This window comes from Theropithecus gelada, chromosome 7a, assembly GCF_003255815.1.
Source record: "Theropithecus gelada isolate Dixy chromosome 7a, Tgel_1.0, whole genome shotgun sequence".
In the NCBI taxonomy this organism is placed as follows: Eukaryota; Metazoa; Chordata; class Mammalia; order Primates; family Cercopithecidae; genus Theropithecus; species Theropithecus gelada.
The window spans coordinates 25568921-25713099 of record NC_037674.1 but is presented as its reverse complement, the minus strand read 5'-3'; the positions used below and the strand labels follow the sequence as shown (position 1 = coordinate 25713099).

Sequence of the window (144179 nt, the reverse complement as noted above, 5' to 3'; positions counted from 1 at the left end):
ATTGTTGTTTTAATTTGCTTTTCCCAAATGCCATATGATGTGGAACATCTTTTCATATGTCTATTTTCCATCTGTTCTCAAACTCCTGACCTTAAGTGATCTGCCCACCTTTTTCTCCCAAAGTGCTGCTGGGATTACAGGCATCAGCCACTACGCCTGGCCCCTATTTTCTGTCTATATATCTTCTTTGCTTTCTTTGTTTTGTTTTATTTTGTTTCGTGTTTTTTTTTTTTTTTTTTTTCAGATGGAGTCTCTCTCTGTCACCCAGGCTGGAGGACAGTGATGCAATCTCGGCTCACTGCAACCTCTGCCTCCCCAGTTCAAGGAATTATCATGCCTTGGCCTCCCTAGTACCTGGGATTATAGGTGCACACCACCACACCTGGCTAATTTTTGTGTTTTTAGTAGAGATGGGGGTTTCACCATGTTGGCCAGGCTGGTCTCAAATTTCTGACCTCAAGTAATCCACCTGCCTTGGCCTCCCAAAGTGCTGGGATTACAGGTGTGAGCCACCATGCCCAGCTCCATGTATATTTTCTTTCTTTTCTTTTCTTTTTGTTTTTTTTTGTGAGACAGAGTCTCACTCTGTCGCCCAGGTTGGAGTGCAGTGGCACAATCTCAGCTTACTGCAACCTCTGCCTCTCGGGTTCACACCATTCTCCTGCCTCAGCCTCCCGAGTAGAGTAGCTGGGACTACAGGCACCCATCACCATGCCTGGCTAATTTTTTATATTTTTAGTAGAGGTGGGGTTTCACTGTGTTAGCCAGGATGGTCTTGATCACCTGACCTCGTGATCCGCCTGCCTCGGCCTCCCAAAGTGCTGGGAATATAGGCGTTAGCCACCATGCCTGGCCCCTGTATATTTTCTTTAGTGAGGTGTCTGTCCAGGTCTTGAGCTCAATTTTTAAATCAGATTTTTAAAAAAATGGTTGCATTTTAAGTTATTTGCATATTTTATTTTTTAATATTTTTAGTAGAGACAGGGTTTCACCATGTTGGCCATGCTGGTATTGAATTCCTGGCCTCAAGTGATTCGCCTGCTTTGGACTCCCAAAGTGCTGGAATTACAGATGTGAGCCGCTGCACTTGGCCAAAGAGTTCTTTGTATATTTTAGATAACACTCCTTTATCAGATATGTCTTTTGCAAATATTTTCTCCCAGCCTGACTTGTCATTTCATTCTATCGTGGACCTCATTTTTATTTTTATGTTTTGTTTTTTGAAATGGAGCCTTGCCCTGTGGCCCAGGCTGGAGTGCAGTGGCATGATCTCAGCTCACCACAACATCTGCCTCCTGGGTTCAAGCAATTCTCCTGCCTCAGCCTCCCGAGTAGTTGGGATTATAGGCACCCGCCACCATGCCCAGCTAAATTTTTTGTATTTTTAGTAGAGACAAGGTTTCACCATGTTGGCCAGATTGGTCTCGATCTCCTGACCTCACGTAATCCACCCACCTTAGCCACCCAAAGTGCTGGGATCACAGGCATGAGCCACCGCGCCTGACCCTGTTATTTTGTTTTGGTTTTTGTTGTTGTTTGTTAGAGACAGGGTCCTGTTCTGTTGCCCAGGCAACAGTGTGTGTGCAGTGCTGTGATCATAGCTCATGGCAGTCTCAAATTGCTGGGCTCAAGCAATCCTTCTGCCTCACTCTCCTGAGTAGCTGGGACTACAGATGCACACCATCACGGCTGGCTAATTTTTAAAACTCTTTTGCAGAGATGGGTCTTGCTATCTTGCCCAGGCTGGTCTTAAACATCTGGTTCAAGCTATCCTCCTGCCTCAGCCTCTCAAAATGCTGGGATTACAGGTGTGAGCCACCACACACAGACTTCTGTGTTCTTTTTTTGTTTTTTTGAGATGGAGTTTCGCTCTTATTGCCTAAGCTGGAGTGCGATGGCATGATCTTGGCTCACTGCAACCTTTGCCTCCCAGGTTCAAGCGATTCTCCTGCCTTAGCCTCCCCAGTAGCTGGGATTGCAGGCCCTCACCACCACACCCAGCTAATTTTTTTCTTGTATTTTTAATAGAGACAGGGTTTCATCATATTGGCCAGGCTGGTCTTGAACTCAAGCAGTCTGCCCCGCTCAGCCTCCCAAAGTGCTGGGATTACAGGCATGAGCCACCGTGCCTAGCCTGAGACTAGGTAATTTATAAAGAGAAGAGGTAGCCGGGCGAGGTGGCTCATGCCTGTAATCCCAGCACTTTGGGAGGCCAAGGCGGGAGGATCACAAGGTCAGGAGTTCGAGAACAGCTTGACCAATATGGTGAAACCCTGTCTCCACTGAAAATACAAAAAGTAGCTGGGCATGGTGGCGCATGCCTGTAATCCCAGCTACTTGGGAGGCTGAAGTGAGAGAATCGCTTGAACCCAGGAGGCAGAGTTTGCAGTGAATCGAGATCAAGCCAGTGCTCTCCAGCCTGGGCGACAGAGTGAGACTCCATCTCAAAAAAAAAAATTAGTTGGGCGTGGTGGCACACGCCTGTGATCCCAGCCACTCAGGAGGCTGAGGCAGGAGAATAGCATGAACTCTGGAGGCAGAGGTTGCAGTGAGCTGAGATCGCACCACTGCACTCCAGCCTGGCAACAAAGTGAGACTGTTTCAAAAAAAAGAAAAGAGGTTTAATTGGCTCAGGTTCTGCAGGCTGTACAGATAGCATGGCTGGGAGGCCTCAGGAAACTTTCAATCATGAAGGTGAAGGGGAAGTAGGCATATCTTCACATGGCCAGAGCAGGATAGAAGGAGAGAAGGGGGAAATACTACACACTTCTAAACAACTGGATTTCATGAGAACTCACTCATTATCATGAGAGCAGCAAGGGGGAAAATCCACCCCCAAGATCCAATTACCTCCCACCAGGCCCCTCCTCCAACATTGGGAGGGATTACAATTCGACATGAGATTTGGGCAGGGAAACAAATCCAAACCATATCAATTATATTAGATGTATGGTTTAAAGAAGAAAAAGATCACGTGGGTTCCTTTGGAACCCCTGAGTCCCAGGAATCTTAAAGTCCACTTATGTTTACTTAGAAACTAATTAACCAAATAAGAAATGGGCAGGGGCTAAAGGAGAAATCTTCAAAACTTTCCATTAAAAACCAGGAGAATAAATGGAAAGACACATCATGCTCTTGGATTACAAATGGAAACATTATTTAAAATGTCATCTCCCTCCAAATCACATTTTGGGTGGAATGTAATTCCAATAAAAACGTGCACATTTGGTCAGGCGTGGTGGCTCATGCCTGTAATCCCAGCTACTTGAGAGGCTGAGGCAGGAGAATCGCTTGGACTCGGGAGGTGGAGGTTGCAGTGAGTCAAGATGGCACCACTGTATTCCAGCCTCGGGGCAACAGAACGAGACTCCGTCTCAAACAAAACAAAACAAAACAAAAGTGCACATTCTCTGAACCAGCAATGTATTATTTTAAAAGTCAGGAATCTCTAATATTAAGCCTAGTTTTATTTTTAAAGCTCATTTCAGGGAGTCTCTCTAGACCTATTCAATTTCAGGGGCTGCCTATAAAAACAAAATTAAAAAAAAAACTTTGTTCCTTTTTTTTTTCTCTAGCATTTAGATTACTGTATTGAAGAAATTTTTATATAGTTGTCTCTCCTGAATGGTGAATAACTTATGAATAATGAAGCTGCCAAAACCAAGGCATTGCTGACATCCATCCCCCTCCATTATCATTATTTCCTCCTGAACATGATGTTAACATCCAAATGTTCTCAAGGAGACTAGAAGACTAGAATGTGGCAACAAGAATCACCAAGGCATTACCAAACTGAGGATCTCCATAGTTGTAGTTATGCTAGACTTTCTTTATGGTTGTGGACTCCAGACTAAATGGATGTTATTATCCATGTGATTATTTGAGGAACTTCATTAGTGTTGTGTATTTTAAGGGAGATAAGCTATATTCTATAACAACTAGAGGGTCCACAAAGTCCAGAACTTAGTGTAATATTCTGTTCTATGGAAATGATTAGAACATTTTAAGATGTGGACAACTAGGTACTTAGAGCTTTCGAAGGAAGAAACTAACGAGAAGCATGGATAATTTTAATAAATAGATAAATCAGAGGAAAAATGACAAATTACAGTTTTGATTCAAACCTATTATGAGAATATTGACAGATTTGAGACCTCTAACTTTAAAAAGTCCTGTGGTATAATTTGCGTATAGAGTAAGAGCACAAATCATAAGTGTATATTTCAATGAATTTTCACAAATTGAGCACACCTGTGTAACTATTATCAGCTCAAGAAAGATAACACCTCTATCCCAGAAATCTTCCTCCTGTCCCTTTCCAGTTGCTACATTGTACACCCTTCCCCCCACACACCAAGGGTAATCATTATCCTCTTCTCTCCTCTTCCTAACCACTGAACTACCAGAAATATCCTCTTTTCTAACAAAATAGATACTTTACTTGTTTTTGAACTTTATATAAGTGGAATCATACAATATTAATTCTTTTGTCTCTGGCTTCATCATTCTGTTGTATAATTTATCCATATTGTTGTGCGTAGCTTTGGTTCTTTCATTCTTATTATAGAGTAGTATTACACTGTATGATTATACCACAATTTATTCATTCATTTTACTGTAGGATATTTAAATAGAATCCAGTTGTTTCTACTTATTATATCCTAAGATTGGAATTGCTGAGTCATAGGGTTTGGATTTGTTCCAACTCCTTGCCAACTCTTGGTATTTTCTATCCTTTTCATTTTTGCCATTTTGATGGGTATGTAGTGATATTCCATTGTGGTTGCAATGTACACTTCTTTGATGACTAAAGACTCTTGAGTAGCTTTAAAAATGTTTATTGGGGGCCAGGCACCGTGGTTTAAGCCTGTAATCCCAGCACTTTCGGAGACTGAGGTGGGTGGATCACCTGAGGTCAAGACCAGCCTGACCAACATGGAGAAACCCCATCTCTACTAAAAATACAAAATTAGCTGGCCATGGTGGTACATGCCTATAATCCCAGCTACTCAGGAGGCTGAGGCAGAAGAATCGCTTGACCCTGGGAGGCTGAGGTTGCAGTGAGCCAAGATTGCACCATTGCACTCCAGCCTGGGTGACAAGAATGAAACTGCATCTCAAAAAAAAAAGAAAAAGAAATTTATTTCCTGGCTTGGCCTCCTGAGTAGCTGGGATTACAGGCACCTGCCACCATGCCTGGCTAATTTTTTTGTATTTTTAGTAGAGACAGGGTTTCACCATGTTGGTCAGGCTGGTCTTGAACTCCTGACCTCAGGTGATCCACCTGCCTCAGCCTCCCGAAGTGCTGAGATTACAGGCGTGAGCCACTGTGCCTGGCCTGGATAGTCTTTTATAAAATGCCTATTCATGTTATTTGCCCATTTTATGATTTTTATTTTATTTTATTCTTTCTTTGCAATCTCAAAAGCTCACAAGGCTGTTTTTTCTTTTCTTTCTTTCTTTTTTTTTGTTTTTGATATGGGGTCTTGCTCTGTTGCCCAGGCTGGAGGGCAGTGGCATATCTCGGCTCACTACAGCCTCCACCTCCTTGATTCAAGCAATTCTCATGCCTCAGCCTCCCGAGTAGTGGGAACTACAGATGCACACCATCATACCTGACTAATTTTTGTATTTTCAGTAGAGACAGGGTTTCACCAAGTTGGCCAGGCTGGTCTCGAACACCTGACTTCAAGTGATCTGCCTGCCTCGGCCTCCCAAAGTGCTGGGATTACAGGTGTGAGTCACCACACCCAGCCAAGGCTGTTTTTTTCTTATATATGTAAAATTTCTTTATATATTCTGGGTATGAGTGTTTTAAATTTATCAGCTTGGCGTGGTGGCTCGCACCTGTAATCCCAGCACTTTTGCAGGCCAAGGCAGGTGGATCATTTGAGCCCAGGAGTTTGAGACCAGCCTGGGCAATGCAGTGAGACCCTGTCTCTATTTTTATTTACACACACACACACACACACACACACACACACACACACACACATATATATATATAGGCGTGAACTACTGCACCCAGCCAAAAAAATTATGTTAAAATGTCTTCTTTCACTCTGTGGCTTCAAAAAAAATTTTTTTTGAGAGACAGTCTAACTCTGTTGCCCAGGCTAGAGTGCAGTAGTGTGCAATCATAGCTTATTGCAGCCTTGAACTCCTGGTCTCAAGCTATCCTCCCAGCTCAGTCTCCCAAGAAGCTGAGACTACAGGCACATGTCACATGCTAACTTTATTTTTAATAGAGACAGAGTCTCACTATGTTGCCCAGGCTGTTCTTGTACTCCTGGGCTTAAGTGCTGTCCTGCCTCAGGCTCTCACAGTGCTGAAATTTCAGGTGAGAGCCACTGCACCTGGCCTGTAATTGTTTAATAGTCCCAATTTATACCATTCCCCTCCTTTATGATTGGTGTTTTTTGTGTCCTATTTTAAAGAATATTTTCCTGTTCTAAGATCATGAAACTATCCTCTTGTTTTCTTCTAGAGGTTTTATTGTTTTACTCATGACTTTAAAAATGTATGAGTTAGAGTTGTAAAAATCAACATCTATCCAAATTAAACAGTGATTTTTAAAGAGCCAGTCACAGAGTATTGTGACATCAAATCTGAAGTAGTTGAATGAGCAGCTCTTGCAGCAGGAACACTAGGAAATGCAGTCACACAACTCCCACTCTACTTTTCAGCAATGTGTCCCTTACTAAGTAGGCCATGTTGCAAGCCAGTCAGAAATTGGCTTGATTGTCAAGGGACTAGAAAAAAATAAAAAATAAAACGGGGTGAGATTTTCCACACAGGAAAGAAAAAAAGAAAGTGAGATCGTTTAAAGTAGAATCTGAGATTATTGACCTCCTATTTCTGAAAGTTCTTGTCATAGAAATATCTTTCCAAGGGTAACTGCTCCACCAATACCTCTGATGCTATGACCTTGCTCTATCTCTTATCCTTTCCTTCACCTTCAGTTTTCTCCGTTTTCCCTTTCAACCTAAAACAAGCTCAATCTCCCCAATTTATCCGACAGTAAAAACCCTCAACTGTTTTTCTCATTGTCAAAGGTCAGAAAAGAATAGTCATATTTGCTCTCTACTTTCTCACTTCCCATTTCTTAACCACTTAACCCATCTTGTCAATTCTCTTACCGATCTACAGAAACTGCTCTCTTGAAGACTCTCAGAATTAGTGTGTCCAAACTGAATTTTTTTCACTTCCCCCAAGCCTTATCTCTTATGTTTCTTACTTGTTAATGGTACACCATCCTCTGAGACACTCAGGTTGCCAAAAACAATACATGCCTGCCTGCAACACTTCTTCCATTTGGCCCCTCCCTTCCATTCCTCCTGCCATATTCTGTATCATCTCATTATCTCTTACTTAGTAGCTATTTTAATGATCTCTTAATTGCCCTTCTTGTTCCTGGTGTGTCCTAATCCAACCTATCCTGAACAAGACTACAAACTTAATCTTCTCAATTCAAAGTTCTAATCTTACCATGTCCTATTATGAAGATCTTTAATGTTTTTTTTTTTTTCCCCATTGTCTTTAGTTCCAACACAAACTGGACCAAATTCATGAATTCTTTTTACTTAGCTGGGATCACAGGCATGTGCCACCATGCCCGGCTAATTTTGTATTTTCAGTAGAGATGGGGTTTCTCCATGTTTGTTGGGCTGGTCTCTAACTCCCAACCTCAGGTGATCTGCCCACCTCGGCCTCCCAAAGTGCTGGATTACAGACGTGAGCTACAGTGCCTGGCCTGGAAGATAATTTTAATCTCTGCATCCCTAATGTCCAGCATAACACTTTGCCCAGAAATATCTATGATAGACCGGGCGCAGTGGCTCATGCCTATAATCCCAGCACTTTGGGAGGCCAAGGAGGGTAGATCACCTGAGGTCGGGAATTCGAGACCAACCTGGTCAACATAGTGAAACTCCGAGACCGCACCATTGCACTCCAGCTTGGGAGACAAGAGCAAGACTCCGTCTCAAGAAAAAAAAAAAAAAAAAAGAAACATCTATGATAAATCTTTATAGACTGAAATGAATGAACTCATTTTTGATCTTCTCTAGCTAAAAGTAAATTGTCGGCAGGGCATCGTGGCTCATGCCTGTAATCCCAGCACTTTGGGAGGCCAAGGCGGGCAGATCACCTGAGGTCAGGAGTTCGAGACCAGCCTGGCCAACATGGCAAAACCCTTTCTCTACTAAAAATACAAAAATTAGCCGAGCGTGGTGGCATGCGCCTGTAATCCCAACTACTTGGGATGCTGAGGCAGGAGTATCGCTTGAACATGGGAGGCGGAAGTTGCAGTGAGCCGAGATCACGCCATTGTACTCTAGCCTGGGTAACAGAGTGAGACTCCATCTCAAAGAGAAAAAAAAAAAGTAAATTGTCTTTATTAAATTGCCATAGCGTTTTCTCTGTACATCTGATGTCACATCATTTTCTACCATATGTAATTGTTATTTATGTACCCTGATGGATGGTTATACCCTAAAGGTCAGAGACTTTGCCTTAACATCTGAGAGCCTCAAGGAGGCTAGTAAGAGGGCCCTTACTATATAGGCTCCCTACATCATTGTCACACCTAGATTTGACTTTGATCAGGATATACTGACATACCTCAAGAGTACAAAGTTCAAAAACTAAAATGGTAGGGAGGGATAGGCCAAGGCAAGCTACTAAGAGACCTAGTTTGCCCCGGTATTTAGAAACTTGTAATACAGGTTTCTTCTCCATCCACCCCCCCCCCCCATCAGATGGAGTCTTGCTCTGTCACCCAGGCTGGAGTGCAGTGGCGCAATCTCAGCTCACTGCAAGCTCTGCCTCCTGGGTTCATGCCATTCTCCTGCCTCAGCCCCCCAAGCAGCTGGGACTACAGGCGCCTGCCACCATGCCCGGCTAATTGTTTTGTATTTTTAGTAGAGACAGGGTTTCACCATGTTAGCCAGGATAGTCTCGATCTCCTGACCTTGTGATAGTCTCGATCTCCTGACCTTGTGATCTGCCCGCCTTGGCCTCCCAAAGTTCTGGGATTACAGGCGTGATCCACCGCACCCAGCCAGAAACTTGTAATACAGGTTTCTACAAATAAGGTTAGTATTGCTGCCTGGGAAAGCTATTCATTTATTTATTCATCAATTCATAAATCACTTTGTGGAGAAGAAGGTGGATGCATTTAGAGCAGTTACTTTATGCCAGGGATTTTCACATACATTATCTCCAACTCCCCACAACAACACTATGAGATGAGCACTATTATGCTAAATTTATAGATAAGGAAAATGATGCTCAGAGTGCTTTAGTGACTTAATATTCATGGAGCTGATGAGTGACAGAATCAAACTTGAAAGCAATTATGTGTGTGTTTAAAGCATGAGCTCTTGTCCACCTTGTCATGCAACACACTGAGAAGGTTTCTGGAGAAAAGACTGAAGAAACCTTGACTCATAACCTGCCAGAACAAAGGGTCAAGCTTGCATCAAATATGTATTGAGGAAATCCTTAAGGAACAAAAATCAACTTGCCAAGTTTTATCTTAAGCACCAGGGAAATGCCTGCTTCCCAAAAAAGCTAGGGTTAATGTACATTTCCAGAAGGGATGGAGAAAAGATAGTAGTTATGATTGTGGGAAAAGGGAGTGGGAGCTACAGGATTTATAGTTGGGTATCAGAAACTTTAAAACAGATTGGAAATCAACAGAAACTCACTCTAATAGAATACACATTGGAGGGGACACATTTGGATCTTAAGTATACTGGGCCCTAGATATGTTCTATTCGGTTCAGCTACGTAACATTAAGTATTCTGGGGACTGTGGCAGGTGTGAGGAATACAAAGAAACTAACGGCTCCTGCCTTTAAGACACTGAGTCTTGCACAGCAGTCTGTTGGTGGGAATAGGAGACAGAGTGCCAGGGTTGAGTCTTTTCTAAAAGGCCCTGGAAAACCCAGAGTGATCTCATCCCAGAGGCAGGATAGACGGGAATCCATGGGTTATTAACAGCAGGCAGGCCAAAAGTTTCAGTTTACTTAACACTAGGCTTGATTATCAGTAATATTCTCCTTTTATTCAAAGGTAGCACAATATATACACTTTCTGCACTTTCCTTTTTAAATTTAATCTATCATTAAGTTTATATTAAACAGAAAATATTTGCCTATGAGTACTTATCAATATTCCTTATACTTCCTCCTAGGTCATTAATCTGTCCCTTGACTTGTTTATTTTTTTTGAGGGGGGGTACAGATTTTTTTTTTTTTGGAGACTGAGTGTCACTCTGTCACCGGGCTGGAGTACAGTGGTGTGATCTTGGCTCACTGCAACCTCTGCCTCCCAGATTGAAGCGATTCTCCTCTCTCAGCCTCCTGAGTAGCTGGGACTATAGGTGCACACCACCACACCCAGCTAAGTATTTTTTGTGTTTTTAGTAGAGACGGGGTTTCACCATGTTGGCCAGGATGGTCTCAATCTCTTGACCTCGTGATCCGGCCTGCCTTGGCCTCCCAAAGTGCTGTGATTATAGGCGTGAGCCACTGTGCCCGGCCTGTTTTTGATTTTTACATAGTTGACTTGATCAATTTTTTTCACTGACTTCTGATTTGAGTCAGAATCAATAATAGTATAGCTTCTTCAGTGATACTGTGTTTTTTGTTTTTGTTTTTGTTTTTTGAGACGGAGTCTCGCTCTGTAGCCAGCCGAGGCTGGAGTGCAGTGGCACGATCTCAGTTCACTGCAACATTTGCCTCCCAGGTCCCGGTTCAATTCTCCTGCCTCAGCCTCCTGAGTAGCTGGGGTTACAGGCACACGCCATCATGCTCAGCTAATTTTTGTATTTTTAGTAGAGACAGGGTTTCACCACGTTGGCCAGGCTGGTCTTTAACTCCTGACCTCGTGATCTGCCTGCCTCAGCCTCCCAAAGTTCTGGGGATTACAGGCATAAGCCACCGCGCCTGGCCGATCTTGTGTTTTTGTCTGGTCAAAGGATATCTCTGTGGATAAAACTGGAGTCTGTACTTCTGTTGTCATTAACTCTTTCTGGCCTGGAGATGCAGAAAGCCAGAGGCAGGGAAAGCGTACCATCCAGCTGCGAGTCTATCTTGCATAAGCAACTCTATGGGCTAGTCAGCAAAGGACTGCTTTAAGCATAGTTGGGTCTAGGTTTGCCTAAGTATGGTGACTTAGGTGGGGGCAAATTAGAAGGAATTAAGAGAGTATAAATACCCAGAACCCATGTTAAGACCTCAACAGGTAGATCCTTTCTTGGGTCTCTAACCACAAGTGCTTACAAAATCTGGTCTCTTCACACTATTCAGCGTGAGAATTTAGTTAACCTCTGCTACACTATGTGTAATTCATAAAGCTCCACTATTACAATCAGTCTGGGCATAGGGGTTGTCCCAAGCTTCCCTATACTGAAAACCTGGAATGTCCTTGAGAAGAATGAGAAAGCAATGACTGAATGGCTGGGGTAGCTGCTCAGTGTTGGTTGGGAATGTTTGTACCTTGCATTTACTCTATCTCCTGAGCTGCTGAGCTGTACAGGCATGCCTTCTGATTGAGAAGATGTGTAATACATAGACAGGAAGGAGGACAAAGACAAATGTGTTGGGATTGAGCTATTAGTTTGTTCTGAAAGTGAGACAAGACCCAGTATATTGAACAGTAACCAACACAAATACAGGTAATAGCAGTCAAAAGAAATTCTTAAAGAACCAAAATGTCATGAGTTAGGTCTAGAATTTTGCCAGTTCACTGTTCCATGGCTTCCTTATGGTGTAGACACCTTAGGTCCTGCCTACTGACTCTAGCTGCTTTAACAGGAAAGAAGAGGACAAATACCCCAAAAATCTTCCATGAATTTTATTGTACATGTTGTGTCAGGCTTTCACTCCTACAGGAAACAGCAGGGGAAAAAACATAGTCAGGCATGTCTGAGAAGCAGCATGGTACAGTAGAAATAAAACATGAGTTTCCAGGTGGAACACCAAATGGGGGAAATGTTATAATTTTGCTATTTTTTCTCTTTTTTTTAGACGGAGTCTCACTCTGTCACCCAGGCTGGAGTGCAGTGGTACAATCTTGGGCCACTGCAACCTCTACCTCCCCGGTTCAAACAATTCTCCTGCCTCAATTTCCCAAGTAGCTGGTATTACAGGCACCTGCCATCATGCCTGGCTAATTTTTGTATTTTTAGTAGAGATGGGGTTTCACTATGTTGGCTAGGCTGGTCTTGAACTCCTGACCTCAGGTGATCCACCCACCTTGGCCTCCCAAAGTGCTGGGATTACAGGCATGAGGCACCACACCCGGCCGATTTTGCTATTTTTGACCTGCATATTACTTATCTTGAATCTACATTTTCTCATTTGTAAAATCAGGGGTAACACCTACCTTGCAGAGATTAAATGAGAAACCTACATGAAAGCATTTAATAGTTGATGAATAAATGCGTAAGTGGAGTCAAATGTGTAGTAACATCCAGTATTTTAATGTTTATGCTTGATAAGTCATTTAAGTTGAAGACTCTTTATGTATTAATTTCAGCAAGTAACATAACCACACAGAATAAAGACAATGAAAGTATAATTAGTTATTATACACAATTATAATTTTATTAAAAATTTCAACATATACAGAAGTATAAAGAACATGTATCCATCCTGCAGCTTCTACAATTATCATCCCAACTCCTCTTGTTTCTTTGATATTGCCGACAATTTACACCCTGCCCCGATTCCAGATTATTTGGAAACAAGTCCCAGATATTAATATAATTCCCTCTTAAATATTTCAGTATGCTTAAGAGATTCTTGTTTAAAAACAATTTTTTTGAGGGGCACAGGGTCTTACTTTATCACCCAGGCTGGAGTGCAATGGTGCGATCTTGGCTCACTGCAACCTCTGCCTTCCAGGCTCAAGCAATTCTCCTGGTTCAGCCTCCCAAGTAGCTAGGACTACAGGCACACACCACCGCTCCCTGCTTGTGTACTCTTAGTAGAGACGGGGTTTCGCCATGTTAGCCAGGCTGGACTTGAACTTCTGAGCTCAGGTGATCCGCCCACCTCAGCCTCACAAAGGGCTGGGATTACAGGCATAAGCCAGGGTGCCAAGCCTTGTTTTAAAATTTAATCATTATGCTCAGAACGGAAAGGCTATAAACGGCGTTCATTCAAAGAAAAAAAAACTTAAAAAATAGAATTTCTTTCTTTCTCCTTTTTGAGACGGAGTCTTGTTCTGTTGACCAAGCTGGAGTGCAGTGGCGCAATCTCAGCTCACTGCAGCCTCCACCTCCTGGGTTCAAGTGATCCTCCTGCCTTAGCCTCCCAAGTACCTGGGATTACAAGTGTGCACCACCACGCCTGGCTATTTTTTTGTATTTTTAGTAGAGATGAGGTTTCGCCATGTTGGTCAGGCTGGTCTTGAACTCCTGGCCTCAAGAGATACATCTGCCTCGGCCTCCCAAAGTGCTGGGATTGCAGGTATGAGCCACTGTATCCAGCCAAAAAATAAAATTTGATCATAACATCATTCTAATAATCAAACATCATAGCCAAACAAAACTAATGATTCCTTGGTATCATTACATATTCAGTTAATCCCATGTTTAATACCACTTACAGTCCATTATTACTTTTGTTATATTATCACAGCCAGTTCCAAAACTTACAGCCCATTAAGTGTATGAGTTTACACCTGCATTTATGTATCTTTGATTTCTTTTTTTTTTGAGAGAGTCTGACTCTGTCGCCCCAGGTTGGAGTGCAGTGGTGTGATCTTGGCTCACTGCAACCTCCACCTCCTGTGTTCAAGCAATTCTCTTGTGCCTCAGCCTCTTCAGTAGCTGGGATTATAGGCACACACCATCACGTCCAGTTAATTTTTTGTATCTTTAGTAGAGATAGGCTTTTGCCACGTTGCCCAGGCTGGTCTTGAACTTATCTTGAATCTAAATTTTCTCATTTGTAAAATCAGGGGTAACACCTACCTTGCTTCAAGTGATCCACCTGCCTTGGCCTCCCAAAGTGCTGGGATTACAGATATGAGCCACTGTCCCCAGCCTCTGATTTCTTCTTTTTTTTTTGAAGTGGAGTCTTGCTCTGTCACCCAGGCTGGAGTGCAGTGACACGATCTCGGTTCACTGCAACCTCCACCTCCAGGGTTCAAGCGATTCTCCTGCCTCAGCGCCCAGGTAGCTAGGATTACAGGCATGCACCAGCATGCCCGGCTAATTTTTGTATTTTTAGTAGAGACGGGGTTTCGCCATGTTGGCCAGGCTGGTTTCTAACTCCCGACCTCAGGTGATCCATCTGCCTGGGCCTCCCAAACTGCTGGGATTACAGGTGTGAGCCACCTCGCCTGGCAAGCAGCCTCTGATTTCAACTCGAGACAGAAGAGGATCCCAAATTCCAAGCAACTCCCAAGACGCAAATTAAAATATGGAAACATTAAATTGAAGGATTTCCCAATAGTTACCTGCAACACCTAAAGGTCACTGTTTCCAAATGGTGCAAGAACTCACAAACAATATGTTGGTTGCTGTTAAACTCAAGGACAGGACACTATTAACAGACCTTTATGAGTCTGTAGGAAACTAGAGACACGTTGTCTTAGCTTGGGATGCCATAAAACTACCATGGGCTTAAATAATAGAAATTCATTTCTCATAGTTCTGGAGCATGGGAAGTCCAAGATCAAGGTGCCAGCCAATTTGTTTCCTGGTGGGGGCTCCCTTTCTGGCTTGCAGGTGGCCACCTTCTCACTGTATTCTTATATGGCTTTCCTCTGTGCTCTTGAGTAGGAAGATTTCTTTTCTTTTTTTTTTTTTTTTTTGAGACAGAGTCTTGCTCTGTCGCCCAGGCTGGAGCACAGTGGTGCGATCTCGGCTCACTGCAAGCTCTGCCTCCCGGGTTCACGCCATTCTCCTGCCTCAGCCTCCCGAGTAGTTGGGACCACAGGCGCCCGCCACCACAGCTGGCTAATTTTTTGTATTTTTAGTAGAGACAGGGTTTCACTGTGTTAGCCAGGATGGTCTTGGATCTCCTGACCTCATGATCCGCCCGCCTGGGCCTCCCAAAGTGCTGGGATTACAGACGTGAGCCACTGCCCCAGCTTCTCTCTTAAGGCCACTGATCCCATTATGAGGGCCCTACTCTCATGACCTATCTAACCCATATTACCTCCAAAGGTTCCATCTCCAGATACTATCACATTGGAGGGTGGGACTCCAAAATATTTTATTTATTTGTTTGAGATGGAGTCTCACGTTGTTGCCCAGGCTGGAGTGCGTTGACGTGATCTCAGCTCACCACAACCTCCACCTCCCGGGTTCAAAGCGATTTTCCTGCCTCAGCCTCCCCAGTAGCTGGGACTACAGGTGTGTGCCACCACGCCTAGCTAATTTTTGTATTTTTAGTAGAGACAAGGTTTCACTATGTTGGCCAGGCTGGTCTCGTGATCCACCCTCTTCAGCCTCCCAAAGTGCTGGGATTACAGGTGTGAACCACTGTGCCTGGCCTCCAAATTTTTTTTTTTTTTTTTTTTTTGGAGACTGTTTCCCTCTTGTTGCCCAGGCTGGAGTGCAATGCCATGATCTCGGCTCAGTGCAACCTCCACCCACTGGGTTCAAGAGATTCTCTTGCCTCAGCCTCCCAAGTAGCTGGGATTACAAGTGTGCACCAACATGTCTGGGTGATTTTTGCATTTTTAGTAGAGACAGAGTTTTGCCACGTTGGCCAGGCTGGTCTCAAAACTCCTGACCTTAGGTGATTCACCCACCTCAGCCTCCTAGTGCTGGGATTACAGGCATGAGCCACTGCGCTTGGCTAATTTTTTTTCTCTTTTTCTTGAGACAAGGTCTTGCTCTGTCACCCAGACTGGCATAATCATGGCTCATTGCAATCTCAAACTTCTGGGCTCAAGCAAGCCTCCTGAGTAGCTGGGACTACAGGTGTGTGCCACCATGCGTGGCTAATTAAAAAAAATTTTTTTTTTTTTTTTTGTAGAGATGGGGTCTCACTAGTCCAGGCTGGTCCCGAACTCCCATACTCAAGCAATCCTCCCACCTAGGCCTCCCAAAGTGTTAGGTTTACAGGTGTTGAGTTACCATGTCTGGCTTCCAAAATATGAAGTTTTGGAGGACATAAACATTTAGTCTATAACATATATTAAGTTGGCACACTACAAAGTGAGCAAAAGTATAGACATCCAAATAGCTGGGAAAAGGTGAGAGAGCATTAAGGACATGCAAACATGTGAATGTTTCTAGCCATTTGCCAGATTTACTTATGACCTTAACAATGAAGCTAGAGCTGAACCAAGCTACTGTTTTCTGACTAAAGAGATGTCTTTGTAAGCAGCAATGTGAGGTAACCCACAATGAGGAAAACTTAGTCGTAAAGGAGAAAAGCAAGAGAAATAGAGAATTAGCAGGATCTTTTTTTTAAAATAATGAATTCGTGAAACATGAAAAATGAATGAATTTGTGAAAATGGCAAAACATATTTTTACCATTTCGGATATATACAGTGACAAGTTCTTTTGATACCATGCCCTAGACTGTATATTACCCCATATATTCAGCAGTTATCTCAACAGGTATCATGATATTTTCAAAACCAAAAACCGCATTTTTTTTTTTTTTTTTTTGAGATGGAGTCTTGCTCTGTTGTCCAAGCTGGAGTGCGATGGCACGATCTTGGCTCACTGCAAACTCCGCCTCCCGGGTTCAAGCAATTCCCCTGCCTCAGCATCCCGAGTAGCTGGGATTACAGGCACCTGCTACCATGCCCGGCTAATTTTTGTATTTTTAGTAGAGACAGGGTTTCACTATGTTGGCCAGGCTTGTCTTGAACTCCTGACCTCAGGTGATCCACCTGCCTTGATTTCCCAAAGTGCTGGGATCCAAAATAGTTTTAATTAACTTTAACGGAGGAATAGGTATCACCTAGTTGATTTTTTTTTTTTTTTTTTTTTTTGGCAAGGAAAAAAGCGATACCAAAATACCTTAACACTTATAAGGAATGAAAAGTCCAAAACCATTTAGAAATTACTGATTTTTTTTTTTAAAGCCTTAAGTGGCTGAGTGTGGTGGCTCATGCCTGTAATCCCAGCCCTTTGGGAGGCTGAGGTGGGCAGATCACCAGAGGTCAGGTGTTTCAGACCAGCCTGTCCAACATGGCAAAACCCCACCTCTACTAAAAAATACAAAAATTAGCCCGGTGTGGTGGAGCACAACTGTAGTCCCAGCTACTCAGGAGGCGCACGCCAACATGTCCGGTGGAAGGATGGCTTGAGCCTAGGAATTTGATGCTGCAGCAAGCTGTGATTCTGCCACTGTACTCCAGCTGGGGTACAGAGTGAGAGACACTATCTCTAAATAAATAACCTTAAGTGTTTTTCCCAAAGATATTTCTTATGACTTTCAAAAGAGATAGAGTGCTGGGTGCAGTGGCTCATGCCTATAATCCTAGCACTTTGGGAGGCTGAGGCAGGCAGATCACTTGAAATCTGGAGTTTGAGGCCAGCCTGGCCAACTTGGTGAAATCCTGTCTCTACTAAAAATACAAAAATTAGCCAGGTGTGGTGGGGGGGCGCCTGTAATCCCAGCTACTTGGGAGGCTGAGGCTGGAGAATCTCTTGAACCCGGGAGGCGGAGGCTACAGTAAGTAGAGATCACGCCACTATACTCCAGCCTGGGCAACAGAGCGAGACTCTGACTCAAAAAAGAGGTATACGTAGTCACTTAAATTTGTGTAGATCAGGCACTATTAACACAGTTTTCCAGATAGTACTGATTACTTAAACATGTCAAAATAATAATTACTAGTATTCGAGTCCTTACTTTTCTTTTTTTTTTTAAAATGGAGTCTCGCTGTGTCGCCCAGGCTGGAGTGCAGTGGCCGGATCTTAGCTCACTGCAAGCTCTGCCTCCTGGGTTCACGCCATTCTCCTGCCTCAGCCTCCCGAGTAGCTCAGACTACAGGCGCCTGCCACCTCACCCGGCTAGTTTTTTGTATTTTTTAGTAGAGACGGGGTTTCACCGTGTTAGCCAGGATGGTCTCGATCTGCTGACCTCGTGATCTGCCCGTCTCGGCCTCCCAAAGTGCTGGGATTATAGGCTTGAGCCACCGCGCCCGGCTGAGTCCTTACTTTTCTAAGCACTTTATATTTACTTGATCCTCTCAAATACAAGGTAGATTCTATCATATTCCCCGTTTTATAGAGGGGAACTGAAGCATAGAGATTATGCAACTTCTAAGCAGTTGGGTGTCAAAGATTAAGATGCTCTAGAAACCCATGATTTGTAAAATGAATAAAAAGTTTGGCAAGTCAGAGACCCACTCCTTTCCTCCTCCTGTTACTTTTACTCCAAGTAACTCAGATAATTATTCCTAAAAATCTTTCTTCACACCCTGATAAAAATCCCCAGTTTAGGTGGAATTCATAGCCCAATATCCCTTTCTCCCTCCCTGTACCACCTCAGCACTGAAGCAAGATTAATTAAAAATCTTTTGTTTTCCTCGAGTCTTAACTCTGTAGCCCAGGCTGGTGCAGTGGTGTGATCCTGGCTCACTGCAGTCTCAACCTCCTGGCCTCAGGCAATCCTCCCACCTCAGGATGAGTAGCCGTCACTACAGGCAGCACCACCATGGCCGACTAATTTTTCGGCATGGTGTAGAGATGGGATTTTGCTCTATTGCCCAGGTTGGTCAAAAATCATTTTCGGTTCCCATATTAGGGAACTTTTTAACGAAATTAGTGATTTCTTCCTCCTTACCATGTTAATTTTCTGCAACTCAAAGGCTGAAGGATCCTTTTAGATTCTGCTAAGCTTGCACATTTGCCCAAAAAAAGTGTGGGTGGAGCTATTTATAGTCATTCCTGGTTCCTCTCCAGGTTTGCTGGTCATTTGACAACCTAAGCAACCATGTTTTTACTAGTTGTGGGTGTGTAGCTGCAGGAGCAGCAGCCAAAAAATTCTATATCCTGAACAAATTCTGTCAACTGAACCCCATTTTTCTCATTTTAACCAAATGATATTGTTACTGTTCCTGAAAAGATTAATTAAGACTTGAAATAACCTTCAAAAGCTGGTAGGTAAAAATCCAAAAACTTGGTAGCACTCTAATCCATCAGCAATGCTGGGGTGAAAACATTTGGTACATAGAGGGCAAAATAAAAATACATACATGTCTTTTTGCAGAGCAATTCCACCTCTGGAAACTGAGATGAGACATATTTAAATATACAAGGAAAGATGTACATCCAAGGATAATCATTCAAGCACTAGTTTGAGTACAAAAGAAACTCAATGTCCCTAAACTGGGTCATAACTAAGTAATGTGCAGTGGTTAAGAAAAAACGTCGCTTTTTGCACTGAGACGGAAAATCCATCTCAAGTCCAATGTGCAGAAGGGTTTGTGTGGTATTTTCTCTTATATAAAAATGGGGAAGGGGGGAATAAGAACATTTATTCTTACATAGATATGCATGAAAAAATGTGTATGTGGAAAAATATACAAGAGGCCGTGCACGATGGCTCATGCCTGTAATCTCAGCACTTTGGGAGGCTGAGGCGGGCTGATCACCTGAGGTCAGGAGTTCAAGACCAGCCTGGCCAACATGGTGAAACCCCGTCTCTACTAAAAATATAAAAATTAGCCGGGCGTGGTAGCGTGCACCTGTAGTCCTAGCTACTTGGGAGGTTGAGGCAGGAGAATCGCTTGAACTCAGGAGGCAGAAGTTGCACTGAGCCTGGGCAACAGAGTGAGACTATGTCTCAAAAAAAAAAAAAAAAAAAAAAATGCAAGAAACAAAAAGTAGAGGTTACTTCAGTAGTGGAAACTGGATGGGTGGGAGTGATGATTAAAAAAAAATTTTTGAACCAGTGAATGGCTTATCTATTCAAGTAATTTTAAAAAATTGGCTAGAAGTTCTAACCAACCAACCAACAATTATTAAATGCCTGCTTGTCTTAAAATAGTCTACAGGCTAGGTAGCCCAAATGCATGCAACCTTAACTCTGAGATACAAAATATAAGGTTGAATGAAGGGGCTATGCCTAACCAATTTCTGGAAATCAAAGTTGTTGGTGCCTCTGGGGAATTCTGATATCAGTGACTTGGCCAAATAATTTCACTTGCTTATTGGTGGTCTTCTCTAGAACTCAGATAGAGCAGGGAGACAAATAGAGATAGAGTGAGATGCTCATCCAACCAAGTGAAAAATTTTCAGCAGTGTGTCTGCCAAAAATCCACACATTATTCATCTGTAAACCTAAAAACAGGTAGGAAGGAACCAGTAATTGTTTTATGGTACAGAATTGTTCAAAAATTTTCTTTAATGTTATAATGCTATGTGTATAGTAAATGAGTTTAATAAATCTGGTAGGAAAAAGTCTTCCTCATTGATTACTGTAGTTTATACATTTTAAGGAGATACTGATGCTTTTCAAAAGGCATGTGTTCATCACCAGTAGAAGTTATCTTTCATCTTTCATTCCAAGTATTAATGACCTTTGATTGGCAAAACCATCTTGATCTTTTCTCTTAGAATGTCAGGTGACTAAAACGGCACTGTAAACAGTGAACAAAATTATATAACACCGCAGCATTTCCCCATGTGCAGGATCCATACCACTGGTGATAATCAAGATGGTTCTAGGCAGTACCTGAACAAAGCAGTAAACAGCACTGAATTACACAACAAGGTTATTCCTGTTTACAGGCCAGGTGTGGTGGCTAATGTCTATAATCCCAACACTTTGGGAGGTCAAGATGGGTGTCTCACTTGAGCTCAGGAGTTCCAGACCAGCCTTGGCAACATGGCAAAACCCCGTCTCTACCAAAAATACATAGAATTAGTCATGCATGGTGGCTGCGCTTGTAGTCCCAGCTGCTAAGGAGGCTGAGGTGGGAGAATCACCTGAGCATGGGAAATCGAGGCTGCAGTGAGCTGACTGTATGCCACTGTATGCCAGCCTGGGCAACAGAGTAAGACCCTGTCTCAGGAAAAAAAAAAAAAAAATCTGTTCTTCTTTCAAGCCTTGAGATTCGAAGTGCTTGGTTGGCAAGAGTATCTAGCTAGAATTTAATAGCTGGTTTGTTTTCATTATACTAATTTTCACATTTACTATCTTGACTTTTTTTCCCCCTTATTGACAGGCGTTTACAACACAAATGTATGTCTGGATTACCCACATTCACAGAAGTGTTAAAGACAGGAGTGCAGGTGCTGCTATGTTATAGCAACCCCTTGGTTAAAAAAACACAAAAATCCAATGGTCTTTTTCCAGGGCTTATCTTTCCTCGACCTAAATTCTCCCCATGGTCTTCTATAACACACACTTAGCCTCTCCAGGAATGGTGTAGTACATAGAATAAACTGGAGTCAAGCTGGTTTTGAATGCTTGTTCTTTTTACTGCTGTGTGAGTCTACAAAGTCAGTCGACCAAATACCAAATGAGGCTGAAATTGGCTACCCTGGAAATGGAGAGGAATAAATGAGATAGTAAATGTAGAGCAGCTGGCATACAGTTTAACAGATGCTCAATAAATGCTGATTTCCTTTCCTCCTTCGCTTCTCCTTCTCTGTCCTTCAGTACCTTTCTCAGTATTCTCTCCCACTGGTTTCCCTTCACTGTCATGGCTTTATTATTATCTTTCTAGGAATGGATAATTTCTAATTTTCTATCACCAACTCTGACGTTTTTTCAGAGTACCAAATCTTAGCTTTTGTGTCTGTTTAATAATTCTACCTTGATACTCTGGCATCATCTTTTTTTTTTTTTTAAGATGGAGTCTCGCTCTGTCGCCCAGGCTGGAGTGCAGTGGCCGGATCTCAGCTCACTGCAAGCTCCGCCTCCCGGGTTCACGCCATTCTCCTGCCTCAGCCTCCCGAGTAGCTGGGACTACAGGCGCCTGACACCTCGCCCAGCTAGTTTTTTGTATTTCTTAGTAGAGACGGGGTTTCACCGTGTTAGCCAGGATGGTCTGGATCTCCTGACCTCATGATCCACCCGTCTCGGCCTCCCAAAGTGCTGGGATTACAGGCTTGAGCCACCGCACCCAGCCTCTGGCATAATCTTAAACTCAATCCACATAAAATATAATTTCTCTTTCTACAAAAAACATGAAGGCAGTGGGGGTAAGGTGAGAGTCACAGGAGTTGGAGTGAGGAGCCACAAGCTCAAATCTTTTTTTTTTTTTCGTCCCCATCATGGCAATTTTTTTTTTTTTTTTTTTTACAAGTTCACTGGTTTTTAGTCTATGCTCTACCTAATCACCTGAACATGTCTCCTAGCTTAATTTCATGTTTTTTTTTGCCTGTGATGGAGTGATAAAATGACCATTTTCTGTTTATAACTTTTTGCAAGCCTAAAAAATGCCACATAAAATTGCTACTGACATCTGATTCAACATGATGGGATGAGGGAAGGTGTTAAGGATGATTGAGATTTTGAGCCTGAGTTCTGCAGTGTCTTTTGCCTCTGTCTCGCCTTTCCTTCACCATTGTCATTCCCCAGAATTCAGGCCTACCTTATCTTTCACATTTGTGCTGCATTTACAGAAAAATTGGCTCAGTAAAGGAAGTAATAGTTGGTAATACGTATCCAGTATTGCTCAGGAGTTTTAAAAATAACTAACCATGAAATATATAATATATATACTGAAAGTACATTTTTCTCCAAAAAACCTACTTCTCAATAAATCATAGAAGGAACACTCATGTAATACCAGTGTCTTAGAATGTTAGGCTTATTTGGCTTATGGTTTTGCAGGCTGTACAAGAAGCATGACAGCAGTATCTGCTCCCAGTGAGGGCTTCAGGCTGCTTCCACTCATGGTGGAAGGCAGACGGGAGATAACATATGCAGAAATCACACAGCAAGAGAAAGGAGAGAGGAGGTGCCAGTCTCTTAATGAACTCACTCCTTCCAGAATACCAAGCCATTTATGAGAAACCCACTCCCACAACCCTTCCCACCAGGCCTCACCTCCAACACTGGGGATCAAATTTTAACATGGGACTTGGTAGGGTCAGGCAAACCAAACTCAAACCATAGCACCCTACTTAGGAACAGAACATCAACAGCACTCCAGAAGCACCTATTACCTCTCAAGCACTATGCCCTGCAAAGCCAGCTATTTCTTTTCTTTATACTTTTACTTCCTAAACATATATCCCTAAATCTAGATTGGTTTGCCTGTTTGTTGAACTTTCCATTTCCCAAAGTGGTCATACCAATATACATTTCCAGCAGCCGTGTAGTTTTAGTTACTCCAACTCTTAACAAACATTTGGCATTTTCTGGGTTTTTCATTTTAGCTATTCTGTTGGATGTGAGATTAAAATCTCATTTAGGTTTTAATTTGCATTTCTCTAGTGATTAAATTAGTTGAGTACCTTTTACATGTTTTTTGGCCATCTACATGCCTTTTTTAAAAAAATTTTTTTAAAGGAACTAATATTTAGATACCCTCTTTTGTGAGGTGACTGTTTTAAGTTTCTACCCTTTTTTTTTTTTGAGATGGAGTCTTGCTCTGTCACCCAGGCTGGAGTGCAGTGGCATGATCTTGGCTCACTGCAACCTCTGCCTCCTGGGTTCAAACAATTCTCCTGTCTCAGCCTCCCGAGTAGTTAGGATTACAGGCACGTGCCACCACGTCCGGCTAATTTTTATATTTTTATTAGAGATAGGGTTTTGTCATGTTGGCCAGGCTGGTCTCAAACTCCTGACCTCAGGTGATCTGCCTGCCTGGGCCTCCCAAAGTGCTTGGATTATAGGTGTGAGCCACTGCACCTGGCCTCTACCCATTTTTTATTGGCTGTCTTATTATGTAATCCCAGCACTTTGGGAGGCTGAGGTGGAAGGATCACTTGAGCTCACGAGTTCGAGAACAGCCTGGGTAACGTGGCAAAACCCAGTCTCTACAAAACATACAAAAATGAGCTGGGCATAGTGGTGTGCACCTGTAGTCCCAGCTACTCTGGAGGCTGAGGTGGGAGGATTGCTTGAGCCCAGGTTGAGACTGCAGTCAGCCGAGATCACTTCATGGCCTTCTAGCCTGCATGGGCGACAGGGTGAGACCTTATTCCCTCCACCCCACCCCCCCCAAAAAAGAAATGAATTCATTTGTTTGATGCTGTTAGAACACCACTAACTACCTTTACTTTGGCCCCAAATTCACAAATGAACCCTCCAGAAGGTAATGCAGTTAACTTCATGCATTCTCTTTAAACAATGTACTAAGTCTTTATGCCAGGGAATTTGGTATTAACAGACACAGTACAGGTCTCTCATTTCAAAGTAGTATTCCTAATCAAGAAGGAAATGAGAGACCTGTATTGGAACCGTCTTTAACATCTTTGAGGTTGGTGAATTTAGGTAAGTTATTCAACCTATTTTAGCCTCAGTTTCTTCATTGGAAAAATGGAGCAACAATACTTATTTTACAGAGTTGTGAGGATTAAATCAGACAATATATATAATAGGCTTTGCACAGTGGCTGGCATACAGGAAACGTTTAATATATGGTAGCTACTATAAACTCGGTTATTTCCATATAGCTTTCCATGTCTACATGGAGGGAGAAAATGAGCAATGTCCGTTTTAGTTCAGCTATTACAGTTTTCACTCCAAAGTAAAAAAGGCATTTAGATTTACTAAGTCTTCTGGGAGTTTGGTTCTTCTGACTCCCTTCATCTGTGAGACCATAGGTACTTTTATGTAATATGATAAAAATTATTAGAAAAAGGAAAAAAACAGCCAGGTGCGGTGGCTCACGCCTGTAATCCCAGTACTTTGGGAGGCCAAGGCGAGTGGATCACCTGAGGTCGGGAGTTGGAGACCAGCCTGACCAACACGGAGAAACCCCCGTCTCTGCTAAAAATACAAAATTAGCAGGGTGTGGTGGCGCATGCTTGTAATCCCAGCTACTTGGGAGAGTGAGGTAGGAGTACCAATTCAACTAAGGGGGGGTGGGGTGGGGGGTGGGCGGAGGTTGCTGTGAGCCGGGATCGCACCATCGCACTCCAGCCTGGGCAGTAAGAGCGAAACTCTGTCTCAAAAAAAAAAAAAGGAAAAGAAAAAGGGAAAAAAAGGCCAGGAACGGTGGCTTATGCCTGTAATCCCAGCACTTTGGGAGGCCGAGGCGGGCGGATCACAAGGTCAGGAGATCAAGACCATCCTGGCCAACATGGTGAAACCCCGTCTCTACTGAAAATACAAAAATTAGCTGGGTGTGGTGGTGCATACTTGTAATCCCAGCTATTTGGGAGGCTGAGGCAGAAGAATTGCTTGAACCTGGGAGGCGGAGGTTGCAGTGAGCCGAGATTGCACCACTGCACTCCAGACTGGCGACAGAGCAAGACTTCATCTCAAACACAAAAAACAAACAAACAAAAAAAAGGGAATAAAGACATATGCAAAGTACAGTCCCTCAAATTTTTATTAGACCCACAGAAATAAAATTAGTCTGTTAAATTGCTGTAAGTTTCTACATTTACTTTCTGTAAATGACTTGTCATGGATGTGTAACAAAGGGCTTCCAGACTGGCACTGCCCTGTGGACCACACTCTCGGTGGAACTGCTCTAGAGTGCTGACAAAAATCAGACTTTGAATCCACAGGGCTGAAGTCAAAGCAACTGAAGGGTGTCCTGACTCACGGCTGGCCACCTAGTGGCCTCTTTCTAGTCATAAGCACAATGTTGTGTCACTCCTTAGTTCAAAAACCATCCATTGTTCTGCCTGACTCAAGGGTAAAATCTCAGTCCTTTAATTTGACATCCAAGGCCTTCCAGAGCTGGTTCTAAACTTTTTAAGTCTGACTTTCCACTATTCTTTATTTCACTAGACTGCACTGTCCAATATGGTAACAACTTGTCCCACTTGAAATGCAGGAAGTGAAATGAGGCTAATTTAGGAACCGAATTCATAATCCTAACTTTAATTTAAAATAAAATTTAAAAATATACACGATTCGATTACCGTACAACTTTTAAGTATGCTTGGAATGACTTGGATATGTGAATCTATTTTTTTAGCTGGAAATTTTACGAAATCAAGTACTGAGATATGCTATAAGTATAAAATACACACCAGATTTCAAATGCTTAGTTATGAGAAAAATGTAAAATATTTTTAATGTTTAGTGATTTTTTATATTGATCACATGTGAAATAATATTTGGATATACTGGGTTAAATAAAAGGTGTAATTAAAATTAATTCCACCTAGACAACATGCCCCAAACCTAGGCATCACTATTGATTCCTCCTTTTCCTCATTTAATTGGTGAGCAAGATAGGTCAGCTTTTTCCTCACCTCTACTGCTACTATCCTAGTCCATGATACTCCGTTTCGTAAATCCTTCAATGGCTTCCAGTGCACGTCACCTTCTTATCGAGGCTGAAGACTTCACCTCCTATCATTCCTTCTTTTGGTCAGTAGACTTCAGCTACACTGACCTTGCTGTTCCCTAAACACAACAAACTTCTCACCTTAGGGCCTTTGCCCCGCTATTTTGGTCTCACACTCTGTTCTTAAGTCCTTTCTAATACCTTCTCAGTGAGGCCATCTCTGATCAACCAACCACCAAAAGTCTGCTCTTTTCCCCAGACTAACACTTCATCCAATCAGCCTTTAATTCTCTTCACAAACTTTTTTTTTTTCTTTTTGAGACGGAGTCTCGTTCCATCGCCCAGGCTGGAATGCAGTGGCGAGATCGAGGCTCACTGCAGCCTCCATGTCCTGGGTTCAAGCTATTCTCCTGCCTCAGCCTCCGGAGTACCTGGGATTACACAAGCGTGCCATTGTGCCCAGCTAATTTTTGTATTTTTAGTAGTGATGGGGTTTCGCCAGGTCGGCCAGGCTGCTCTCTAACTCCTGAGCTCAGGAGATCCACCCACCTCAGCCTCCCAAAGTGCTGGGATTACCGGCGTGAGCCACTGCACCCGGCCTTCTTCACAAACTTACGGGATATTTTCTCATTTTAAAAACTTGTTTATACGCTGTTTCCCTCTAAAAACAGGAGTAGGAACCGTTTGTTTTACTGCTGCTTTATTTCAGTGTAGGTGAACACCTACTCTGTACCTGGCACAGAGTAGCTGTTCTTCCAACAGTGTTGAATGAATATCTAATTGCTGACTACACGTATCTGTCTGGTTGGCTCACAGGCACTTCGAATTTTACATGGTCAAAACAGAGACTTCTTTCTTCCCTAACATACATTCTTATTTTGTTTCTAATCTCAGTGAAGATATTACTATCCTCGTAGCTGCTCCAACTCATTTGGCAGTCACCTCTGACATCTATTTTCCTCAGTCATTTTCAGTTAACGAAATCTCCCAATAACCACTTCATCTTCTTCACAACTACTTGCCACCAACTCAGTCCAAGTCGTCGTTGGCTCACAGTCTACTGTTTACTCCAAACTCTTTTCCTTGCCTCAAATTTTTGTGTAACAGTGATCTGTCTAAAATGAATTCAATCCTGATTCTTCTACTTAAAATCTTTCAATATCTTCCTCCTGGCTCTCAGAAGCTGACTTCTGCACACAGCATTCAAGGCCTTCACAAGCAGACCTCCAGCACTGTCTTCTTTACCCAAAAATCTCTCCAGTGTTTGCCTCCAAACATCGGTACTTACTGCTTCTTATCTAGGTCTTCCACAATACCCTTATTAAAGCCAATTGCTTCTCTAGTCCCATTCCATTTTATTCCTCCCTCTTGGTTTATTAAGGGGTTCCTCCTTTATTTGATTCCACAGTATTAAGTAGCTTCACTCTCATCATACTGATGATGCCTACTTACTTGTCTACATTCTACAGTGTAAGATTAATGGGGGAAACGATTTTCTAACAATAATTAGCTGAATGTTCACTCAAACAATGCTCATTCTGGGGGCAACGATTTTCTAACAATAATTAGCTGAATGTTCACTCAAACAATGCTCATTCAAATAATGCTACAGAAAAACATCCGCATTTTGACAAATTTCTATTAACCGAAGCAATGAAAATATTAAATCAAAAGAAAACATAGACTATGGTTCCTATGCTTTTTTTCTGTTTTAGCCACAATGCTTTAATAAATTACGCAAAGACTACAAACCTTTATTACATCAATTGTTACAAAAGGCTAAGTGGAGAAAGATTACTTATCTGAGGCTGCACAAAATCAGTGGGCAATATGGATTTCATTTAAGCTTGTCAGTTCTCCTGGATTAAATTCTTGGCGCTGTCTCACATACTCCCAAGTCCTAGATGTAGGATGCTATAAGTTGCAGTTACTAGGTTGGGAAAGCCATGCCCTGACTCCCCTGCGAAAAACATATCAATATGTTAAGTTCCTTAGCAAATCACATCTAGATTAAGTTCACAAAGCTTTTTTTTTTTTTTAACCTTGCAAATCTCCAAACTTTTGCTACTTAATAAAATACAACAAAAGTTTTGACATTCCAGCCACGGAAAAACAGATCTCTACCTCTGAGGTGGCAGTAATCCAAGCAGTTACTAGGATCTACGAAATATGAGGCATCATTAGAATGCTCGGGAAAAAAATCTACAGAAATATGTACATCCTCGTCATGAATCTGACCGTTGAGTTTATGTAAAAGTGGAAAAGGAACCTCACTCGTTCCTTCCCTGGTACCTTCACAGCGTCTCCCGTCCCAGTTTGACTAGTTGAATCTAGGGACACTTAAAAGGTAAATCCTAGCCTCCTGGCTGTCCTTCCGTCTCCCAGGATTCTGCTAGGCCGCTCAGTTGGCAAGCTTAAAGTCCAAAGATTCCGCACTCTCCGTCTTTAAACGGTCATGTCACAGAGACACGAAGGTTAGCACAGAACATTAGTTTCCAAACTACTACCCACCGCAGAAACAGGCGGGAAGGCTCCGCGGCCACCCAGCCTCTCCGCCGCGCACATGGCCGGCCGCAGCTCCCACCCCCGCTGCCGCGCAGGCGCCGGGTAGGCCGGGACTTGCGGTCGCCGAGAGCGGATCATTCCGCCGCTTTCTTTGTGTGGCTGAAGCGCTAGAAATGGCATATTTTCAACCCTTTCGTTAAAAAATCAGACTCTCTTTCCCCTCTCTCCCGGTGGGAACAGAGTCAGGGAGTGGGTAGGAGCGGGATCTGCCGATGAGTGCAGAGGCGGAAAATCCTCGGGCGAACAGCTGACGAGGGCCGGGTCCGGGAGGGATGCTGGGAGCTTGACTCACTCGCACACCATGTGTCCCTCCGCGCGCAGCACGGGGGACTTTTCGGTGGGGATTTTGGGCGCCGACCAGACGCGGCATTTTCGGAAAATAGCGCCCTGTGCTGCTGAAGCGCTTTGTGTGTAGCGGGGCCGCGTCAGCCCGGCCGGGTACGAGGCGCCTCGGGTCCCCGCACCACCTCCTGCTGCCTTCCCGTCGCCGCTCCCGAAGCTTTTCCAGGTCAGTGCGGGTCTGTGTAGGGCCCTGTTACCACCGGATGTGGAAGTTGATCTCTTCGCTGGTAAAAAATAATTCCACTTCCCCCGGAACCCAGATCATCCCCGCGATTTCCTGTTTATTGCATTAAGGCGCCGGGTTTCCGGGGCTCCTGGCCCCGCTTATTCCGCGGGGGTCGGCGGGGTCGGCCTGGGCGCCCGCTCCGCCTGCGCCGCCGCTGCGCTTTGTCCGCTGGGCACCCCGCTTCTGGGAGGGGCGGGCAGACATGGTGGCGGCCGCCGCCCCCTCCTCGGCCCTGGCGTGCGGCGGCCTCCTCGCGGCTACCCGGCGGGCCGGTCCCGAGCGGCAGCCCCGGGGTGGCGATGGGGTCGCGCCGAGGCAGCGGAGGTTCTGCGGGCGACTGGAGGTTGGCAGTGGGCGGGAGAAGGAGGAAGGCAGGCGCGGCCGGGCCCGGCCTCTGGCGCCGCGGTAGCCTTTGTCTGGGCAGGTTGACGGCCCCGCTGGGCTCTCCGGAGAGGGGAACGGGCGGCGGGGGCGGCGGGTCCTGGGCGCCCTGTGCTGCGGGGCCGAGAGGCGCTCGGGCCGCGGCGAGATCGGCCGGCTCAGAGAGGGTTAACGGGAGAGCCTGGCCAGTCCCGCGCGGGGCCCCCGCAGCGACAGTCTTGGCCGCGGGGACTGGAGTCCTGAGGGGGAGAAGCCTGCCGTTTTGAAGGCTTGGGACTTCTGCCCGAAAGACTTCGCCGCCGAGACCCGCGGGTGCACGGCCTCAGGGAAAAAGTTGAGAATTTTGCCAGGTCATCTCTGCCAGGGCACAGTTCATCAGTGTGTATTTAGTGTGTTTCGGTGAAGCTCTCCAAGTGTGTTGAATCAGCGTGCCTAGCCTCAAGGGTGCATCGTGAAAACTGAAACCAAAGGAATGATACAGGCCTGCTTTGTGTGTGTCTTCCCACTTGAAGCTTGTTTTCAGTACAAATACTCTTGCTTTAAACCTGATTGGACTGTGGCGAGCGGACATCTGTTCAAAGGAGGGGCCGAGACCACAGTACTTCTGAAGGGGGCTTGATAATGTGGAAACATTTTAAGTTTTCTCTCCGGACTGTTTTGCTCTTTCAATTCAGGCAAGTTACTGAAGTACGTTTTTTATCTAGAAAAAGGTTTGATGTAGGCTGTAAATGGTCCTTGTAAAGTACATTGCCATCCCAGAATGAAAAGATCCACTCTCATTTATTATGCAGAAGTTAGTGGTCAGACATTCTTGTAGATAGTTTATCTCGTGTAAAGACCCACCCAGCTTGGTTTAAATTTTTTTCTCACTGACGTATAAACCATCAGCTTTGATACTTCCATTTTCAGGGTCAGACTTTGAGGAAACTAAAGATGGCTTTGTTTTATTTTCTCCCGGGTTTTTTTTCCCCAAAAACAAAAAATACATCCATTACATGTTAACATAGATGATTTGTTAAGAGTAACATCTTGCATTTTTGCAAATCTTTTTAATGCCTGGTTTAATAGAAGATTCTCAAAACTACGTCACTGTTGTGGTTAGCACACCATGTAACCTCTGGAACACTCCACTGTACACTCATACTTTTTTTTTTGTACCAAAAAACAGAAATGTGTCATTCTTACCGTGCTTTCACCATACAAGTTAAATCAGGATGTTATGCAAGACACATTTTAACAAGACGAATAAGATTGATTCCCATACTTTTTTTTTACTGGGCTCCAGCTTTTTTAAAAGTTGGAATTTAGGTACCTAAACAAAATCATAGATAATGACTGCATAATCTGCCTATGATCTTGGAGACTCAGGAACATTTGAAAATATTCTTAAGTGATTAAAAAATTTAATTCTAGTACGTACAATGATTTACACAAGTAACACGTGAATTCCACATTACATATGCTATTAACACTTGTGTGTAAATGTTATTTTTAAAGATGAAACATGCTGAAAACTATAGGAGGTGCAGATTCTACGGAAAACTAGTTCTGCAGTGAATCCTTTGGTGAAACGAATAGTTCGCAGATACGTATCCTTAGAGTTCTTTGTCTCTGAATCATTCTGGGTTTTCTAGGTTGGGAGACAATTATACCTAATTGATTAATGCGTAAAAATTTAAGGCCATACTTTAATGGTTTTGAAAGGAAGCTAAGTTTGTTTCCAGTTGTTTCTGTGAACTCTAGTCTGAATCTGTCAGTCTGTAGTTCTCTACTGTTCCATCAACAGGAAGCATCTGGTCATTCTTCGTGTAATTGTTAGAAAATACCAGGTGTATTTTTAATGTTTGCTGTTTAAATGAAAATAGATTGGATCTTGGTTAAGTTTACTTGGTTTGGCCAGGCACAGTGGCTCACGCCTGCAATCCCAGCACTTGGGGAGGCGGAGGCGGGCCGATCACCTGAGGTCAAGAGTTTGAGACCAGCCTGGCTAACACGGTGAAGCCCCATTTCTACTAAAAGTACAAAAAATTAGCCGGGTGCGGTGGTGCGCGCCTGTAATCCTAGCTACTTGGGAGGCTGAGGCAGGAGAATCGCTGGAGCCAGAGAGATGGAGGTTGCAACGAGCCGAGATAGTGCTATTGCATTCCAGCTTGGGCAACAAGAGCGAAACTCTGCTCCGTCTCAAAAAAAAAAGTATGCTTGGTTTTAGTTTGTTTTTTCCTCTAACATTGTGTCATTATAATGGACCACATCTCCTGTACCATGGATGTTTTGTTTTGTTTTGTTTTTCCTTTGGCCTTCATTACCTTGTTAGAAATAGTAACAGGTAAAGTTCACATGTCATGAGGAATTCAGAAATTCAGAAATTACATGAAGTTTTGCATCATGAATTTATTTTTGAGGGTGCTTGAGGCGGTTACCCAGTCTCTGTTTGCAGGTAGCCTGAGTTCAGATGAACTCTCTGATGGCCTTCATCTCTTCTGACTTTGCAAACGTTAAAAAACAAACCCACACAAAATCTCGAAGTTCAGAGCAACTTAGTTTCCTTAGTGTCATCCTTCCCCTCCCCTCTCCTCCCCCACAACTAGTAGGATTTCCAGCTAGTAATCACAATGTTTCTATAGCCTGATGTGCCTACTTTGGTATAGCTATAATTAGTATTATAGTTTTCTGAAGATGTTTGTTCCATCATGCTTTCTAGAAGGTAAATCTAGCACTAGATGAGATCAGTATTAGGGCCTCTGTTTTTTCTCAGTGTTGACATCACAGTGCTCTATACAGAGAAGATGCTTTGGTGCAATCAGCTGTCAGTTCGGTTGTTGGTGGGCTAGTGCACCTTCCTCTGTCTCTCTGTCTGTCTCCCTCCCTCCCTCCCTCCCTCCCTTCCCTCCCTCTCTCCCTTCTTTCCTCCCTGTGTTCCCCTCTGCACCTTTTCTTTCTTTGACAGGATCTTGCTTTCTCTGTTACCCAGGCTTAGTGCAGTGGTGCAGTTATACTTCACTGCAAGCTCCGCCTTTCAGGCTCAAGCAATGCTGCCTCTGCCTCAGCCTCCTGAGTAGCTGGGACTACAGGTACCTGCCAACGTGTCCGGCTAATTTTTAAATTTTTTTGTAGAGACGAGGTCTCACTATGTTGCCCAAGCTGGTCTCAAACTTCTGGACTCAAGTGATCCTTCCACCTTGGCCTCCCACGTGTTGGGATTACAGGCGTCAGCCACCAAACCTGTCAGAGAGTAATTCTGAAGATGGTAGAACAGCTTATTGAAAGAGCAAGGTGTTAGCCCCACTTTACTTTGTACTAGTTATATTACACGTGGGGTATTGAGTTGGTTTTTTGGGTAGCATACTATCATAAGTGAGACCTTGTATTCATTCTCAGACTTTATCAGAATAATCTGGAGAGCTAATAAGAAACCACACAGAGCCCCAAACTTAATGTAGGGTAGGAATGGACCTTTATTTTTCTCATTTCCAAGGTGGTAGACATCAAAGTGTCAAAATCACTTATCTGTAGAGCATAAACGAGGACCTTGATCATGAGAGAAATGGAAATGAGAAAAGTTGAAAAAATGGGATATTTGACCTAAAGAAGAGGAGCTTCTTTTAAGAAGTAACAGCCACCTTTAAGGATTTGGTGTTCTGTCACACAGAAGGATCAGATTTGACCAGAAGGAACTAGGGTCAGTGGGTAGAAGTTTAAAAGAAACAGATTTCCACTCTATTTCAAGAGAAATTTCCTCAAAACTGTGAAAATAGAATGAGTTGTTTTGGGTGGTAGGCTGTTCCTTTTCACTGACAGATTGAGGATTCTAGAGTAGAGGAATCGTGCTGAAGGAGAATTTGGGCTAGGTGTCTTCAAGTTACCTATAAACTTTGAGGTTTTATTAAATATGCCGAGGTTTATAGGTGGAAGAACAAAAAACTAATTGAGTGAAACAAGCTGGTTAACTTAACTGGATAATAGTTTTTGCCTTTTTTGATAAAGAGAAATGAGTATTAAGTGAGAAGGCTATTTAATGAAGGACTGTAAACCACTCTGTAATTTGTCAGATTCAGAAGCCTTAAAAACGGGCATACTTTCTGACATGGAAATTCCCTTTAAAGAATTTTTTTTTGGTGTAGTAAAGGTGTGTGTGAATATTTAGCTGTGAGCATACCAATTGCAGTGTTGTTGGTTATACAAGCTGTGTGTTAATGCCTTTGACCCCCACGGTAATCATATGGAGTGGGTAGTACTATTTCTGTTTTTCAGAAGAGAAAACAGGCATAGAGAAATGAGGTTGCTTGCTCAAGATACCTGAGTTACTTAAGTTTTAGGGCCAGGACTTGAATCCAACCACTGTGACTCTAGAGCCAGTACTATTGATCATTATATGGTAAAACTGTAAACCTAAATGTTTCACAGTGATTGTTAGGGTCCATCCATACAGTGGGGTACTGCCTTCTCAGCCGTGAAAATAATTATAGAATAATATAAATACATGAAAGGATGTCTTGGTATATGTAAGTGAGAAAAAGTAAGATTTAAAAACATGATTCCATTTGGTAAAAAAACCCAAAATATATTGATGTTTGGGAGGATATGTGCCAAATTGTTAAATGGTTATTTCTGAGTGTAGTTTTATAGGTGATTATTATTTTTTTTTGCTTATCCAAATTTTCTAACTTCTACAATGACTATAAATTATCATGTGTTATAATTAAGATATTAAGATGTTATTTTTCAATAAAAAATAAATATGTTACATAAGCTGAGAAATTTGGGTTTTATACTCTGCATTTTAAGCAAGTTTGTAGAAATTGTACATAAATGAGAATTTGTAAATGCATGTAGTGTTTTGTAATTTTTTGTTTGATTCCTTATTCTGGAAGTAATATCAATTGAGTAGAGAAACATATCACTGACTCCTAGCACCTAGCATAATCAATTATCCCATTTTCTTGTGTTTTGTTACTCTTATGTGTAATGTTTTAAATATTCATCCCAGTGTCATCCCAGTTAGTCACACTCTAGCTGTGTGATTTTAGGCAGTTTACTTAATCTCTCCATGTCTCAGTTTCCTTCTTTGTAAAATGGGGATTATTATAATACTTAGCTCATGATGATTGGAAAGATTAAATGAGTTATTTCATATAAAGTGAACAGTATCTGACACATAGTTAATAGCTCAATAAATGTTAGCAATTATAGGATCACAGTCCACCATTCAAACTCTTAGAGTCTAATAGGTTATGGAATTAGGAATTTTTTTTGATAAGGGCAAGGTAGTAATGTATAGCCTTCCAATAGAGTCCAGTGCAGTATCCCCCTTCAAAAATGTTACTGTTTCTGCAGCAAAATGTATCAATGTTTGCACTAAATAGGATAAAGACTGTAAATAGCTTCATATCGGTTTGGGTAAGGTTTACCACAAGATGAGTTATTTTGGGTTTCAGAAGTTTTTTGGATTTTTGGAATTGCAGATAAAGAACCTACAAAATACTAATTTTGAGTCCTATTTTATAATATTAAAACATCTTTTCATGGCATTATATAGTTTTATAGTGCATGGTAAATTAAAGTCAATTAAAATGAAATAATGGAAAATGTCCACCTCCATCTCCTTTGATTAAAAAAATACGGAGCACACTGATACTATGATTTTTTTTTTTTAATTTTTTTTCTTTTTGAGATGGAGTCTCTGTCACCAGGCAGGAGTGCAGTGGCACGATCTTAGCTCACTGCAGTCTCCACCTCCTGGGTTCAAGTGATTCTCCTGCCTCAGCCTCCCGAGTAGCTGGGACTACAGGCGTGCGCCACCACGCCCAGTGAATTTTTACATTTTTAGTAGAAACGTGGTTTCACCATGTTGGCCAGGATGGTCTCGATCTCTTGACCTTGTGATCTGCCTGCCTTGGCCTCCCAAAGTGCAGTGATTACAGGTGTGAGCCACTGTGCCCAGCCTAAAAGTTTCGCAGTCTAAAATAAAAAAAAAAAAATGGCTGGGCGCAGTGTCTCATGTCTGTAATTCCCGCACCTTGGGAGGCTGAGGCGGGTGGATCAGTTGAGGTCAGGAGTTCGAGACCAGCCTGGCCAATATGGTGAAACGCCGTCTCTACTAAAAATACAAAAATTAGCCAGACATGGTGGCGTGCGCTTGTGTCACAGCTACTCGGGAGGCCGAGGCGGGAGCAACCCTTTAGCCTGGGAGGTGGAGGTTGTAGTGAGCCGAGGTTGCGCCACTGTACTGCAGCCTGGGTGACAGAGCAAGATTCTGTCTCAAGAGAAAAAAAAAAAAAAAACAAAACTGAAACGTTAAAAAACTACTCTTGTTGGTCCTGACTGTGATTCTATTTTTAAGAATATTTTAAACCCACTAATGCTGTGATTATATTATATAATATAGAATCTTTTTTTTCTGAATGAGGCTTGAGCATTCCTATAACCCAATTAGCTTGTTTATGTCTCATTACACTTGAGGGATAAGATACTTTTACTATGGTGGTTTACTATAGTAGTGATTCTTTTTTTTTTTGTGAGATGGAGTTTCACTCTTGTCACCCAGGCTGGAGTGCAGTGGTGTGATCTTGGTTCACTGTAACCTCTGCCTCCTGAGTTCAAGTGATTCTCCCACATAGCTGCAGTTACAGGTGCCCGCCACCACACCCAGCTAACTTTTTTATATTTAGTAGAGATGGGGTTTAGCCATGTTGGCTAGGCTGGTCTCGAACTTCTCACCTCAAGTGATCTGCCCGCCTTGGCCTCCCAAAGTGCTGAGATTACAGGCATAAGCCACTGCGCCCAGCCTATAGTAATGATTCTTTAAAGGAGGTGGGTAGATGCCAGTATGATACCTGTCTTTAACACACCCATTCTGTGCACGTAGACACTGAGGTGGTTTTAAAATGACAGAACTGAACTTTGGAATTAGGTCGATTCTTCTCATTATGATAACGGTTTTGGATGTATAGCCCCTTCTGACTCCTGGAATCCTTTATGTCCACAGCACTTCCCATGTATCCAAACAGAGGAAAAAATAATTGGTAGTCTAGTGCTTGTTTCAGCAGCAAATATACTAAAATTGGAACGATGCAGAGAAGATTAGCATGGTCCCTGCACAAGGATGACACATAAATTTGTGATGTGTTCCATGTTTATTCTTTTTAATGATAAAAAATAAAAAAAATTTGTGTGGTAAGTGAATGATCTAAAAATTTCCTTTACGCCCTGAATGGCTTGTGTGAACTCTGTGTCTTTGCCGATGGGATTCTTCTTCCTATGTTCCTTTACTTGTTCCATTCATAGAGACCCTCAGTTTCTCTCCCTTAGTGCTATGGTCTAAATGCTTGTGTCTCCCCATAATTCATGTTGAAATCTTAACCTCCAAGATGATGGCATTAGGAGGTGGGGTCTTTGGGAGGTGATTAGCTCAGGTGGGTAGAGCCCTCACAAGTGGGATTAGTGCTCTTAAAAAATAGACTCCAGGCTGGATGCAGTAGCTCATGCTTATAATCCCAGCACTTTAGGAGGCTGAGGTGGGTAGATCAGGAGGTGAGGAGTACAAGACCAGTCTGGCCAAGATGGTGAAACCCCATCTCTACTAAAAATACAAAAATTAGCTGGGCGCGATGTTAGGTGCCTGTAATCCCAGCTACTCGGGAGGCTGAGGCAGGAGAATCCCTTGAACCTGGGGAGTGGAGGTTGCAGTGAGCAGAGATCACGCCACTGCTCTCCAGCCTGGGTGACAGAATGAGACTCTGTCTCAAAAAAAAAAAAAAAAAAAAAAAGGAGACTCCAGACAGCTTGTTAGCTCTTTCTTCCACATGAGGTTACAGCAAAAAGACTGCTGTCTAGAAGCTGGCCCTTACCAGATACTGAATCTGCCAGTGCCTTATCTTGGACTTCTCAGCCTCCAGAACTATTAAAAATGGTTTTCTGGGCTGGGTGTGGTGGTTCCTACCTGTAATCCTGGCACTTTGAGGAGGCTGAGGTGGGAGGATTGCTTGAGACCAGCCTAGGCAACATAGATCCCATCTCTACAAAAAAAAAAAAAAAAAGAAAATCATTTTCTGTTGTTTAGTAAGCTACCCAGTTCATGGTATTTTGTTACAGCAACCCAGTCTAAGACATTTAACTTACTCCTGTACGCACTAGATACAGTCTGCACTTTGACATCGGTCACTTATTTTATATTTTACTGGACGCATATTGTCAGATTTTTCCACCATCGATTTCTTCTGTTTTCCCTCACAGGTCACAGCATATTTGTGGAGGAAGGTGAGTAATTATGAAGATTTCTTGGCCACTATAAATTTATGCTGAACAATTCCAAATAGGCCCTTCCTACTTCTTGGCAATCATCTTATTAATTGCATTTTTCTGTTGTCTTATATTCCTTCTTCCTCTTTAACTCTTAATAGATGCCATTTACTTCTATTTAAGTGAAAAAGGAAAACAGGATACAAGCTTGCACATTTTTTTTCATTGTAACCATGACAAATCACTGTTCTTTCATCTTATTTTGTAAATTGAATAGAAGAAGGATCCTGCTGCCACAGTTAACTACCTCTCTGGTCACTTTGATTGTTTTTTTTTTTTTTTTTTTTTTTTTTTTGAGCCGGAGTCTTACTCTGTTGCCCAGGCTGGAGTGCAGTGGCACAATCTCGGCTCACTGCAACCTCTGCCTACTGGATTCAAGCGATTCTCCTGCCTCAGCCTCCCGAGTAGCTGGGACTACAGGCGCGTGCCACCACGCCCGGCTAAGTTTTTTCTATTTTTAGTAGAGACGGGGTTTCACTGTGTTAGCCAGATGGTCTCGATCTCCTGACCTTGTGATCTGCCTGCCTTGGCCTCCCAAAGTGCTGGGATTACAGGCGTGAGCCACTGCGCCTGGCCTTGGTCATTATTTGCAATGTTTTTTCTTCGCTGTCTTAAAATATGTACGGACTTCTGTACTTTGGGAGGAAAAAGAATCAATTTTGATGAACTGCTGCTACTGTTCTATCTGCTGCATTTCTCTTCTTTATTTTCAAAAATTTTAAGAATTGACTTACCGTTGTTGCCCTGAGTTCTTACTTTTTTTTTTGAGACAAGGCCACACTGTGTTGCCCAGGCTGGAGTACAATTGCAGCTCACTGCAGCCTTGACCTCCCTGGGCTCAGGTGATCCTCCTACCTCAGTTTCCTGAGTAGCTGGGACTGCAGGTATGTGCCACCATGCCTGGCTAATTTTTGTATTTTTCTGGTAGAGACAAAGTCTCACTGTGTTGTCCAGGCTATTCAACTCCTGAGTTCTTTTACTACTTCTTTCCTAAATTACGCAGTTTTGGAATATCATAATTCAGATTGTTGCTTCAGAGGACATCTTTTTTGTCAATAATAACGGCTTCATCCTGAGACTCTTCAGCTAGTATATATGTGTTACTGTTTCCACCGAGGCTTCTTAATGTTCTTTCCTTGCCCTTTGTGTTAATTTGCCATCCTGGTTTTCCCTTCTGACTACTGCTTTTCTGTTTTCTTTGTTGTTTCTTGAGCTTCTTAGCACTGTTAGTCTCATCAGTACTTGATTATCTATTCCCCTGTCAGATGTTTTATATGCTGATGGCTCCCAAATGTGTGTCCCATCCATGTTTGTTGCTCTAATAGTTTACTGGATATTTCTGTTGGAAAACTCAAGGAATTTCCATCACTTTTAGATTTATTATTATTCAGCCTCCCACCTGCTTTCAGCATTTCTCTTAATTTTGTCATACTTAAATCTTGAAGTAGTCTGCGATGCATACTTTTGCTTTCTTTTTTTTTTTTGCCTATTATTTACTTCCTTTAAACTTTAGATTTTCCTTCCTTGAATCCATTTTGCATATGGCTGCCAGAATGATTTTCCTGAAAAATTTTTGAACCCATTGCTAAACATATAAGCCTAAGGGGAGAACATGTGCTGTTGACCTTTGCACTGTCTATTCTGTCAAACAAAGTGAATTGAACGTGTGCTGAATAAATGTTTGAAAGGGTCACCATTTGCTCAAAAATTTGAATGGCTCCCAGTTGTTTACAAGATAAAGTCCAAATTCTACTTCTGACTTTCCAACCTTTTTATATTCTTTTTCAGCCTTATTCCTTACTGTTTGACATTATTAAGCTGGGGTTTCCTCTGTAATATACCTTGCTTAAGCACAACTCCGTGCATTCTTCCTTTTCCTTGCCTGTCAGAGCCTACTCAGGGATGTTTGCCCTGCGGCCGGCACTGTTCTAATCTCTGGTGTTAGAGTAATGAACAAAACGAAGACAAAGTCCCTGTTTTCTTGGAGCTGACGTTTGTGGGGAGGGACTCATAGTAAATAAATATGTGATATTAGGTGGTAATGAGTAAAATGAAAAGGAATAAAAGTAGGTAAGGGGAGGCCAGGTGCGGTGGCTCATGCCTGTAATCCCAGCATTTTGGGAGGTCAAGGCGGACAGATCACAAGGTCAGGAGATCAAGACCGTCCTGGCCAACATGGTGAAACCCCATCTCTACTAAACATACAAAAACTAGCTGGGCGTGGTGGTGTGTGCCTGTAGTCCCAGCCGCTCGGGAGGCTGAGGCAGGAGAATTGCTTGAACCTGGGAGGCGGAGGTTGCAGTGAGCTGAGATGGCGCCACTGCATCTCCAGCCTGGCGACAGAGTGAGACTCCATCTTAAAAAAAAAAAAAAGGAGGTAAGGGGATAGATTGGTGAGATGTGGTAGCTATCTTAGGTGGTCTGCGAAAGCTACTCCCTGGGCGTCCTGGAGTGCAGGAGCAAGCCATGCAGTTATCTAAGTGAAGAGTTTTCTAGGCAACGGAACCAACATGTGCTAGACCCTAAAGTGCGAACACATTTGCCTTGTTCAAAGAATTGCTAAGACTTTTGTGGCTAGAGCACAGTAACTAAGGGTGAGAATGAGAGAGGAGCTGAGAAGAGATGGTGGGGAGACAGGTTATGCTTCAGATGTTAAGTCCTTCATTGAAGAGGCCTTCCTTGACTGCTACAATTTGTTAATATAAACCTTGGAACCTATCAACTATGGAAGTAGCTCTCAGATGATTGTTTATTCTGACTCCCAATAAAAAATACATCTTATATGGTAATTGTCTATTTATGTTACTGTGTGCATGTGTGTGTGTGTGAGATAACTACATTTGATATATGCTGATATTTTCAAAAACATTGGCTTTAACCCACTAAAGTGATTTCACAGTCTGTTAATAGGTCATGACTAACAGTTTGAAGAGCACTGATCTATGGTATCTATACCCGCTTAAACAAAACACTGAACTACAAACTACTTTTGTTATAATCCACACATTTTTTCAGTTTGTGAAATATTTTTGGTTAAAGATCTTACCTTCAATTTCTGTGTTTGTAGGCTTACAGTGTTTGTAATAATGCTGAATAGAAAGGACTTGTTTAATTTGGCAAACATCTGTTGAGTGGTGTATTAGAAGCTGCTAGATACTAAAATACATGTAAGAATAAGATAAACTATTAGCCTTTACTCCTATAAGGGTTAAAAAAAAAAAAAAAAGATAAATCCCTATCTGAATTCCTAAGGTTTATGAGAGAGGAAAGCTTGTAAATAAATCATTTGTAATGTGATGGAATCTATCTAATAATGAAAGTGTGTTAAGGCCACAATGAGAGAATAAAGAAGTGATTAATTCATTTTGCTGAGAAGGTCAAGGGAAACTTATTGGAGGAGGTAATGTCTGAACTGGGTTTGGAGGGAGAATAGAACTACTTAGGTAAGTTTGGGAGGGAACGACTTCTTAGGCAGGATAACATATAAAGGAGTAGAATTGTGAGAGAGAATAGCACATGAGGGTATTGTAGATAACTCTATATTAAAATATAAATCCAAGGGGGAAATGTTGAGTGAAGAGGCTGCAGTGAGGCACAGGTCATATCCTTGAAGGTCTGGGATGCTTTGGAGTTACCACTTACTGATTATGCATATTAGGGGAAAATACTGTATAGTCAGAATCAACTTGTAGGAAGTTGCCATATGGGAAGTAAGATACCATCTCTCGATAATTCCAAAACAGCCAGTTTTTCCTCTAATGATGAAATATATCACCGTTTCCTCAATTGTGCTCTAGAGGAAGGTGGCTTACATTTATGGGCTATGTTGTACAAAATAAAATCGTATGAAACATTAACTTATCTATTGCAATGAGAAGTTCATTCCATAAGATGCATTTGAAGAACTGAGACCTACTGAGGAAATAGATTCATATTTCAGGCTCATGCTGGGACTTATGTTTATTAAATAGAATGGTGAGTAGCCAAATGTTTAAATCTTCTTTTTTGTTTTTTTTTTTTTTTTTTGAGACAGAATTTCGCTCTTGTTGCCCAGGCTGGAGTGCAGTGGCGCGATCTCGGCTCACTGCAACCTCCACCTCCCAGGATCAAGTGATTCTTCTGCCTCAGCCTCCCGGGGTAGCTGGGATTACAGGCATGCGCCACCATGCCCGGCTAATTTTGTTCTTTTAGTAGAGACGGAGCTTCTCCATGTTGGTCAGGCTGGTGTCGAACTACTGACCTCAGGTGATCTGCCCACCCTGGCCTCCCAAGGTGCTGGGATTATAGACGTGAGCCACCGCACCTGGCCTAAATCATTTTCAAGTTAAATATACATATGGTTCAGTGCCACTGTATTCTATGGGTGATTGGAATGCATAATTATATCTACGTTCATTTTGGAAAGGTATTTTGATACATTTGACCAAACCACAATTTAAAACTTTATGACAACATTAACATTTAGAATATACAAATTTTAAAGAAAAAAAGAATATACAAATTTAAAACAGACTGAGAGGAGTATGCAACATATGTAATAAACCAGAAATATACATATTGCACTCCTACAAAGAGAATGAAATGATAAAATAGGTAAAGAATATGAATAGGCAGTTTCTGAAGAGGAAACATAGTGGCCAACAAACATTTGATAAAGATGCACGGTCTCAGTAGTTTGAGAAATGCATGTTAAAACACAGTAATAGCATACTGTGCAGCTGTATAAAAAAATGAGGAAGTTCACCTCTCTGTGAACTAATGGGAAAAGATCTCTGGGATGTGTTAAACAGGAAAAGCAAGTGGGGAACAGTGTTATGTGGTAATGTTATTTATTTATTTTTTTGGTGATTATAGAAATGCTGGAAGGATACTCATGAAACTAGTAAAGGTGATTACTTGTTGGAGTTGTGGGTCCAGGCTGGGCCGAGGAGGAGCAGTGAGTAGTGTAAATACTTCCGTTGAGAATTTTCAATGTATACATTTCTGTGTTTGGGCTTTTGAGCTATATGAAAGTATTGCCTATTAAAAAAAGAAAAAGATGTGAAGTAGACTTTATAGAACTTGACGACCAACTGTCTTAGTCCATTTGTGGTACTGTAACAAAAATATAAACTAGTGACTTATAAACAATAGAAATTTATTTCTCACAGTTCTGGAGGCTGGGAAGTTCAAGATCAAGGTGGTGGCAGATTCCGTGGCTGGTGAGGGTCCATTTCCTACTTTACTGATGGAGCCACCTTGCTGTGCCCTCATATGGTGAAGGGACAAAGCAGTTATCTGGCAGTAATTCCATCCATGAAATTATGAATGGAATGATAAGGTTTGCCCTCATGACCTAATCATCACTCAAAGTCCCCATCTACTAATACCATCACCTTGGGGTTAGGGTTTCAACATGTTAATTTTGTGGGGACACAAACATTGAGACCAGCTGTATGTAGAAGATGAGGGAGAGGGAAGAGTTTAAGATAGCTCCCAGATTTCTAAATTGGGAAGTAAAGAGGCTGTTAATATTATCAGGTAATACAGAAGGAAGATTAGGTTTTGGCATGTGCCTGGGAAGTTCTGGACATGCTAACTGACTACTCACCTTACTACTTTTTAGTTTTTATCACCTTACTACTTTTTAGTTTAGTGTTGGTATAATTTATGTGCTTTAGATATGGAACTTTTGAGCTTATCTTAAACATGAATGTTAAGTAGTCATCAATAAATATTCTTTATCCATGGACATATTCTGGGTTAATTTTTAGAAAATTATGACTAATTCTATAATCATAATAGGGACACTGATAAACACAGGTAGAATGTAGATAGAGAAATAGAGAATGTATATCTGATAAATATATAGCTTAGGTGGAAAGTAAGAGCTTAATTTATTAACATGGTTTCAAGAAGCTTTATTTTTTTTTTCCAAGATGGAGTCTTACTCTGTTGCCCAAGCTGGAGTGCAGTGGCACAATCTTGACTTACTGCAACCTCTGCCTCCCAGGTTCAAGTGATTCTCCTGCCTCAGTCTACCAAGTAACTGGGATTACAGGTGCCTGCCACCATGCCCTGGTTAATTACCGGTTATTTATTTGTTTGTTTATTTTTTGAGACGGAGTGTCACTTTGTTGCCCAGACTGGAGTGCAGCAGTACGATCTTGGCTCACTGCAACCTCTGCTTACCAGGCTCAAGCAATGCTCCCGCCTCAGCCTCCCGAGTAACTGGGACTACAGGCACGCACCACCATGCTTGGCTAATTTTGTATTTTTAGTAGAGACAGGGTTTCATCATGTTGGCCAGGCTGATCTGGAATTCCTGACCTCAGGTGATCTGCTCGCCTTGGCCTCCCAAAGTGCTGGGATTACAGGTAGGAGCCACCGCACCCAGCTGCTGGTTAATTCTCGTGTTTTTAGTAGAGATGGGGTTTCACCATGTTTGCTAGTTTGGTCTCGAACTCCAGATCTCAGGTGATCTGCCTGCCTCGGCCTCCCAAAGTGAGACATGAGCCACCGTGTCTGGCCTATGGTTCCAATTTAATGACATCTTTTGATATCTGAAATTCAAAGAAATAAAAATATATATGAATAAGGAAGTCATCATGGTAGATGGGCTTATGCTGTAATATTTAAAACTGAAGTTTAGGCCAGGTGTGGTGACTCATGCCTGTAATCCCAGCACTTTGGTAGGCCAAGGTGGGTGGCTCACTTGAGCCCAGGAGTTCAACACCAGCCTGTGTAACATGGTGAAGCCCTGTCTCTACAAAAAATGAAAAAAATTAGCTGGGCATGGCGGTGTGTGCCTGTAGTCCCAGCTTCTCGGGAGGCTGAGGTGGGAGGATCCCTCGAGCCCAGGAGGTGTGAGCCAACATCACACCGCTATACTCCAGCCTGGGAGACAGAACTCTGAAAGAAAAATAAATCTCTTTGAAATTTAGGGAAGTTTATAACAGCACAGAAATATTTTTTTATGTAGTACCTTTGGGAGTAACTGTATATAAGACAAAGAAAGAGATTTAACCTAATGGAGACAAGGAGTCATAACATGTTGGGTGCTACTTAAAACAAGCTCTTTGTCGGGTGTGGTGGCTCACGCCTGTAATCCCAGCACTTTGGGAGGCCGAGGTGGTTGGATCGCTTGAAGTCAGGAGTTAGAGACCAGCCTGACCAACATGGTGAAACCCTATCTCTACTAAAAGTACAAAAATTAGCCGGGCGTGGTGGCACGCGCCTGTAATCCCAGCTACTTGGGAGGCTGAGGCAGGAGAATCACTTGAACCCGGGAGGCAGAGGTTGCAGTGAGCCAAGATCACACCACTACATTCCATCCTGGGCCACAGAGCGAGACTTTGTCTCAATAAACAAAAAACAAAAACAAGCTTTTGGTATATAATTTAGAGTTTAAATTTTTTTTGAGTGAATTATATTTCAGAATCTGATTTTTGAGGTTCTAATATATCCATACTACTTTTACCTGAGTTTTATTTGGCTAGAGTCTAAAATTAAGTAAAAGAGGAGCACAGATAAAGCACATACTTGCAGGACTTGCAAATAAATGTAGTTTTTTTCTGGATTTTTGTTAGTAAGGATTTGGGTATGGAATAGTAATGAAAAAGAACTACTAAGTAATTCTTTGTTTTCTTTTTTAATTGAGACGGGGTCTGTCTCTAACACTCAGGCTGGAGTGCAGTGGAGCAATCTCAGCTCACTGCAGTCCTCTACTTGGACTCTGGTGATCCTCTCACTTCAGCCTCCCGAGTAGCTGGGACCACATGCTTGCATCACCACACCTGGCTATTTTTTGTATTTTTTGGTGGAGACGAAATTTCTTCATGTTGTCCAGGCTGTTCTTGAACTCCTGAGCTCAAGTGATCTGCTTGCCTCAGCCTCCCAAAGTGCTGGGACTACTACAGGTGTGAACCACTGCACTCAGCCAGTAATTTTTGCTTGAGATTCAAAACTTTTAACCATTTATGTCTGAAGAGAAAATAGTTTACTAGTAAAAGTTTACTTTTTAAGAGTCTTTTATTGCTGGCTTAGTCTTTCAAAAAATGCTTTAAAATTACAAATAATATTATAGAATCTCGTAACAGGTGGAGATGGGCTTGTTTATGTGAGAGTGAAAAGGGTCTGAAACGTTCTGCCACCTCCAACCTGTGCTTACCTCTTTAGCCACTGCCCTTCTTGGTACTGAAGTCTGGAGCTTTGGGAATCACAAATTGAGAAACGCTGGATTGGGCTGGGCTAGAGTTTTGGATGGGCTCTGACCTCTTCTCATATATATATATACTTATATATATACATATATATATATATACTTATATAGATATATACTTATATATATACTTATATATATATACTTATATATATACTTATATATATACTTATATATATACATATATACATATATATATATATATATATATATATATATATATATAAAAGTAATTTTTTCTTCTTGAGACAAGGTCTCACTCTTTTGTCCAGGCTGGAGTGCAGTGGTGTGATCATGGCCCACTGCAGCCTCAGTCTCTTGGGCTCAAGTGATCCTCCCACTTCAGCTTCCTGAGTAGCTGAGACTACAAGCACACACCACTGTGGCTGACTGGCCTGGTGCTCCTGAGCTCAGGAAATCCCCCTGCCTCATCCTCTCAGTCATGTACCACCATGCCTGGCTACATTTAACTTTTTATAATAGATTTGTGTATATTTAATTGTAGTAAACCATAAAATAGACCAAAATCTATATATATTTTATGCATTCTTGACACCTTTTTCTTAAGTTTTTAAATATGCAGTTGGTGAGTTTTGTTTTTGAGACAGTGTCTTGTTCTGTTGCCCAGGATGGAGTGCAGTGGCATGAACGTGGCTCACTGTAACTTTGACCTCCTGGGTTCAAATGATCCTCCTTCTTCAGCCTCCTGAGTAGCTGGGACCACAGCTGCATGCCACCATGCCTGGCTAATTAAAAAATTAAAAATTTTTTTTGTAGAGATGGAGTCTCACTATGTTGCCTGGTCTGATCTTGAACTCCTGGGCTTAAGCAATCTGCCTGCCTCACCTTCCTGAAGTGCTGGGGTTACAGGTGTGAGACACTGTGCCTAGGCTTGTGAGTTTTTTTTAATTGTCAAAGATCTCAAAATAATCTTTTTTTTTTTTTTTTTGAGACGGAGTCTTACTCTATTGCCCAAGCTGGAGTGCAGTAGTGTGATCTTGGCTTACTGCAACCTCCTCCTCCTGGGTTCAAGCAGTTCTCCCTGCCTCAGCCTCCTGAGTAGCTGGGATTGCAGGTGCCTGCCACCATGCCTGGCTAATTTTTGTATTATTTTAATAAAGATGGGTTTTTGTCATGTTGGCCAGACTGGTCTCAAGCTCCTGACCTCAGGTGATCCACCTGCCTTGGCCTCCCAAAGTGCTGGGATTACAGGCGTGAGCCACCGTGTCCAGCCTCAAAATAATTTTCTAATATATTAAAAAAAAATGTATGCGTGAACTGTGCAATTCAAACCTATGTTGTTCAAGGGTCAAGCTGTACATCAGGAAGGTCACTTCCAAATATGTCTGGTTTCTGGATAATAGTGGCCTAAATTAGACCAATCTTCTTTTTTTGTTTTTTGAGTCGGAGTCTTGCTCTATCGCCCAGGCTGCAGTGCAGCAGCGTGATCTTGGCTCACTGCAACCTGTCCTCTTGGGTTCAAGCGATTCTCCTACCTCACCCTCCCCAGTAGCTAGGATTACAGGTGCATGCCACTATGCCTGGCTAATTTTGTATTTTTAATAGAGATGGGGTTACACCATGTTGGCCAGGCTGGTCTTGAACTCCTGACCTCATGATCCACCCGCCTTGGCCTCCCAAAATGCTGGGATTCCAGGTGTGAGCCACTGCTCCCGGCCGACCAGTCTTCTTTTTGAAGACAATTGAGAATGTTGGATAAAATACATAGAACATTGCCTTAATAGCTTTGAAGAACTGGGGAATCTGTTAAGCCAAATTCTGGAAGAAAGCCTAAAGCAAGAAGTTAACAGACTATCTGGTGAACTGAAGCCACTTTTGCCTTCAATATGTTTGCCAATATCAAGAAATTTAGATTTCTGTTCATCAGTCTTATGGGGTGAGGTGGACAGAAATTAAGATGCAGAGCCCACCCAACATGTGGACATGTAAAGGCTTATGAGATATTCTTGCCTGATTAGGCTTGGGCTCCATATATCTATAGCTGAGAGGTAAGGATGAACCAGAACTAACCCCTTTTCATCACCTTTCATCACCTACCTCTCAATCAAATATCAAGGAACTTCAAGACAAGTTGTGTAGGCACTGAGCAGAGCAGGAGGAAAAAAGAGAAAGGAAACAAGCAAACACAAGTCTTTACAAAGCTGTGCCCATAGCATAGGTGGGAAAGGGAACCGTAAGCCATACCTAATTTAGGTTGGTTCCTGACTCCAGGTGCTTGTCAGAAGCAAATGCAAATGTTCTCTGATGGAAGGCTCCTTCATCTTAGGCCTCCCCACAGTTTTTCAAGGACAGTAATTAGCCCATAGTCAAAAGATAACTAGACATACAAGGAGACAAGGAACCATAGGCATGAACCAGTAGAAACAACAGACAGCAGAAAAAGATTTTCATAGGCACGATGTAATAGAATTAAAAGCTATGTAATGAAACAACCAAGTTTACTGTGTTTACAGAAATAAGTGACAAATTTGAGAATAGGGAATAGGAAATGATTTATTTATTTATTTATTTATTTATTTCTTTATTTATTTGAGATGGAGTCTCGCTCTGTCTCCCAGGCTGGAGTGCAGTGGCCAGATCTCAGCTCACTGCAAGCTCCGCCTCCCGGGTCCACGCCATTCTCCTGCCTCAGCCTCCCGAGTAGCTGGGACTACAGGCGCCCGCCACCTCACCCGGCTAATTTTTTTTGTATTTTTTAGTAGAGACGGGGTTTCACTGTGTTAGCCAGGATGGTCTCGATCTCCTGACCTCATGATCCTCCTGTCTCGGCCTCCCAAAGTGCTGGGATTACAGGCTTGAGCCACCGTGCCCGGCCAGGAAATGATTTATTTTTTTAAGTGGCATCATAGTTTTGAAAAAAACAAATAGAACTTTTAGAATAAAAAATAACTGATTAGGAGTTTGAGGCCAGCCTGGGCAACATGGTGAAACCTTGTCTGTACAGAAAATACAAAAAAATTAGCTGGGTATAGCGGCATGTGCCTGTAGTCCCAGCTGCTCAGGAGGCTGACATGGGAGGATTGCTTGAGCCCAGGAAGTCAAGGCTATAGTGAGCCAAGATGGTACCACTTTACTGCAACCTAGGTGACAGAATAAGACCCTGTCTAAAAAAAAAAAAAAAAAAAAAAAAAAGATAAAGTAACTGAATTAAAAACCTAATGACTCAATTTGCAGCAGATTGGACATATCAGAAAAATTATCAAACTGGAATATAGATTAGATAAAATTATCCAGAATGTAGCATAGATGATGGCTAGAGGCAAAAAGATGGGAATTATAGAAGACAGTGTAAGACATATGGGGATAGAGTGAGAGAGTCTTAATTGGAATTCCAGAAGGAAAGGAAGAGAGAATGGGACATTTGAAGAGATGATGGCTCATATTTTCCAGAACCAAGGAAAAATACCAAACCAGCATGCAAGAATTCCAGTGAATCCTAATTAGGATAATAATAAGTCCACACCTAAACACATTGTAATAAAGTCACAGAAAGCCAAAAGTAGCTGGAGAAAGAGAAAACCATCAAAAGAGCAAGAATTAGAGTAATAGATGACTTTTCTTTTCTTTCTTTTTTCTTTTTTTTTGAGATGGAGTTTCGCTCTTGTTGCCCAGGCTGGAGTGCAATGGTGCAATCTTGGCTCACTGCAACCTCTGCCTTCCGGGTTCAAGCAATTCTCCTGCTTCAGCCTCCCTAGTAGCTGAGGTTACAGGCGCCCACAACCACACGCAGCTAACTTTTTGTATTTTTAGTAGAGACAGGGTTTCACTATATTGGCCAGGCTGGTCTCGAACTCCTGACCTCTGGTGATCCACCTGCCTCAGCCTCCTGAAGTATTGGGATTACAGACGTGAGCCACCGCGCCTGGCAGGATGACTTTTCAACAGCAACAGTGGAAATCAGCAGACAGCGAAATGTCGGCTATGTGAAATGAAAACTACCTGTCAATCTAGAATTTTATGCCCAGTGAAAATATATTTAAAGAATGATGGTAAAATAAGGATATTTTCAGATAAAAACAACTTGTCATCAACATCTCACCTGTGAAAGATTGTTTAAAGCAGCACTGTTCAATAGAAGTTTCTGTGGAAATGGGAATGTTACTTATTTTTTTCTTGAGACAGGATCTCACTCTGTTACCCAGGCTGGAGTGTGGTGCAATCATGGCTCACTGAGCTAAAAACAATATATTTATGGATTAAGTAATGTGATAATGTGATAATAATGTGATCACTCAGGCGATCCTCCTACCTCAGCCTCCTGAGTAGCTGGGATCACAGATGCACATTACCTCGACCTGGCTAATTTTTAAAATTATTTGTAGAGACGAGGTCTTGCTATGTTGCTCAGGCTCAAATTCCTGTGCTCAGGTGATTCTCCCACCTCAGTCCTAGAAAGTGCTGGGATTATAGGTGTGAGCCATCACATTTGGCCTGGAAATGTTCTTTGTCTGTGCTGTCCAATATTGTAGTCACAAGCTACATAGGGCTATTGAGTACTTGAAATATAACTAGTGTAACCAATAAACTGAATTTTTAGTTTTACTTAATTTTTATTAAATAGCCACATGCACCATATTGGACACTACGTTTTTAAAGGATATACTTAGGACAGAATGAAATTGATCCCAAATCACAAAATGAAATGTATGAAGAGTAAATGAAAGGTAAAGAAAATGATACATATTTAGAGAATGAAAATGAATATGGATTGCATTAAACATAGTAAAAATATCTAATGGATAAACACAAGGGAATAACAAGTAGGATAGATAGAGTCTAGGATTTAAGGTTCTTGTCTTACCTAGAAGGATAGTAATTAAAAACTCTTTGTTACGGAAAATTTTAAATATGTAAAAGAGAAGAGTATAATGAATCCTTACGTATTTATTACCCACCTTCAACCATTATGAATTGATGACTAAAGTGTTTTTATATATATCCCAAGTATTTTAAAGTAAGTCATAACAATCACATTATTTAACCCATAAATATATTGTTCTTAGCTCATAAAAGGTATGGGCTTAAAGTATAATACCAGTATCATATACAGAAAAAAATTAATACTTAGCATTACATACTTAGTATTCATATTTTCCCAATTATCTAAAAAAATTATTTAAAAAATTATATTTGGTTTTTTCAAACTGGAATCCAAACAGGGTTTACATATTGCATTTGGTTGATGTGTTGCTTATATCTTTTAAAAGCTATAGATTTTTTGGGAAAAGAGAGAATAAAGATTTTGATTAGACTTTACTGCATGGTATAATTTCTAGAAAACCAGTAAAAGAACAGAAACAGAGTGTAACTTTCAGATCAGTAGAGGAAATAAATAGAATGTTAAAAAAGAATTGAGGTAAAAGAAGGCAGCAGCAACAAAGGAGAGAAAAGAAACTGGACAGGGGGTGGGCATAATCCCAGCACTTTGGGAGGCCGAGGCAGGTGGATTGCTTGAGGTCAGGAGTTCGAGACCAGCATGATCAACGTGGTGAAACCCTGTCTCAAGTAAAAATACAAAAATTAGCCGAGCATGGTGGTGCATGCCTGTAATCCCAGCTACTTGGGAGACTGAGGCAAGAGAATCGCTTGAACCCAGGAGGTGGAGGTTGCAGTGAGCCAAGATCATGCCACTGCACTCTAGCCTGGGCGACAGAGCGAGACTCTATTTCAAAACAAAACAACTGAAAACTGAACAGGGGACAAATGGAAAGCACAAAATATGATGTTCGATTTAACTTAAATATATAGTAATTAAAGGTAAATTGTCTAATAACCACACAGGTATCATCCAGGCCTGAGGTGCCAGCAGCTCTTGCCTGGAATAATTTTCTAACTAGTACGCTTGCTTCAGTTCTTGCTTTCCACCATGTATTAACCATATGATAACAAGAGTAGTCTCTTAGCAATGTAAATCACATCACAACACTCTCCTGTTTAAAACTTTCTGACAACTTGGTAGTAATCTCAATAAAATTTACTGTTTACTAGTGCCTATAAGGCTCTATGTGATCCAGCCCATTCGTATTTCTACGATTGCATTTGCTGTTATACTTCTTCACTGTAGCTCAGGGCCCTTACATTTGCTGTTCCATTTCCCTGAATCACCAGGGTCAGCCAGAATTCTTAGTTCTAAGCAGTCAAATAATCTCTGGTTAATTGAACAGAAAAGGAATTTATCACAGGAAGAAGCTGCTACCACTACTGTCATTGGAATCTGCTGCCATGTTTACCGCAAAGGGTTCTACACACACTCTGCTTTTTTAATGCACTATCTTCTACATTAAGGTCCAGCACAGATGCTTCTCTTGTGGAGTGGAGGTCATACGACTGTACCCTTGCCATATGGGAAGCAAGGAAGGCAAATAGTCGGTAGTAGACAGAGGTTTCTGCCTTCTTTCAAGATGCATATGGAAGGGAATTCCCCAAGGACAAGGTGTTTTGATGCTAAGCAACCAAGAGAATGACTTGTGCATCATGATGCTTTCTTTGGATCCTTCCTTGGTTTGCTTTTCCCTTTCATTCCTGTTTCTACTCAGTTGTCACCTCAGAGAGGCCTTTCGTAATCACTTTCTCCAGAATGGCAATTCCCTATCCCTAATCTAGTACTCTGTTTCTTACTCTGCCTTACTTTTTCTTCATTCCATTTATCACTGTTACAACCACTAGTACTACTACTGTTTATTTACTTCTTTATTGTGAAGTTCTTATCCCAGAACATAAGCTCCTTGCTCTTCATATGCTCAGTAAACGTTTGTTGAATGAAGGAGAAGCATATAGATTATGCTATAAATTGCTGAGGAAATTTAAGAACTCAAAGTTTTGTTGGAGAAAAGATCATTTAAAAATGGGCTTTGAAGTATAGAATTTGGAGAGAAAGAATGTAACCATTCTGAAGTGGGAAAATCGCATGAGGGGAGACATTGGGTCTGGAATAAGGTAAGTGTGTATGGGATGAGGAAGGAGAATTGTTTAAAATCAGATGACTGTCAGGGCCCTATATTAAGAGAAAAATGGATGAAGTAAATGTGTGAGGCAGTTGACAGAGGGACTCAAATTGCAAGGTAAGATCTTGTGATTGCTAGAGTAAGAGATAACTAGTTTTTTTTTTTTTTTAAATTAAAAAGTTTGTGATGGGCCGGGCGCGGTGGCTTACGCTTGTAATCCCAGCACTTTGGGAGGCCGAGGTGGGCGGATCACGAGGTCAGGAGATCGAGACCATCCTGGCTAACACGGTGAAACCCTATCTCTACTAAAAATACAAAAAATTAGCCGGGCGAGGTGGCAGGCTCCTGTAGTCACAGCTACTCAGGAGGCTGAGGCAGGAGAATGGCATGAACCCGGGAGGTGGAGCTTGCAGTGAGCCAAGATGGCACACTGCACTCCAGCCTGGGCGACAGAGTGAGACTCCGCCTCAAAAAAAAAAAAAAAAAGTTTGTGATGGTGTTTTCACATAGCCAAGTACTATGCAGCTGTAAAGCAGAATGAGAAAAATCTCTATGCAGTATTTTCCAGGATACATATTAAATGGAGGAAAAAAGCAAAATACAGAACAATGTGTTTAGTATGTTCCTTTGGTGTGAGAAGTAGGGAATGGTGGCTAGGCGTGGTGATTCATACCTGTAATCCCAGCAGTTTGGGAGGCTGAGGCGGGAGGATTGCTTGAGCCCTGGAGTTTGAGACCAGCCTGGGCAACATGTCAAAACCTCATCTCTCCAAAAATTAGAATTAGTCAGGTGTGGTGATGCGTGCCTGTAGTCCCAGCTACTTGGGAGGCTGAGGTGGGAGGATCACCTGAATATGAGAGGTCGAGGCTGCAGTGAGCCATGATCACGCCACTGCATTCCAGCCTGGGTGACAGAATGAGATCCTGCCTTGAGAAAAAAAAAAAAAGGTAGAGTGGAAGTGTGGAGAATAAGAATATGAGAATATGCAAATTTGTTTATGTTGCAAAGAGAAACACTGAAAAGACAAATTAGAAACTAATAACATTGTTACCCTATGATAGAGGGTATGGGAAGTACATGAAGTAGGGATGGAAGTGTGATTTCTGAATGTGTCTTTTTATTATTTAGTTTTGACTTTTGAATTAGTAAATATACATTCAAAAATTATAGTAAAATCAAAAATTTTTAAATCCTTAAAATTGAAGACAAACTTGAACAATTGCATCCATGTGTATATCAAAATAGTTATTTAAATACATGGAGAAAAACTATTTCAGGTGACTTTGGAGCTTAATACTAAATGGCATATATGCTAAGGATAAAAAGAACTGCAAAAAAACCCCCACCTTTATTCATTTTATTGCTAGTTGTAATATTCGTATTTTAATTTTGACACCATATGATATGTATTATAGGATAAAGCCAGTAAGTCTTTATGTGAATGTATTAGTAATCAATAGAGATACATGTATAAAATCAAAGAAGCTAAGCACAAAACCTGTAATTTTGAACCTGAATTATAAATGTCAATATGAATTCATCATTTATAATACACATTTCTTAATCCATATAAATTTGTTCCTTAGCTCTGTCCACTGAGAGGACTTAGAAACACTTTGTCACCTTGGTAGATGTAAGCTCCTCTAATACCCTAATTTTGGTCTTTAAATACTTGTACTTGAAATAATCCAGGACTCCTTGAAGAAATGACTGATTCTGGGTCTGGGGCAGGGGACATGCATGATGAACCTGGAACATCTTGTGCCAAAACCAAGAAAGCTTTCAAAGATGGAAAAGCCAAATTGAAAAGGCTCTCCTTGGCCAAAATTGGGACAATTTGAACATCAGAAGAAATAAGGAGAATAATTTATTGAGAAAATGATTATATAACAATAAATAGAACAAATGGAGGTGGCTAGGTGGCTATTATTCTTTACTGTGAAAATTGGTAATGAAAAAGAATTATATATTTGAACTGCCTTTTGAGTGGGAACCATTTTATGTTTAATGAGGAATGCCAAATAACGTAGAAGGAATTAAAGAATTTGAAAGTGACAATTTATTATAACCTGTTATGAATAATTACTTTGGGCCAGGATCATTAATGGGTGCTAAAACTGTTAGACAAAAATGTTTGATTGGGAATTGGATATTCCCATGGAGCCAAAGTATGATTCCACAGATTACTAGATTACTAGTTGGCCTCAGGCTAAAAGAATATAACTTTACGTTGGAAGGATTAGACTATCACTAACCTAGCTATTATTCTTAGTATCATTAAAAGTGAGCCAAAAAAGATGTGCTTCAATATCAAGCACGTTGCTATTGAAATTTTTTGTCTAAAATTTTAAATCTGAATTTTAATTAACTTCAGAGACTTAGTTTGTAAGGCATATGGAAGATCAAGAAATTACATGCTATCTTGAGGAAGAAATTTAAAAAACTCAGTATGAGGTACAGATGAACCGACCATTCTCTTCAACAAATCAATGTCATGAGGGAGAAAAACGAGAGAGGTAGATGGGAGAAAGGGAAAGTGTCCTAGAATAAACTTGATTTAGAGATAGAGTAAGCAAATACAACATGTGTAAACTGTAAAGTTCCTTTTTTTTTTTTTTTTAAAAGGAGTAGGATGAAGCAAGATGACCAGCTTTTAATTTAGAATGTCAGTGATGGGTATAGAGGTGTGTATATAATCAAACACACATATACAGTACATATTATATATATGCATGTATATTTTCTATATTTGAAAATTTGTATAATGAAAATTTAATTTTTTTGTTTACAGATACTTAGGTTATTTGGAATTTCTTTTTTTTTTTTCCTGTTATGATAATGTTTTTATAAACATTCCTTTCCTTGTTTATGTGTTTAAGTGTATACCAATATAGGGTAGCTAGCAGTGGAGTCCCTAGGTCAAAGAGTAGGCACAGCTTTTTTTTTTTTTTTTTTTTTTTAAAAAGATGGAGTTTCACTCTTGTTGCCCAGGCTGGAGTGCAATAGCATGATCTCGGCTCACCGCAACCTCCACCTCCCAGGTTCAAGCGATTCTCCTGCCTCAGCCTTCCAAGTAGCTGGGATTACAGGCGTGCACCACCACGCCCAGCTAATTTTGTATTTTCAGTAGAGACGGGGTTTCTCCATGTTGGTCAGGCTAGTCTCGAACTTCTGACCTCAGTTAATCTGCCCACCTCGGCCTCCCAATGTGCTAGGATTACAGATGTGAGCCACCACGCCTGGTCGGCACATCTTAAACTCTACTAGATGTTCATAAGTTGTTCTTCAGAATGATTGTATTGGTGGGGATTTTGGACAAGGGAATCATGAGACATATGTCTTCCCTACTAGATGGTGAATTCTTTAAGGGCAGGTACTGTGTAGAGGTTCAAATATAGAAATGTTTGATTGAATGCAATCGTATTTTAGGAGGATTGCCTGGCAGCAGGATGGAGAAACTTGAGTTAGGTCAGCTGAGAGACCATTGTGATGTTTAAGGTATGAGGCAATGAGTGTGTAAGACCAGAGGTAGTAGAGAGGAGGGGATGGATATGAGAACTCCCGAGAAGAAAGGATCAGAATGTATGCATTCTTTTTGTTGAGGAGAATATCGATGGTTCATTTTTGTGACTTACAAGAACCAGCAGTTTATTGGCTTAACTTTGTAGGAAGCAGGTAAGTTATACTTCCCTAATTAAATCAAAGGCATCTTCTGGCTAATTCCAGTAGAGTTCTAGCCTTTTCTTTATCTTCTGCTTGCACTCTTTTCAAGCCTCCGTTTTTTTCCTGGGATACATTCATGCGATTTAAAAGCAACTGATAGTCGAATTGGGCAAAGGCACAGTCAGTGGCAAAGATGAGGAGGATTTAGTAGAATCTATGGGCCCCTTCCTTGTCAAATGAATTTGTGAAATCTTCCAAGGATAAAGGCTGTCTCCTCCTATGGTTTTTAGAAGGGAAGCGTATTCAGCACCATAACGGGCAGTTCATCATGTGCAGTTTTTATTATTATTTTTTTAAAGACAGGGTCTTGCTCTGTTGCCCAGGCTGGCATGCAGGAGTGTGATCAGTGCAGCCTTGACCTCCCAGGCTCAAGCAGTCCTCCCACCTCAGCCTCCTGAGTAGCTGGACCACAGGAGCATGCCACCAACTCTAGCTAATTTTTGTTTTTCATTTTTTTTTGAGAGGTCTCGCTCTGTTGCCCAGGCTGGAGTGCAGTGGCGCAATCTCAGCTCACTGCAATCTCTGCCTTCCAGGTTCCAGTGATTCTCCTGCCTCAGCCTCCCCAGCAGCTGGGATTACAGGCGCATGCAACCATGCCCAGCCAATTTTTTTTTTTTTTATTGTATAGTAGAGACGGGGGTTTCACCATGTTGGCCAGGCTAGTCTCAAACTCCTGACCTCAGGTAATCCACCCACCTCAGCCTCACAAAGTGCTGGGATTACAGGCGTGAGCCACCACGCCCAGTTCTTGGCTAATTTTTAAAAATTTTTGGAGAGATTATGATTTCACCATGTTGCTCAGTCTGGTCTCAAACTCCTGGGCTTGAGCGATCTTCCCACCTTGGCTTTCCAAAATGCTGGGATTACGGGCATGAACCACCATGTCTGGCCTAGATGAAATTTTTCTAAAAGAATCCCCTTGGCTGGGCATGGTGGCTCATGCCTTTTGACACTTTGGGAGGCTGAGGTGGGTGGATCATCTGACGTCAGGAGTTTGAGACTAGCCTGGCCAACATGGTGAAACCCTGTCTCTACGAAAAATACAGAATTAGCTGGGTGTGGTAGTGGGCGCCTGTAATCCCAGCTACTTGAGAGGCTGAGGCAGAAGAATCACTTGAGCCAGGGAGGCAGAGATTGCAGTGAGCTGAGATCATGCCATTGTACTCAAGCCTGGGCGACAGAGCCAGACTCCATCTTAAAAAAACAAACAAACAAACAAAAAAACAAAACCCTTATATCTTATTTTAAAACGTTGTGACTTCTTGCATATTCTGAAGTTAGTGACTTCAAGAAGTTTGACCAGGCCAGGCGTGGTGGCTCATGCCTGTAATCCCAGCACTTTGGGAGGCCGAGGTGGGCGGATCACGAGGTCAGGAGATCGAGACCATCCTGGCTAACAGGGTGAAACCCCGTCTCTACTAAAAATACAAAAAATTAACCGTGTGTGGTGGCGGGCACCTGTAGTCCCAGCTACTCGGGAGGCTTAGGCAGGAGAATGGCGTGAACCAAGGAGGCGGAGCTTGCAGTGAGCGGAGATCACGCCACTGCACTCCAGCCTGGGTGACAGAGGGAGACTCGGTCTCAAAAAAAAAAAAAAAAAAAAAAAAAAGAAGTTTGACCAATGATTCTAGAACAGCTCTCTCCAGTAGAAATATAGTGAGCCACATATTATCAATATTATTTTGTCATTGATTGCTCCATTCTACATCCACAGAAACAGACCCAGACAGGGAGTGATGAGATTTGCACCTGGGTCACACAGCTGATCTGTGGCAGAGGTGGGGGTCTCAACTTCTGGCTTTTAGCCGTGCCTTTTTTTTTTTTTTTTTTTTTTGACATAGCATCATATTGCCTTAGTGCCCTCAAAATATTATTTGTCCAGTTTGTAGTTACTGACTATTGGAGGCCAAGTCTTGATCTAGTCCCACTTACCATGGGGTACACTTGTCCCTCTTCCTGATGGAAACAGTTTCATCCTGACACTGAGGTCTCAAAGAACATTTCATCCTTTAGGGACTTCACCTTTTTTAAATCACAAAATTTACTTAGGACCTGACATTTAGAGTCAGAAAGGAACACCCATTACTGAGCACCTTCCTTGGGCATGGTGTTTTCAGGGAGCTATGCATGTCTAGTGGGGCCGGCCCTCTAAAAAGTGGAGACAAGAAACAACCTACTCATAATCCCACAGTCTCCCCAAGGAGCCAGAGATTCTTGGGTCTAGCTAACCTCCTTTAACTATTTTCTAAACAGCTAGTACTATAACCTTAACTTGTGCCCATAAAAAGAACCATGGAGACCAGGTGGGGTGGCTCACACGTATAAACCTAGCACTTTGCGAGGCCGAGGCAGGTGGATTGCCTGAGGTCAGGAGTTTGAGACCAGCCTGGCCAACATGGTGAAACCCTGTCTCTACTAAAAATACAAAAAAATAGTCGGGCGTGGTGGCATGCTCCTGTAATCCCAGCTGTTTGGGAGGCTGAGGCAGGGGAATTGCTTGAACCCGGGAGGCGGAGGTTGCAGTGAGCCGAGATCGCGCCACTGCACTCCAGCTTGGGCGACAGAGTGAGACTCTGTCTCAAAAAGAAAAAAAAGAAAAAAAAAAGAGCCACGGAGACATTGGGAGCATTCAGGGCAGTGGATCACTGGAGGAGCTTCAAAGCCAGGGGAGCCCACTTTTGAGGCTGAATGTCTCACCTACTAGCTTTGTGACCTTGGTCAGGTGACTTTTCCAAACCTTGGTTTTCCCATCTGTAATGTGAGTATGGGCAGCACAGCCCCTACTCCTAGGACTGTGTGTAGGGAGATGGTGCTTGGGCACACAGCACTCACCGAATGCAGGTCATTAACAGTGGGAGACAGCAGTAACTAAGATTTATTGAGCACTTACTGTTGACCTGGTGCTTGCCGTCAATGAACTCATTAAAAAAATTTTTTTTGAGATGAGGTCTCATTCTGTTGTCTAGACTGGAGTGCAGTGGTGCAATCACAGCTCACTGCAGCCTTGACCTCCCTGGGCTCAGGTGATCCTCCCATCTCAACCTTCTGAGTAGCTAGGACCACAGGTGTGAGCCACCCGCCCAGCTAATTTTTGTGTATTTTTTGTAGAGACAGAGTTTTGCGATGTTGCCTAGGCAGGTCTCAAACTCCAGGGCTCAAGCAATCCACCCATCTTGGCTTCCCAAAGTGCTAGGATTACAGGCATGAGCACCACACCCAGCCATTTTTTTAAAATTAAATTTTAAATTTTATTTATTTATTAATGAATGAATGAACAACAGGATCTGACTCTGTTGCCCAGGCTGGAGTGCAGTAGCACAATCGTGGCTCCCTGAAGCCTCAAACTTCTGGGCTTAAGTGATCCTCCCCCCACCCCCCAGCCTCCTGAGTAGCTGTAGCTGGGACTAGAGGGAGACCCCACTATACACAGCTAATTTTTTTTTTTATTTTAGGGAGGGATGATGTCTCTCTATGTGTTGCCCAGGCTGGTCTTGAACTCCTGGGCTCAAGGGATGCTCCTGCCTCAGCCTCCCCAAATATTGGGAGCAACTGTGCCTTGCTAATTGCCTCTAATCCTCAGAACAACCCTGTGAGAGAGGTTGTGCTATTACCCTCATTTTACAGATGTGTAAACTGAGGCGTAGAAAGGCTGAATGACCTCTCCCTGCCTCACTTCTGGGTCCTTGGCCACTTCTTGCCTCTGCACGTGTTTTTTTTCCTTTCCCTTAGGCAGGGATAGAAAAAGGGCATCTATGTTGTCTTCTGGGGCCTGTAGTGAGAGTAGTGCATTCTATTAATTATGATTGGTTTTACTGTCATGGCTCCTAAAAATGATGGGCCAGCAGGGACTACTGCAGTACCAAGGTTTCCCATTTCCCCCATGGGCCTGATCCTAGGGTAGCAGCTTCCCATTCCTCTGCGGTGGTGCCTGCAGCTACAGATTTAATTTAAAAATTTCTAGTAGCCACTGTGCAGTACAGTTTCAAACTCCTAGGTTCAAGTGACCTTCCTGCCTTAGCCTCCCAAGTAGCTGGTACTGCAGGTGCACGCCACTGTGCCCAGCAAAATTAATTTTCATAATAGCGTTTAATCCCTTATATCTAAAATATTATTATTATTATTTTTGGAGACAGGGTCTCACTCCTGTTGCCCAGACAGGAGTACAGTAGTGTGATCACAGCTCACTGCAGCCTTGACTTCCTAGGTTCAGGTTATTCTGTCATTTCAGCCTCCCAAGTAGTTGGGTCTACAGGCATGTGCCACCATGCGTGGCTGATTTTTTTTGTATTTTTTGTAGAGACCAGGTTTTGCCATGTTGCCCAGGCTGGTCTTGAACTCCTGGCCTCAAGCAATCCACCCACCTCAGCCTCTCAAAAGTGTTGGAATTACAGGCGTGAGCCACTGCACCTGGCCCTTCCAAAATACTGTTTCATCAAGTAATCAGTATAAAAGTTATTAATGAGATATTTTACATTCTTTCTTGATGGCAAGTCTTCAAAATCTGGTATGTTATATGTATAGCACATCTCAATTTGGACTAGCCACATTTCAATGCCCAGTATCCTTGTATAACTAGTGGTTACTGTATTGGACACCTCAGTTCTTTTTTTTTTTTTTTTTGAGATGGAGTCTTGCTCAGTCGCCCAAGCAGGAGTGCAGTGGTGCAATCTTGGGTCACTGCAACCTCTGACTCCTTGATTCAGGTGATTCTCCTGCCTCAGCCTCCTGAGTAGCTGGGACTACAGGCTTGCACCACCATATCGGGCTAATTTTTTTTTTTCTTTGTATTTTTCACCATGTTGGCTGGGGTGCTCTCAAACTCCTGACCTCAAGTTATCCTCTGGCCTTGGCCTCCCAAAGTGCTGAGATTACAGGCATGAGTCACTGCGCCCAGCCCGGACACCTCAATTTTAGAATATACCCATTTGAAACCTTTGAACTCAGTTAGGTGTACTGATTTGATCTACTGTCATTGAGGGTGGTCTTGAGCTGATTTTGCTTTGTAATATTATTGCTAGTTATTAGACAAGTTCTGGCTTCCTGCCTAGATTTTTCTATGCTAACTTGGCAGGTCCAAGAGTAATTCTCAGGGTCCCAGACGAAGCCAATATCTACATTTATTATGTTCACAATTTTCTCTTTTGACTAAAAAACAGGATTGACCTCAGATTTTTTTTTTTTTTTTTTTTTTTTGGTCACATCTGTCAATTTGAGTTGCTGCCAATAAAAAGATAATATTCAGGCAAGTTCCAGTCTTGTTTAGTTATAAGAAATTTTGTTACAACAAGGTTGACGTAAGTATTCAGTAAGCATTCTATTATGATATTTCCTAGGGTTTGTGAAATTTAGATTACATTAAAAAAAGTCAAACGTTATGATGTTTTTGGTTATTCCAAGTATTTCTGGAGTTTCTACTGTGTGCCAAATATTGTTCATTCAATGGATTAATATTTGTTGAACTTTTTTTTTTTCTGAGATGGAGTCTTGCTCTGTTGCCCAGGCTGGAGTACAGTGGCGTGATCTCGGCTCGCTGCAACCTCTGCCTCCTGGGTTCAAGTGATTCTGCTGCCCCAGCTTCCCGAGTAGCTGGGACTACAGGCACCTGCCACCATGCCTGGCTAACAGAATGCCCTTTTAATGCAGACTTTAAAAGTGATAAAAAGGGTTGCTGTATCTTTTACTTCTTAAGTCTTTCTCTCCTTGCGTGGTAGTGGGATGTCCTCAGATTATGGTTACTGAAAGAAAGTTATCTTAGAAGGAGGTTTTTTATCAACTTTGTGAGTATGATTTCATTGGAACTGGTCTTGACTTTAGGAAGATCTGGCTCTGAGATCAAGGTTCTGGCTGTGGGGAGTGGAGACCTTGTGGAGAAACAGTTATTCTTGTACACTGATAGTGGGAGTATAAGTTGCTACAATTTTTTGGTAGATAATTTGGCAGTGTCTAATCACAATTAAAATGTGATTTTAAGCAAGTCTAGCAATCCTGCTTCTGACAATAATTTCTAGAACAATGCTAACTCATGTGTATTGCAGCACTGTTTGTAAAGATGAAAAGTTAAAATAGGATCATATAAATAATATACTGTATATTTGTTTCCTGTTCCTATAGTGTAATAATTTCCTATTTGCTATAACAAATTACCACAACCTTAGTGTCTTAAAACAACACAAATTTATTATTTTATAATTCTGGAAGTCTGAAGACCTAAAATTAGGATTTCAGCAGGACTGTTCCTTCTGGAAGCTTTAGGAGAGAATCTGTTTTCTTTCCTTTTCTAGCTTCTAAAGAATGCATGCATTTCTTGACCTGTGGCCCCTTCCTCCATCTTTAAGGCCAACAGCATAGTATCTTCACATCTCTCTCATCCTCTCTCTGATCTCTGCTTCCTTCTCCCTGACCGTGACCTTTTGCTCCCAGTGTCACATCTCCTATTCTGATCCTCCTGTCTCCCTCTTACAAGAACTCTTGTGATTACATCATACTTGGATAATCCAGGATAACCACCCTAGTCAGGATCCTTAATTTAATCATTTCTGCAGAGTTCCTTTTGCCATGTAAGGTAGCATATTCACAGCATCTGAGAATTAGGATCTAGACATCTTTGGGGGGGCATTATTCAGCCTGTCACACTCCATAGTACTGTGCAGCCAATAAAAAAACTGTGTGTACTGACACAGGAAGATTTCACTGATAAAACAAGAGGATTGGCCAGGAGTGGTGGCTCACACCCATAATCCCAGCACTTCGGGAGGCCAAGGCAGATGGATTACTTGAGGTCAGGAGTTTGAGACCAGCCTGACCAAAATGTTGAAACCCCATCTCTACTAAAAATGCAAAAATTAGCTGGGCCTGGTGGTACATGCCTGTAATCCCAGCTACTTGGGAGGCTGAGGCAGGAGGATTGCTTGAACCAGGGAGGCAGAGGTTGCAGTGAGCCAAGATTGTGCTATTCCATTCTAGCCTGGGCAACAAGAGCAAAACTCCATCTCAAAAAAATAAAATGAAAAAAAGAAGATTGCTTGTGAATGGGGAAAAAAGCAAGTTGCCAAACAGTATAGTATGATCCCTTTTTGTATGTTTTTGAATTTTAATTTTTTATTTTTGCCCACCCTCCTGACCCCTTTGCGTGTTTTTGTTTAAAAAGAAGTAAGCATTGTGTGTATGTGTTTCTATACACATAGAAAAGATCTGGAAGAATGCACACTAAACATTTGGGTAGTGGTTACTTCTGAGAACACAAGGATGTGTTGAGATGACTTTAAACTGTATAATTCTTCTGTACAGTAAATGTGTTTGTTTATTGTGATTTTATTTATTTATTTATTTTTGAGATGGAGTCTCACTGTGTCGCCTGGGCTGGAGTGCAGTGGCGCGATCTTGGCTCACTGCGACCTCTGCCTCCCGGGTTCAAAACAACTCTCCTGCCTCAGCTTCCCAAGTAGCTGGGATTACAGGCGGCTGCCACTACGCCTAGCTAATTTTTTGTAGTTTTAGTTGAGATGGGGTTTCACCATGTTGGCCAGGCTGGTCTCGAATTCCTGACCTTGTGATTTGCCCGCCTCAGCCTCCCAAAGTGCTGGGATTATAGGCGTGAGCCACCGCGCCCAGCCCTGTAATTTTATTTTTATGAAAGTATATGTGCAGAGTTCTGACTTATAAGTGGGAGCTGAACAGTGGTTATACATGGATATACAGAGGGTAATAATAGGGAGGGTGGGAGAAGGGCAAGGGTTGAAAAATTCCCTGTTGGGTACAGTGTTCACTATTCAGGTGATGGGCACATTAAAAGGCCAGACTTCACCATTATGCAATATATACATGTAACAAACTGCACTCGTACACCCTGAATCTATAAAAAATAAAAACTTTTTTGGCAGGGCACTGTGGCTCACGCTTGTAGTCTCAGAATTTTGGGAGGCCGAGGCTGGCGGATCATTTGGTCAGGAGATCGAGACCATTGTGGCTAACACGGTGAAACCCCGTCTCTACTAAAAATACAAAAAACTAGCCGGGCGAGGTGGCGGGCGCCTGTAGTCCCAGCTACTCGTGAGGCTGAGGCAGGAGAATGACGTAAACCCGGGAGGCGGAGCTTGCAGTGAGCCGAGATCGCGCCTCTGCACTCCAGCCTGGGCGACAGAGCGAGACTCGGAAGAAAAAAATTATACGTGCGCATAGTTGAAAAAGTAAAAAATGTAAGCCTTCTGATGAAAATCCTATAGTCAGTTGTGTTATTTCTTCCCACCCCAGAACCCTCTTTCCCAGAGGTCTCCATTTTATGAATCTTTTAGGTCTTTATATTTCTAAATAACAAATGTATGCTATTTCTTGATTTTTTTCCACATCAGATACCTTTTGACTTTCTACTTATGAAGATGAGGCTTCAGCTGTTTTTCCCTCACCATTTATCTTTTCAGTATGATTACACTGAAAATTTTGCTCTACATTACACCCCAGAAACTGTTATTCTTAGCTAATCCACGTCTGTACCACAAAGGAAATGTGCGTGTGTGTGTAAAGGGAAAACTATACAAGGGACATGTATACCTTTATGGTATAGTTTTTTTCTCCCTTCTGAAAAATAGTCTAGTTTTTTCTTTTCTTAGTCTTCTTGTATCCGTCATTAACCCATCCCAAACTCTCCACTGGCATTCATTCTCTTCTTGGGAGACTTACCAGCCTGTCTTTTCCTTGGAGACCTCTTTCCTGGAATTGTGTTCTCTGGCTCCCATCTGGGTTTGCTTTCTATGCCTGTGTCACAGTTGTTGTCTTGGGGTCTCCCTTCACCATCATTTTGGGTACTCTCTCCTATTCTGTTTATGTTGGATCCTTTATTTCCCGAAGGCCTTGATTATTCTTTCTGGTTTACTCTTGGTTTTGGTGGAACGTGTCATCTAGTGGGTTTCTGAAAAAGGGGTATATGGGAAATACATATATGGATATAATATTTGAAAATATCATTTAAAAAAAAATAAAGGGGAAAATAACTCCATTAGGTAAAATGGGCATGGGGGAAAAATCCAAATATACCAGAGTTCACGTAATGATTTTTCTGTTCAAAGGAATTACACTGGGAGACACTAAACTTAAATCGTTGGAGGACATGCCCTTTATATCCCAGCAGATTCCCAGTGTTCTCCAACTTAGGACACAGGAAGAATTGAGAATAAGGGTCGGATTTTAAGATCAAAACTAGGGTTCTTTGGTAAATGTTTTTACTTTTCACTTACTTCCTCTGCAAAATGGAGACAATAGTGATCTTGTTAAGGCACTTTAGATAAAATGAGACAATACAGATAAAGAGCAAGATGCTAGGGACTGTTTTTATTATTATTGAAATTGTTTTCTTATGAGACTGTAGGCAACTAAATTTGGAATATTTTCATACATGTACACATGATTATAATATGCTAAATTTTACTTGAAGTCATATTTTACATACTTTTACTATGAGAAATGCTTTCAATATCTAATGTACATTAAAGACTTTATCACCTTATCTGTAACCTAATTTTGAAAAAATGCTTTTTAATAAAAGTTTTAATATTGCATTAGTAATATATGCTTGCTATAAAAAATGAAAACTTAGAAAAAAGTAGAAAAAAGGGAAAATTCATAATTTCCATTAACATGGTGTATTGTTTCCAAGTTTTTTTTTTTTTTTTTTTTTTAATTGTTTCTTTCTTTTTTCTTTTGAGACGGAGTTTTGCTCTTGTTGCCCAGGCTGGAGTGCAAAGGGGCAATCTCGGCTCACTGCAACCTCCACCTCCCGGGTTCAAGTGATTCTTCTGCCTCAGCCTCCTGAGTGGCTGGGATTACAGGCGTCAGCCACCACACCCAGCTAATTCTTTTCTTAATTATTATTATTTTTAGTAGAGACGGGGTTTCACTGTGTTGGCGAGGCTGGTCTTGAACTCCTTACCTCAGGTGATTCACCTGCCTCGGGCTCCCAAAGTGCTAGGATTACAGGCATGAGCCATCATGCTCGAACCCAAGTGTTTTTCTGTTAAGATCATGGTATATATACAACTTAGAGTCCTGATTCTTAAACTGTTACATACTGTTTGTAAATATTTTCAAATGAATATATATAGTATTATTTTAAAAATATTTTTATCTTTTAGAGATCTGTACTGAAATATTTAGAGATAATATGGTATAATGTCTAACACTTGCTTCAAAAGAGTGGGTGGAGGTGGGAAATGAGTCGGCCATAAATTGATAATATTTAAACTAAATGTTGGCTATGTGGAAGTTTATTATACGACAGTCTACTTTATATATATTACAAATTTTCCATAATGTAAAATAAATAAATCACTACAGTATTCCATTATGACATATCTTTTTTTTTTTTTTGAGATGGAGTCTTGCTCTGTCGCCCAGGCTGGAGTGCCGTGGCGCAATCTTGGCTCACTGCAACCTCCGCCTCCCGGGTTCAAGTGATTCTCCTGCCTCAGCCTCCCAAGAAGCTAGGACTACAGGCGCCCGCCACCATGCCTGGCTAATTTTTTGTATTTTTTTAGTAGAGACAGGGTTTCGCCATGTTAGCCAGGATGGTCTCGATCTCCTGACTTCGTGATCCACCCGCCTTGGCCTCCCAAAGTGCTGGGATTACAGGCGTGAGCCACCGCGCCCAGCCTGGCATATCTTAATGTCTTTAATCATTGTTTGTAGTTGTTTTTTTCCTTATTTTAAATAGCATTAGCATTAATATATTTAGGTTTTTGAAAAGTTTCCTTATGATGGTTTTATATGAGTAGAATTACTAGTCAGAGTATGAACATTTTAAAGACTTTGGATGTGTGTGTAGGATGTGTGTGTAATACAAAAAGTGGAGAAAATCTTTAGGAGATTTATATTGGATTTATAATTGTACTTATTGAGCATAAGAATTATATAAAAAGTTTATTTTAAAGTTTTAATGTGAGTAAAGGCTTATTAAATATAATAGGTGTAAACATTTTTAAAATTCATACTCTTTTAGAGTGTTAGTAACCACTCACGTGGAACTAGTACTTTATGATTTTATAGAGCTTTCATGTCCAGTAGATGCCATAATCCTCACAACCACTCTATAAGCTGTAAATTACAGAAAAATTCAAAACAAAATACTCTAAGCTTTAACATGTAATTATTGGTAGTAATTCCTGTTACCACTAGATGGCTCTCTTGGTGTGTCCTTTTGAGCAAAAGTAGCTAGTTCGTATAATAGATTTATTATTAACATACATTTTTTTTCTTTTCTTTTTTTTTTTTTTTTTTTGAGAGGGAGTCTGGCTCTGTTGCCCAGACTGGAGTGCAGTGGTGCAATCTCAGCTCACTGCAGCTTCTGCCTCTCAGGTTCAAGCGATTCTCCTGCCTCAGCCTCCTGAGTAGCTGGGACTCCAGGTGCGTGCCACCACACCAGGCTAATTTTTTGTATTTTTAGTAGAGACGGGGTTTCACCATATTGGCCAGGATGATCTTGATCTCCTGACCTCGTGATCCACCTGCCTCGGCCTCCCAAAGTGCTGGGATTACAGGCGTGAGCCACCACGCCCAGCCTTAACATACATTTTAATTGGAGTAAAGAACTTATTTGCCACACCACAAAAGCAATATATTTTTGTTGTTAAACTAAATGATTAAAAAAAAACTAGCACTTTATCTCTGAGGATTTTTGTTTGTTTGTTTTTGAAGCAATCTTGCTCTGTTGCCCAGGCTGGAGTGCAGTGGAGCAATCTCGGCTCACTACAACCTCTGCCTCACGGGTTCAGGGATTCTCCTGCCTCAGCTAGCTAAGTAGCTGGGACCACACCAGGCTAATTTTTGTGTTTTTTTTAGTAGAGATGGGTGGGGTTTCACCATGTTAGCTAGGCTGGTCTCAAACTCCTGGCCTCAAGTGATCTTCCCTTTTCGGCCTCCCAAAGTGCTAGGATTACAGGCTTGAGTCACTGCACCCATCCAGGATTTTAAAATATAAATATTGAACTGAGTAAATTAGTGACTTGACCTGGAGCTATGTTCCCCTTGGTCAGTGTAGTTATGTTATTACAATTGAGTTCCTCTAAGGGTCAAAAACTACGATGAGTGTGTGTGGTCCCTGTTAGGTGAGACAGAGTGAAAATGCTACGATTTTGTTGTTTTCATTATTTAAAACTACTAATTATCTTGACAAGAAAATCAGAGCACCTTTGATTTTTGTCTTGCTTGATCTTATGTGTATTTTCTTCCATTTATTTCAATCTTATTAGATCCATTGCCACCTTTTTATAATAAATATTTTGTATTGCCCCTTCTGCTAACTTTAAATGAAAATCATCGTTGCTGGGTGCAGTGGCTCATGCCTATAGTCCCAGCACTTTGGGAGGCTGCAGTAGGCAGATCACTTGAGCCCAGGGGTTCAAGACAAGCCTGAGCAACGTGGCAAAAACTCATCTCTACAAAAAATACAAAAATCAGCCAGGTGTGATGGTGCACTCTTGTAGTTGCAGCTACTCGGGAGGCTGAGGCGGGAGGATTAGTTGAGCCTGGGAGGTCGAGTCTGTCGTGAGCTGTGATCTCGCCACTGTACTCCAGCCTGGGCTACAGAGAGAGTCTCTATCTCAAAAGAAAAGAAAGAAAATCATAGTTAATGCTACTGATCTGCATGATTTCAAAAAAATCATGTTTTGATTATAATATAAAGGATAATTTGAAAAGAAGCAATTTATAATAAAATGTGTATTAAAATACGTAAATACTTGAGCACACTGCATTAGATGTCACAGTGAGTTAGTAAAATGCTTATGCTGGCACATAAAATCACTGTGAATGTGATAGCTGAACAAGCTGATTGATATATGATATTGGTGATGCACATGCCAAAGTGGCATTGACATGATTTTCCAAAATGACAAACAACTCTTAGTAAATTTCTGAACAAAACAAATAGATTTATAGTACGGCTGCATTCTAGAATATTTGGAACACATTAACACTGTGGAAAAAATACATTTTGTTTACATGTTAGATTCCAGCCTTAGATATGTTTTCAGTGGAATCTTTGAAAATTATCCAGAACATGTGACAATTCTTTGTTCTACAGGACTATTCCCTCCTTTGCTGGACCTCTCGTATCCATGGCGCTTGCCCATTAAATGCTAGCAGAGCGTCGGCACCTTCAGTCCCCAAAATGCCGCCATAAACATACAAAGGGCTCTCAAGGGGGCAGTGCTGCTGCCAGTGAGAACCACTGATTTCCAAGAATCCATCTCATTAATCTACCATAGGGCTGTATTGCTCATGGAAATTTCAAACCAGAGTAACTTAAGTGTATTTGGTCCTAAACTGTGATATGTTTTGAATAATTAGGACAATTGAATAATTATGGACAAAGTTGATTTGTTCAAATGCTTCATGATTTTATTATAATTCATGTAAGCAGATATATGATTGATATTTTAAGTTCCCAACATTCTACATTTTCTTTATTTTTTTCCTGCTCATCCCATCTAGTAAGTCAGGAACATAAAACTTTCCTTAATGTTATCATTTGCTTAGTTGACAGTCATACAATGTAATTTGTCCCTTTGAAAAAAACATTTTTGAAATTAGGTAATATAGTAATGTTATAGAAACTTTGTAAAATGAAGACAAAATTTCCCATAATCATTCCATCCTAAACAATTGTTAATATTTTTCAGTGTTTTATACTTTATATGCGTATTTTGACAAAAAAGTTTTATATCTTTTCATAATGTGGCATAAATTTTTTGTTGTTTATATAGCTTCAAAACTATTAGGTTAAATTACTGCATTTTGTTCCTTTCGATTCTACAATTCGATCATTTTCCTACCTTTAGATTGGTCACATAAGAATTATATATAATATATATGTGTATGCATATATAATCTTTACTGATAGATCTGTTTCAATATATCTTTCCTTTAGAATAGATTCTTAGAAGTGGGATCACTTACTGGGTCAATGGACTCAGATATTTTTGTAACTTGTTAAATTTGCCAAGTTGACTAAAAAATAAAGCTGATCCACTTATATTACTATCAGCATATCTGAGTTGTCAATATATCAAAGTATCAGTTTCACCTAATTCTTGGCTGCATCAGTAATTACTTTAAAATTATTTACTTTATGTTAACCTGATTAGCAGTGACACTGAGCATTTTTTGCCCTTGTGAATTATTTCTATTTTCTTTTCTGTAAAATGTATGGCCTGTCTTTTAACTATTGATGTGTTGGCTCCTTGCTGTTTATTTCCCGCCCCTTTTCATTTTGAGTCAAGTCTTTTAAATAAGTAAAACATGACTGTTTCTTCTAGTCATTTTTGTGGTAAATATATTTCTTTGCCATTTCTTATTTTATTTTATTTTATTTTAATAGTATAGAAAATACTATGTGTTATCAAAGAAAGAACATAAGATAGAGAGTCAAAAATCAGGGTTCTGGACAGAGATACTTATAGTACTTGTTATATTTGACAAAGGACTCATATCCAGAACATATGTGAGAATGCTTACAAATCAATAAGAAAAAGACAGACAACCCAGTTTCAAAAAATGGGGAAAAGCCCTAAACTGGCACTTCACAAAAGATACTCAGATATCTAAACCATTTGGCAGTATGTATGCTGAATGAATGCAAACTGATTTTATATTACCTGCGTAAAACCTATTTAAAAATGTTTATTTTTGGAAAGATATATTTCATCGTAAAGCCAAATTTATATCATTCAGAGTATAGGTGCTATATTTGTTAGTGTGACCAGTTCAGATTTTACCGTACTTCTGTAGGAGAGAGGTCAGTTTCTTTTTGCTTTATTTTGCCGTTTAATAGGAAATTATTTTTGCAGGTTTCTTGCCTGTTGAATATGATGTTAATTTTTACTGTCCAGCAGTTACATATTATTTGGAAAAAATGCCTCATTGGAGATCAGTAATCTCTATAGATCTTAGTGACTTTAAGCAGGATTGAGGAATATCTTGGCTTTCAGTGACTCCATCAAGGTTATGAGAGAATAGGAGAAAAAAAGGAAAGGAAATCAGAAATGCAAGGATGAAAATGTTGCAAGTATCACAGAGAAGTGTATTAAAAAAAATCCCATATAAATCCCACAAGTACATGTGGTTGTTTTTCCTATTCTGTACTCCAGAATATAATATAGTTTTTTTTTTTTTTTTTTTTTTTTGGAGATGGAATCTCACTCTTATGCCCAGACTGGATTGAATTTTTCTTTTTTTCTTTTTTTTTTTTTTTTTTGAGACGGAGTCTCACTGTGTCTCCCAGGCTGGAGTGCAGTGGCGCGATCTCGGCTCACTGCAAGCTCCGCCCCCCGGGTTCACGCCATTCTCCCGCCTCAGCCTCCCAAGTAGCTGGGACTACAGGCGCCCGCTACCGCGCCCGGCTAATTTTTTGTATTTTTAGTAGAGACGAGGTTTCACCATGTTAGCCAGGATAGTCTCGATCTCCTGACCTTGTGATCCACCCGCCTCGGCCTCCCAAAGTGCTGGGATTACAGGCTTGAGCCACCGCGCCCGGCCAGGATTGAATTTTTCGTAGAGACAGGGTTTCACCCTGTTGGCCAGGCTGGTCTCGAACTCCTGACCTCAAGTGATTCGCCCACCTCGGCCTCCCAGAGTAGTGGGATTACAGGTGTGAGCTGCTGTGCCTGACCATAATATAGATTATTTTTATCCTTACAAATGAAACAATTCTAAGAAATTCTTTCCTGCCTTGTGATGAAGGCCTGTTTGGGATATGTATATCTCACCTAATTATTGTGCAAGCCTCCAAGTGTTAGTATCTGTCCCTGGTTACCTCTTTTGTGCTTGATTATTCCCATCTTACCTAATTCACTAAAAATTATAGGCATAATTCTGTTTATTTTCATGGACAGCTTTTCTTATAATCACCCCTTTTAGATTTCTTGACAGCCCTTTTAATGATGTAGAACATTTCAGTTCTTCCTGGCAGAAATAACTTTTTCAAGCCCCATTTGCCAACTTCCTTCTCACACATACACTCCTTTCTCTTCCTTATTGAGTGCAGGTTGAGTATCCCTTATCTGAAATACTTAGTCCAGAAGTATTTCAGATTTTGGGTTTTTTCAGATTTTGGAATATTTCCATTAATACTTACTGGTTCAGCATCCCTAATGCAAAAATGCAAAATCTGAAATGCTCCAATGAGCATTCCTTTGATGCTTAAAAAGTTTCAGATTTCAAATTTTTGGATTAGGGATACTCAACCTGTAATAATTGTTCATACCAGGTAGAGATACACTGATCAACCTGCCATTACTCTTTATAACTTATTTCCTCTTGACTACTTACCTAACCCTCAGAGTATATACTTTTTTTGAGATAAATTTATACCCCAGGCACATTTTTTCATTGTAAATCTCAGGGGTTCCATATTTCCTTTCCCTACAGGCCCAAAATTCTGCTTTTCCTTATTTACGATACTGTGTAACGTAATTGAGTAATCTTCCAGCTGGATAGTCTTTCTGGGTTTGGAAACTCTCTTCTGAGAACTGTCATCCCTTGAATTTGAATGTTTGTGATACATTCAAATCTTAATTTACCTATATTCTACTATCATAATCTTTTTTTCTGACATGTATTTCAATATTTCTTATTCAAGAAGACACAAATACTTACACACCCATGCACACCTCACATCCCAGGCTGGGACATTAGCCTTTTCAGATATATTAAATTCAAGACACAAGATACTCTTTCCTGGTTTTTTTTTTTTTTTTTTTTTTTTTGAGACAGAGTTTACTTTGTCACCCAGGCTAGAGTGCAGTGGTGCGATCTCGGCTCACTGCAACCTCTGCCTCCTGGGTTCAAGTGATTCTTGTGCCTCAGCCTCCTGAGGAGCTGGGACTATAGGTGTGAGCCCCCACACCCAGCCAATTTTTTATTTTTAGTAGAGATAGGGTTTTACCATGTTGTCCAGGCTGGTCTCGAACTCCTGGCCTCAAGTGATCCACCTGCCTCAGCCTCACAAACTGCTGGGATTACAGGGGTATGTCATCATACCTGGCCTCTAGCCTCTAATGAGACAGATAGTCTATTCATAATACTATTACTCTCTTTTTAGTATTTTCATAGAATGTGAATTATTTACTTTCTGCAAGAACTTAAATATACATTCATGTAGGAGGGCAGAAAATTTGTATTTTAAAATTTTGAACATATTTACTATTGCAAAATAATTTATGGTAAGTTTAGTTTAATTTGCACCAACAACAGATGATAATATCTTGCACTTTATTTACTTTTATGAAAAATTTTATTGCTGCAAACCCTCCAGTGAAAACAATTAGTTGCCAGTTTTAAATTTTAGACCAGCTTGGCTGGGCGTGGTGGCTCATGCCTGTAATCCCACCACTTTGGGAGACCAAAGCCGGCAGATCATTTGAGGTCAGGAGTTTGAGACCAGCCTGGCTAACATGGTGAAACCCTGTCTCTATTGAAAATAGAAAAATTAGCTGGGTGTGGTGGTGCATGCCTGTAGTCCAAGCTACTTGGGAGGCTGAGGCAGGAGAATCGCTTGAACCCAGGAGGCGGAGGTTGCAGTGAGCCAACACCGTGCCACCGCACTCCAGCCTGGGTGACAGGCCGAGACTCTGTGTCAAAAATAAATAAATAAATAAATAAATAAAAATTTAGACCAGCTTTTCTCTGCTACTTACCTCTTCTTTTACCAGATGTATTTGGAGAATTTAAACTACTTTTATTCTAAGTAAAAACTTAATGAGAAAGAAAAGTGGATTCTAAAATCCAATATAAATTGCTTTTGTATGATCTGTAATTTTGTATTAACCATGGCACACTCTTTTGAAGGGATAATTGAGAATTGACTTATTAATAAAGACAGGGAGGGAAAATGTCATGTCATAATGTATAAATGGAGATTTTGATGTTCAGTTCATCTATGTTTTGTTTAGATGTCCCTGGTAGATTTGGGAAAGAAGCTTTTAGAAGCGGCACGAGCAGGTCAAGATGATGAAGTTCGTATTTTGATGGCAAATGGAGCTCCTTTTACTACAGACTGGGTAAAGAATGATTTTAATGTTGTGTGTTTTTTTTCCTTCTCATTTTTGAGTTTTTGCAGAGAAAAATGTAGTCAGGATTGTGTTTACAAGTGATAAATTATTTTTTTTTTGCAAATTCGTTTATTATTTTTGAATTATAACTGTCCTAAAAGAAGTGGTTTATATTATTTTCTTTGATACTGGATAACCTTATCCAAATATTTCATCCACAAAGATTTTTTCTTTCAAACTTTGGAGTGCATTAATGTGGCATGAATATAAACATGTGTCTGCTTGGGATTTAATTTAAAGGCCTTATAAATAGCACAGGTAGAATTTATAATTCAGAAAGATACTGATAAAGATTGGCGTTAGTGTTACAGTCACTCCTAAAAGAAAAACAAGTTTATGTTTCAATTAGTACTTGTAAGACTATTGCGAACATGATCAAAGAGGAAGAAAGGAATGGGAATGAGATCTTGACAACTATAGAAAGAAGGCAGTTGTGGGGAGGGCAAAAAAACATAACTCTTTAATTCTGGGGGCAAATAAAAAAGCATTGTATTGGGGATATGGAATGCTAGGAATCTGAATTAGCCCTCCCGTTGGTAACAACTAAAAATTCCAGATTATTGGTTTTGTTGTTTTCGCCTTCCTTTCTCTTGTTATTTTTACATTTTTCATGAAAAACAAAACAAAATTTTTTATTATAGAAAATTTCAAATATATATCAATCCCTGTAATACTCTTTACCCAACTTCAAAAATTATCAAATCATGATAAATCTTGTTTCCTCTATAACTCCGTCTACTGTATTATTTTTTGTTCTGTGTTATTTTAAAGCAAATTCCAGGGACCATATCATTTTATCCATAAATGTTTCAACTTGTATCTTTAAAGAATAAAGACTTTTTGATTAAATATGTTAAAGAAAATCTTCTTAAGTACACTGCTGAGTTAGAAAGAAAGAGCTAATCAACCTGAAAAACCAAGTGAAGGCTAAAACCCAGAGAAATTTTACCTAGAGAAGATTAGGTGAACTCACACTTGTCTGGTGGGTTTTCCACCTCACTGACTTGGGGTACTAAAGATAAAGACCTGAGACTGTTCATGGAGAGAAGTCTGATAGGAGATCTCTTCTCATAATTCTGGAATTCCAAAGAGCTGCACCTTCAGTGTAAGGTTAAGCAGGAATACCCTGTCCCTCCTCCTGTCTGCTCCTGCCCTTGTCCCTGTTGCCATGATGCTGCAAAGATAATAAGCTGATGTGAACCAAGACATCAAATGGAGAGAGGAAAAAAATCTGATGGTGAGAATTTGGAATCACAAGGCATCCTTTGTACACACTTGCAGCCTGAACTCATAAATACTTGTGTAGTCTAAAAAACTGTAAACTGAGAAATGAGTTTGAAGTGATCTTTGGACTAGGGATTACCCCAGGTTCCTGACAGAAGCAGATGAGTATCCTCTCTGGAGGAACCTGACTTCATCCCAGGCTTCATATCCACAAATGAAATTCAAAGGAAAGTGAACAGTCAGAAATAACTAAACACATGGACACATGCCAGTTTGAACAGTAACCTGCTAAAACAACTGTCAACAGAAGCAGACCTCTAAGGACTTGAGATAAAATTTTAGTAACAGATTAGAAACTGCTAAAGAGAAAATTAGTAAACTGAAAGGTATGAAAAAAGATGATCCAGACTATATCACAGATAAAAATAGATAGAAAATGTAAAAGAGATGTTAGGAATCATGAAGGATCATGTGAGAAAGTCTAATATCTGATCATAGATCCACAAAAAGAGCAAAAATAGGGATGAAATAATTCAAAGAGGTAATTGCTGATAATCTTCCAGAACTGATAAAAGATGGCAGCCCACAGATTTGAGTAGCCTAAGAAATCTCCAGCAGAATCAATTTAAAAACTAATCCATATCTAGATACATCATAGTGATGCTGTAGTACCTCAAGACAAAAAGATCTTTTTTTTTTTTTTTTTTTTTTTTTGAGATGGAGTCTCGTACTGTTGCCTGGGCTGGAGTGAAATGGTGCAATCTCAGCTCACTGCAGCCTCCGCCTCCCAGGTTGAAGTGATTCTCCTGCCTCAGCCTCCCAAGTAGCTGGAATTACAGGCACCTGCCACCATGCCTGGCTAATTTTTTGTATTTTTAGTAGAGTTGGGGTTTCAATATGTTGGCCAGCTGGTCTTGAACTCCTGACCCCGTGATCCACCTGCCTCGGCCTCCCAAAGCCAAAAAGATCTTAAGAAGGATTATTATCCATAATACATAAGGAATTCCCATGGGTTAGCAATAAAAAGATAAGGCAATAGAAGACTGACTTTATATGGTACTTTATCAAGGAGAAAGTTTGATTAATAAACATGAAAAGATACTCAACTACATTAAGATTGAGGCAAATGCAGAGGAAAATCATGAAAAACTATTATATATCCACCAGATTAGCAAAAACAGTTGATCAGTACCAAGGCTTGGTGAGGAGATGGTGGGAACGCTCACATATTTTTGGTGGAAGTGTGGAATTGGTATAATCGTTTTGGAAGACAGTTTGGCAGCACATAGTAAATTTGAAGATGTACATACTGTATGATGTAGCAGTTGGGCTTCTAAGACTATTCCCAAGAGAAATGTGTTCATGTGCCTGAAACATATACAAGACTTCTGTATTTAGCAGCAACATTATTCATAATAACACAAAAACTGGAAACAACCCAAATATTCATCAATACTGGTTAAATTAATTGTGGCTTACTCATTCAATGGAATATTATAGAACACAGAAAATTAGTAAGCTATACTTATATTTATTAACATGGTGAATCTCATGAATATAATATCGAGCAAAAGAAGGCAAGTCACAGAGAAATACATGCAGTATAATTCTGGAGGCTGAGATGGAAGATCGCTTGAGCCCAGGAGTTAGAGGTTACAGTGAGCTACGATTGCTCCACTGCACTCTAGCCTGGGCGACAGAGCAAGAACCTGTCTCTAAAAAAATGCATTAAAAAAAACCCCCAAAAGCTACAAAAACTACATGGCCAGGTGTGGTGGCTCATATCCATAATCCCAGCACTTTGGGAGGCTGAGGGAGGAGGATCGCTAGAGCTCAGGAGTTTGAAGATACAGTGAGCTGTGATCACCCCACTATATTCCAGCCTGAGTGACAGAGTGAGACCCTGTCTCAGAAAACAAAACCAAAAAACCTGCATATATGTATATATATTTTGCATCAATAACCAAGAAGGGAAAGTCTCAGAAGACAAAAATAAAAAAGTAGATCCTAATGTCAAACTGAGCAAAACTCCTGGTTGCTAAATTGGCTGTTGAGATATTTTCATTAAATACTGATATTTAAGAGTATAGAAAAGGTTAAAGAAAAAGTGACAAAGCATGGAGAAAGAAAGGATTGTTTAAGGAATTTATTTGATCTGCTGGGATGACCTTCCCTTGAAAATGTAAGGTTTAGCTGGGTTCATTGGTGTGTGCCTGTAGTCCCAGCTACTCTGGAGGCTGAGGTGGGCAGATTGCTTGAGCCCAGCAGTTCAGAGCTGTAGTGTGTGATAATTGTACCTGTGAATAGCCATTGCACCCCAGCCTGGGCAACACAGTGAAGCCCTGTCTCTAATTAAGCAAACAACAATCAATCAAACAAACAAATAAACAAAAAATATATATATATAGAGAGAGAGATAGGACTAGGGACTTTTATACATATATCCCACTTAATCTCTTCATAACATAGTGAACTTTTTTTTTTTGACATAGAGTCTCGCTCTGTCGCCCAGGCTGGAGTGCAGTGGCGCAATCTCGGCTCACTGCAACCTCTGCCTCCCGGGTTCAAGTGGTTCTCCTGCCTCAGCCTCCTGAGTAGCTGGGATTACAGGCACATGCTACCATGCCCAGCTAATTTCTGTGGTTTTAGCAGAGATAGGGTTTCACCATGTTGGCCGGGCTGGTCTTGAACTCCTGACCTCAAGTGATCCACCTGCCTTGGCCTCCCAAAGTACTGGGATTACAGGTGTGAGCCACCATGTCTGGCCACTGTCTCTTAATTTCTAATGAAATTAATTTTGTTCAGGCAGTTTATCTGATAAAAAATAATGAAGAAAGAAAATTTGAATTAAAGGAAATACTGGATGTTTTTCTTCATTGAGAGTGGGAATTCTTCAAGGCATCTGTGAAGAGGATGTGATAAGCATGAATCTAGTCATGTCTTTTGAGTTTTGAGTTACTACGTAAACAAATAATGTAAAGAAAATCTTTACTATATAAACAGAAGTGTACTAACAATACTGTAAATGTGGATTTTTTTTTTTTTCCTGTGGTACAGTTGGGAACTTCTCCACTTCATCTAGCAGCACAGTATGGTCATTATTCCACCACAGAGGTACTGCTCCGAGCTGGTGTAAGCAGAGATGCCAGAACCAAAGTGGACCGAACACCATTACATATGGCAGCTTCTGAGGGCCATGCCAGCATAGTAGAGGTTTTACTTAAGGTATGTGTTCTCTTTTTGCACTTTGCTTTTAAAAGGCTTTAGAGTTTTATAAGAAGGAGAGGGAACTAGTTTTTGTTAAATGCATACTTAGTATTTTATCTATAGTATTTCATTTTTTGTGTGTATAAGCCCATTAAATGAAAATTATCTTACAGCTTTCATTTCATGAGAGACAAAACTTTCTTTAGGTATATTCTTAGTTAAGTCAACTAATTTATTTCTTGGACCTTGGTCTATCTTATGGTGAGGGACTACAGCGTTTTTTTCTTTTTTCTTTTCTTTTTTTTTTTGAGACAGAGTCTCTCTCTGTCACCCAGGCTGGAGTGCAGTGGCACCATCTCGGCTCACTGCAACCTCCACCTCCCGGGTTCAAACGATTTTCCTGCCTCGGCCTCCTGAGTAGCTGGGACTACAGGCACCCACCACCACGCCTAGCTAATTTTTGTGTTTTTAGTAGAGATGGGATTTCACCATATTGGCCAGACTGGTCTCGAACTCCTGACCTTGTAGAAAATTCTGAAACATAGAGTGATAGATGTTCTGCTTGATCCTTCTTATTCTGGCCTCTAGATCAGCCTATCAAAAAGAAATACAATGGAAGCCATAAATGCAAATCACGTATACTGTAATTCTAAATATTCCAGTAGCTACATTTAAAAAGTAATTCTAATTTTATATTTTATTTAACCCAATATATACAAAGATTATCATTTCAACATGAAATCAGTATAAAAATTATTATTATTATTATTATTTTTCTGAGATGGAGTCTAGCTTTGTTGCCCAGGCTGGAGTGCAGTGGCACGATCTTGGCTCATAGCAACTTCCGCCTCCCAGATTCAAGGAATTCTCCTGCCTCAGTCTCCTGAGTAGCTAGGATTACAGGTGCCTGCTAACCCGCCTGGCTAATTTTTGTATTTTTCGTAGAGATGGAGTTTCACCATGTTGGTCAGGTTGGTCTCTAACTCCTGACCTCAAGTGATCTGCCTGCCTCGGCCTCCCAAAGTGCTGGGATTATAGGGGTGAGCCACCACGCCCAGTCCAGTACAAAAATTATTAATGAGATGTATTACATTCTATTTTTTTGGTATGTTTTTCAATTTCAATGTGTGGTTTGTTTTTTTTTTTTTTTTTTTTGGATGAAGTTTTGCTCTTGTTGCCCAGGCTGGAGTGCAGTGGCGTGATCTTGGCTCACCGAAACCTCTGCCTGCCAGGTTCAAGTGATTCTCTTGCCTCAGCCTCCCGAGTAGCTGGGATTACAGGCATGCACCACCAGGCCCCGCTAATTTTTTGTATTTTTAGTAGAGACAGGGTTGCTCCATGTTGGTCAGGCTGGTCTTGAACTCCCGACCTAAGGTGATCTGCCTGCCTTGGCCTCCCAAAGTGCTGAGATTACAGGCATGAGCCACTGCACCTGGCCTCAGTGTGTGTTTATACATATAGCACATCTCTATTCTGGCTAGCAGCATTTCAGATGCTCAAAAACTACATGTGTCTATTGACTGTCATATTGGACAATATATCTCTAGTTAGCTTACTTTCAGTTCTTTATGGTGCACTGGTTTTCTTTTTATAATTTTTTTTTTATTTTTTCTGGGTTACAGTGGTTTTGAAAGCAAAAGATTTTTTTTGGTGGAAATGAGGAACCAAGGGACCAGCTGCTATACAAACATTAAAGAAGCTTTTAGAGGAATGCTCATAGTTTCCTTCATTTCTTATGCCATTCTAGCTCTTTATGCCCATAGCTGGGTGACTGAAAAAATAATTGCCTCATTCCTAAGAAATTAGAAGGAAAACAGGAAATTCAGCATGAGAGAAAAATGATTAAGTGACAGATTAAGTGGTGATTGTAAGTGACAGATTAAGTGGTGATTGCTGGGACATGTGTATGTGTGTGTGTGTATAAATATATATATATATATTTTTTTTTAATTTTCTTTTTCTTTTTTCTGAGATAGGCTCTCACTCTGTTACCCAGGTTGGAGTGCAGTGGTGCAATCTTGGCTCATTGCAACCTCCGCCTCCCAGGCTCGAGCAATCCTCCCAACTCAGCCTCCTGAGTAGCTGGGATCACAGCTGTGTGCCACCACACCCAGCTAATTTTTTGTATTTATTTATTTATTTGAGATAGCATCTCGCTCTGTTGCCCAGGCTGGAGTGCGGTGGCATGATCTTGGCTCATTGCAACCTCTGCCTCCTGGGTTCCAGTGATTCTCCTGTGTCAGTCTCCCATGTAGCTGGCATTACAGGTGTGTGCCTCCGTGCCTGGCTAATTTTTGTATTTTTAGTAGAGATGGCGTTTCACCATGTTGGCCAGGCTGGTCTCGAACTCCTAACCTCAAGTTATCTGCCTGCCTTAGCCTCCCAAAGTGCTGGGATTACAGATGTTAGCTACCATGTCTGGCCCTTAATTTTTTGTGTTTTTTTGTATTGTAGAGATGGGGTTTTGCCATGTTGCCCAGGCTGGTTTCAAACCCCTGAGCTCAGCCAATCCAACCGCCTCGGCCTCCCAAAGTGTTGGGATTACAGGTGTGAGCCACTGTACCTGGCATGGAACATGTATTTAACATATACAAATAAAGAATTGATTATGTTATTTGTTCTTACTTTAAAGCACAGACTAATAATTTCATATCAGGAATTTTTATATAACATTTCATATGTTAGTAATCTCTTTGAAATATTTTTGTAGCATGGTGCTGATGTCAATGCAAAGGACATGTTAAAGATGACAGCTCTCCATTGGGCCACAGAACACAATCATCAAGAGGTGGTGGAACTTTTAATCAAATATGGTGCTGATGTACACACGCAAAGTAAATTTTGTAAAACTGCATTTGATATTTCAATAGACAATGGAAATGAAGATTTAGCAGAGATATTACAGGTAACTTTTGACTTTTAATTTAAGAACATAAAGAAAAAGAATTATCAGTAGAGGGATCTCTTATATTGTGGATGATTTAAACTATTTCGTTTGTAGCCTTTCATTTTGGGCTTAGTTATTTTGGATAGGCCTTTTTCTCTTTCACTTCCTCTTTGTTTATTACTATTCATTTTCTTGATTATAAGGCCAGTCTTTTCATTAACGTTAGATAAGGTGATTACTTTCTGATTTTTAAGTTTCTAAATTTCCCTGTAGACTTTTTTTTTTTTTGAGCCAGAGTCTTGCTCTGTCACCCAGGCTGGAGTGTAGTGGTACGATCTTGGCTCACTGCAACCTTTGCCTCCTGGGTTCAAGCAATTCTTCTACCTCAGCCTCCTGAGTAGCTGAGACTACAGGTGCATGCTGCCACGCCCGGCTAATTTTTTGTATTTTTAGTAGAGGTGGTGTTTCACCATGTTGCCCAGGCTGGTGTCGAACTCCTGAGCTCAGGTGATCTGCCTGCCTTGGCCTCCCAAACTGCGGGGATTACAGGTGTGAGCCACTGCGCCTGGCCCTAGACATTTTATTCTATTATTTTTGTTGCATTTTGATACTATATGATTTTTCCAGGTCTACTATAAATGACTTTATAAAAATTAAAAAATGTATATATTAGCAACCGTAATAACATCCCTTGAGTGAGTGATGCAGTTTGATTTGTTTCTTTTATTTTTCAACATCCTCAAAAAGATCTGCTGTTTTTGGCTTTTGGGAAGATTTTTCTAGTAACTAACATTACTTCTCTTATTTTCAGCCATATGACATAATATAAATTATCTTCTTTAATTAATGCCTCTTCTTGCCTGTTTGTTCCTGATCCCAGCAGTAGAACTCTTCTTTGCTAAGACTGTCTAACTCCTTTGAGCTTTCACTAGTTACTTAAAAGATGTTTTATGTTCAGGAAAATGAATTCTACCATGCCTCTTTCCATTCCTTTTACTCTTAGGAGTGCAGTTTGGGGGTTGGAGTTGAAGATGGGGAACAATTAATTGAGAAGGACATGCTTTATATATGTGGTATTATGTATTGCCAAATATAGAAGAAATAATTAAATTTCTATAGCTACAGAAATATTTTTTGTTTGTTTGTTTTGGTTTGGTTTTGGTTTTTTTAAGATGGGGGTCTCACTATGTTGCCCATGCTGGTCTCAAATTCCTGGGCTTAAGCACTTCTCCTGCCTCCGCCTCCTGAATAGCTGGGATTACAGGCACCTGCCACCTCAACCGGCTTGATGTCCAGTTGTTCTTTGTTCTGTTAAAAACCTTTTAGATACTCATTTCTCCTCTCCCAGGATTTTGCTGCTTTACCTAGGAGGGGGACTCGGGATATAAATATATACCCATGGTGTGCCCCTACACTGTCAGGGGACCTTAGACATATATTTCCACTTGTACTATGTGATTATTCTTCGAGAATATTCCTTTACATGTGTGTTTGTATTATATGGAGAATTTGTGCTATATGTTCTGGTTATAATTCTGAAAACACTGTGGTCATTTTTTCCCTAGATTGCTATGCAGAACCAAATCAACACAAACCCAGAGAGTCCTGACACTGTGACAATACATGCTGCAACACCACAGTTTATCATTGGACCTGGAGGGGTGGTGAACCTAACAGGTCTGGTATCTTCAGAAAATTCATCCAAGGCAACAGGTATTGAGATGCATATAGGATAGGCTTTGGGATTTTATGCTTTAGTAGGTATTCATCATTTTAAGAAAGGACTGTTGGAGAACAAGGGTAAGATTCTGTCAGCCACCTTGGTTTTCTTTGGCATAACTGGCAAAAAAAATTTTATGAGACAAAACAATCTGAAGAAAGGTGATACTGCAAAATTTACTGCAGTATTACCTTTCAAAAGCTAATGCTATCCAAGCTTTGTTTAAGAGTCAAATAAGGTAAATAGAGTATCAGAAATATGCATTGGATTAAGCTCCTTAGAAATTCAAATCTATTTTCTTTTTTCTTACAGATGAAACGGGTGTATCTGCTGTTCAGTTTGGAAACTCTTCTACATCAGTATTAGCTACATTAGCTGCCTTAGCTGAAGCATCTGCTCCATTGTCCAATTCTTCAGAAACTCCAGGTTAGAAAAGCACGTCTAATGTGTACACTAAAATTGCAGATTCAGGCTGGGTGCAGTGGCTCACACCTGTAATCCTGGCACTTTGGGAGGGTGAGGCGGGTGGATTGCCTGAGGTCAGGAGTTTGAGACCAGCCTGGGCAACATAGTGAAACCCTGTCTCTACTAAAAACACAAAAAATTAGCCAGGCGTGGTGGCACATGCCTGTAATCCCAGCTACTCGGGAGGCTGAGGCAGGAGGATTGCTTGAACCCAGGAGGTGAAGGCTGCAGTGAGCTGAGTTTGCGCCACTGCATTCCAGCCTGGGTAACAGAGCAAGACTCTGTCTCAAAAAAAAAAAGAAAGAAAGAAAACAAAAAAACAGTTGGAGATTCAAATATTTACAAAGGCCAGGAAGACAATAAAAGGCTAAGGTGTGCAGGATTGAGATTACGCCCGGCTGAAGAGTGGGGCAAGGGCAGGGAGTCATCTGTGACTGAGCTCTAACTGATTATAGTCATCAGCCCAGTATTCCCAAATTCTGTTTTTTAATAGGAAGCTGTGAATCTGGATTTTGAAAGAACATTAAATCTTGGTAACTAATTGAAAAACAAAACAAAACTTTTGTGGCTCATAGAAAAAAATGTCCCTGTATCTAAGTTGGCCCTTGATTTACTAGTTTGTGACTTTTTGTTTAAACAACTTACTTTGGCTGGGCATGGTAGCTCACACCTGTAATCCTAGCACTTTGAGAGGCCGAGATAGGTGGATTCCTTGAGCCCGGAACCCTGGGCAACATGCTGAAAGCCCATCTCTACCAAAAAATATAAAAAATTAGTCAGGTGTGGTGGTTGGTGCCTGTGGTCCAGCTGCTCAGGAGGCTGAGGTCAGAGGATCGCTTGAACCTGGGAGTTCAAGACCAGCCTGGCCAACATGTGTCTGAAACCCCGTCTCTACTAAAAATACAAAAATTAGCTGGATGTGGTGGTGTGCCCCTGTAATCCCAGCTACTGGGGAGGCTGAGGCAGGAGAATGGCTTGAACCCAGGAGGCAGAGGTTGCAGTGAGCTGAGATTGTGCCACTGCATCCCAGCCTGGGTGACAGAGCAAGACTCCATCTCAAAAAAAAAAAAAAAAAAAGTAATGGGTGGGCATGGTGGCTCACACCTATAATCCCAGCACTTTGGGAGGCTGAGATGGGTGGATCACGTGAGGTCAGGAGTTCAAGACAAGCTTGGCCAACATGATGAAACTCCATCTCTACTAAAAATACAAAAATTAGCCGGATGTGGTGGCATGTGCCTGTAATCCCAGCTACTCAGGAGGCTGAGACAGGAGAATCGCTTGAACCTTGGAGGTGGAGATTGCAGTGAGCCAAGATTGTACCACTGTGCTCCAACCTGGGTAAGACAGGGAGACTCTGTCTCAAAAAAAAAATAAAAAAATAAAAAAATAAAAAATAAATAAAAGTTTAAGTATGTTATCACCAGAGTAAACAACTCAAAGCTCAATTTGCACATACTCAGGCAAAGCCAAATCTGCCACAAATTATTTCTCCGACTTCTGGCTATCCAGTTTCTTTAAAATCAATTGTCAGACTCATCCTGATTCTCGAAATGTTTATATATATCTTTTCAAGGGCTTGTTAGAATCTGGAAAATACAGTAGTGGTACCTCCATTTTATATATAATGAAACTGGTTTGTGGAAGTTGAATAATTTTATCAAAGGGCATGTGGCTATTAAGTAGAGAAAGGAGGATTATGCTCAAAGTCTGACTGATTCTCAAGGTATGTGTCTGTGACCACTATCATGTACCATCTGTCTTATGCAGCTTATTCACATGGTCTGTGGGCTCTTTTAGAATGTTTATAATTTGGTTTGTGATATTTGAATTACACAATATTGAATTATTTGTGTAATTTTCATTTTACCTTATTTCAAGCAAAAGCGTCACTATTACTTTTGGGATGTATCTGTTTCTGTAGCTTTTTCTAGTAATAGGTAGTCTGTTGAAATAAGTGTTCTGCTACTTTCTTGTCCTTTTAAAATGATGTTGGCCAAAATATAGTGTAAGCTCCATCAGTACACTGATTGTTACTGCTCATATTCTTTTCTTTTACTAGCTAAGTGGTACAATAAACATTTTTCCTGGGTAGAAAACAGCCAGAATGTAGCAGCAGATGGACTGTATTTTAAATGGAAACTAGCTGGTTGGCATGGTCCTATATATAAAGAGAAGGGAATTGTGGTAGTCCAGGGTACCATGCCATTTCACTCAGGAATTATGGCTTTAGATAGCACCTTCATGTCTCTTCATTTTGGAATGACTTGCAAAATGGAAATGATTTCCATTTGGAAGTCAGTGGAATTAACTTTCCATTAGAAAATGGAAATGACGTTAGTACCATTTTTGACATATACCACACATATTAATGGTAGTCCCATGAGAACCTTAGAATGTCTATTATAATATTTTCATTGAGAAACCAAATGATACCTCTGTCTTTTCTTGACGTTCTAGCAAATATAACAGCAGGTTGTCAGTGCTGGATGATTAAAATAGCTCATTGAATTACTATTGTTGTTCAGTGGAAAGAGATTACTTTTAGCTGGAGTTGGGGGTGGGTGTGGTGGAGGGGAATGTGTTGAGTTATGCTGTAAAGAATGGGTAAGATTTAGATAGATTGGAACTAATTCTAACTCATACCATTTTGTGTGATTTTCGTTTTGAAAGTCATTCCAAAATGAATAGACAGAAAAGTGAAAGCTTTTTTTTGGGGGGGGAATTGTGGATATATATTTTCTTATGAGGAAAACCACCACCATGTTGTACATTATTTATTAGTATACAGAAACAATCACATTTTCCTGTCTTTCTACTAAGGCTCACAGGCCACTCTAGTGGATCATGGAATCTTCCTAGAGGAAGAAACATTTAAACTGAAAATTAAAGTAGGCATTAGTCAGGGAAAAGTTTGGGGAAGAACATTTTAGCAAGAGGGACATGTAAAGCTTTTGAGACAGGAAAGTACTTTACTTTTTAGGGGACCCGGAGGCCAGTGCAGCTAAACCCAGTAAGTGGAAGAGTCACTCAAGGTGACTGAAGGTGAGATTTTATAGGACTTTAAAAATGATCCTTTGGCAGGTTTAGAAGAATGCTTTGGAAGGGAGTTTTGTTTGGAGTCTAATGCAGTCAACCAGGGAAGAGTTATCATAGTGATAGCGTGAATGAAGATTTGACAGAGACAGTGAGTGAATAGATTAGAGGGTTATTTGGGATGTAGAATTAGAAGCTGTGATTGGTTAAGATGGAGGCCTTACATCTGTAGTGTAGTTATCTGGCTCTTTAAAAATATTTTTTCATACATCTCTTATTTCGTAGCTCTAGCCTGTAGTCCTATAGCAACTTTTCTTTGCTTAGCTTTATTCTTCCTTGTGGTCTAATTATACAATACCTTGATTAAATACACATCTGTGATTACCCTTCTTTTTTGTCTTTAGAGCAACTTCTGGTAATTACTAATAAAGTGGTTTTTCCAAAGGTGTAATGCATCTGGTGCCTTTAAAATTTCCCTCCTTTCTTATGTGTCAAAATAGGGGTTCAAAAAAGAAAAACAATAAAAATAAAAAGTTCCGTCCATTCTTCCTAAAAGTGAAATTTGAACCAGATCTGTTTTGCAGATTGTTTTTTGGTCTGTATAAAAAATAGGGTAATACAACTCAGTTGGCTTTAAGGGATACATACTGGGCCTCATGAGGTTGTTTTGTTTTTGCTTTTTTGTTTTTAATTTCAGGTTAAACTGCTGCCATAATACCTTTGAAAAGTTTTTTTTTTTTCTTCAATGAACATAGTTGCTACTTTATTTATTTTATTTTTATTTTACTTTATTTTATTTTATTTTATTTTATTTATTTTTGAGACGGAGTCTCGCTCTGTCGCCCAGGCTGGAGTGCAGTGGCGTGATCTTGGCTCACTGCAAGCTCCGCCTCCTCCTAGGTTTGCACCATTCTCCTGCCTCAGCTTTCCCAGTAGCTGGGATTACAGGCGTGCGCCATCACGCCCAGCTAATTTTTGTATTTTTAGTAGAGATGGGGTTTCACCATCTTGGCCAGGATGGTCTCGATCTCTTGACCTCATGATCCACCCGCCTTGGCCTCCCAAAGTGCTGAGATTACAGGCATGAGCCACTGCGCCCGGCCCATAGTTTCTATTTTATTATTTAAATGTTTCTATGTAGAATTTTCAGTCTTTTAGGGCATTTCAAAGACAGTGTTCTTCCCTGTCTTATTTCATTTTTATGGCATCCAAATTCAGAATTCTTGTTGAACAAGAGATCTCAGATGTCTTCAAAGGTGCTGCAGATTATCTAGGTTTTCTTTAAATATTACAACTTGACTTTTGAATTAGATCAGTGAATATTTATGTTATAGTTTTTTTTATCCAGGGAGCTTTATGTTTTGGAATATAAATATATTTTTAAAAATCAATAATCTTTTAAGAGTTTTTAGACTTTCTCTTTTATTCTTACATGTTTCAACATTTTACTGTTAGATTGTTCTTAAAGCTTCTGGGGGGCACTTTGTCTTACATAATTGGTTTCCTTTTAATTTTTTCTTAAATATCTTACCATAGCACAACTTAAAAAGAAAGCTTGTTAGATGAAAGGCAAGAACTCTTTTATTTTAATAATAGTCATTGCAAATAGTGCAAAGATGAAAGTTCTTGAATTGTGCCTTGTGTGTGATCTTAGAAATTTCTTACATATGATTAAGCTTTAAAATATTTACTAACTGTAGTTAGTATTCAACTCAAGTGAACATTTCTTTTTCATATGGATAGTTTTTTGAAAAAATCAAAGCAATACTTAATGTGTTTGAAAATCCTAGTAGTAGTTCTGTTGACTATATTACTATTTTATGTCCTACTTTTCATTTTGTAATTATCTTCCTGAAATTTTCTTAAGTGCTTGGTGATAAAACCTAATCATAGTTTAAGGTAAACAAAAATTACAAGAGAGCTCAAAACATAAAGATTGTTTGCATTTTGAGTGTTCTGTGGTTTGTATTGTGATCCTTGATTACTAAGTAACACAGTAACAGTCGAAGCCAGGCCTGTTGAGTACATCGTGAAAACCAGTTTCCTAGTATTTTTCCTGCCTTAAAAAAAAAAAAGCAGTTCCTATATTTATGGCCTCTCTGTCTTAGTAAATCCTGTGATCACTGATATCCATGATGCCCTACTGTGAGTTGATAGAAACTCAGCATGTTTCAGAGCAACTGTGTATCTGGATGGTAGCTCGATTTTAGTAGAGTGGTTTTATTTAATTACACTTTTTGTAAAATTACCCTTTTTGTAATTACACTTTTGTAATGTGTAAATAACACATTAAAAACCATGCCATTTAGAAATAATTTTTAATGTCATTCCTCTTTTTGAGCTAGTTATAATTAATTTTTTTATATGTAGACAGTTTTCAAACCCACAGAAAAATTGGAGGATGAACCTGTATAACTTTGACCTGTATTCACCAACTATTAACATCTTGGCATGCCCGTATGTTCTCTGACACATGCGTGCTTGTACACACACACACACACACGCACACACCTTTATTTTGCCAAGTTATATGAAAGGAGGCTGGAGACATCATGATATACTTCACCTTTACTTTGGCATGTATATCTCAGGAGTAAGAATAGCCTTCTACGTATCCACGGCTCCATTTTATTTTCTAAAAACATCAACATTAATCACAAAAATTATCTGATATATGGTCCATTTTCAAGTTGTCCTCCAAATGTCATTTATAGTCAGATTTAGTTCAGACATTTCCAGGAAGAGCACCAGTGAATTTTGTAACCTCCCAGTGCATCACGTAAGGAGGCACATAATATCAGCCCATCCTGATAAGAACCACTTGGTGGAATTGTGACTGCCGGCTCTTTTCAGGTAGATTTTCCCCTTTGCAACTAATAGTAATCTTTGGTGGGATACTTTGAGAACATTTGAGTATCCTGTTTCCCCACAAGATTTTACCAGTGCTTTTAGCACCCACTACTGATCCTCGCTTGAAGCAATTATTACGTTAGGAGTTACAATGATTTATCTTAACTTGTCTTTTTTCAATGTTAATTAGATGTCTTTCTATCAGGAGGACCTTTCCCATTTCCTCCTTTCTCTCCTTTTTATGAGGTATTGTGATAGATTTTTTATTTTTTTTGAGATAGAGTCTCACTGTGTCACCCAGGCTGGAGTGCAGTGTTGTGATCACTGCTCACTGCAACCTCAACCTCCCAGGCTCAAGGGATCCTCCCACCCCAGCCTCCCAAATAGCTGTGACTACAGGTGTAAACCAACAAACCTGGCTAATTTTTAAATTTTTTGTAGACAGGATTTCACTGTTACTCAGGCTGGTCTTGAACTCCTGGGCTCAAGTGATCATACTGCCTCGGCCTCCTGGAGTGCTGGTATTATAGGCATGAATCAGATAGAAAGATTTTTTAAAATTCAGGCTGGGTGTGGTGGCTCACACCTGTAATCCTAGCACTTTGGGAGGCCAAGGCAGGCGGATCACGAGGTCAGGAGTTCGAGACCAGCCTTGCCAATGTGGTGAAACCCCGTCTCTACTAAAAATACAAAAAAAAAAAAAAAAAAAAAAATTAACTGGGTGTGGCGGCATGCACCTGTAGTTCCAGTTACTCGGGAGGCTGAGGCAGAAGAATTGCTTGAACCTGGGAGGCGGGGGTTGCAGTAAGCCAAGATCGCGCCACTGCACTCTAGCCTAGTGACAGAGTGAGACTCTGTCTCAAAAAAAAAAAAAAATTCAATGGATAGTAATCCATTACTATCATTCCTTTTGATGCTTTTTTATTGAAGTGCAGTTTAATATACAGAAATGCTTATAGATTATAAGTGTGCAGTTTGAGGAATTATCACAAAGAGCTCACAGAGGATAATTGTAAACATTGTATAAACATTGCTCAGTTCATAAATGGAAGGTAGACAGTACATATTCTTTTGTGTCTGGTTTACATCACTTAGTTTTGTTTTTTTGTCAGTTTCACCTATGTTTTGCATACAGTCAAATTGCTGTGTTTGAGTCTACCATTGTTTATTTATTATCAAAGAATATCTGGGTTGTTTGTAGTTTTTTACTAGTATGCATAAAGCTACCATGTATGTTCTTCTATATGTCTTTTGGGTTCAGTAGTGGGTGTAGGATTGCCTGTGAGAAAGGATTTTGGCAGTATTAACTTGCAATTTCTCTACCCAGACAGGGACACAGGTGCTGCTTTTGCTGCCAGAATCCTCTCTAAGGCTCTCATAAATTATTAAGAGCATATTTGGGGATTTTATTTGTGGAAATGTTAATATATTATACTATTTACTATCACATAGTACCACATCTGTATACCACTTATTATCAAGGCAAATCCTTGCTCACTTAATCCAAAAAGAGAATACTCTTTATTCTGTATGTCAACTCATATATAAATGTAAATGGAGTATAATCATATTCAAATTCATCTTATGAATTGTGGATTTTTTTTTGTTTTGTTTTGAGACAGGGTCTTGTTCTGTTGCCTATTCTAGAGGGCAGTGGCATGATCTTTTCTCACTGCAACCTCTGCCTCCCGGGTTCAGACAATTCTCCTGCCTCAACCTCCTGAGTAGCTGGGATTATAGGCATTCACCACCAGTCCCTGCTAATTTTGTATTTTTAGTAGAGACGGGATTTTGCCATGTTGGCCAGGCTAGTCTCAAACTCCTGACCTCAAGTGATCCTCCCGCCTCGGCCTCTCAAAGTGCTGGGATTACAGGCCTGAGCCACCAGCACCCGACTGAATTGTGAGGTTTTATGAAACAGATACAACCTTCGTCATGATATTAGATCTTCTAAATTTTATACCTCATACAACCAAATGAAGAGAAATTGTTTAACCACTCACATGTGAAGATAGTTGAAACTTATGTATTGTAAATTACGAGAGACTTGTAATCAACTGGTTGCATAGATATTTCCAACACCACTGGAGACTGAGTTTTAAAACCATGTACAAATTTTCCTGGGTAAGAAAGAAGCAGGGGACCAGGTGTGGTGGCTCATGTTTGTAATTCTCAGCACTTTGGGAGGTCAAGGCAGGAGGCTTGCTTGAGGCCATGAGTTTGAGACCAGCCTGGCCAACATAGCAACACCTCATCCCTACAAAAATAAAACTAGTCAGGGATGGTGGTACGTACCTGCAGTCTCATCTACTTGGGAGGCTGTCAAGAGGATCACTTGAGTGCAGGAGTTAAGGATGCCGTGAGCCATGATTGCACTACTACGCTCCAGCCTGGGCATCAGAGTGAGACCCTGTCTCTATTTAAAAAAAGAAAAGAAAGAAGCAGAGAAAGCAAAAGTAGCAGACAAAGCAATAATAGGTTTCTATTCATACTGTTACATATGTTTGCTGAGTTTTCATTTTTTTTTTCCAGTAGTGGCCACGGAGGAAGTAGTTACTGCAGAATCTGTGGATGGTGCCATTCAGCAAGTAGTTAGTTCAGGGGGTCAGCAAGTCATCACAATAGTTACAGATGGAATTCAGCTTGGAAATTTGCACTCTATTCCAACCAGTGGAATCGGTCAACCCATCATTGTGACCATGCCAGATGGACAACAAGGTTAGTAGTAGACATTTTTATAAAGTTTGTGTTTGTTTTTATTTTATTTTTATTTTCTTTAAGTCTTCTCTGCAGTCCAAAGAGATTGTGTTTATTTTTAATTCTCAGGAAATTATGATATGTGTTCCAAAGAATTTATTTTTGCCTTGAGTTATATTTGTATAACCCTTTGCAGGACACCTAATTACCTAATTTTATTTGCTTAGGCTAATTAAAATTAAAATTAGCTTGCTTTCTCTGAGTATATACTAGGTGGAAAGAGAAATTGGCCCTAAAGTATTCTGGTTGAAAAATGAGCTTAAATGTCACCACAAATAATACCTGAAATAAATAATTCAAATCAGCATTGGACAATAGTTTCCTAGATCATTTAATGCAATTGGAATACCATGTGAGCTTTTAAAAATATCACATAAGAAAAAGCTACTTAAAAAGAAGTTGGAGCCTGGGCAACGTGGTGAGACCCCATGTCTAAAAAAATTATAAAAAATTAGCTAGGCATGGTGACATTTACTGATAGTCCCAGCTACTTGGGAGCTCGAAGTGGCAGAATTGCTAGAGCCCAGGAGGTTGAAGCTGCAGTGAGCCATTATCGTGCCACTGCATTCCAGCCTGGGGAACAGAGAGAAACTCTTTCTCAGAAAAAGAAAAAGAAAAAAAAAAAGGTGGACTTAGGACTTGTAGTAGGAATATGGTAGCAAATTTTAGCAGCTTTATTGTGAATTCTAACATTTTTCTCCTTTTGGAAACCACAAAGGCTAACAAGATGAAACAAAAGCCTCAACTACATTTTCAGTAAAACTAAAAGGCTGAGAAAACCTCAGAATTCCACATTTTTAAGTGCTGCCAAAAGCATCTGAAGCCATTACAGCCAGAGGGCAAGAGGACTCTCATGGAAATCCACACTGGTGCATCAAGGAAAGAAAAGGGGTTAAGCTCAGCAATAAAGATAAACATGCTTTCTCAGAAGTATAGGGCCCCAGACTCAGTAGGAAGTGCTGAATGCAGGACTAAGATAGAATAGGGCATGAATACTGAGGCAGAGAGAGAAGCTGCAGAAAGTATCTAACTAAGCATTGCCCTGTACCTTGTCTCCCCCTAAAAATAGTGTCCACACATAATCTTGGAGAAAATGACTAGGGCTGGTATGGTGGCTTAAGCCCATAATCCCAGCACTTTGGAATGCTAAGGTCGGAGGATTGCTTGGGGCCAGGAGTTCAAGACCAGCCTTAGCAACACAATGATACTTGTCTCTACAAAAGTAGAAACAACGAAATTAGCCAGGTATGGTAGTGTGAACCTGTAGTCCCAGCTACTTGGAAGGCCGAGGCAGGAGGATAGCTTGGGCCCAGGAGTTTGAGGCTGCAGTGAACTATGATTGCACCATTGCACTCCAGTGTGGATGACAGAGCGAGACCCTGTCTCCAAGAAAATAAAGAAGAAGAAAAAATGAGTAGGATTGTAGAGCGTGTGCCTTTCATGGCCAGTGAAGGGCAGGGCTAGAGGTAGAACTTCACCTAAACCAGGTTTGGTTTTGAGTGGCAGAGGAGGCATGACACTGAACAGAGACCAGATTTGGAGAAAGGAGTTTGTTGCTGTGACAGTAGAAGAGGGAACACTTGGCCTGTGAAGCCTGGGAGGCCATTCTGTCCCACTCTGCTGAAATCTTCTGCTGATAGCTGGTCTGAAATTGGATTAGGGTCAGATGCTTTCACAGAGCGTTAAAGAACTAATTCTAATTTTTAGAAAAGAAGAAAGCTTTAAAAATATTTGTATCAAGCAGACGTAACATTGTTTCCAAAACCTGTATCATTATGCAGACTAATGATTTCTCACAGCTCTGAAGGCTAGAAGTGCCAGGTCAAGGTCTTGGGGCAGGTTTGGTTTCTTCTGAGGCTGCTCTCCTTGATTTGCAGATGGCCATCTTCTGGCCTGTCCTCACATGGTCTACCTCAGTTTGTTTGTGTTATCTGTGTCCTAATCTCCTCTTCCTGTAAGGACACCAGTAGTACTGGATTAGGGCCCATCTCATTTTACCTTAATTATCTGTTTAAGGACCCTGTCTCCAAATAGAGTCACACTCTGAGGTACTGGGGGTTAGGACTTCAACATGTGAATTTGGGGAGTGGGAGTACCACTCAGCCCATAACAAAGATCACGTTTTTTTCTGTAATTAGCCAAATTGATTCTAAAGTTTATGTTGATGGGGCAGAGGGAAGAAGAATAAGGAAAACTCTGGAAAAGAATAGCAATGAGAGAGTTCTACTGAATATTTTAAAAAAATAAACTTTTAAAGCCTTCCTGAATAAAAAATATATAGTTAACATGTGAATTATATAGACTGTACAGTCTAATAGATATAAATTCTCATTTTTTTCCAAGTTAATTTATAAATGTCATGAATAAAAAAGAAAACTCGAATTCTCAATATCTCTAATGTTTTAAATTACATTGTACTAGATAAATATTAGTGTTACTATTTTTAAATTTTTATTTACATTTATAGCTGTCACTAAGAGGGTTTTTCATGTTTTGGCAAAAAATTTTAAAGGCTATGGAACAATTGTAATTTTCCCCATTGTGATTATTAGGATGGCTTCACATGATTTCAGCTTGCACAGTCGTTTTTATGTTCCTGTACTGCTGTGCAAAGCAAGGACAACCTCTGTATATAATTACATTTATATAAAGAGCTACTAAAAACTGAGAAAAAGCCCAACAGTCCAATACAAAAACAAGCAATGTTTATGAACTCTCGGTGCTCATAATGGAATATCCACTTAGTGGATATTAAGAAGCTAAATAAACAGAAGCTCTCTATGTAATGATGTAAGATACTATAAGTATCTGGAGTGAAAAAAGCAGATGCAGAACAATGTATCTGTTGTATATATGCTACCTTTTACATAAGAAAGGAAAATGAGAATGTATATTAATTTTTAAACAAATTAATATAAGGATAATACATAATAAATTAATAAAATGATTATCTGTTATCGGGGTGGGCATGAAGCCTCTCAAAATATGCTTGTTAAATATTTTGATGTTTGAGTCATGAATGAATATATTATCTATATAATTTAAAAATATATGTAAGTACAGTAAAAAAGCAAGAAGGTAATAAAAAAGACATATATGGATAGTCTCATAAAAAGCAGATCGATGATTTGGAATTACTGTTTTGGAATGTACTTATTTTAGATGAGTAGCATCAACAGTGTCAAGACTAGTTTTATTTCTAATAAATCTCTCTGAAAATGAAGTAATACATAAATTTTTTTTCATTTTAGTATTAACAGTACCAGCAACAGACATTGCTGAAGAAACTGTTATAAGTGAAGAACCACCAGCTAAGAGACAATGTATCGAAATAATTGAAAACCGGGTGGAATCTGCAGAAATAGAAGTAAGGAGTCTTTTACCCGGTGTGCTTTGCCGCAGTCATCCAAAATAAATTCAATTTTTTTGGTCTTTTATATTTATTACTGACAGTATTGTTTTGATACAGAATGAAAGTGCGTAGTATTTTCATTTTGTTTATTTTTGCCTTATACATATAGCAAGCCCTCAATAAATAAATATTGAATGAATGAATGAGTGAGTGAAGAATTTGTTTTATAATAGTCTGTCATCTTGACAACACTGGAATGTCTTTGGTTCTTGCACTTCATCCTTTATATTTTAAACTTACACACACCATTCTTACAAGTCACTAAGGAAAATACCAGTATATATTGGCTAAATTTTTTTTTTTCATTCAAAACTGAAGCTAAAATACCTAATTGGGCTAGGGGGTCCTCTTAAAGAAGGTCGATGTTTGTCAAATGGGTTATTTTTTAAAAGCAGTAGATAATTGCTTCTTTCAAGGAAAGTAAATGAATTTAGACTAGCTGTTCATAGGATTCAACTTTTTTTCCCCTCCCCCAGAGTAATTTGTAAGTGTAAACCAGTTTGTAGGTGTAACCAAACCATAGTTGCTTCACAGGTTTTTTTCTTGACTGACTGTAAATAAAATTTTGCTCCATGAACTTGATAATAAATTATATCAAATGAAAACAAAGTTATTCTTGAATAACTTTGAAAGAACAACTGCAACCACTGAACTTGAAATCAGATGAGCTGAGTTTGAATCCCACCTCTTGTTCTGTTAGCATTGAGGCAAGGAATCTTATCTTTCTGAGTTGCAGTTTTATTGTGTTCCAAACTGGAATTTAGAATAATAATGTCTCCATTTTTGGGTTTTTATGAGAATTGAAAAAGTCAGCATAGTCATACAATATTTATATCTGATATGTGTTTGTAGTAAATTTGGTGAATATTTAGTAATTTTTTGTAAAGGTTCTTGTTATAGAAAGGAGATTTTTAAAATAAGCCACTAAAAGGTAACATAAGTCAAACTAAAGACAATGAGAAAATACCCTTTCTAAATTCATGTAAATATAAGACTGGTACATCTTTGGCCACACCACAAATATATTATTGAGTTTAAAAGAATCTGATTAATGGTTTAACCAGAGTATTTGGTAAAATTATGACTTTAAATATTGATGTTGGGTTGTTTTATTTCTTCAGGATTTAAAGTGATGTGTAGGATGTTGAAGTTTTTATTCACAAACTAACAATTTTTCCATTGAACGGTATCAGTATACTTATTATTTAATACTTTTTGTTGTTTTTCTGATATGTCAGATGATCTTTTTCAGACACATAAGGTAAAAAAATGTACTTCGCTTTAACTCTTTAATAAAGTATTATTTTAAAATTACTTGAATTTTTTATTAAATGTAAGCTTATTTAATTCAACAGATTATGTTTTTAAACAATGAATGTGCAACCTGTACCTTTATTTACCTAATGACCAGGGAGCATTGCTGTTTCCCTCAAAGTTTAGCCTGATTTCTTTCTTACAGTCTTTGAGAGACCAGGGAAAATAACTGCAAATAACAGGGAAGTATGAATTGAGAGGTGTATAAAATAACTAGGGCCCAGGAGATGGAGCTTTAGGGAGATTCGGTTTCAGCTTGGTGTGAAGAACAGTGGTTTTCGTTTGCTTGCTTTGTTTTGATTTTAGTAAAGAGAGCTTTCTGGTAATGGAAATCTTGTTCTCCATCACTGGAAATGTTCAAGCCAAGCTTGCCTGACCTCTTAGGGCTATTTCAGAGAAACCTGGAAGCATACAGTGAGTATACAGGTAGTGGTAGGCTGGAGATATAGAATGAAGAGATGACCTCCAATGTTTTCACCAAACCAGGTAATCATTTCCTTATAATACGTGAAGTTGTTATTTTGAATTTATTTTCTTAGGTGGCCAATGGGGTTATCTTGCGGGGAGACTTCTATACTCCTGAGGGACAGCTTGGCCATTAACTGAAAAAGTTTCTCTAAAGCAGCGTCAGAAGACATATTTGGTTGTCATGACTAGTGGCATTCCACTGACATGTAATGGATAGAGGCTGGGTAGACATCCTACAATGCACAAGATAGCCTCCCGCAATAAAGAATTGTGTGGCCCAAAAATATCAATGATGCTGAGATTGAGAAACTTAAAGAAATTTAAAAATTAACTCTATACAAAATCTAATGTTTGGGTTTTCTCCATGTATCTGTGACTGCAATGCCCAGAGTGACTCTCCATAAAGAAGGTGCTAAGAATTGGCCAGGGGCAGTGGCTCATGCTTGTAATCCCAGCACTTTGGGAGGCCAAGGTGGGTGGATCACCTGAGGTCAGGAGTTCGAGACCAGCCTGGCCAACATGGCAAAACCCCACCTCTACTAAAAAATACAAAAATTACCCGGGTGTGGTGACACACGCCTGTAGTCCCAGCTACTCGGGAGGCTGAGGCGAGACAGTCGCTTGAACCTGGGAGATGGAGGTTGCAGTGAGCCAAGATTACGCCATTGCACTCCAGCCTGGATGACAGAGTGAGACAAAAGAAAAGATGATAATACAATAAGGTGCTAAGAATTTATGTTTACAGTTTCCCAACTAACAATGGAGAGGTTTTCCAAGAGTCTCTGGAAAAATTACTTTAAACTGTAGAAAGTGTATTGTACATTTTGTGGGCTTTACATCTGCATATAGCAATATAGGAAATAAAATAGGTTTGTTTTTTGGAGAGAAAGGTGTGAATAAGACACCAAATTGCAATAATGTATATAATTTTATCTTCCATTTATTACTGCATTGAATATATTTTCCGGAAGAGTGTTATTTACAGATTTCCAAAAATAAACGTTAGACTATTCTGAATTGAAATTAATCTTTGTACATGTGTAAGAAATATATTTAGTGTATTAGGAGTAACAGATTTTGTCTATTACTTTATTGTGTGACTTCAGGAAATACTTTTACATTTTCTTTCCCATGGAGGTTAAAGATAAATATGTTTATTAGTAAATTTTATTTTATTTAATTTTTTTAGATAGAGTCTCACTCTGTTGCCCAGGCTGGAGTGCAGTGCTGCGATCTCGGCTCACTGCAACCTCCGCCTCCCAGGTTCAAGCGATTCTCCTGCCTCAGTCTCCTAAGTAGCTGGGATTACAGGTGCATACCACCATGCCCGGCTAATTTTTGTATTTTTGGTAGAGATGGGGTTTCACTGTGTTGGCCAGACTGATCTTGAACTCCTGACCTCAGGCGATATGCCCGCTTCAGCCTCCCAAAGTGCTGGGATTATAGGCGCGAGTCACTGCTCATGTCTGTAAATTTTATTTTTAATGAAATATTTGTGTCCTTTAACTGGTAGTAGATTTGAGATCCTTAGTGCTCTCTAAAAAACTGATTTCTGTAAACTTTATAAAATGTTTTATTTGATGCAAAGTTTTTCAATCTGTGTTTTTTTTTTTAATGGCTATCTTTCCTGATCTGCCACAATTTAAAAATGTTTATAGTCACATCTCTCTCTGTTTTTTTTTTTTTTTTTTTTCTTTTTTCTTTTTTAAGGCAGGGTCTCGCTTTGTCACCCAGGCAGAAGTGCAGTGGTGCAGTCATGGCTCACTGCAACCTCAAACTCCGGGGCTCAAGCAAGCTTCCCACCTCAGCCTCCCAAGTAGCTGGGACCACTATACCTGGCTAGGCTTTTTTTTCTTTTTGTAGAGAGGGTGTCTTGCTATGTTGCCCAGGCTGGTCTTGGACTCCTGGCCTCAAGTGATCCTCCCACCTCAGCCTCCTGAAGAACTGAGATTACTGAGATTACTGGCATAAGTCACCATATCCAGGTCATTTCTCTCTCTTTTTAAAAATTAATGTTTTTATGTATGTTTTTATTTATTTTTTGAGACAGGGTCTCACTGTGTTGCCTAGGCTGGAGTGCAGTGGTGCATTTACAGCTCACTGCAGCCTTGACCTCCCTGGGCTCAAGCAATCCTCCCACCTCACAGCCTCTTGAGTAGCTGGGACTACAGGCATACACCACCATGCCTGGCCAATTTTTGTATTTTTTTGTAGAGATAAGGTTTTGCGGCCAGGCATAGTGGTTCATGCCTGTAATCCCAGCACTTTGGGAGACTGAAGTGCGAGGATCTCTTGAGGTCAGGAGTTCAAGACGAGGCTTTGCCCTGTTGCCCAGGCTAGTCTCTTACTCCTAGGCTCAAGCAATCCTCCTGCCTTGGCCTTCCAAAGTACTAGGATTTCAGGCATGAGCCACTGCATGCCCAGCACCCAGTCCATATCTCTTTTTTCTAAGGCTGAAGAAGGCAAAGTTTTTTCATAAATGGCCAGGTACCAAATATTTTCAGCTCTGTGGACCCTACAGTCTCTTTGTCAACTACTCAGTTCTGCCATTGTAGTGAAAGCAGCCATAGACAATTTGAAAATGCGTGGGTGTGGATATATTTCAATAAAACTTTATTAAAACAAAATCATAGTTGTCATGTTTGGCCCAGGGCAGTTAGAAAATTGACGTTTACACACAAGCAAACAGCTCACATATCCTGCCCAGTTTATCTCTTTTAAAAAACATTTAGGCCAGGCGCAGTGGCTCATGCCTGTAATCCCAGTACTTTGGAAGGCCAAGGCAGGCAGATCACGAGGTCAGGAGATCGAGACCATCCTGGCTAACATGGTGAAACCCCGTCTCTACTAAAAATACAAAAAATTAGCCGGGCGTGATGGCGGGTGCCTGTAGTCCCAGCTACTCGGGAGGTTGAGGCAGGAGAATGGTGTGAACCCGGGAGGTGGAGGTTGCAGTGAGCCGAGATCATACCACTGTACTCCAGCCTGAGCGAGACTCCGTCTCAAAAAAAAAAAAAAAAAAGTATAGTGTTAATTATACTTTCAATCTTAAAGATTAAATGTATTCAGCATGCAGTGCTAATGATCTTTGTCTTCTAGGTTTTATAGAATTAGCCAAAAAATGCTGTGAAAATGAGTTTTTTATTTCACCTAGTAGGCAGAAGGGAGCTATCTTTTCATTTTTATCAAGATAAATTGTACTTCTTGAAGTTAAAATATGCAATATGGAAAATAGGGTTAGGCTCTTTTCACTGTTAGACTACCTCATTCGGTTTGCTTTCATCTTCTGCAATAATTGTGAATCCTTTCCTGACTCTAAATGTTAATAAATAGGTAATACTAGAAGATGCTTTAGAGTTAACCTCTTCCAATATTTCCTGCTAAATCAAGGTAAATTTTTACGCATGTTCGAAACTTTGGCTACCAAAGGATTGGTCTTATTTTTCACATACATGTAAGTTTGTGTTTGTTTTTTTCTTTTTGCTTGTTTTTTGAGACAAGGTCTTGCTCTGTCACCCAGGCCAGAGTGCAGTGGAGTTGCTCACTGCAACCTCAACCTCCTGGGCTCAAGTGATTCTCCTGCCTCAGCTTCCCAAGCAGCTGGGATGATAGGTGCATGCCACCATGCCTGGCTAAATTTTGTATTTTTTTGTAGGGGTTTTGCCATGTTGCCCAGGCTTGTCTCGAACTCCTGGGCTTAAGTGGTCCACCTGCCTTGGCCTCTCAACATGCTGGCTTTACAGGTGTGAGTCACTGTGCCCGGCCACACGTAACATTTTAAAACACATGCATGGCTGTGGACACTCCTGCCAGAGCTGTGGTCTAGCTCCTGGGAAGTAACATCCAACCTTCCACCCCTCACCCCTTCCATTGGTGTCCTTAAAGTCCTGCAGTCCATAGCCAGGGTACTGGCATTGATTGCTTACCTTGGACTCATCCCAGGGTGTCTTTTCTGACTTGTTCCTATCTTGGCTGGAGTTAGGATAAGAGGAGGGGAGAAGAAGTGTTGGGAGGCAGCGGGATAGGGCCTGGGCATTGCTTAAACTGGGGGTAAGGGGCATTCCTTTCTTCTACTTGTACATTTTGTGTAACTGGATTCCAAATGAATCACTCCCACATCTGGTGGGCCCATGAGAAAAAGAAATGTTGGATCTCGCTTCATTCCCATTGTGGGGAAGGAAGTGGAATCACAGAAAGGCAGGGGGATTATACGTGCTCCTGCTTGTGGACCAACCGTGCGAATAGTGAAGGTGAGGAATCCTTTGGTGTTGGCAATGGACAAGAGTCAAGGAGGCAGAGGATACACAGAATAGGATATAGAGAAAGAGAACCTCATACTGTGCCTCTCCAGCAGTCGGCCAACCACTTACCTTTAGTTCCCTCTGACCAATTATCTTGTCCACTGCGGACCCATCATTCTTGTGACAGTCCGAACCCTGGCCTTCACCCCACTCAGAGGTCCTGGGCATCTGTGATGAGGTTGCTTCATTCCTAACTAACCTTGGGCTTTGGTCTGTGGAGGCTGAGCTTTTGTCCTTGTGCTTGCTTAGAGGTGTGGGAATGGGTTCGTTGAAATGTTTCTCCTTGTTTTTCCTGCAATAACTGAATAGGGGCAGAGTGAGGAGGAAGAGGAGAAAGAATACCGTTTTCATTGGATTGGATTTGTGTTTCAGCTCTCAGTTTACTGAGGAGTTTAATACATACATTTTATACCTATATAATTTAATCATTGATAATTTCGTATTTTATTGGTTTATGAAACAGTATAATTTAGGAAATACTGATCTTGATCAGCACTCTTCATTTTAAAGGTGAATTATCATGCTTGCTATTGTAAATGAAAAATAGTTTTAAAAGCAGTAATGTTAGAACCCTATAAATCTAACTCCTTAGTATGTGACCTTAGGAGAGCTACATCATCCCTGAGCATCATTTTTCTCATCTGTAACTTGTGCATAATATCTGTCTCAGAAGCTTATTGTTGGAAATCACCCTGTTTACTCATATAGTGGGTGCTCAGTAAAATTGTTTTATAATTATTACCTTTAGGTAAGAGCACAACAAATGGAAATATAAAGAGGTGTGGTTGTGTATTTCCCTCTTAAAAACTCTTTGTTAGTTTTTGTAGTACGTATAAAAGTACAGGTGCCCAGTTTGGAGTCTTTCTGTTAGTCTTATTTCTAAATAGGAAAATAATTTCCTTGCGGTCGGAAACTGATCCATATCTCATAATGTGGAGCACAAAATTAGGGACTTAAATATTAGTGAATTGATTGAAAAGGCAAGATGTCTAGGAAATTTCAGTAGGTGGCTACTTTTAGCTACTACAGTTTTTTTTTTTTTTTTAAATTTGAAGGATGCATGCCTATATGTATTAAAAATGTATTTTTGCCAAAATTAAAAAAAACCTATTCTTTTAATTAGGAGAGAGAAGCTCTTCAGAAACAGCTGGATGAAGCAAATCGAGAAGCACAAAAATATCGACAGCAGCTCCTAAAGAAAGAACAGGAAGCAGAGGCCTACAGACAGAAGTTGGAAGCTATGACTCGTCTTCAGACTAATAAAGAAGCTGTTTAATTGAAACGAACATGTAGTTTGATTTTACTTTTGGTCAAGAAAGAATACAGTCTTGAACTGTACACAACAAAGGTACAGCCATGGGAATACAGAATGATAGAAGAGACTACAGATTGATAATTGGACTTAAGCCATGAGCTCTGAATTCTTGTAACATAAAACTTTACTTTAGAAGTTGTGAAATGTATTTAAAACTGAATTCTGTAAATAGTTTTTGTTTTTTTTTTTACAGTTCCAAATGAGTTGATAAAGATTGTTGAAGAGATCCAAAACCACAATAAGCCACTGTTTTTGTGAATTCTTTTTGATTTTAGTACAAACCTTAATTTCTCAGAAACAGAACAGTTTTAAGGGTGATCGTTGCTGGTTAGAGCAAATGTTGTGTAATAATTATGGTGGACTGATGCTGGAATTACTCCTATAGGTATAAACCTCTATACAGAGAGAAGATTTCTCCCAGGAAATCTTTGTACAGCTTTAAGTTGTGTCAGATTCTCTGAAAACATTTTTTAGAAAGCAAAATTTTTATATTTGTTCAATTTCAGCTATACCCAAGTAGATTTACATGTATATGAAGCAAATATTTTTTAAAATTTCTGTTTGTACATATTCTGCATGTTTTATAATTTCAAAATGCATCACTTACATAGGTATTTCTCCCACAGAAATGATGAAAGTGACCAGGAAAAAAAAAAAACAAAACCCCTTTACTCTATAGGTCATGAAACTAAGTAAGCTAGCAGCTGGTTTTATTGGAATGACAATGTTCTCGGAAGGAGCAACCTACAAGATAACTTGAATTTGCCAATTCTGCAAAATCTGTGCTTTTTCGAAAATTTAATAGTGGGGACGTGAAACTGTATTCTGTGCCTTCCATCATGATTTCCACATGAAAGCACTTTAAGGCACTGGATTTTAAGATAATGTTTTTGGAAAACTCAATGTATATGGGTTTCTGAAATATTTTATGGACTTATTTCTCCCCAGGAAATTATTCTTATGGAAAAAAATTGCTTTTGTATGTAGAACAGGAACTTTTTGTACTACAGTGATGCAATAGACATGTCTAATGTAACTTCTACTTTTCCCTTTGAAAGCTCAGTGTCTGTGCTGTGACTTGCCCTCATCACAGTATTGTTGAATTCCACAATGTATGGACATTAAACACTGGCAGACTGTTCACTTTTTCTTTTTTTTTTTTGGTAAAACATTACTTCAAACCCCTTTTTCTTGCTTTATTTTTCAATGTTTTATTGCTTTATGAACTGTTTAGCCCTAACATCCCTCTAGGTTATCTATACTGTATAAAAAAGCAATTACCCTTAAAACTGTACTCTGGCCTACTTTTCTATTTTGCAATTAAATATCTTTTTCACATATGTTCATTGTAGACTTATGTTTTTATCACATCTTATTAACACATTAAAAATGTTATCCTACTGCATATTTGAGCTACCATATGAGAATATTTTATACTCTCCACAGTGTGACGTTAAAATTCCTGAGGTAGCTCTTGAGAATTTGTTAACTCTCTCACTGGAATTACCAGTTTATTTGTTAATGTAATAAAGGGATCTGTGGTCTGCCCGCCTGATGGTTACTACTGGAAGCGCTTAAAAAGGGTTTAGGGCAAATTGAAGAACTCTGTAAGGAAGAGGAAAAAGATCTTTTTCAATTTTCCACTAAATTTGCCATATTTTAAGTGATCCAAAAACTAGTTTTTAAAAATGCCAGGGGCGGGGCACAGTGGGTCACGCCTGTAATCCCAGCACTTTGGGAAGCCGGGACAGGCAGATCACAAGGTCAGGAGTTCGAGACCAGCCTGGCTAACAGGGTGAAACCCCGTCTCTAGTAAAAATACAAAAAATTAGCCAGGCATGGTGGCGGGCGCCTGTAATCCCAGCTGCTCAGGAGGCTGAGGCAGGAGAATTGCTTGAACCCGGGAGGCGGAGCTTGCAGTGAGCCGAGATCGCACTACTGCACTCCAGCCTGGGTGACAGAGCGAGACTCCGTCTCAAAAAAATATAAATAAATAAATAAATAAATATAAATAAATGCCAGGCCATATTTCCGGTAACATGAAGTGACTTTTTCTGCAGTCCTGAAAAGTCAATAGAGAATGTCTGTTTCTGGTTACAGAGAGCATTAATTTGGCACATTAATTTGTCAGGTGAGGCAGGGTGCTGGTACAGCAGCCAGGTACCCTGACGTGGTGCAGGAGCAGAGACGGGCCAATGTCTTCACCCCAGAGTGCAACCACTGTAGAGTTTTGCTTTCAGACCAGGCGGCCCCTGAAAAGCCTCAAGACAATGTTGGGAACAAGTTTGTGAAAGCTAACTTAATGTTGTCTTTGACTTCCAATCTCCTCTCCTGCTTGAGACTTTACCTGGTGCAAGAAATAATTTTGATTCCTAATAACAACAGCTGGCATAGATGGGAGAAAATAATTGGTGCTTAAAAGGAGTAAGTCTGTGGTGGCATCAGGCACTCAGGTATCTATGGCGGAAGCTCACCTTTTTCAGAGTCATTGTTATATAACTTACAATTTCTCAATCATTTACATCTCATTTACTGTTCTGTAAAATCAATACTTAGACAAGAATTTGTAATTAAAACTTAAAATCGGTTTCTTTTTCCCTTCACTTATTTCATACTGTTTTCAGGTGGGCTGTAAAAGCTTTGCATTCTAGTCATTCTCAATGGTGCTCTGAGCAGAGGATTTAAAGAACTGACAAAAATAAAAGTCTGTGAAATAAAAGTTTTCAGAAATCCACGCAGTTGTTTCCACTACATATCCAAATGATGGATTTGTAGTTAGCAGTCATCTGGTTGCCACATCACTGATTAATTGTTTCGACATATATATGAACAAACACTTCTAGAGCAACCTTTCTCAACCAGGGTTCTGCAAGACAATCAAGCCATTTAGTGTTACGGTGTAATGAATTATTTTCTTTCCTATGCACCTAGAATCGTTCTTGTTACGTATTATCTAGACGCCGAGTTCATTAGGCATCTTGACTGCCCAATTACTTGATTCAGATTTAACACTTCCCTCTGTATAGTCTCTGGACCTCTAGAATTATAAATTCTAGGTTGAATCTGTGATGCTTTCAGAAAGCCTCATCTGAGTAGTATCTGTAGGGACTGTGCTTCTCAACTAATTTTTATTTATTGTTATTTATTTTATTTATATCTAAATTGCTTCACAAAAGGACTTGTGATGTCATTTGCTTTCATTGGCTTTTAGGAATTATTTTCTTAACATCAGTCTTTTGTGATATGAATGGCAGAATAGTTCTTTTACTCTGCCACTGGACTGCTCTATTTCTCTATGGTGGTGGAGTGTTGGGAAGAAAATTAAAGAGAAAAGGGGATAAATGAGAAATCTCATGTAATGAAAACTATACAGATGGTCTCCAAGTTATGATGGTTTGATTTGTGATTGTTTGACTTTACAATGGGTTTATCGGGGTATTAATTGCATTTTACATTTATGATATTTTTGACAGGATGAGTTTATCAGGACATAACCCCATTGCAAGCCAGAGAGCATCTGTACTTGTTTGTAATAAAAAGATCTGCTTACAAATATATTTGTCCAAAATGTGACTGATGAAAATCTCTACCAGTATATATGTCTTCAACGTGATCGTTTATGATGTTATTGAAAATTAGAAGAAATCCTTGCTCATAGCAGGAATTGATGAGTTGATAGAAATGTTTATGAGTACCTTATTCTGATGTTACTGATTTTTTCCATACTACTGTATAACAGTTTTTTCATGATAAAATCTATAAAGTTTCTTTGTGCTTTAATACCTGAAAGACCTTGAGAGCTGACTCAGAATAAAATAGAGCAAGAAGAAAAGCCTTTTCAGGTAAAATCACAAACAAAGGAACCTTAATGTCCATATGGATGGGTTCCCAAGGCATTAGCACTCAGGCTTATATAGCAAATAGAAAAAAATATTTTCCATTCACCTGGTTTCTATTGAATAAATAACTCCTCCATTATGTCAGGTCAACTTAGGAATGGACTAACTAATAGATTCGTTATTTCATCAAATAATATTTACCGTGCTTGGATTTCATTATAGATAACTAGTCTGTTGTAGTTTTGAATGATGTCTGCTATTTGCTTCCTCTGTTAGTTGAGAAAACCGGATGCACATGGACTCAGTTTGACGTAAGCTCTCCATATTCATTCTCAGATTATTTTGTGTAACCTACGATGGAAAACATACTATCATCATTGGAAATATGCTTCTGGTTCCAAACCAAAATTTTGATATCAATATTTTTGTGACTTATTAAAACTATTTTCCAAATCTATAGATACACAGATACACAGTCTTGATCTTCTTGATACACAGAGCTCTTTTAACTTTTTTCACTTCAATGATAGTCAAATTTTGAACATAATTTGGATACAATTTCTAGGGGCTCTTTATTTTCAGATAAATATTGTAACTACCCCCTCAAAAGCACCAGTTGCTTTTCGGAAAAATTTTGACCTGGTTTCTGAGATTCTGTTCATTCTGCTTTATTAATTGCTTCCTCAGTTTTGTTTGTTTGTTTGTTTGTTTTTTGAGACGGAGCCTCGCTCTGTCCCCCAGGCTGGAGTGCAGTGGGGCAGTCTCAGCTCACTGCAACCTCCACCTCCCGAGTTCAAGTGATTCTTGTGCCTCAGCATCCTGAGTAGCTGGGACTACAGGCACACGCCACCACACTCGGCTAATTTTTATATTTTTAGTAGAGCTGGGGTTCATCATGTTGGCAGGCTGGTCTCAAACACCTGACCTCAAGTGATCTGCCTACTTCGGCCTCACAAAGTGCTGGGATTTCAGGCATGAGCCACCGTGCCCGACCCTAGCTTCCTCAGCTTTTAATTTGGATAGTTTTGATCTCCTGTGCATGGTTGACATGTAATGTTTTCCACATCTGTAAATACGTAATATTATCGAATACAATTCCAATCTTACTGCTGATGGATTACATGGATTATAATTTTGAATTGTGTGGATTATTTAAATGTCTTCTTGGTTTTTCTATAAGCAGCTTTCCCATATATTTTTGTGTGCCAGTTAACAGTAGAGCATTTGTTTTTGCATTACTATTTTTCATTATTCTAGACTTACCATCATCATCATGACTCTTAAGAATTGTTTAAATTGCATTCATTTACTATGTTTTGAAGTTTTCATGAAAGATCACAGAGAATAATAAAATATCCATGTACCTACCACCCAAATTTAATACATCTTAAGTGGCCTTCCTTGCTTTAGTTCTTTTGAGAAACAGAATGTTATAGATGTAGTTATTTTGTTTTCTCCCCATAACCCATTCCCTTCCTCTCTCCTAAAAGGTAACCAATATCAACCACTATCCTGGGTGTGAGATGTTTCTATCTACATTTTTACATTATGCTTTTATTATAGACCGTATTGCAGAAATATATGTTTTGTGTGGTTCTTAAACTTTATTAAGGCTATTGTACTATATAAGTAGCATTCTGCGTATTGATTTTTTCAGGTAAATGATATATTAGATATTCATGTTTATACTTGAGTATCTAAGTCATTCATTTTGACTTACATAAAATTAAGAATGTATCATAATTTGTCATTTTTCTCTGTATAGAAATATCATTTCGAATTTCTTGCTAATGTGAATAGTGCTATAATGAACATCCTTGTATATTATCTCCTTATAGCGTATGCAAGTTTCCCAGAGGCATGCACCTAGTAATGAAATTGTTAGGTCTATAGTAGTCAACCTTACTAGATATTGTCAAATTGCGTTCTAAAGTATAATGAGGGAATAATGATAATTTTCATCTCACCACATCTCACCAACACCTGATACTGTCACATTTTTAACATTCTTTTCGGCCGGGCGCGGTGGCTCACACCTGTAATCCTAGCACTTTGGGAAGCTGAGGCGGATGGATAACCTGAGGTCAGGAGTTCAAGACCAGCTGGACCAACATGGAGAAACCCCGTCTCTACTAAAAATACAAAAATTAGCCGGGCATGGTGGCGCATGCCTGTAATCCCAGCTACCCGGGAGGCTGAGGCAGGAGTATCACCTGAACCCAGGAGATGGAGGTTGTGGTGAGCCAAGAACATGCCATTGCACTCCAGCCTGGGCAACAAGAGCAAAACTCCGTCTCAAAGAAAGAAAAAAAAAATTTTGTCAACCCACGTTGGTATGAAATTGTTTCTCATTATTTGCATTTCACTTATTACTAGTGAGGTCAAACATTTTTTCCCTCTTATTTTTTATCCATTAAAGTTCATTCTGTGAATTGCCAGTTCATGGCCATTTTGGGGGCGTAGTTTTTCTTACTGATATATTGAAGTTTAATATTTTTCTGGAAACTAATATTTTGCTAGTTGTATGAGTTGTAAATATCTTCTCCCACTGTATGTTTTTTTTTAAACTTCGTTTGTATTGTCTAACTTAGCACATATTTAGTGAATGCCTCTATGTGCAATTCTTTTTTTTTTTTTTTGAGATGGAGTTTCACTCTTGTTGCCCAGGCTGGAGTGCAGTGGCGCGATCTCAGCTCACTGCAACCTTTGCCTCCCGGGTTCAAGTGATTCTCCTGTCTCAGGCTTTTCGAGTAGCTGGGATTATAGGTGCCTGTTACCATGACCGGCTAATTTTTTGTATTTTTTGTAGAGATGGGGTTTCATTATGTTGGCCAGGTTGGTCTCGAACTCCTGACCTCAGGTGATCCACCCGCCGCGGCCTCCCAAAGTGTAGGGATTACAGGCGTGAGCCACTGAGCCCAGCCCCTATGTGCAATTCTTAATGTCAAGCTGAGGAAGAAGTCTAAGAAGTTTTATATAAGTCTGACACCCAAGGTGCCTGTAATTGAAGGTGGAGTGAAATTTTAATTTACGAGTTGATCCTTTTGTTTTTTAGTTCAGTACTTCCCCCTTTTTATAATGTATACTTTCCAGATAATTAGTGAGATAAAGATTGGATTTTCACTTTTAGCGTTTCTGAAAGATGTAATAAGCTACCTAATATAACTTGTTTTTAATACTTGCTCTAACTTCTGATATTTTATAGTTGTGTATTTTGAATTATAGTTTAAAGGATTAAGTGGATTATTGCACATGATGTTTAGTAAAGTGTTTGGGAGTGTTTAGCACAGCCTCCAAAAATTAGAATTCTACTAGCCCCCTGATCCTACATATCTGTCATCTTAAGAGTCAATAATAGTAAAGTTGAGAGAGGCATCTTGGTGTGGTGGAAAGAACATGGGTTTTGGATCAGATAGTCTTAGGTTCAAATCCTGGCTTCTTCAGTAATTATGTTCTGTAATTTTAGCCAAGTGTTTAATTTCCTTGAGTCTTGGTTTCTCAAAGATGATGTAGAAAATGGCTTTCACCAGGTTGTTGTAAAGATTGAATCAAATAGTGTACATGACAAGTGCAAGGCATAGTGCTCAGTACAGAGTTAACATTCTTAAATACATGTTGAGGAATGGTGTGCACCTGTAGCCCCAGCTACTCGGGAGGCTGAGGTGGCAGGATCGCTTGAGCCCGGGAGGTTGAGGTTGCAGTGAGCCACGATTACGCCACTGCACTCCAGACTGGGTGACAGAATGAGACCCTGTCTTGAAAAAAAAACATAAAAGCAAATATATACTGTATTCTAATTTTTCTCCTTTCTTTTCTTTCTTTTTTTAAACACAAAAGGGACAAGTACAGTACAATGTTCTGTACTTCATTTGTTAATATATCTTGACATGTCCTTCTTTTTTTCGTAGAGCTGCATTGTGTAGGCATACCAGAGAGTAATCTAGCAGTGTACAGTGCTAGTTCCCTAGCAGTGTACGTTTCAGTTGTTTCCAGTCTTTTGCTATTACAAACAGTTCTACAAAAAATTACTTTGCGCACATCAGTAAGGATATCCTCAAGTGGAAAAGCTGGATCAAAAGGCATGTATATTTGAAGTTTTTATAGGAATTTTCAGAATGCTCTTCTACCACCATTAGATGAGGGCTCCTAGTTCCCTACAGCCTTGCCCACAGAGTTTATTAACCTGGGGTTTTTGTTATTCTGATAAGTAAAAAATGGTAGGTCAGTGTAGATTTAAATTGATCTTCTCCATTATGAGTTTTATATTTCCCTTTCTGCTAATTTATCTTACTATCCTTTGCCCATTTTTCTATTAGGGTGCTGATCTTTTTTCTTTTTCTTTTTCTTTTTCTTTTTTTTTGAGACAGGATCTCACTCTGTTATCCAGGTTGGAGTGCAGTGGGGCAATCTTGGCTCACTGCAACCTCCACCTCCCAGGCTCAAGTGATTCTCCCACCAGGGTTTCGCGATGTTACCCAGGCTGGTCTCAAACTCCCGAATTCAGGTGATCCGCCTGCCTTGGCCTCCCCAAGTGCTCTGGGATTACAGGCATGAGCCACTGTGCCTGGCCTCTTTTCTTCTTGATTTGAAATTCTTCACAGATTAGACAAATTTGCCCATTGTACAAATATGTTGCAATTATATTTTCTTGGTTTGCTATTTATCTTGATTTTTCTTACGGTTTTAAAAAAATGTGATTGGATTTATGGTTTCTGGCATTGAACCATAGTTATAAATGTATGTTTTACTCTGAGGTTGTCCAGAGAAGCTCCTAATTTTCGTAATTTAATTTTCATCTTTTTAAAAACAGCTCTATTGATGCATAATTGATATACAAAAATAGCACATATTTACTACAATTTGATGAGTTTGGACATGTGTACACACCCATGAAACCATCTGTTAACCTGATGGTGGTGATGGTTTTATGTAATTTTATGCTTCTATTTTTCACATTTAAATCTGACTTTTCTGGAATTTATTTAAGTGCATGATGTGAAAAATAGATCCAACTTATTTTTCTTGCCAGATGGCAACACCTTGTTCTAGCATAATTTATTAAATAGTTCATCTTTTTCTTTCTGATCTGAGATGCTATCTTTATTAGGATGTGAAATTTCTGTACATTTAAATTTATTTGGTCCTTTTGTTTGTCTCTTTGTACACCAGTATCTATCTCATTGTTCTAATTATTTGAGCTTCATGAGAAATTTTAATACCTTCTGGATAGGAACAGAAACTTCTTGTTACTCTTGTAAAGTTTTATTCTTTATTCTGGTTTATTTTTCCTAAGAACATTAAAAGTTGGTACTGAATTCCAAAATAGAACACCCCAAAAGCCTGTTGATTGTTCCACTGAGATTATGTTCAATTTTCAGGTTAACTTAGGGGAAACGGTTATCTTCATGATGTTAATTAAGTCTTACTCTGTGAGAGCATGGTACGTCTTGTCACCTGCACAGGTCCTTTTTTATATTGTTCAGTAGCAATTTGAAAAAACATCTACTATGTTCAATGAAATAAAAGTCGAGATTTAAAAATTTGGCAAGGAGTTGAAAACTATAAAAAAGAACCAAATAAAAATTCTTTTTTTGCCCCCATAAGGCAGAAAAATAAAAATTCTACAACTGAAAAAATATAATATCTAATATTAAGAAATCAATAAATGGTTTATTATATTAGATATATTTGAAGAGACAACTAAAAATAGGAAAAATATTTTCAAAGCAACTCAGAAAAAAAGATAAAAAAAGAATACAATACTGTTTATATATAATAGTATATATAATACACAAGTTTAACATAGGACTGCATTTGCAGAATAGAAGAGAGATAATGGGAAGATAGCAACACTTGAAGAAAAAATAATAATACCTTTTTTTTTGAGACGGAGTCTTGCTCTGTCGCCCAGGCTGGAGTGCAGTGCCACGATCTCTGCTCACTGCAAGCTCCGCCTCTCGGGTTCACGCCATTCTCCTGCCTCAGCCTTCCAAGTAGCTGGGACTACAGGCGCCCGCCACCATGCCCGGCTAATTTTTTTGTATTTTTAGTAGAGATGGGGTTTCACCGTTTTAGTCAGGATGATCTCGATCTGCTGACCTCGTAATCTGCCTGCTTTGGCCTCCCAAAGTGCTGTGATTACAGACGTGAGCCACCACACCCGGCCAAAAATAACTAATACTTTTTTATTTAAAGTGCCTAACTTGGCTGGGTGTGGTGGCTGACACCTGTAATCCCAACACTTTGGGAGGCTGAGCTGGGTGGATCATTTGAGCCCAGGAGTTCAAGACCAACCTGGGTAACAGGCAAAACCCCGTCTCTACAGAGAAACCCCCCAAAACAAAAAACAATAATCAGCTGAGTGTGGTAGCACATGCCTGTAGTCCTTGCTACTCAGGAGGTGAGGGTGGGAGAATTACCAGGGCCTGGAAGTCAAGCCTGCAGTGAGCTGTGATCACGTCACTATACTTTAGCCTGGTTGACAGAGTGAGACCCTGTCTCAAAAAGAAAAAAAAAAAAAGTGCCTAACTTGGTGCTTGGCACTTTCTAAAATTGATACATAATATTTGTACCTGTTTATGGAGTATATGTGATATTTTGATACATGCATACAATGTGTGTAATCATCAAATGAAGGTATTTAAGATATCCGTCTTCTCAAACATTTTTCTTTGTGTTCAGAACATTCCAAATCAAGCTATTTTGAAATACATAATAAATTACCAACTATAGTCATCCTAATGTGTTATTGAATATTATTGAATTCCATCTAATTATATGTTTGTACCAATTAACCAATCTGTATTTATTCCTCACCCCCAGCTCCCACCAACCCTTTCCAGTCTCTAGTAACTATCATTTTATTCTCTACCTCCATGAGATCAAATTTTTTACCTCCCATATCGTTGTCAATATTATTATTTTTCCCACCCCGGCTCCTGTGAAGGATTTATTGACAATATCACTGGAATCTAAATCCTCTAGGCCATTTTTTCACCAAAGCCCTTATTTTCTTAGGGCGTTATTTTTTTTCTTAAATCAACAGTTTTCTTGAAATATAATTCCCATTCTATAAAATTTCCTGTTTTGAATTGTATAGTTTAATAGTTTTTAGTATATTCACAGAAGTGTGCAACCATCACCATAATAAATTTTGAAACATTTTCAGCAGGGCACAGTGGCTCACGCCTGTAATCCCAGCTACTCAGGAGGCTGAGGCAGGAGAATTGCTTGAACCCGGAAGGCAGAGGTTTCAGTGAGCTGAGATTGCGCCACCGCACTCCAGCCTGGGCCACAGAGACTCCGTCTCAAAACAAAACAAAATAAAGCAAAACCAAAAAACTCAACAATTTTAGAACATTTTCATCTCACCATCCTGCCAAAAAACCCTGTTCTCCTTAGCCATCAATCTTCAGCTCCCTACCCACCTCTAACCATAAATCTATTTTCTGTCTCTGTAGATTTGACTATTCTAGATATTTCATATGAATGAAATAATATAATATATAGTTCCTTGTGACTAGTTTCTTTCACTTAGTATGTTTCCAAGTTCATCCATGTTTTGGTATGTATCAGTACTTCATTCCTTATTATCGTGGAATAATATTCTGTTGTATTGATATACTGCATTTTATTCATTCATCTGTTGATGAACATTTGGATTATTTCCACTTTTGTCTATTATAATAATTCTGCTATGAACACCCATGTATAAGTTTTTGTGTGGACATGATTTCATTTTCCTTGGATATATACCTAGCAGTAGAATTGTCGAGCCATAAAGAACTCTAGGTTTAGCTTTTTGAGGAGCTTCCAGATTATTTTCCAAAATGGCTGTGCCATTTTACATTCCCACCAGTAAAGTATGAGAGTTCTAATTTTTCCCTGTCTTCACCAACACTTGTTACCTTTTTTATTATAGTCATCATAGTCTGTATGAAGTGATTTCTCACTGTAGTTTCTTCAGTAGTAATTTAAAAAGTTCCTACCTACTTTAGCATAAAATTACTTTCCTGACTCTCTTCAGGGAGCCTGCCAGAGAATTCTCTTTCTCTTGTGCTGTCTGCCTTATGCCTGGGCATAAGCTCTGATAAAGCCCTGTCTGGGAAAACTCTTTTGGCCTTCTCAATTTCTATTACATTGAGAGCCCAAGAACCCATGGTCAGTAACAGGCCAATGAGAAGGCTCCCGCATTAGTCTAGGTGAAGGATGATGGTGGCTTGGACCAGAATAGGGTGGTAGTCATGGAAATGGGGAGAATTTGACAGACTAGATTTATTTTGGAAATAGAACTGAATCTGACCAGATTGAATTGGGCAGGGAGCAGGGAAAGTGAAGGGGAAGGAAGACTCCAGGTTTATGCCTTCAGCATTTGGGTGGATGAATGGATGGATGAAGGGATAGATGGATGGATGGATGGTGGTTGGATGGATGGGTGGTTGGATGAATGGATGGTGAAGGGGTGAATAGATGGGTGGATGGAAAATGGAGAGATGATGAACTGAGATAGGGAAGACTAGAAGAGGTGCGTATTTTGGGGCAAAGACAGTTTTGCAATACGTTAAGTTTGAGGTGCCTCAGAGTCATACAAGAGGATTTGTCAGAAAGGCAGTTGGATATAAGATTTCGAAGCTCAAAAGATAGGGAGGGCCTGATGGTATGTTTAAACCTATATGGATATCACATAGGTAACATTTAAAGCCTGAGAAATGGGCCAGGCGCAGTGGCTCACACTTGTAATCCTAGCACTTTGGGAGGCTGAGGCGGGTGGATCACTTGACGTCAGGAGTTCAAGACCAACCCAGCCAACATGGTGAAACCCCATCTCTACTAAAAACACAAAAATTACTGGGGCATGGTGGTGGGTGCCTGTAGTCCCAGCTACTCAGGAGGCTGAGGTGGGAGAATTGTGTGAACCCAGGAGGCAGAGGTTGCAGTGAGCCAAGACTGTACCACTGCACTCCAGCCTGGGCGACAGAGCAAGACTCTGTCTGAAAAAAAAAAAAAAAAAGAAAAAAAAGAAAGCCTTAGAAATAGGCAATGCCACGTAAGAAGAAAGATGAAAGGAGGGCAGTGCCCTGAGGTGTGCCAGCACTGGAGGAAACAAACAGCCAGAGATGTAGGAGGGAAGCCCAGAGAAACTGTGGGCTGCAAGGATGAAGCAGTAACAAATAAAACGCCACCAAGAGAGGAAGAAGGACGACGGGAAACAAATAAACCAGAGAGACTATTGCATTTAGCAACTTGCAAGCACTGGATTACTTTTTACTCAGAAATCAAACCCCAAGGATAGTGTTTCCCCTCCCTGCAGGGGTTTCTGCAGGTCCCTTTCCATGCCCCCTTCCACTTCTTTAAGTGCTAAAAGTGATGATTTTGGGGTGATGTTTTAATTTTTATTCTTTTTGGCTTATAACTGTGTTTTCTCATTCTCTACAACAACAGGTAGTATATTGTAATAGAAAAACCATTGTGGTCAATGATGACTTCTGCCCGTTCCTGAGCACAGGGGACATCACTATTAGTGCCTGTTCCTTCCTCCCTACTGCTGATAAGGAAACAGGGGCAGAAATAATACTAATAATTTGTGCCACTTTTTCTGCATACCCTTGGCCTTATTCTGGGCTACTGAGCTGAGAGCTTGCCTGAGGCTGGAGCTCTATTGTCTGAATCCAGGGGCAGAAATAACTGAGGGCTCTTTTACCGCATCCACCTGGAGGCTGCCTGCAGGCTTGGGTTGCTAAGTGCACTGCTTAATTTAGAAGCGCCTTTTATCCTGGCTCTCTTGACCAGTCGAAGTTGTGGTCACTGTTTTCAACGAGGACCAGGAAAGAAAGGGTGGAATTAATTAAACCTAGAGGAAGGGACTTTGAAGGGCGGAGCTAAGGTCAAAGAAAGAACCCTTTAAATAAAGGGCCCACACTGGCAGCCAGGGAGTGCGCAGGGCTGGCGAGAGGGAAGCTGGGTTGCTCCACGCCTTTCACGCCTTCCACCTCCTGCGTGTCCATCTGTGAGAAGGAGCCAGAGCCCAAGGGAGATGATGGAGCCTGAGGAGTACAGAGAGAGAGGTGAGCGACAGGCATCCCTGGCCCTCTTCCCTGCTGCTACTTCTGCAGGAACAGCTGCTGGTGGGTGGCCCGTAGATTTTGGGGATGACATTTGACCGGAGCATTAGAATTGCCTTCTGAGAGTTGGAACCAGCAACACTTTTTTTTTTCCTGCAAAAGGGATGTGGGATCAGAGTGTAAAACTTTTTTCAACCACTCTTTCATTCTGTCTCTCATATACCCACTCTCACACACGTCCACACTACCGTGCCTTGCTTTTCCTCCTCGCTTTCCCACAAAATAGAGGATTTGGATTCCTGAGCCACTAAATGGGAAAAGGGGATTGTTCATATTCTGAAATAGAAAAAAATGTTCTCAGTATTCTGTGATCACTGCAAATCTTTTCTTTCTTAACATTCATTCCTTCATGTGCGAACCTATCAGTAGCGTTCTTTCATTTAGTCATTTATTTCATAAATATTTAGTAGGTGCCTACTCTGTATCAGGCAAAACCAAGTGGTTATCCAGTTTTCAGACATGGCTCTCCCTTAGCAGGAAAGTAGGTAGTTGCTTAAAAGAGAATCTTGAATGTCTTTATTTCTATAATTTTTTATATCCTTCTACTCACTAATTAGTGTGCATTAGCTTCTTCTGTTGCTTTCCTAAGGCACTGTCAGCTGAGAGCAGGTTCCTGTAGATATTCATCCTCTGAGTGGAATACAAGTACATTTAGCACTGTTCCTGGACCTGTGGAGGGTTAGGTCTAGAGCTCTCAGATCTCTGGTGGGGCCCTGCTGGAGAAGCACCAGGATGTGAGAGGGCTGAAGGGGAGCAGAAGGAAGACAGAATGGTGTGGAAATCTACCTTTGTCTCATCAGTGTTGCCTGGGGCTGGTTCTGTTCTTAAGAACTTTGCATAAGCTGATGCAGAGGGGAGAAACTGAGTTCCCTCTCCTAGGTAAAAGCAGCTCAGGAAGTACTAAGGAATGGATATTGAGACAGACAGAGAAATATGTACACACACACACACACACACACACACACATACACACAGCAACAGAGGCACTGAAGACTGCAACCTGAAAGGATAAATAATTTGCAATAGTTTCAGAGTGTTCGACTTGACTTTTTTTCCTTCCTTATTCATATGTTCATTCACTTGATACATTTTTTTTTTTTAGCATCTAAAAAATATCCTAAGCACTGATGTGTTGATGGAGGCAGCAGGGAGGGAGAGAAAGTCATTAAGATTTGGTGCCACATTTCCCAGGCCAGGGCAGGGGGCTTGGTCTGGACCCATGGTTGTGCTTTAGGAATTCTGTGAGCCTCAGAAATTATACACAAAGTTCTGTGTATATGTAAGCCTACAGTTTTAATCAGATTCTTGAATTTAAGTCCTCATATGAGTCCAAAGAAGATGAATAATAACGGATTCAATGGGAATGGTGAAAAAATAGTTTTTTTGTCCTTTATTGGAACTGGGCATGGAATCTTTCCATCTGTGCTACCAGATATAACTGGTGGGTGTGTGTGTAACACTTTTTGGATACAAAGAGCTATAGAGTTTGTGGATACAAATAATATCTTTGTAGATACAAAGAACCTATAAAGTAGTTAATAGATGTTCTGTTTCTGAGAAGGAAAGAAAGGTAGGAGAGACAATCAAAATTGAAGTGGAAAAAGGAAGGGGAAAGAAAATGAAACGTTTCACTTTGGCGCTAGAGTTTTGTGCTTTGGAGATTTTCCCTCTTGTTCATTTGCTCACTCAGAATCTCCCTCCATCATTCATTCACTCCCTTATTCTTTTTTTAAATTCTGAAGATAAGGTTGTGCAGGGGATCAGATCCTACCCTCAGCCCATGAATCTGTCTCTCTTTTTTTTTTTTTTTGGGGGGGTCCAGGCTGGAGTGCAGTGGTGCGATCTTGGCTCTCTGCAACCTCCATCTCCCAGGTTCAAGCGATTCTCCTGCCTCAGCCTCCCAAGTAGCTGGGATTACAGGCGCCTGCCACCATGCTTGGCTAATTTTTTTGTATTTTTAGAAGAGAGGGGTTTCACCGTGTTAGCCAGGATGGTCTCGATCTCCTGACCTAGTGATCCACCTGCCTCAGCCTCCCAAAGTGCTGGGATTACAGGCATGAGCCACCGCTCCCGGCCAAATCCATCTCCTTCTTTACCAAGTCTCTTGGCCCGGACCTGAGAGGGATGGGCACAAATCGGTCAGGCCCAGTCAGAGGACTTGAGCCTGATTTCTCTATGTCACTTCTAGGGAGAGAGATGGTGGATTACATCTGCCAGTACCTGAGCACTGTGCGGGAGAGACGTGTGACGCCAGACGTGCAGCCTGGCTACCTGCGAGCCCAGCTGCCTGAGAGTGCTCCTGAGGACCCCGACAGCTGGGACAGCATCTTTGGGGACATTGAACGAATCATCATGCCTGGGGTGAGACACAGTGACCACAAGGGCAGATCTGGATTTCAGGGCACAGAAGGGTGGGTGGTGGCCTGAAGAAAGGCCTGCTTTGTGTCAGCTTGGGATGAGAATGCATCCTTCAGCCACTTGGCCACTAACACCCCAGCCCATCTGTGAGGCATGTGGAGGGCAGGACTTTGACTGGTATTAGGTTTCTTTTCTTTTTTCCAAGTTGTGCCATGGCAAGAGGTTTATGATGCCAGGGCAGGGCTGGCCAGAACACCTGCATTCCGGAGCACAGTCTGGCAGAAGTGTGGAAATCCCATGGGATGGGTGGAGAAGAGAACATTTTGTCTGAGGGGAAAGGACAACTGTGGGTAGTAAGACAGCGGAGAGGAAGCTGGAGGTAGTGCCTGGCCCCGACGACGGAGCCAGGGACTCTTCTATACAGCATCTGAGACCACACCAAAGAGAAGGAAGGAAGTGGGGAACACATCCCCGCAAGGACACTCTGGTGACCAGGTTGCATTGGTCCAGGAAACTGAGTGGGCCCCAGCAACCCCTCCTGGCACCTCTGAAGTCTGGTGATTGAGCTGCTCTTCAAGAGCAAGAGGGGGCTTTCCCTGAATCACTGATACTTTCCATGACGGAGGGTGCAGCCGGGGATAGTGCTGGTAGGGCCAGGAAGCTGATGGAAGCTGGCTGATGCATGGGCTTGAGCTGGAGCCTGCCTTGATGGGTGGTGATGACACCCCTGGCCAGCGGCGGTGAGGAGCTCTGCCATGTGCTCATGCTAAAGTAGACTCCCTTCCTGTGGTGGGGCTCCCTGCCACGTGCCAGCTGTGTGCCAGTGGCCCTGTTTTACAGATGAGGAAACTGCTGATGCTCAGAGAAGTTAATTGTCTTGCCCAAAGTCACAGAATTAGTAACTGGTAGATCCAGGATTTTAACCTAGACCAGTCTTACTTCACAGGCTCTGCCGTTTCTCCTACCCTCTGTCACCTCTACTGGTGAGTGCCTGAGTGTGCCTGGCTAAGCCTGGGTCCCTAGCATTGCCTCTCTTGTTCCGCACCCCCACACAGGCTGTGTCCTCCCTCTCCCCGCTTAGGGCATTTGTGTTCTGAACCACACACGTTTAGAGGCTCTTCCTGAGGCCAACTTGAGGTTTGCCTTCATCATTGCCAGAGAACTTTTGACTTAAATGTGACAAAAAGGCCAGGCGCGGTGTCTCACGCCTGTAATCCCAGCACTTTGGGAGGCCGAGGCAGGAGGATCACCTGAGGTTGGGAATTCGAGACCAGCCTGACCAACGTGGAGAAACCCCGTCTCTACTAAAAATACAAAATTAGCTGGGCATGGTGGCGCATGCCTGTAATCCCAGCTACTTGGGAGGCTGAAGTAGGAGAATCGCTTGAACCCGGGAGGAGGAGGTTGTGGTGAGCTGAGATAGCACCATTGCACTCCAGCCTGGGCAACAAGAGTGAAACTGCATCTCAAAAAAAAAAAAAAAAAAAAAAAAAAAAAAAGTGACAAAAATATGCTAGAGGCAGGGGTGGGAAAATACTCAAGCTCAGAAAGTGATGGCAATTTTGATTTTTTTTTTTTTTTTAAAGCAACAGAAACAAGGTCTCACTATGTTGCCCAAGCTGGTCTCCAATTCCTGGATTCAAGTGATCCTCCTACCTCCGCCTTCCAAAGTGCTGGGATGAGAGACCTAAGCCACTGCGCCTGGCCATGAAGGCAATTTCATATAAAGCCACTCATCTCTTTGACCATTCAGCCTATTTCACAAGCATCTTTTGAAAATGTCAGTATCAGTAAGGCTTACGGAGGCTAGATCCTGATAAGATTATCTCCTGGTTTTTATTCTGTAAAATGTAATCTGCTGAGGGGCTAACTGTAATCTGAGAGTGAGACTGAAAGCAACTGTCAGAAGAGGTGGAAAGGAGCTGATTCATTTGATTGAAAGGAATTCCAGCAGTTGCTGTGGGTGTGGTTGGTGAAGCTCATTTCTGGAAAGAGAGGTCTGTTTGTTTTTGATAAGGCCCTTCTGGCTTATTTTATCTTATTTATCTTACCAGAACAGACTATTGTCTCTTGATAGGGCTAGGAGGTAGAAGCCCTTGTCTGGGGTTTCCAAAATACTGTCACTAAACACAGTGATAATAAGGGTCAAATCTCTCAACTCATCTCTCAGGCCACACCAGCCTCCGAGAGCTGGCCTGAAAGCAGTTGGCCCTTTGCTTACTCATTTTGCTCAGTGCCTCATTGAAAACTGAATTAGTTTTTCTCTTCCTGCCACCACCTAGAAAATAAGAGAAGAAAAATTCTCTTTCCCCTTTAATTCCAACCCTGGTTAGACAATCCTCATTTACTTTTCACGAGAGAGAGAGGGCATTCCCATGGAAAAAGTCAGGACACCACCCTGCTCAGGTGTCTGGGCTTCTGTCTCATTGCGGTCACCTGTCCGTATGGGGTATGTGTGACCACAGGGATGTTGCTTCTCTCTGCCAGCCCCAGTTCTCACCTGTAAAACAGAGATAATGCGTAGGCCCTACCCCATAAGGTCCTGTGAGAAGTAAGTAAGAGAAGGCATGGAGAGCAGGAGATGTGGTTATTACCGGTCATGAGTCTTGCATGGTGAAAATCGGAGGAAGAGGTTTGATTCTCTGAGTCAAGTCAGGATATGTGATGTGTCTGTCACCCACATGATTAGTTTACCGTTAACATTTCACACATTTCTTGCCCACACCTCCACCCACACAGCAACCCTAGGAGACAAGATTTATTTTACGATGAGAAACTGAGGTTGAGGGAAGTGCAGGATAGGCTCCTGGTTTTAGGGGGTCTGTACTGTAAACGCTTTTTGAGACCTCCTCTTGAAAAACAAAAAAGAATGAGGCTGGGCACGGTGGCGCACACCTGTAATCCCAGCACTTTGGGAGGCTGAGGCGGGCGGATCACAAGGTCAGGAGTTCGAGACCAGCCTGGCCAGCATAGTGAAACCCTGTCTCTATTAAAAATATGAAAACATTAGCAGGCATGGTGGTGGGCACCTGTAATCCCAGCTACTTGGGAGGCTGAAGCAGAAGAATTGCTTGAACCTGGGAGGCGGGGGTTGCAGTGAGTCGAGATGGTGCCATTGCACTCTAGCCCTGGTGACAGTGTAAGAATCTGTCTCAGAAAAAAGAATGAATCTCAAAAGAGACCCCTGCAAACATGGTATGTTGGAGCTTAAGTTCATTAGCTTCATGGTAAATCTACACAGTCACACAGCTGGTTAGGGACCGAGGTGGGATGGGAACTTGTGTCCTTGGACTTAATTCTTATGCTCCTTATACTATACATGTTGCCCAGGACAAGGCCCTTGTTCTTCAAGGACTCTGAGTATTTGTGCACAGTAAAGAACAGGATGATGTTCTAAGAGGTTATCAAATGAGTCCTCAGTAGAGTGAAACATCTAGAATTACAGCGTTCCATCGCTCAGGGAAGGGATCGAAGGGAGCTGTGGGAGCTAGGGGAGAGTTCAAGTAGGAAATGAATATTTAGTAGCTTTCTAAAAACTGGCAGGTTTTGGAAGGTCATGTCTTTATGGCGAGTGCCTTTGTATCAGGGGACACAGCATTGCTCAAAAAGGAACAGGGCATGCTTGCAGAGCAGTGAGATGAGGAGAGATTAGATAATCCATGAGGCAGATGAACCACTGGGGCTGCTTCTGACTTCTGATGGGGGGCCCCCCCTGCCCACTCAGCTCCTCCTTACATCCGGGTTTGATTGTGGGCTCAGGGCTTAGCCTGGAGGTTGGCCTCCAGTATGCTTGGTCTGGGCTCTCCTCTCTACTGTCTCCTCTCCTCACTACATTCCCAATGTGATGCTTAAGGACAGCTTTGAACCTGTTCACCCTGACCCTCTGAGCTGCATGCCCAGAGAGCTCAGTGCTCCATAAAACAAAAGGTGCCTTTTGCAAGAAACTGGGTGAAACAAGCAGTCTACTTTTCTAGAGCTCACAGTCTGTCCTTCCTTTTATTCCTGGGCAGGGGCGGCATGAGCGGTAAGTATTGGGGACTAATGTGAATACCACTCAGAATCCCACAACTGGATTACTTCAGCGATTTTCCTTTTGCATTTTCCCTTCTGGACTTTGCATATATGAAAAGGCTCCACTGATGATCTAGCATAGGACATGAGCCATGTGAGTGGCAAGAACACCAGTTAACAAGTCAGATTTTCATGGAGTTGTGTCACTTATTTCTGCTTAAAAGTGTCAGCCCATCTCTAGAGTGACACTTCACCTTGCCAGAGATGGTCTCTGGAGAAAGAAAGCCTCCTGGTGCCAACTGTGTGCATGCTCTGCCTCCAGGTGGTACATTGGCAGAGCCCCCATATGCACGCCTACTACCCAGCCCTCACCTCTTGGCCCTCCCTGCTAGGAGACATGCTGGCTGATGCCATCAACTGCTTGGGATTCACGTGGGTGAGTAGCAATGGCTGTAACTACTGGCAGTGGGGAACGTAGCAGGGAGTGGCATCCTACGGCTGACATATTTTGCCTTTCTTTCTGAATATGGCTCCACGATAACTATTAACAATGGCTACATTCTTTAAGCTTATGCTTTATTTTAATTTTCTCATTGCATCCTTTAACCCTATGGAATCACGAGTATTGGTCCCATTGTGTAGGTGAGGAAATCGAGGCTTAAGCAACTTATCTCCCCCAGATCACACAGCTCATAGAGACACAGATAAGATTTGGATATAGATCCGGTTATTGCCACAGTTTGTGACCTTAACTAAGCAATTTGATGCCTGTTGGGTTGCCACTTCCCCTGTGCTCTTGTATTTGAGTAGCTGGAGATACGTCCTGAGACTTCCCTTAATAACCCCTTAAGCACCACTCAGCTTTAAATGGTGCCAAAAAGCCTCCTAGAACATCTTTTTATTTTAAGCCTGAACTCTTACGGGTGTGTGGGTGGGAGGGCACTTCCAGAGCACTTCTTGCACTACCACCCCAGCAGCCAGGGCGGAGGCGTCCTGCAGGTACTTCCCCTGGCAAAGCTTCGCCTAGCATGGGGGCTATCTTTTCTAGGAAAGAGTACGTTCTTAGTCCTAAAACCTCCCCCTGGGCAGTTGAGGACTTCTCAGCTATGTATTTTAGGGTCTTGGAGAACCAAATCCAAGCCAACGATTTCTAGGGCTATTTCTCCATAGAGCCTTGGAGAATTCGCCTCATTGAGGGCAACATGAATCCAAAACCCCACATTATTTTCTCTTTTTGGTTGACAGAGCGTGGACCGGGAGAGAGGCACACGGCCTAACATTGACCCCTTTCCAGAAAGGTTCCCATTGACACCATCAGGGGCAGACATGTTTCTGGAGCTCGTGGGGGCACCTCAGTGCCCTGGGGCTGTGCAGTTCGAAGTTCCTTTTCCTTTCTCAGGCATCCAGCCCTGCGTGTACAGAGCTAGAGATGAACGTCATGGACTGGCTGGCAAAAATGCTGGGACTTCCAGAGCACTTCTTGCACTACCACCCCAGCAGCCAGGGCGGAGGCGTCCTGCAGGTACTTCCCCTGGCAAAGCTTCGCCTAGCATGGGGGCTAAGTAGTGAAAGACAAGCCAAACCCTAACCTGGCAATTCTCCCGTTCTCCATGGAATTTCCCCCACGTTACCACACCATCATCACCAACACCACCATCATCACAGCTTCCACCTCTACTCCCACCTCAGCTGCTGCTTCATTCACATGTGCTGCTACTTCCTTTGAAAGCAATTAAAGAGCCAACACATGATCACATGTCCAGTATGACTTGATTCGGGTTTCTTAGTCTATAATCTGACAATTCCCTTTTGTTGTCCCATTTTGCATCTCACGGTGAAAGGGGAAAGGAGAAGGCAAGGGAGGACTTCTCTCTCTCTCCCTGCTAGGTTCAGGAGATCCCTTGCAGTGAGAGCAACTAACAGCATAAACTGATTAATGGCATCCTCTGACCCTATCTTTTGGATAGTTGTCAAATAATGGCTCTTCAAATATTTCTTTTTTTCAACAGCAGTGCCATGGAATGGAGCTTTCTGGGTGCCTCCCAGAACGCTTAGGTGCTTTTGCATCAGTGAGCTATGATTGCACCACTGCCCTCCAGCCTGGGCGACAGAGGAAGACCTTGTCTCAAAAAATAAAAAAATTGCCATGTCACTCTGAGATGAGAGCCAGGAAGTTCACTGGGTCCTCTTGCTAGCTGAGTGACTCCCTCTCTCACTCCAGCCTTGCAGCAAGATTAAAATCTGAACCTCGGAAGAAAGATAAATTGCTGCATGTTGTGGACATTTTGGGTTGTCAGCAAATAGCTACAACTTCGGATGTCATATTTGGGAGAACATGCTAAATGTCTATGGTACATGATCTTGCTTTTCATCTAATTATCTCAGGAACCCTGTAGGTGAATAGTACCATTCCCCAATGTTTGAGATAAAAGCATTGAAGTTCAGAGAGATTAAATAACTTGCCCTAGCTTACACAGCTGCTAAGCAGAAGAACGAGGATTCAAACCCATGCCTGTCTAAATCCAAACCATGCTTTCTCCTGTATCGTCAGCCATGTGAACTTGAGTTCGTCCCATCATCTCTCTGAGCATCCCTCTCCTCATCTTAGTGTGACAAGAATCATAATTATCTCAAAGAGGTGTTGTGAGGAGCAAGTAGAATGCCAGAAAGTGTTTTGTAAACTAGGAATTGCAATACGGATGGAAGGTGTTGTTACTATTATTATTATTTTTAAAAACAGGGCCTGGTTCTGTCGCCCAGGCTGGAGTGCAGTGGAGCCATCATGGCTCACTGCAGCCTCCACCTCCTGGGCCCAAGCAATCCTCCCACCTCAGCCTCCCACGTAGCTGGGACTACAGGTGTGCGCCACTAAACCTGGCTAATTTTTTTTTCTTTAAGAGACAGGGTCTCACTATGTTGTCCAGGCTGGTCTCAAACTCCTGGACTCAAGGGATCCTCCCAAAGTGCTGGGATTACAGGCGCAAGCCACTGCACCCAGCTGATTATTATTATTATTATTATTATTATTATGCTATGTACCTCTTTACATAAATAGCTTGTTATGGAGTAACTCCCAGACACTTAATATCTGTGTGATCTGGTCCACACCACTCTCCATGACAGTGTCTGCCAGGCCTTTTTTAGCAGGATTCTATCAGCTATAGGTTACTTGAAGATTTCAAGAAGCAAAGACATCAAAGACTAGGTGAATGAATGATGAGGAACCATAAAGACTCCTGTGAAGCTTCTGAGGTGGCCCTGAAGATTTCCACAATCACGGCCAGAGCAAAATCCTACCCAACCCTTGTTTGGATAATCTATACTTCCGTCCTGGGAAGCAGTTAAAGGGATGCTCTCCATTTCATAGACAGAAAAGAGTCTTCTGGAGGGGAAATGTTAGCCCAAGGTCACAAGAGCTATTGACAACTAAATGGGCCCAAGTCACCAGCCTCTCGCAAAGGCCAGGACCCTCTCTCCCTGGGGAATCGAACTCCATTTCCATTTGTGTAATAAACGGAGAGTTCTTCTTTTAAATATGTTTTATATGGGGAGCAAACATATCCAGGAGGGACAGAACATTCTCTTTTCGGTTTCTGTGGCCTCTCTAACAGAGAGGGTGGTATTAGGTGCAAGCTTATTTTAGAAGGCAGAATAGGAATGCAAGCTGGGGAGGGAGATAGGCACCTTGGGCAGGAGGAGCTGTGTATTTCCTTCTGTGAATAGCTATGACACACACACACACACACACACACACACACACACACACAGAGAAAGAGAGAGAGAGAAACAACTATAAAACCTGGGGAAATTTGGCAAGAGAACACAGAAAGGCTGCCATGGTAATCCTTTTCCCCTGCAGAGCACAGTCAGTGAATCCACTTTGATTGCCCTGCTGGCAGCAAGGAAGAACAAAATCCTGGAAATGAAAACGTCTGAGCCCGATGCTGATGAGTCCTGCTTGAATGCCCGACTCGTGGCCTATGCCTCTGACCAGGTGAGTTGCCCGACGCAGGACAGCCCTTCGGGTTGGTGCTTGGCTTCTGGAATCTTGGTCCCTGAGCAATTTTTTTCTAGATGTGAGTACGCTGGGGTTACGGGCAGCTCAGACCTGGAAGCTTGTCTCCAGCAACTGTAAGGAAGGCAAGCTTGCAACGATCGTATTCGGTTCCCTGAGTTTTTTTTTTTTTGAGACGGAGTCTCGCTCTGTCGCCCAGGCTAGAGTGCAGTGGCCGGATCTCAGCTCACTGCAAGCTCCGCCTCCCGGGTTTACGCCATTCTCCTGCCTCAGCCTCCCGAGCAGCTGGGACTACAGGCGCCCGCCACCTCGCCCGGCTAGTTTTTTTGTATTTTTTAGTAGAGACGGGGTTTCACCGCATTAGCCAGGATGGTCTCGATCTCCTGACCTCGTGATCCGCCCGTCTCGGCCTCCCAGAGTGCTGGGATTACAGGCTTGAGCCACCGCGCCCGGCCCGGTTCCCCGAGTCTTAGGCTTCAGCAGTTTCTGGGGAGTGATCACTCCAGGACGACTCTTGCTGACAGGTTTCTGTGGCCCTTCTAGGCTCACTCCTCCGTGGAGAAGGCTGGTTTGATATCCCTTGTGAAGATGAAATTTCTGCCTGTGGATGACAACTTCTCACTCCGAGGGGAAGCTCTTCAGAAGGCCATCGAGGAAGACAAGCAGCGGGGCTTGGTGCCTGTCTTTGTAAGTCAGGATGTGTGCCTAAGCTTAGAATGATAGAACTTGGATGTGAGGAAGGAATTTTGGCAGAATTCAGGTAAGTAACATGCTGCACACGAAAGCAGAAAGGTCCTCCCATACAGTATTTTACACATCATGAGGTGCTATCCATAGGTGTGTGGTGGAATAAATTTTGTGGGTCATAACCAGCATTAAAAAGAAATATAGTATAAAATATTAGAGTGCACACAGATAGCCAGAGTATGCATTGTTTTATGAAACTTTTTTTCCAAATACACATGTATACACGTACTAGATTGTTATATAAAATGTGTTTCTTACGAGTCATGGTAAAACACAGTCTGAAATATACACTGTTCTGGTGGGATGGATGGGAGAAGATCACATGTGTGGTGAAATCTTTCTCAGGCCAAATGTGTCACACGAGCCCACCCTCCTATATTTTGCCTTCATTTTCCCCTAGGTCTGTGCAACACTAGGGACCACTGGGGTCTGTGCGTTTGACTGTCTGTCAGAGCTGGGCCCCATCTGTAAGTATCTTCCCTCTCTGGCTAGGAAGACAAGGAATACATTTTTAAATGTCTCCGAAAGCAAGAACCTGAGACTAGCTCTATGGGATTATTCTGCTCCTCTTTGGTCAATGCAGAGACATGGGAAGAACCACCAAAGGTCATGAGGCTGTCTTCCAGGGATCCCTGGACACTGCCTTTCCCAGTGGTGTGACAAGAGTTAGAGGTGCCCTACCTTGCCCCCTGTCCTAGGAGAGGCTTTGGTTTTCTCATCCTCTTACTCATATGTTGAACTTTACTTAATGCAGGCTGTATCCAAAATACAGTGTGAATTAGGCTAGAATAGAAATGCTTTCTATTCTAGCTTCAGAAAAGGAAAAGGGTTGGGTAGGGGAAATCATGGGAGAGATTAAAGGCAGAGAGGAAACCCAGACGGGACTGTTTAACCCCCAAGCAAGAAACCCTCTAACTTTTGTATTCGGTGTGCTAACATTGCTCTCTGTGCTGGTGGGAAATTGATTTCTGTGCCAGGATGTTCTAGGTTGAGGCCAAGAGGGTGCTGGCCCTTTACCCAGTGGAAGAAAAAGGCAAGGGCGAGGCTTTGTAGACTTTCCTGTTAGGAGGTAACGATGCCTCCTTCAGCCCCACTTCTTCAAACTGACTCCCCCTGCTCCCATCTCCACACCCCTCCATTTCTCATTTAGCCAAAGCACATCATCCTTGCAGCCCACCACTCAGCTTGGCCAGGTGAGAGACACCTTTCCCCACTTCATCCTCCCCTCCAGCCAGGTGATGTTTGCCTCCTCAGGTGCCCGTGAGGGGCTGTGGCTCCACATCGATGCTGCTTATGCAGGCACTGCCTTCCTGTGCCCCGAGTTCCGGGGGTTTCTGAAGGGGATTGAGTATGCCGACTCCTTCACCTTTAATCCTTCCAAGTGGATGATGGTGCATTTTGACTGTACTGGGTTCTGGTGAGTGGAGCAGCCCAGCTCTGAGCACGCGGGAAAGCCTTGCCTCCTCTGGAGAGACCCCAGCCACTAATGCCCATTTGGAAACCCACAGGGTCAAGGACAAGTACAAGCTTCAGCAGACCTTCAGTGTGAATCCCATCTACCTCAGGCATGCCAACTCAGGCGTGGCCACCGACTTCATGGTGAGTGGCCAGGGACAGGCAGCCTAGTGGGCTCGGGCGTCTGACCCCCCAAAATCTGGACGGTGGCTCCCTTCAGAAGGCAGCACGCTATGAGCTCCTCTCAGAATATTGCCAATGCGTACCTTGGTTTCTAATTGTCCCTAAGTATATAGAATGAAACCCAGAAAATGGTTGAAAATGAGACTAGCCTTTGAGGCAGTGTGCACATTTCCTGAATATTTGTGGCATTTTTTTAATTCCTAGAAATGCTCTTCCTGTCACAGGTGGACCAGTTCCTTCTGCCTCCATCTCGGGTCATCTTTTTTGTTTCCTACCCAGCAGCAGGGCAGGGTGGAGAATTTTTCCGGTGGGGAAAGAGCCTTCTTGCTGAAATCGCTTTTGCTTTTTCGTCCCTGACAGAGGCGCTGTGGGGCAGCTCTGTGGTAGTGACGGGCTGCGGGACTTGTGTGAGGTTCTGGAAGCCTCCGAGCATTCCTGACTTCCCCAGCTGGCTGCACCTCAACTCTCTTAACTCTCTCTCTCTCTCTCTCTCTCTCTCGCTCTCTCTCTTTTTTCTTTTTTCTTTTTTTTGAGACGGAGTCTCGCTCTGTCAACCAGGCTGGAGTGCAGCGGCGCCATCTTGGCTCACCGCAACCACCGCCTTCCGGATTCAAGCGATTCTCCTGCCTCAGCTTCCCAAGTATCTGGGACTACAGGCGTGAACCACCGCGCCCGGCAAACCTCAACTCTCTTGATCCCACATCCTCAGCCAGTATTTTGCCTTAGGGAAACGAGTTCTTACAAACTGACTCCGCAGTTTGAGGATGAGCCCTTCCTTTACTTGGAGGGGAGACAGGGATGTAAACGAATGTATTACACATTACCTGGCCAACGAAGGCAGCAGAGCAGAGTGGGGGCGAGCTTGGTTTGGAATTCCATTGCAGCAGCGGCCCTTTGGGAAACTAATGGACCTCTCTGAGCCTCGCTTTCCTCATCTGTAAAATGAGAATAGTGGCACTGATTCACACGGTATTATGAAGCTTAAATGGGAACACGTGTAGATCACTTAGCACAATAACCGTGTGGCAAGTGCTCGATATATATATGGTAGGCATAGTATTTCTGAAAGCTCTTCTTTGAGATTTGTTATGACAGTGGGTAAGCATGTAGGTGCTAAAGCCAGATGGCTTGTATTGGAGTCCTGGCTTTCTGTTTACTAACTTGTGTGACCTTGGACAAGTGACTTAAACTCTGTGCCCAGATTTCCTCTTGTGTCGAATGAGGCTGATGACCACAGTTCTGGCTTCTTAGGCTTGCTGTGAGGATTATACAAATTAATACACTGAAGCGCTGAGAGCAGTGTCTGACCCCCGTAAGTGTCCTTCCTTGTGAAGAGATGCTTTTATCTTGTCTTCTTGGACAACTGAAGTGTCTTGCCCTTTTAGTCTTAAAATAATACCTTCGTCATCACTTGATTATACTGGCTATTCTCCTTTGGACCAGCCCACACCCTCTTTAGATTTTTGAAGCTTTTGGATTAGAATTGCAGCGGTAAGCCTCATGGCTTACTGGTAGTGACAGAAGACCCTCTAGAAGTAAATAAAGAAAAATAATGGTTCTTTGTCTCCACTGCTCTTTCTGGTGGGTTTTCAGAGATTTTTAATGAAAAATTTAAAAAATTCCGGAACAGCCCAAGGGTCAGATATCTTTAGGGATAACTGTGGGTTTGCTTCCTGAGTGTGAATTGATGCCCATTCTCCTACCAGTATATTTGGGTCATCATAACTGAGGAGCATTATGTTCACTCTTTCCCTTTTGAATTTCATGTTACCCTTTAAATTCATTTACCACAGTGCCTCAGGATCTTCCTGGGGTTCATTCCCAGGAGTTTGGAGATTTTACAGTGCTCTCTCTCTTCCAGATAACTCATAAAAATGTTACAGTAAACTCTTCCCAGCCCTGCTCTGGGGAGCCTTATTATTTTTACCTCTCCACCCAGAAAGTGCTGCCTGACAGTTATCCATCCCCCCACCTTTAATCCTACAGATTTGATTTTGAAGTCCATGAAGAAACTCCTAGAAAAGTGAAGCTGCTATCTTTGTCATGATCCTGAGGGTCCTCGTAGCTACTCTCACATGGGCCCAATGTCTTTCCCACCCAGGTGGCTGCAGCTTCGAACGGAAGCTCCGTCTTGCTCTGAGAAGAGCCAAAAATAGGGCAGCATCCCAGGAGAGAAGACTTAGGTGCTTAATCCCTGGGGCCCTGGAATCACCTAAAATCAGGACTAGATTCTCTGACAGCAGAGAAGCTCCCTCTTTTCTGCCTCCCACTGGACAGAGAGCACCAGTGGAGGGAGCATTACCTTGACCTTGGCAGGGGAGCCCTGCAAAACCTTACAAGGACATAGAGGAGGCTGGGGATGCCTCAAGGTACAGAAGAGTCCTGTCAGCCTTTGTATGTCCAGATTTTTTGATCCAACAGAAAATGTTGGCTAGAACCACTCTGCTGAGTCAGCATGGATCAGTTTTGGAATAGTGACAAGCAAAGGAGCAACTGGGAATGAGGAAGATTGTGAAGAAGTCAAAATAAAATCACCTCTGCCTATCCTGGTTTATTTGCTGGTAAAACAAAGTAGCTCTTTCTATATATGAAATAAATTGGCTATAACTATCTGGAAATCAGAACCTTTTAAGAGATGACCCCTATCATCCGTTCATTATTCTCTTGGAGTGTCCATGGACAAGAGGTGGAGTTGACGCTTTCCCTGTTACAGCAATTTTGTTCCATTTTCAGGTTTTGATGCCCTCTGCTGGCACAAAGGCCACAAGCTGGTCCTCAGCACAACAGAGTTTTTTGCTTGGAAATCAAAGGCTTAGTACTTTTATGCTGGGGAAACTTTGTCCATCAACAAAGGGGTGATGTCCCAACTGTGCCTGGCTTAGGAAACTGGGGTGAAGGGTGAAGGTGAGGACATTTGTGAGGATTTGATAATCTTGTGCATGGCCAGATAAATACGCAGTGGGACAAACATTTATTTTTAGTCAACAGAAATTGTGGTAGAAACTTTCTGACATTTGAGGGAGATGTCATTAGAAACCACATGACTCATTATAATAACTGCAAATGTTTTCCAAATCCTCTGCTCTATTTTCAGATCTGAGAAATCAGTCTGAAATTAATTTGGAAATTTTCAGGTTTGTGGTGGCTGCAACTTTGAACTTTAAGCTCTGTTGAATTTGGCCACCAGGAGCAAAGGATCAATTTTCATCTAACAGAGGCAGAAGTTTCGTTGCTCATTTGAAATCTGACAGCTGGAGTGATGCCCCTCAGATCACACGAATCTCACAGGAAAATGAACAAGGCAGTGTGAGGTTAAATAGGGATCATCTTGGCTCTAGACAGAAATGCTACTGTGATTTGTAGCTCACATTTTAAAATAATCGAAATAGCCAACACCTACTGACAACTTCTTCTGAGGCTCTTGGCGTTCTTTGTCCTCACGCCACTTCCCCGGGAGGTGCAGTTGGTTCTTTACGTCCCGCACTGATGAGCCAGTGAGGTGGCACTACCCAAGGTCACACAGCTAGTAAGTGGCAGAGCTGGAGGCAAAACCTAGGTCTGCAGGACTCTAGTGTCTGTGCTCTAACCACTATACTTTACATTTTTGGGGGGGATCAAAATAGGACTTTATTTTCTGCTATTCAAGGAATATAGATTCGTTTAGAGTGAAAATGTATTGCCCTTATGTTGAATTTCTGGGCTGGGATGAAATGTTTAAAGGAGCAATTTAAAGCAAAGTGCCCTTCTCATTGGTTCAGGGTAATGGACTTGATTTCCACTTGTCTGGCTCTCAGACAAGTGACTATTGGCCACCTTCATCAGTGACTTGGTCACACGATGGGGCAACCGTTGGGAAGCTTGGCTTACTCCTTAGCAACAGCTTCCGGAGTCATGGTGACACCATTCATCCCTGGAGGGCTGGGCAGGCAACAGATAATGCCCAGAAATGCCCGAGGGAGTGGGGCGCCCTTGTCTCTAACCGTGGGCACTGTGTTCCTTTGTTTCTAGCACTGGCAGATCCCCCTGAGCCGACGGTTTCGGTCTATTAAACTCTGGTTCGTGATTCGGTCCTTCGGGGTGAAGAATCTTCAAGCACATGTCAGACATGTATGTAGCATGCCACTGTGGGGGCTGAGCCTGTGTTCCTCTGTTTTCTCATGGCGGGGAAAGCTGGTTTCTACTTTGCAGATCTGCCCAGGAGATTTGCGGTGTCTGGTTCAGGTGTCTGGGCCTGTTCCTCAGCTCCTGGGATTTGATTCTCTTTGTTAACCTGAGGAGCGCTGAGCACAACATGCCCCGAGGGCCGCCTGATGCCTGTCTTCTGCTGAGTGTCTCACTGTTCCCCTTGCTGTCACTGAGCACTGGGGAGGGATGGTCCCAGAGTCTGGTTTGCAGAGAGAGAAAGAGAAAGTAAATCAAGGGGAAGTGTGTGTGGCCAGGGTAGGATCCTATCTGCTTTGGAATTACCTCGGTGGTCACAGCTGGCTGAATATTTTAGCACTATGATGATTATGCCTTAAACAATGCTCTCCTGGCTTGGACAGGTAGACCTACCAAGTCTGGAACAAACCTCCCTGCATTGACAGGCATTTATTGAAGCCCCTATTTGGCTTAATTTATTTCTATTGAATCCAGCAATTACAAAGGTATTGTGCTAAGAAAGGGACACTGAGGTAAATGAGACGGGCACAGCCTCTCTCCCATGTTCTTCATGGAAGAGGCGGGACTTAAGAACTCTGGCCACTGGTGGTGGTCTCCCATTTCTACAAGAGCCCACATGCAAGACAAAGCCATTGATAAAAGCGGCAGGGGAAGCTGGAGACAGTATCCTTTCTGCCTGTGTGTGCTCTGTCCTTCCACCTTGCCTCTAGGGAATTCCTTCTGGGTTAAACAAACACACACCAAAATGAAGTGGTGGAAGCGGTAACTATGACTTTTTAAAACTTAAAAAAAATCAATTATTATGCTTATGTAATAATTATGCATTTATTTATGGGGTATGTGTGAGGTTTTGATACAGGCCTACAATGTACAGTGATCAAATTAGGGTAACTGGGTATCCACACTCAACCATTTATCATTTCTTTGTGTTAGAAACATTCTAGGTCCATTCTTTTAGTTATTTTGAAATGTACAGCAAATTATAGTTAAGTACAGTTGCCTTATTGTGCCACCTAACCTTAGATCTATTTAATTGTATTTTTGCCCCCGTTAACTATCACCTTTTTATCCCCCATTCCCTGCTACCCTTCCCAGCCTCTGCCAACCTTCATTCTATTGTGTGTCTCCACGAGCTCAGTTTGCTTGCTTTTTAACTCCCATGCTTGAGTGAGAACATGTGAAATTTGTCCTTCTGTGCCTGGCTTATTTTGCTTAACATAATGTTCTCCAGTTTCATATGACTGGTTTTAATGTTGGTAACTTTACCTTTGTAATCACCACTGGTTGTTTACCAATGAGCAGCTGCCACCAACAATATTGAGGAACTTTAGGCACTTTGTGCTGTTTCTAGAAACTCAGACTCAAGACTGGAGGGTTGTGGGTGGGGAATGGTTGGTGGAGGTTACAAGTAATTAGGAAGTTTTTTTTGCTTACAATTTGGGACTGGATATTCAATGTGCAGATCCTGACCAACCTCCCTTAGCACTTCCGTCTGCGAGTCAAACCCCTGAATTCCTATTAGCAACCCCATTGCCTACCATATATGAGGCCCACGCTCCTGGGCCTGGCTTTCAAGGACTTGATGATTAGCTCCTACCCTAGCTTGGGCATTTCATCGACCCATCCAGACCCCATGCTCAGTCCATCTCTGCACCTTCACCCGTGTCCTTCACCTGAATTGCCCTCTCCTTTCCAAATGTTGTGAATGGATTAAATTCTGCTTCCACCAGGAGCTTTTCTGCCTATTCCGTCTGTTCTGGTTTCTGCTTCATTAGCATCCCTATGATCACCTACTCAAACCCCTTTACAAAACTGAGCTCAAAGTTCTTCCAATGTCCCACGATAGAAGAAATGGAATGAAAACAAAGCTGTTTGATATGATTTAATTTTATCTCTTCCACTTGACTGTGATGATAATTATTAACACTTGCATAATGCCTTCAATGCAAACATACATTCTAGTTGTTCATTAGATTCTTAGCACAGTGCTTGGGGTGGTCACTCTCATCTGGCAAGGCTCAGAGGGAGCAATTGCCCTGCTTGAGGGAAGAAGGCCTGGGACTTCCCCGAAGCCTCCCAATTACAAATCTTTAATTCTGGGCTGCTTTCTACTACGCTGAGCTCTTGGAAAGTTATATAAAATTAAATTTCATATTTCTCTGTTACAGAGAAGTGCTTTAAAGAATGGAAATTTAGTTCTACCCTTTACTATTTGGTGACCTTAGACAAATTACTTAACCTTTCTATATTTGTCTGCCTTATTTATTCATTTATTGTTATTTATTTTTGAGATGAGGTCTCTGTTGCCCAGGCTGAAGTGCAGTAGTGCCATCAGAGCTCACTGCAGCCTTGACCTCCCCAGGCTCAGGTGATCCTCCCACCTCAGCCTCCTGAGTAGCTGGGACTACAGGTGCATACCATCATGCCCGGCTAATATTTTGTATTTTTTGTAGAGATGGGGTTTTGTCATGTTGCCCAGGTTGATCTCAAGCTCCTGGGCTCAAGCAATCTGCCTACCTTGGCCTCCCAAAGTGCTAGGATTACAGGCATGAGCCACCACCCTTGGCCATGCCTTCCTAATCTATAAAAATGAGAAAAGGATACTACCTCTCTCAAATTAAATGAGATAATATATTTGCAGCCCTTAGCATAGGGTCTACCTACTACTCAGTTAAGTACTCTATGAGTACTTCTTCCTCTTCTCCTCTTCTTCCCCTCCTTCATCATCTCCTTCTTCATCTAATTATAAGTTGCCATCATCATCACCATCCTCCTCCTCATCATCATCTCCTATCACCTACAATAGGGATTGGTAAACATTTCCTATGAAAAGCCAGATAGTAAATATTTTTGGCTTTGTAGGCCATACTCTATTGTAATTACCTCTGTGCTACAAAAGCTATCGTAGACAATACGTAAGCAAATGGGAATGCTGTGTTCCAAAAAACTTTACAAGCACAGGTGGGGGCTATATTTGGCCATGGCTGCACAGTGCCTGCCCTTGACCTAGAGCAGTGCAGGGCACTGGCCGCAGCTCTCTTTTCATGACCTGTGAAGTGGGGCTTTGGAGGTGGTGGTGCTGCCTGTGCTCTGTGTTTTCCTCTCCCCTGACCTCTGCTTCAACATGTTGTTGCAAACAGTATGCGTTATAGGAGGGATAAAAGCACAATGGAAGGAGATTTCCCTGCTGTCACTTGGGAAAGTCACTTTCCCTTGGTTCCTTCTAAAAAATGGAAAGATTGAGCTGGGCACAGTGGCACGTGCCTGTAGTCCCAGCTACTCAGGAGGTGAGGTGGGAAGCTCAATTGAGCTCAGGAGTTCTGGGCTATGGTGTGCTATGCTGATTGAGTGTCCGCACTAAGTTCAGCATCCCTGCCCTTCCCAGGACAAGGGATCACCAGGTTGCCTCAGGAGGGGTGAAGGGGCCCAGGTTAGAAATGGAGCAGGTCAAAAGTCCTGTGCTGTTTGAAACTGACCATGCAGGGGAGAAAGGGGCTCTGAGAAAGATTTGGAGAAACTCATTTCATTATGGTCAAAAGGAAGGATCAGGGCCAGACATGGTGGCTCATGCCAGTAATCCCAGCATTTTGGGAGGCCTAGGAAGGAGGATCGCTTAAACCCAGGAGTTTGATACCAGGCTGAGCAACCTAGTGAGACCCCTGTCTTTACAAAAAAATTAAAAAATGTAGCTGGGCATGGTGGTGCGTGCCTGTAGTCCTAGCTTCTCAGGAGGTGAAGGTGGGGGGATTACTTGAGCACAGGAGTTCAAGGCTGCAGTTAACTTTGATTATGCAACATGCCACTGTACTCTAGCCTGTGTGACAAAGCAAGACCCTACCCTCTTAAAAAAAAAAAAAAAGACGATCAGCTAAATCCCTTGCCCTCTCTTGAAATAGAGTAGCAAGCGTGAGAACTAATTGATATAATTACTTAGCAAATATTTTATTGAGCTCTTCTGGATGCTTGGAGAAATTTTTTAAAAAGAAAAGAAAAGGCAAGTCCTGTTCTTGTTTAGTTAGTAATCCCAGTTTAAAAACAAAAAGCAAAAAACCCCAGGACATTTAAAAAGATGACATGAACTTCAGTGGAAGATTAATATAATACAAAGCCTTTAACATTTTAAAATTGTAACAAAATATACATAACATAAAATGCACCATTTTACTCATTTTTAAGTGCACGATTCAGTGGCATTAAGTATACTCACAATGTTGTGTGAGTTATTTCCAGAACTTTTTCATCATCCTGAGCAGAAACTCTGTATCCATTAACCAGGTCCAAAACCTGTCCATGGTGGGTGGGGACAAGATGTGAAAATATATTCTCTATGGAATGTCAGAAACAGGGGATGAAAAGGGCATTTGGGGTACAGGGTGAGAAGAGGTTTGAGAGGCAAGTGAAGCATGTAGGCTGAGGATGGGGCAGGGCTGCCACTAGCCCATATGGCAACTTTATGTGCCCTAGAAACAGGCATCTCTTCCTATAGCCAGATGCAGCTCACATGAGGCACCTGGCTGGGGATGCAGAGCATGGGCTGGGTTTTGGCCCTTACTTGCGCACTTGGCCGGTCCAGGAGCTGTGAAACCAGGAGTTGAGGTCAGGTTGCCTGGACTGCAAAGCACATGCCTTCTGGGTTCTGGGGCTGAGTTTAAAGAGGGCCCTGAGATGAATTCTCGAGGTGGATCCGATGTGACAGGAAACAGGGGGCCATTGGACATTTTCCAGCTTGGAATATGAGCAAAATCAAATGGAGATGACAATGAGGCAGAAGCCGCTTAGGTCTCTGTGATGGGAAGGTGGCACTGGTTTAAAACTATTTAGCAGTATGAAAGTTTATGCATAGTTAGTCCCTTGTCCGATGGTGAATCTCAGTTCTCTTTATATTTGCAATTCCAGGGTACTGAAATGGCTAAATATTTTGAATCTCTGGTCAGAAATGACCCTTCCTTTGAAATTCCTGCCAAGAGGCACCTTGGCCTGGTGGTTTTTCGTCTAAAGGTAATACCATCTTCCAAGCCCCTCTGTGAATGATGTTATGTGGTGCTCCAGAGCCTCTCGGAAACACAAATGCTGGGCTCTGGGGATGCTGACAGGGGTGTGATGGAGACTTCTCTTTATTTTTCAAACAGGGTCCTAATTGTCTCACAGAAAATGTGTTAAAGGAAATCGCTAAAGCTGGCCATCTCTTCCTCATCCCGGCCACTATCCAGGACAAGTTAATCATCCGTTTCACTGTGACATCCCAGTTTACCACTAGGGATGACATCCTGAGAGACTGGAATCTCATCCGAGATGCTGCCACTCTCATCCTGAGTCAGCACTGTACTTCCCAACCCAGCCCTCGGGTTGGGAACCTCATCCCCCAAATCAGGGGCGCCCGAGCCTGGGCCGGTGGAACGTCCCTTCAGTCTGTCAGTGGGGCAGGAGATGATCCAGTCCAGGCCAGGAAGATCATCAAGCAGCCTCAGTGTGTGGGAGCTGGTCCCATGAGAAGGGAAAATGGCCGCCATCATGAAAGCCTGCCGGACCCAGTTGATGACTGCTTTTCAGAAGAGGCCCCGGATGCCACCAAGCACAAGCTGTCCTCCTTCCTGTTCAGTTACTTGTCTGTGCAGACTAAGAAGAAGACAGTGCGCTCCCTCAGCTGCAACAGTGTGCCAGTGAGTGCTCAGAAGCCACTGCCCACAGAGGCCTCTGTGAAGAATGGGGGCTCCTCCAGGGTCAGAATCTTTTCCAGGTTTCCAGAAGAGATGATGATGCTGAAGAAAAGTGCCTTCAAAAAACTCATCAAGTTCTACAGCGTCCCCAGCTTCCCTGAATGCAGCTCTCAGTGTGGGCTCCAGCTGCCCTGCTGCCCTCTGCAGGCCATGGTTTAGACCCAGGGTCTTCAGCCAGAGTCTGAGGATATACTTCAGGGACTCTGAGAACCCCTCACAGTTGTATGCCAACTTTGTGTGCTTATGTGTACATGCATTTTTCTTGGGGGCGAGTTCATAATTTTAATCACGTTCTCACAGGGGTTCACGGCCCACGATGGGATACAAACGAAGAGTTGAAGCCAGCATGATCTAGATGGGCTCAGCAGGCTGGTCAGAGAGAAAGGGCCGAGGGTAGACAGGCAGCTTCTGTGGCTCAGCTTGTGACATGAAATATAACCTAGAAATAAATTATGTTTGTCCCTGAAACAAAACATATCCTGTGTCACTTAATTGGCTGCTGAAACATTGATTAACCAGTCTGGGAGCTTAAACGCATGTACTTTTTTTGAAGCATCAAGTATGAGTCAGGCACTGTGGCTCAAGGTTCATAAATGAGGAAACCAACGTTTAGGTCACATAGCTTTATTTTTTATTTTATTTTATTTTTTGTTTATTTATTTATTTATTATACTTTAAGTTCTAGGGTACATGTGCACAACGTGCAGGTTTGTTACATATGTATACATGTGCCATGTTGGTGTGCTGCACCCATTAACTCATCATTTACATTAGGTATATCTCCTAATGCTATCCCTCCCCCCTCCCCCAACCCCACAACAGGCCCTGGTGTGTGATGTTCCCCACCCTGTGTCCAAGTGATCTCATTGTTCAATTCCTACCTATGAGTGAGAACATGCGGTGTTTGGTTTTCTGTTCTTGTGATAGTTTGCTGAGAATGATGGTTTCCAGCTGCATCCACGTCCCTACAAAGGACATGAACTCATCCTTTTTTATGGCTGCATAGTATTCCGTGGTGTATATGTGCCACATTTTCTTAATCCCACATAGCTTTAAATAGTCAAACCCAGGTCTCCTGGCTTCCAGTGAAGCCCAGGCTGTTTTCACCATGCAGTACTGCTCAAGGTTGGACCTGAACAGGAGCTCACGGCCCAGCAGGCCACTCTGGTCCTCCAGTACATTTAAAAGTTTCCTTTCTAGGTGTGGACTTTATGCATTTTCCCTTTGTTTTCTGGACCCGGTAGTCAAATAAAAGCTATGCTCACAAGTGGCTTGCTCATCATTAGTTCAGAGGCCAAACACATAATCTTGTTTCTATTTCAGATGCTACTTTGCTAGGTTGTGACTCTGAAATGGGTTAGTAAAGAGCATTAAAGACAAACAAAGCTGGACATTAGTTAAAACTGTAAGGATAGATGTTAATCAATAATATACTATCACAATAGGGAAAAGGGTCCCGTGTGAACTGAACTCACCTTGGATTTGTGCAAAGGTGACTAGGCATTTCACAGGGCGAATGGGAGAATAGGGAGAAGGCCAGCCTAGACTTGGAAGAGTCAGGAAGGTGAAAAATTAGAGAAAGTGGAAAGTGGTTGATGTGAAACCCCTCTGGGTTTGCTAACTGGTGCTTTTGGAAGAAAGGCTGTTACTCTCCCACAGAGACTGGGAGTCAGGGCCCTGTGTTCAGGGGTTGGCTGGAACGAACAGTTAAATCTTTCGGCAGCTTTTTTTCTTAGGCAGGCACTTTAAGGTGGGCTAGGATCATCTCAGGGATGTGGCCTTGAGCTGTGAGAAATTACGTTAGTGTTTGTTCACGTCTTTATAGGCAAAGGTTGAGGCCTAGTCGAGAAGGGGGCTCAGGGCTCAGAGGAGCTTGACTAGAGTTTGGTCAAAAGAATCTTTGTTAAGAGTTTAAAGCTTTTTTTTTTTTTTTTTTTTTTTTTTTTGAGACTAGTGCTTTCTCTCTTACCCAGGCTAGGGTGCAGAGGCATGATCACGGCTTACTGCAGCCTCGACTTCCTGGGCTTGAGCGATCCTCCTGCTTCAGCCTCCCAAGTAGCTATTTATTTATTTTTGAGATGGGGTCTCATTCTGTGAGTGCAGTGGTGTGAACACAGCTCACTGCAGCCTCAGCCTCTGAGGCTCAAGCTGTCTTTCCACCTCAGTGACCCGAGTAGCTGGGACTACAGGTGCACACTACTATGCCTGGGTAATTTTTTATAGAGACAGGGTCTCCCTATGTTGCCCAGGCTGGTCTGGAATTCCTGGGCTCAGGTGATCCTCCTGCCTCGGCCTCCTAAAGTGTTGGGATTACAGGCATGAGCCACCATGCCTGGCCTGGCTAATTTTTAAAATTTTTTGTAGAGACAGGGTCTCCCTATGTTGCCTAGGCTGATTGTGAACTCCTGTGCTCAAGCACTCCTCTTGTCTTGGCTTGCCCAAATGCTGCGATTATAGGTGTGAGCCACTGCACCTGGCCAAAAGCTGAAAACTCGCCCCTTGTTCTCTACTAGTGATCCCTGAGCTTTGCTGCATACTGGAATCACTTGGAGGTCCTTAAAACAATACTGATGCTTCGTTCTCACTCCCAGAATCCTTGATCCAATTGGTATGGCAGGGGCCTGGGCTTTGGTATTTTTGACAGCTGCCCAGATGATTCTAGTGTGCAGTGACATCTAGGAACCACTGCTTTAGACTGACATGCTACTCAAAGCAGCGTGTGTGCCCCAAGCGTTGGTGTCCCCAAGTGATTCTCATGCACAGTAAAGCTTGTGCACTGCTCTAAGCCAGTGGTTCTCAAACTGAGTCCACATCAGTAACACCACGGGGGCTTTGGCTTGTCAAAACACAGATGTCTGGGCCTGCCCCCTGAGTTTCTGATTCAGTAGGTCTAGAATTTGCAGGGTTCAAGAATTTGTTGGTCCAGCAAGTTCCCTGGTGCTGCTGATGTTGTTGGCTCAGGGACCACACTCACAACTACTGGTCTATGATGATACTCTCTTCCTGCAAGTACTAAGTGAGATCTTAGTGAAGCCAATTAGCTGTGTGATTTTAGTCATGTCACTCAACCTCAGGCCCCCGTTTTTTCATTTATCAAGTAAAGAGGTTTGACTAGCTACTCTCTAGGATTGCTTTTAGTTTGCTATAGCAAATCATAATACATGTGTATGTATCTAGCAAGCAGATATAAGCTCTAATTGATGTAAATTTCCAAGAGCAATTGCAGGCTTGAGATAACAAGGTGCTTCTTGATGCTGGACATTTCCTGGGGCCTGCACTTTGAGCCACTTGATCTAAGAGTTGAGTCTCAGTTAGCAAGGGATAACCCAGCCTGGAGGAACTGAGTTACCCACTAAGTAAGTGCACATGATGTATAACTCAGGATGTCAGTTATTCCCCAAATGTGGCCCCCATCTCACAGCATTACCCTCACCTGGGCATTGTTAGAAATGCAAACT

General features: G+C 41.4%; 3 protein-coding genes and 1 non-coding gene across 10 annotated transcripts; 3 read left to right on the top strand and 1 right to left on the bottom strand.

Annotated features, from left to right (window-relative positions):
- The first annotated feature begins 28054 nt into the window (after positions 1–28054).
- Positions 28055–105519, top strand: GABPB1 (GA binding protein transcription factor subunit beta 1). 6 transcript variants are annotated; one of them, XM_025390010.1, is made up of 10 exons: positions 28055–29436; positions 38110–38133; positions 75000–75107; positions 79440–79607; positions 82300–82494; positions 84042–84189; positions 84509–84622; positions 93083–93265; positions 96556–96671; positions 103923–105519. In XM_025390010.1, the coding sequence occupies exons 3-10, from the start codon at positions 75000–75002 to the stop codon at positions 104073–104075; spliced, it is 1185 nt and encodes a 394-aa protein (XP_025245795.1). In that variant the 5' UTR covers positions 28055–29436; positions 38110–38133; the 3' UTR covers positions 104076–105519. The 6 variants fall into 6 exon arrangements, with proteins under 6 accessions (XP_025245795.1, XP_025245794.1, XP_025245796.1 ...); XM_025390009.1 differs by having other exon boundaries at positions 93080–93265; XM_025390011.1 differs by lacking the exon at positions 38110–38133 and having other exon boundaries at positions 84042–84153; positions 93080–93265.
- On the bottom strand, positions 28093–38084 carry LOC112627484 (basic salivary proline-rich protein 2-like). The gene is made up of 2 exons (XM_025389810.1): positions 38015–38084; positions 28093–30198 (listed from the first exon to the last, which is right to left on the bottom strand). The coding sequence occupies exons 1-2, from the start codon at positions 38082–38084 to the stop codon at positions 29552–29554; spliced, it is 717 nt and encodes a 238-aa protein (XP_025245595.1). The 3' UTR covers positions 28093–29551.
- Positions 36912–37014, top strand: LOC112628224. The gene has a single exon (XR_003120385.1). It is a non-coding gene; the product is annotated as a U6 spliceosomal RNA (small nuclear RNA).
- A 12067-nt stretch (positions 105520–117586) lies between the features above and the next one.
- HDC (histidine decarboxylase) lies at positions 117587–141194 on the top strand. 2 transcript variants are annotated; one of them, XM_025390408.1, is made up of 12 exons: positions 117587–118017; positions 120263–120435; positions 124766–124879; positions 125843–125965; positions 128303–128437; positions 129002–129145; positions 129606–129672; positions 130460–130622; positions 130714–130804; positions 134852–134950; positions 139901–140002; positions 140134–141187. In XM_025390408.1, exons 1-12 carry the CDS (start codon positions 117987–117989, stop codon positions 140878–140880), a joined length of 1989 nt encoding a protein of 662 aa, XP_025246193.1. In that variant the 5' UTR covers positions 117587–117986; the 3' UTR covers positions 140881–141187. The 2 variants fall into 2 exon arrangements, with proteins under 2 accessions (XP_025246193.1, XP_025246194.1); XM_025390409.1 differs by lacking the exon at positions 134852–134950 and having other exon boundaries at positions 140134–141194.
- The last annotated feature ends 2985 nt before the right edge of the window (positions 141195–144179 follow it).

Excerpts from the sequence above, each read along its gene's own strand:
- LOC112627484 (XM_025389810.1), bottom strand. The coding sequence starts at position 38,084 with ATGGTGGAAAAATCTGACAATATGCGTCCAGTAAAATATAAAATAAGT. Across the intron at positions 30,199-38,014 it reads CCGATGTCAAAGTGCAGACT|GCCGTGCACCCGCGGGTCTC; the intron begins GTATCTAGTGCG and ends TTTTTCCCTGAG.
- GABPB1 (XM_025390009.1), top strand. The coding sequence starts at position 75,000 with ATGTCCCTGGTAGATTTGGGAAAGAAGCTTTTAGAAGCGGCACGAGCA. Across the intron at positions 79,608-82,299 it reads TAGTAGAGGTTTTACTTAAG|CATGGTGCTGATGTCAATGC; the intron begins GTATGTGTTCTC and ends ATATTTTTGTAG. Across the intron at positions 96,672-103,922 it reads TGGAATCTGCAGAAATAGAA|GAGAGAGAAGCTCTTCAGAA; the intron begins GTAAGGAGTCTT and ends TCTTTTAATTAG.
- HDC (XM_025390408.1), top strand. The coding sequence starts at position 117,987 with ATGATGGAGCCTGAGGAGTACAGAGAGAGAG. Across the intron at positions 120,436-124,765 it reads AACGAATCATCATGCCTGGG|GTGGTACATTGGCAGAGCCC; the intron begins GTGAGACACAGT and ends CTCTGCCTCCAG. Across the intron at positions 129,673-130,459 it reads GTCAGAGCTGGGCCCCATCT|GTGCCCGTGAGGGGCTGTGG; the intron begins GTAAGTATCTTC and ends TTGCCTCCTCAG.